This window comes from Mobula hypostoma, chromosome 15 (genome assembly GCF_963921235.1).
Source record: "Mobula hypostoma chromosome 15, sMobHyp1.1, whole genome shotgun sequence".
In the NCBI taxonomy this organism is placed as follows: Eukaryota; Metazoa; Chordata; class Chondrichthyes; order Myliobatiformes; family Myliobatidae; genus Mobula; species Mobula hypostoma.
The window spans coordinates 22317940-22462118 of NC_086111.1; the positions used below are offsets into that span (position 1 = coordinate 22317940).

The window sequence follows — 144179 nt, forward strand, 5'->3', positions numbered from 1 at the left end:
TCATTTGACTGTTGTGTAAATTTTTATGTCTGTTATTTCTCTTCCTCTTTCTGTCCTAATGTCTGTTAATCTAAGTGTTAATCTCTTATCATTATTATTTATTATTTTTTGTATTTGCACAGTTTGCACATCAGTTGTTTGTTCAAAGTTTAAAGTTCATTTTATTATCAAAGTACATGTATGTGACCGTATACAATTCTGAGATTCATTTTCTTGTGGGTATGTTCAACAAAACTATAAAATAGTAACTATCACTGAATCAGGGAAAGATCACCTAATTATGGCATTCAATCAGAGTACAGAGTAGAACAAACTGTGCAAATGCAAAAAATATATATAAATAAATAAACAACAAATATTGAGAAAATAAGTGTCACATGGTGGGGCTTTGGGAGCAAGGGTGGACCCAAATGCAAGACACATCTTGTGAGGTTAATTAAATTTAGTTTATTGTTCGATACCAGGAGAGCAAGGCAGGAGCAGGAGTAGCGACTGGAGAAGGACTCAGGACTACGACTAGGCTGGGACTAAGGGACTGGGCTAGGACTCGGAAATGGATCACAAAACTAGAGGCGACATGAAAAGGCTACGTTATGGACTCCGAGCCAGGGACTGGGCAAGGACCCAGTACCTGGGTCTTGCCTTGGGCTCGGACCCCAGAACCAGGCATGGACATGATATGGGCTAGGGAGGGGAGGAACATGGAAAAACAAAGCCTTTTTTTGAGCCTTGGTCTCGGGAGAGCAGGTACATGGAACCATGGACACATACACAGAACACAGAGTCGGGACCCCTCCTTAGGTACAGGACATAGGGCCGGGACTCACACACAGAACAGAGAGCCAGGACACCTCCTTGGGTACAGGACATAGGGCCAGGACTCATGACCCCCCTCGGGACAACGGCAAGACGGCCTGACTTACCCCACGGAGGCGAGGACAAGACACGACAAGACATGACCCCCCGTGGGGCAACGGCAAGACGGCCTGACTTACCCCATGGAGGCGAGGACAAGACAAGACAAGACAAGACATTACCACCCGCGGGGCAACGGCAAGATAGCCTGACTTACCTCACGGAGGCGAGGACAAGACAAGACCAACACGAAAGAACACCAGACAGTACCTATCTAGCACCGAGGTGCAGGCGAAGGCTGCAGACGAGGGCTGGAGGCAAGAGGGGCAGAGAAGGGATTCAGACAGGGGGGTAGGACAGGAATGACAGACTGCCAGGGCCAGGACTTGGATGCCGCCAGGGCCGGGCCTTGACATGGTACTTGAACGCCACCAGGGCCAGGACTTGACTCGGAACTTGGATGCCACCAGGGCCAGGACTTGACTTGGAGCCTCCGGGTAGTAGCAAGCTCTCGACTCGGCCCGGGAACAGTAGACAGCGGTTCTTGATTCCCTCCGGCAGGTTAACTGACGGACCCACCTCGGTGAAGAAACTTTGCAGGCTCGCTTTGGTGAGGTAACTTGAGGAAAGGCGAATTACCAGCACTCACTTCGGGCGGAGACTAGGCTTGCTCCGGCCAGATGACATTGGCACGCCGTACCTTTGGTGCCTTTGCAAACGCTGTCGCGCCGAATGGCTGAAAGCCGGAGACTATAAACTACCGGTTCAGTTGAGAGTAAATTGTCTCCAATCACCAAAGCCGAGGGACACGGGAAAACAGGGAACCAAAGGGAAACAGGGAGTCAATGGTCTGGATCGTAACATAAACAAAGTACATTTAAAGGGACCCCGATCCGGACCGTGACAATAAGATGAAGAGAGCTTGAAAGTGAGTCCATTGGTTGTGGGAACATTTCAATGATGGGGCAAGTGAAGTTATCCCCTTTTGTTCAGGAGCCTGATGGTTGAGGGGTAGTAATTGTTCCTGAACCTGGTGGTACAGGTCCCGAGGCTCCTGTACCTTCTCCCTGATGGCAGAAGCCAGAAGAGAGCATGACCTGGGTGATGGAGATCCCTGATGCTGGAAGCTGCTTTTCAGTATTTCAAGTAAATGTGTTCACTGGTTGGGAGGGCTTTATCCATGATGGACTGGGCCATATCCACTACTTTTTGTAGGATTTTCTGTTCAGAAGCTTTGGTGTTTCATACCGAGGCTGTGATGCAGCCTGTCAATATACTCTCCACTACATATCTATAGAAATCTGTCAAAGTTTTAGATGTCAAGCTGAATCTCCATAAACTTCTAAGGAAGTAGCGGTGCTGCCATGATTTATTTGTAATTGCACTTATGTTTTGGGTCCAGGACAGGTCTTCAGAAATATTAACGCCAAAGAATTTAAAGTTGCTAACCCTCTCCACCTCTGATCTTCCACTGGCTCATGCACCTCTGGATTCCTTCTCCTGAAGTCTATAATTAGCTCCTTGGTCTTGCTGACATTGAATGAAAGGCTGTTGTTACGACATCACTCAGCCAGATTTTCAATCTCCCTCCTATATGCTGATTCATCACCACTTCTGATTTGACCTACGACAAGTGGTGTCACCGCCAATATGGCATTGGTGCTGTGCTTAGTCACGCAGTCATCAGTGTAAAGCAAGTAGAGCAGTGGGATAAGCACACAGTCTTGAGTTGATGAGGATCGTGGAAGAAATGTTGTTGCCAATCCTAATTGACTGGGATCTACATGTGAGGAAATCCAGAATCCAATTGCACAGAGAAGTATTGAGGCCAAGATTCTGGAGCCTATTTATTAGTTTTAAGGGAGTTTTGTCAATCTCTCTGTGAAGTATGTTTCTTTGTTCTACTGCAAATGTCTCCAAGAAAGTGAACCTCAGGGTAGATTAGGGTTGCCAACTGTCCCGTATTAGCCGGGACATCCTGTATATTGGGCTAAATTGGTTTGTCCCGTATTTCCCCCACTAAGGTACAGTGTTTCTATGAAACCTTTCGTAAGCCGAAATAGCGTAAAGCACAGAAGCAATTACCATTAATTTATATGGGAAAAATTTTTGAGTGTTCCCAGACCCAAAAAATAACCCACCAAATCATACCAAATAGCACATAAAACCTAAAATAACACTAACATATAGTAAAAGCAGGAATGATATGATAAATACACAGCCTATATAAAGTAGAAATAATGTAAGTACAGTGTATCAGAATTGGGAAAACCGATTTGTGGAAAAAATCAGCACGTACACGCATGCGCACACAGGTGCCCGCACAAGGCTTCATGGTCATGGTAGTCTTTCTCGGGGTAAACACAAGTGTCCCGTATTTGACTGCTACTTTTGTCCCTTATTTGGGAGTGAGAAAGTTGGCAACCCTATGGTAGATATATATGGCTCCTTACACAGGGGTGATAATGGGGATAAGCTCCCATTACCTATTAAATGCTCCCATTGACATACAACTCAAATGGCCTCTGACAACCAAGTCCAGCTCCTGGCCATCACATGCGGTTTAGCTACTGAGCCAGACGGAACTGTTCCTACTGACAGGAGATGGTTCCACGGTAGGTTACTGGTTCCTTAACAGCAGTCACTTTGGGCAGGTGGGGCTCATCAGCCATGGTTGGCAGCTTGTCTAGGAGAAGGAAAACTCCGATCTCAAACCTCCACTGCCTTGTGGCTATACCCACTCATGGGGAAGGATTTGGGAGTAAGCCTTGAGGAAAAAAATCTGGAGCTGGAGGCCCTGAGGCAGTCCTATGTTGAGTTCAATGCTGACTGGCAACTCCTGCAATGCTGCTGGTACCAAACTGTATCGGTCTCTGCTGTTCCTCTGGATCAACCAGATTCGGCAAGAGGAGGAGCTTGCTACATGGGCAACAGTTTGCTCTCCATGTAGTACTACCCTGGCCTGCATACCTAGACAGCTAGGACACAACATCCATGTTGACCCTGATCAAGAGACCATATGTACTTTGATAATAAATTTACTTTTAACTTTGAATAGATATGTCTCGAGGAAACGGTCGCCTGGTCAACACTTGTAGAGGAAACATACACATACATACATATATATATATATATATATATATATATACACACACACACATACATATATCTGTGTGCCTAAGACACTTGCAAGGTAACGTATGCTGTGAAATTCATTGTTTTGCGGCAGCAGTTCACTGCAATACATAAAATACTCTATATATTACAATAACAAATAAATATAAAAAAAAACAAATATTGCAAAAACCAAGCAAAATTAGTGATGTAATGTTCATGGGCTCATCGTCCGTCTGAAGGCAGAGGGGAAGAAGTTTTTCCTAAAACTTTGAGTGGGTGTCTTTAGTCTCCTGTACCTCCTTAATGATAAATGCTGTCTTTTTGAGGCATCCCTCCTGAAGCAGAATCAGGTTTATGTTGTGAAATAGACTGTTTTGCAGCAACTGTACAGTCTCTCTGGCTATCCATCCCATAGGATGATGATGGTTCCTTTCAGTCAGTTAGTGGGGTGGTACCCCACTCCTCAGAAAGGAACAGTGTGTGCATGAGTGGATTATAGGGGGTTGCACAGGTCCAGACCCACCCTCTCGACATCCCCTCCCGGATCCAGCGGCATGGTGGGGTCCAAGGCAGCTGGGGGAAGTTCTGTTGCAGTGAATGGCCAGACCAAGCTTCGATGCAAGGGATGCCCTTTCCACGCTTCACGGCACGTGTTTGCTAGATGGCCGTTGTCCCTACGAGAGGGTTCATTCCCCCTTTGATAGGTCTTGTTTTATGTCCTACAGGGTGTCGAGCCACCCTCCTCACCAGGCAAGCCCGGTGGGGGAGCCGGTTTAGTCGCCGACCACCCGACCATGCAACAGGTAGTACTGGGTTACATGATACCAGTAGCACTCAGACCAGTGACCTGACCAGTACAATGCATAAAATGTATTCATGATTTGTTGTCTTGGCCCGAAACGTCGACTGTACCTCTTCCTATAGATGCTGCCTGGCCTGCTGCGTTCACCAGCATTTTTTGTGTGTGTTGCTTGAAATTCCAGCATCTGCAGATTTCCTCGTGTTTTCATGATTTGTTAATGTATTTATAAATGATTGGTTATAAGTGAAAAAGTATATATATATTTTCTGCTGGGTTCTTTTGTTTTGGTTAAATACAGTTCAAACATTAATTATTTTTCTAAACCACATAGCTCAGCCCAGCTCCCAATGTCCCAGGTCAGCAGCTCGGGCGCTCCGATCGCCCAGTCTGGGTCTAACTGAGGATAATGCTGTCACTCCCCTTCCCGCAGCGTCCAGGCAACAGGGAGGAATTTTCAGCCAGTGTTATTATCAAAACAAGGCGCGGGAATGCCCTATAACGGTGCCGGTGGTCGCCCTCGGCTCTGCCTGTGAGGAGTGCCCCGGGGTGGTGGAAGGGCGGGGGTGCAGGGACTCCAGGCAGATTTGACTTGCAGGCTGATATCCCGGGTGCGGCTGGGACTTCGTGGTGGGGGCTGGTTGCGGAGAAGTCCTCGCCACCTTTCCTTACGACCGACCGACCTCCTTTCGCCACACAGGCACGCTTTACTTCCCGTCCATTCGAGCGGCTCGACCAGTCGGTAGCAAGGTTACTGAGAACCATGGCTGAGACGAAACCGAACAGCGCCGAGCAGAAGTTCATAGGTGGTATCACGAAGGAAATCGACCTGGTGAACCGCGATCCCAACCGCATCAACGAGGATGTGGTCAAGGTAGAAACCGCTTCGTCTATTGTCACCTGCGTGTGCTGGGAATTTGTTTCTGGTAATTCCAAACCCGTTGATCCTAAGCTGCTGTCCCATTCATTAACCCGTACCCTTCATTTTGCACTCATTTTAATAATGCTGCACTGTTCAAAACAAACGCGCGCCTTCAAGTTTACTTCAATTTCTAAAGGCTAATTGCACTTCATTATTGACCGTTTCCCCAACTCTTCAGTCATTTTTTTTGGGGAGGGTTAAGTGTTACCGTTTTAAATGCGTTCCTGCCCTAAATATACCGAGCCCCGAGGTGTTGATAACCGCTCTATAATTAACCTGCTGTGCTCTGTTATGAATGTACAGACTCTGGATGGAATTGCACTTACTGTAGTACGGTATGCGATTCGATATTAACCACAGTTGTAAAGTTAAATTTTCATTGATTATCTCACATGTGGTGGCGGCCAGATATCATTTACCGAAAAGAGGGTTACTTTAAAGGGGGGGGGGGCATTGAAACAAAACAAAAGTTCAAAAAAAAGCTTTTATGCAGTAAAATCTTTGACAATCAACAGAGTGTTGTTGATATCCTGGGAAGTATGCATTGCAAGATCCTCCAAATATTCACCCCACAGTAGGTTTTCTGGAGACTGCTGCCCCATCTCCTTATACCTGGACTCTATCTTGTACCTCTCACCCACCCCCAGCTTGTCCAATCCCTTCCTGCCTACATCTGGGATACCTGCTTGCTTTCCACCATGCAATAACTTCCTCATCTTCACCATGGACCGCCAGTCCCTACACACTTCCATCCCCAATATGGAAGGCCTTGGGTCTCTGTAGCTTTCTAGAACATAGATCCAAATAATTCCATAGGGCCGTAACACACAGGAGCAGAAATAGACTACTTGGCCTATTGATTCTGTTTTGCTGTCCCATTGTGGCAGATTACTACCCCCTCAACCCCATTCTCCTTTCTCCCCATGACCTTTGACACCCTTACTAATCAACAGCCTATCAACTTCGGCTTTAAACATACCCAATAACTTGCCCCTGCAGCCGTCTGCAGTAATGAACTCTGCAGATTCACTATCCTCTGGCTAGAGAAATTCTTCCTCGTCTCCTTTCTAAAGAGATGTCCTTCCATCCAGTAACTCTCTCCTCGACTTGAGAAAACTTGTTCTTGCCCTGAGCAATTTCTCTTTTGATTCACCCCACAATCAAGTGTGTAACCATGGGCACAGGCACTGGCTCCAGCTATGTCTGCTCTTTTGTTGGCTAGACGGAGTCGTCCACTTTCCAAACTCACTCTGACACTGCTCCCCAACTCCCTCCCTGCTACGTGCATTTAAAGTGAGAGGAGGAAAGTTTAAAGGAGATGTGCGGGGTAAGTTCTTTTTACACTGAGATTGATGAGTACCCGAAATGTGCTGTCAGGGGCAGTAGTGGAAGCAGTTATGATAATAATGTTTAAGAGGTCTTTAGATAGACACATCAATATGCAGAGAGTGGGGGGATATGGATTATGTACAGGCAGAAGAGATATATTTGATTTAGTAACATGGTTGGTGCAGAAACTGTGGACTAAAGGGACAATTTCCTGTGCTGGACTCTTCTATGTTCTATATGATCTACATTGATGACTGTATTGGTGCTGCCTCCTGCACTTATAAAACTCGTTAATTTCATCAAGTTTGCTATTAACTTCACCATGTCTTTAGTTCAGAAGAAGGGACGAAACCCAAAATGTCAACTGGGAATTTTTTTCTCTGTGGATGCTGCCTAACTCACTAAGTTCGTGCAGCTGCTTAATACTTGTAGTCTGTTTTCTGGCATTGTGGAGGGATGAACATTCTCCAAGACATCATGGACCTCCCTGTCCTTCATGATATCAATCCATGGGATCTTTTACCTGGATGTATAAGACCAGATGCATTTAACATCTCATATAAATAACCACGTTTCTGAGAGAGAATCAGAATCAGGTTTATTATCTGACGGATGTTACGTAATTTGTTGTTTTGCAGCTCTACATAAAATATACTATAAATTATAATAAAAGTAGGTCTTGCAAAAAGAGAGAGTGTTCATGCATTCAGAAATCTGATGGTGGAGGGGAAGAAGCTGTTTCTAAAATGTTGACTATGTGTCTTCAGGCACCTCCTTTCTAATGGTTCTTTGGTAACCTACCAATGAAATCCTAATGAAATGTAGCCACTGGCTTTAGGCAGTCTTCGTAATTATAATAAGAAGTTGAGCCCAGGAAAGATCTTCAGTGATGTTAACGCCAAGGAGCTTGAAACTGCTCACTCTTCCCACTATCGACCCCTCAAAAAGGACTGGTGTGTGTTTCCTCAATTTCTACTTTTTGAAGTCCATAATCAAATGTTTGGTCTTGGTTGAGTGCAAGGTTGTTGTTGTGACACCACTCAACCAGCCAATCTATCTCACTCCTGTACACTCCCCATCACCACCTGCGATTCCACCGACAGTAGTTGTGTCATCGGCAAATCTGTAGATTTATGGAACATTGAAATGCCATCCCATACTCATTGTGTTCAAATCAATAAAGCTGGGTTTGAACCCACGGTCGTCTTTGTCAGAAGTTAGTGAGCAAAGTCACCTTTAATCGTATACGGAGCATAGAGGACAGCACAGGAATGAGCTCTTAAGCCCACAAGGTCTCTGCCAAACTGTGATAGAAACATAGAAACATAGAAACATAGAAACATAGAAAATAGGTGCATGATTAGGCCATTCGGCCCTTCGAGCCTGCACCGCCATTTATTATGATCATGGCTGATCATCCAACTCAGAACCCAGCCTTCCCTCCATACCCCCTGACCCCTGTAGCCACAAGGGCCATATCTAACTTCCTTTTAAACATAGCTAATGAACTGGCCTCAACAGTTTGCTGTGGCAGAGAATTCCACAGATTCACCACTCTCTCTGTGTGAAGAAGTTTTTCCTAACCTCGGTCCTAAAAGGCTTCCCCTCTATCCTCAAACTGTGACCCCTCGTTCTAGACCTCCCCAACATTGGGAACAATCTTCCCGCATCTAGCCTGTCCAATCCCTTTAGGATCTTATACGTTTCAATCAGATCCCCCCTCAATCTTCTAAATTCCAACGAGTACAAGCCCAGTTCATCCAGTCTTTCTTCATATGAAAGACCTGCCATCCCAGGAATCAATCTGGTGAACCTTCTTTGTACTCCCTCTATGGCAAAGATGTCTTTCCTCAGATTAGGGGACCAAAACTGCACACAATACTCCAGGTGTGGTCTCACCAAGGCCTTGTACAACTGCAGTAGTACCTCCCTGCTCCTGTACTCGAATCCTCTCGCTATAAATGCCAGCATACCGTTCGCCTTTTTCACCGCCTGCTGTACCTGCATGCCCACTTTCAATGACTGGTGTATAATGACACCCAGGTCTCGTTGCACCTCCCCTTTTCCTAATCGGCCACCATTCAGATAATAATCTGTTTTCCTATTTTTGCCACCAAAGTGGATAACTTCACATTTATCCACATTAAATTGCATCTGCCATGAGTTTGCCCACTCACCCAACCTATCCAAGTCACCCTGCATCCTCTTAGCATCCTCCTCACTGCTAACACTGCCACCCAGCTTTGTGTCATCCGCAAACTTGGAGATGCTGCATTTAATTCCCTCATCCAAGTCATTAATATATATTGTAAACAACTGGGGTCCCAGCACTGAGCCTTGCTCAGCACCTTTACCAATTTGGTTCACCCAGTCTACATGTAGATTGAAGTCACCCATTATAACTGCTGTTCCTTTATTGCACACATTTCTAATTTCCTGTTTAATACCATCTCCGACCTCACTACTACTGTTAGGTGGCCTGTACACAACTCCCACCAGCGTCTTCTGCCCCTTAGTGTTACGCAGCTCTACCCATATCGATTCCACATCTTCCCGGCTTATGTCCTTCCTTTCTATTGCGTTAATCTCTTTTTTAACCAGCAACGCCACCCCACCTCCCCTTCCTTCGTGTCTATCCCTCCTGAATATTGAATATCCCTGAACATTGAGCTCCCATCCCTGGTCACCCTGGAGCCATGTCTCTGTGATCCCAACTATATCATAATCATTAATAACAATCTGCACTTGATATACGGTCTGTGCAGAGTGTATTGTGTCCAACCCCATAAGAGCAGTACTTAAGCTTTCAAATAGCTCACATAAAGGTAACATCTTGGAGAAGGACGGCCAGGTGTCGCTAATGTCTCAACTTGATTCTCATTCAAAGAATCAAGGAAGAATTGGATGCTGTGGTAGTCTAGTGGTTAGCATGATGCTTTTGCAGCTTGATGTGTTCTGGAGTTCAGAGTTCAGTTTTGGCACTGTCTCTAAGGAGTTTGCGCATTATCACCATGATTGCATGGGTTTCCTCTGGGTGCTCTGGTTTCCTCTCACAGTCAAAGACACACCTTCAGTAGGTTAATTGGTCATTGTAAATTGTCCTGTCATTAGGCAAGTGTTAAATAGGTGGGTTGCTGGGCAGTGAGGCTTATTGGGCTGGAAAGACATGTTCTGCACTGTATCTCTAAATAAATAAATTGGGAAGCACTGAGTGCAATGAAGACTAGCAAGCAGATTGAATAGCTTTATATACAAGGGAAAGCTAAGAGGCTGAATCCTTTGGTCTGCACTGTGTAAGATGGAAGCAAAGTAAATTATCATCAAAATACATAGATGTTACCATATACTACCTTTTCTTGCAGGCACACACAGTAGATACAAAGAATGCAATAGAATTAATGGAAAAACTACACACAAAGACTAACAAACAACCAAAGTGCAAAAGAAGACAAACTATGCAAATACAAAAAAGCAAACAAATAACAATAATTAAATAAATAATATTGAGAACATGAGTTATAGAGTCCTTCAAAGTAAGTCCATAGGTTGAGGAATCAGTTCAGTGTTGAGGTGAGTAAAGCTATCCACACTGGTTCAGGAGCCCAATGATAGTAAGGTAACAACTGTTCCTGAACCTGGCGGCGTGGACCTAAGGCTCCTGTACCTCCTACCAGATGGCAGCAGTGAGAAGAGACCATGGCCTTGATGGTGGGTGCTTTGATGATGGATGCTGCTTTCGTAAGGTAGCGCTCTTTGCAGATGTACTCAATAGTGGGGAGAGTTTTTCCTGTGATAGAATGTGCTGTATCCAATACTTTTTATAGGCTTTTCTGATCGTGGACTTTGGTGTTTCCCCACCAGGCCATGATGCAACCAGTCAGGATACTCTCCACTGTGCATCAAGAGAATATTTGTCAGAGTTTCAGATGACATGATGAATCTGCACAAGCTTCTAAGAAATATAGATGAGTTGTACCTTGTGTTGGCACTCATGTGGATCATTGAGACAGTTGATCCAAGCATGCCATCCAGTGAATAGTTGAGCAAAAGATACAGGTTGTTGCAATGATAAATTGCAGCCTTTCTTACTGGGATAAGCAGAGAAACAAGGTCCAAAGGAAGGATCTCAACATCCAGGGGGTCAACTGCATAAATTGCACCTCAGCAGTTAATGTTTGATCTAAGTATGTCCAGCGGTATTTATTTTTCATAGAGAAAATTAATTTATCTTATCTTTACAATCACATTTGTGTGACTTCCATCTATTTATTACTAAGTATTTTATTTATCTGCTTGTAAACACATAGAGAACCATGCAGTTGTTTTTAAGTTTTTGAGTGGATTGAATAAATCCCTAATTTGTTACATCCTCCGTGGTGGATGGGTTTAACAAGTCACAGATTGGGTTTACCCAATCTTTCTCCTTGTTGCCCACTTAACCTGCTGTTTTCTGTTGGTGGACGAGGGAGTGGGGCTTCCATTATTAGGGTCTCATCTGCATTTTAACTGGCCCCAGCAGATTACAAAGGTGAGCGTAACCAAGGCATGTCATTGAAGTTAACATTCTTCTCAGCTACAACCATACTGCAGAGCAGAGCAAACTTAAAAAGATAAGTGGCTTTCTCCTGCCTTGAGTCTGGAGAAGACCCTCAGCAAGATGGTGGACAGCATGGACCCTGTGGAATAAGGATGAGGAAGGAGCAGCATTGGATTCTCAGAGGCTGGAATCCACATTCCAAGAGAAATCCCATGGGTCTCTTTACTGCGCAGTCACCCCTTGCCTGTCCCACCTTCCCCTTCCCTCACTTCTTCAGCTGACTGAGATTTTTGCAATTCCTTCATTGGTAGATAATGCTTCCTCTCTGCAAGCTTTTCTGTGGACACATCACATTGAAGCAATATAACCTTGTTCTGGTGCTCACATCCTCTTGAAATAAAATCCAAAACACCTTTCATCATTCTAACTACTTGCTGCATCTGCATGGTAACTTTCAGTGATTTGTGTATGGAGACACACAGATCGGTTTTAAGAATGTAGTACAGAACAGGACCAACACTTTTCAATCTATCCGCAATTTAACTGTACTCCACCTTTCTATTTTTTTACTAATTTAAAAGTACTCTACCTTTCATATTTTTCCACATTATCTTCCATTTGCCATGCTCTATGCCCTTTCATGAAAACTGTCTATATCCCTCCAAATAAATTTCTGTTTCTTCTCACAGACCAAATTGGTACCCAGTTTGGACGTCAGAAAACTTGGAGATGCAACACTTGATCCATTCATCAGAACCATTGCTGCAGATAGGGAACAGATGTTTGACCGGTTGTACCTTCCCCACAGCTGCTGGACACTTGCCACCCTCCATCTGTTTTAAATACTCGTCAGGCTGCCGTTGTACAGATGAGGCTTAGAAGTAAAATGCAAATGCCTCAGGTCTCCAACTTGGAACTCTGAGTCCATTTTGTGCTTGGCTGTACCTACCCTCACCTTTCTGCACATACCTTTCAACAACACCCCTCCCCCATACATGCACGCGCACACACACTGACATACACTCTCTCTCTCTCTCTCTCTCTCTCACACACACACACACACACACACACACACACACACACCCGCCGCCCCCCCACCTCCACTCACTCATACCTCCCAACTTTTCCCTGCCTTTGCTGTTCCTGACCCAAGGAACAGAAAAACAAATGCAGCCTTAGCCAGCGGTTATTATTGAAAGCAGATGAGAATGGGATCTAACTTGACTTTGAATTTATGTTAATTATACTATCTGGTGCCTTTACTTCTACAGTTTAGCCTGACAAAACAGGTATGTTGTCGTGAACTAGAGTAAATAGCCTGAAGAGTTATGGATATTGTTTCACTTTGGGTATTGGATGTGTCCTTAGAGGAGCAATTGCTTATTGAATTGCGAGGATGGAGACTGTGATCAATTGTAACATATTCAAAAAGTTGATGCATAAGTAATGTGCTGAGAGCTTTTTGATTCTGTGGTTGTCTGAGAGAGGTATGAGAGCCTGTTTTTTAAAAAAATATCAGGGATAGCTTCATTCTCAGAGCGTGTCGCTGTTGGTGCTATTGTCTGTGAGTGTATACAGCTGAATGTCTTGCAGTGGTGCAGACAGTCGAGCCACTGTTTCACTGTGCCAGAAGATGACCTCGACAGACCTGCAGGTGAAAAGTCACCTCATCTGGAAGGAGTGTGAGGGAGGAGGTGAGTGGGCGGTTGTAGCACTTGTTCTGCTTGTAGGTGATTGCTTGCTTGTGTGTGGTTTCTTGTGGATTGTTTTCAGTTTCTTTGTTTTATGGGTGCCTGCAAGAGATAAATCTCAAGGCTATATACTGCCCATACTTTGATAATACATTTGCACTGTCAACTCAGAACTTTGAGGAGGGATATCAGTTGGGAAGGCTGAGTGGACAAGGGAGTTGGTTGGGGTCATCTACTATATCAATACTCCCGGTGAGATCTCCTTCACAAAGGTGAGACCACATGTAGATTATTGGACCACTTCACCAAGCACCTTCGTTCCATTTGCCACAAAAGGCATGGTTACCAGTGCTCAGCCATTTCTATTTCAATTTCCCATTCCCATTCTGACATGTCAGTCCATGGCCTCCTATACTACCGTGATGAGGCCACACTCAGTTTGAATGAGCAGCACCTCATATTCTGTCTGGTTAGCCTCCAATCTGATGGCATGAACTTCAGTTTCACTAAGTTCTGGTAATTGTGCACCTTCACTCCCTTTTCTCTTTTTCCATTCCCACTTCTGGTTTGCCTCTCACCCCTTTTCTTCTCCTCACTTGTCCATCACCTTCCTTTGGTGCCCCTCCTCCTTCCCGTCTTCCTCGGCCCACTGTCCTCTCCTATTGAATCTCTTCTTCTTCAGCCTTTTGCCTCTTCCACCTAACATCTCCCATCTTCTTCCTTCATACCTCCCACCCACCTTCCTCTACACCTGGTGTCACCTATCACCTATGGACCATAAGATATAGGAGCAGAATTAGGCCATTTGGCCCATTGAGTCTGCTCTGCCATTCAATCATGGCTAATCCTTTTTTCCCTCTCCTCAGCCCCACTCCCCAGCCTTCACCCCATAACCTTTGATGTGTCCAATCAAGAACCAATCAAGCTTTGCCTTAAATACACTCAATGACCTGGCTTCCACAGCTGCCTGTGGTAATAAATTCCACAAATTCACCACCCTCTGGCTAAAGAAACTTCTTCATGACTCAGTTTTAAATGGATACCCTTCTATCCTGAAGGTGTGTCCTCTTGTCCGGGACTCCCTCACCATGAGAACCATCATTTCCACATCCTTTTCACCTGCCAGTATGTACTCCTTCCCCTTCCCCCCCCCCCACCTTCTTATTCTGGCTTCTTCCCCCTCCCTTTCTAGTCCTGGTGAAAGATCTCGGCCCAAAACATTAACTGTTTATTTCCCTCCCTGGATGTTACCTGACTTGATGAGTTCCTCCAGAATTTTGTGTAAATTATCCCTGGGCTGTAGGTGAGTGGGGTGGGGAGTTGATAATGTGAGGAGAATTAAAAGAATGGAATTTTCCGGATTGGTGTAACTGCTGGTTGGTGGTTGGTGGGGCTTTATTGGGCTGAAGGGCTTTTTGCTGTACTGTGTCTCTGTGTGACCTCATGACGAGTCCACTTTGATGGTCAATTATTCGGCCACTTTGGAGAGGGACTGGAGCCCAGCTGCCGCTGCCAGGCTTCCTGCCCTTTCAGTGACCAGTGCTTTTTTATTTCTGAAGACTTTTCGAGAAACAGAACTCAAATCATCACGTGACCACAAGTGCAATGAATTCCTTTGCAGATTTCCTGAGGCACTAGTCCTGATCATGCCCAAGCATTGCATAAAGTCAAGAAGGATTTAAAACAGAAATACACTGAGGCCTGCAGGCTTATTTCACAGGCAATCTCTCAGGTCTTTGGCCCTCAGTGCTAGATTGGAGGTAGGGCGGGGTGGTATTTGCTGAGGCAAATCAATGGCACAGAAGGGGTAGCTGGCAGCTGGTGACACCTGCTCTGACAGAATACCACTCCGATGGAATGTTTCACTCTCACGCTATGCGCTGCCAGCACTGCAGCCGAGAAATGAGGGGACCTACGGTGCCCAGGAGGGCGGGGTTGCCTGACTGGCTGAGCTGTAACTTGACCCTGATAAACTGTCTGTTTCTGGAGCGAAGCCTCAGTGCTTTTGCTGGTGTTTGGGCAGCCTAGCAACAAGCAGCACTCAGAGTAGCTAGCTTTATGCTTACTGTGCAGTGGACCTCACTTTCAATTCAGTGTTTGAAGTCAGTGAAGGGACAGATTTGGAAGTGGAGCCCTGGTATCAACTGCAGGGCTGCCCGTTAATCTTCCCCTCACATGGTTATACGTATCATCTGCCAGAATGTGCCTCACATTTCCCTTTCATCTCTTTATACCTGCCACCTCTCCTCTGCACTCTCAGTCTCAACCTGAGAGGTTTACTATTCCTTTGCCTCCACAGATGGTGTCTGGCCTGCTAGGGTCCTCCAACGGCTTGTTGTTTAAGACCATAATGCCGTAAGGCACAGGAACAGAATTAGGCCATTTGGACCATCGAAGGCTCCACCGTTCTATTATCCCAACCAACATCATTCTCCTGCCTTCTTCCTGTAACCTTTGACACCCTGACTAATCATGAACCTATCAATCTCCGCTTTAAATATACCCAATGACCTGGCCTCCACAGCCACCTGTGGCAATGAATTCCACAGATTCACAACCCTCTGCCTGAAGAAACTCCTCCTCATCTCTGTTCTAAAAGTACGGCCTTGTATTCTGAGGCTGTGCTGTCTCATCCCAAACTTCCCCACTAAAGGAAAAATGCTCTCCACGTCCACTCTATCGAGGCCCTTCAATATACAATAGATTTCAATGAGATCCCCCTTCATTCTTCTAAACTGCAATGAGTACAGGCCCAGAGCCATCAAATGCTCCTCATATATTAACCCTTTCATTCCTGGGATCATTCTCATGAACCTCCTCTGGACCCTCTCCAACACCAGAACATCCTTTCTTAGATAAGGGGCCCAAAACTGCTCACAATGCTCCAAGTGTAGTCTGACCAATGCCTTATAAAGTTTCAGCATCCTTGCTTATATATTCTGGTATATACTTTATATTTTTGCCTCCGATTACAGTGTTTGCAGTCTCTTGTGTTACCACGAGGCTGTTGTTTTATTAACCGATTCACTCGGGTTCTCAGGGCAGAAAATCTGCAGGAATTAATTCCCATCAGAGGGATTTGCAACAGTGAGTGTGACCGCGCTTGTTGCTAAGCATTAGGTGCTCACTTGCACCGCTGTAACAAAGTAATGGGACAGCATGGTAGCATAGAGATTAGTGTCATGCTATTACAACACCAGCAGCCTGGGTTCGGTTCCCACCGCGGTCTGAAGGGACTTTGCACGTTCTCTCTGTAAATGTGTGTGTTTCCTCTGGGTGCTCTGGTTTCCTCCCACATTCCAAAGATGTGGATGAGTTGATTAATTGGTCCCATGGGTTTGACAGGGTGGCACGGGGCCATAGGGCCTGTTACCATGCTGAATCTATAAATAAAAACAAATAAAATCAAATCCAGTGCACATTTATTGACATGGAAGCGAGGAATTCATTCTACCTGGCATTGCTTGTGGGTTGTGGGCTGAGGCTGTGCCCTTGGAGATGAGACTGTCCTACTAACGGAAGATTCTATCGCACTCTTATCGGACCTCCAGTATGATAAGACAGATTCTTGATCTCATGACCTACCTTGTTATGACTTTGCCCTTTACTGTTTACCCGCACTGCACTCTTTTGGTAGCATTTTCTCTTTATTCAGCATTGTAGTTGTTTTACCTTATTCTAGCACAATGCACTGTGTAATGATCTGATCTGCATGAACGCAATGCAAGACAAGCTTTTCACTGTACTGTATCCTGGTACATGTGACAATAATGAACCAACACCAATCCTCTTCACGTCTACTCTAAATATCTGGTGAGATACTTAGTATGCTTATCATTCCCCAGATTGTACTACTCACCTACACACTTAGACAATTTGCAGTGGCCAGTTAACTACAAACCTGCATGGTTTTAGGATGTGGGAGGAAGCCAGAGAAATGTGTAAATCCCCCCAGAAGTTAGGATTTTTCTGCATCCAAAGTTAATTTGTCTAATGTGTGTAGCAATCCAGCCTGAAGCTTTGCGGGTGCAGTTGTCTGATTCCCTCTGCCTCTCTGCCTCTTTCCGCACTGACTACTTCCCTTCGTAGGCCTGACTGAGAAGGGGAAGGGGTAGGGGCTGCTGGAGATAGAAAGAGTTCACAGACATGAGCTGCATATCACCACTCAATCAGGAGTCCAGGATACTGAGCCAACATTGTACCTAATTAGCCAATCCTGTGGTGGGAAAGAATGTCCTTGTATCAAACCTTAGAGGGAGAGAACAAACAATGTCCTTGCACCAGACCTGGAGGGGGAGAACAAAGACCAAGAATGAAACATTGAGACTAGTTTCAGATCCTGTCTGCAAAATGAGATGGTCATAAGGGTCTTAAGTGAAGTGAGCAAGGTTAATGTCAGAATCTAAACCAGTTTATCGGCAGACCAGGCAAGGATTATACCAAGAATCAAAATTATTCATGTCTACATAAGTACAGTGAAATGCATTGTTTGCATTAACAACCCAACATGCCTGAGGGTGTTCTGGGGGGCAGCCTGCAGGTGTCATCACATATTCCAGTACTAACATAGCATAACTAACAATGCTCGGCAGAACAACACAGAACACAACAAGCAACAAAAAAACAAGCTCAGCAAAATAAGCCCCGGTCCTCCCTCACTCCCTCGCAAATACGCACCCATCTAACCCCCCAGGACAGGCTTCTAGCCTCCAGTGGACTTGGGCTTGAACTTGGGCTCAGAGACATGGAGCCTCGACTTCCCCAGCGGACTTGCTGCAGGTTCGCAGACTCACGGCTCTGGCTTACGGGCCTTGACTTGCGATCCTCAGCATCGACCCCAGGACCAACCGATGACTGGACGCTAGGCCTCGAACCAATAGGTTAGGATATTGAAGATAAGATTATTCAGTAATTCCAGAGGGTGATAATGGGGTTAATAGAAAAGCATCTATGGCCTGCTGGAACTACACTGAACGGTCACTTCCTAACAGCAGAGTTCTTCATCAGTCTGTGTGCCAAGGGTTAGGTAGAGAAGGCAGGATAATGAGGCTGAGAGAGATAACAAATCAGCCATAATGGAATAGCTGAGTAGACTCAATGTGGTGAATGGCCCAATTGGGCTCCTATGTCTTATAATTTTCCTTTACCTAATGAAGTCGCCACTAAGCTTAAGTCAAGACAAGTCAAATTTATTGTCATTTAACTATATACATGTATATTATGTATATATCCATATAATGTATATGGAAATGAGACAACATTTCTTCAAACCAGGGTGTAAAGCACGAAACACACACAACACTTGATAACTTATGAAGGTAAGGATAAAATATACAGATGAATCACACATAAGTAACAAACTAAAGTACATTCATTTTAAATAACGGAAGGTACAGACTAGATTAAGCAGTGACACTTTGAATACCATGAGTATGGGAAGCCTAATGGCCTGGGGAAGAAACTGAGAAACTGCTTCTCATCCTGACTGTTCTTGTCTTTATGCATCGTAGTCTCCTGCTTGATGGTAGAAAGTCGAAGAGGATGATGGATGGACGGGTGGAATCCTTAATAATACTGAGGGCCCTGCGTGTGCAGCGCTCCTGTTCGTGGTGTTTTGCTGCTGTAGCCCTTCCACTTCAGAGATGCTCTTCTGCACACCACTGTTGTAATGTGTGGTTGTTTGAGTTACTGTCTCCTTCCTGTCAGCTTGAACCAGTCTGGCCATTCTCATCAACAAGGCATTTTCACCCTCAGAACTGCTGCTTCTTGGATGCTTTTCTTTTATTTTCAGGCCCCTCTTTGTAAACGCTAGAGACTGTCATGCATGAAAATCCCATCAAACCATCTTGTTTGCCACCAACAACCATTCGACAGTCAAAGTCAAACTTCTTGAACATGTCTGCATGCTTTGAGGCAGTGAGTTGTTGCCACGTGGTTGACTGATTAGATATTTGCATTAAAGAGTAGGTGTACCTAATAAAGTGGCCACTGAGAGTATAAGCTCAATATCATCTCACAGATTGAGTTCGTAGACTTGGCCTGGGATAGGCATTTATTTCCTGGACAGAAGTTGTGAGATCAAACTCCACTCCAGGAACTTGATGCTTTAATCTAGGTTAACATTCCCAGTCGGTATTGGTTGAAATCTGTACTGTAGGGTTCCCACTCACTGGATGAGAAGTTAAAGCAAAGTCCTGCCTGTCCTCTCACAGTGGTTCAGGAAGAAAAACAACATCACTTAAATGTGCCTAAATAGTCACTTCCTTGTGATACTTTAAAACTTCCTGTTGTTTTGCCAGTAAGTTGGTCAGCACACAGAAAATAAATAAAGGATGGAACAGCAAATAGACAAATGCAATCGAAGCGGTGTGCATTAGCAAAAGGACAGCAGCCAATTTGCTACCTTTCCAATCATGGGAGAGGCTTGGAGGGTTTATATTCTAATTTGCATCCCATTCTGAGTGAGGAGAAAACAACCCAATCAGTTACTAGATCGACATGCAACTTAATGACAAAATATCCTAATTAATTCAACTACTGAGTAATTAATTTGACCTCATAATTCATATTTACCACCGACATGTAATAGCCCATACATCAGTCTGGAGAAGGCAACAACTTCACCTGTTTATTGTCGGAACTACAGAATCATAAAGCACCACAACACACAAACTGGCCCTTCTGCCTATCTAGTCCATGCCAAACCATTATTCTGCCTACTCCCATCAAACCGCATCCGGACCATATTCCCAGCAAACTGACTGACCCACTTCCACTGGCAGTTTATTCGACACTCACACCACCCCCTGAGTGGAGAAGTTTCCCCACAAGTTCATATTGTTACATGAACCAAGATTCAACAAAAAACTTGACTATTCACACAGATTGAATCATTACGCAGTACATCAAGGTAGAAAAGGTAAAACAATAGCAGAATGCAGAAGAAAGTATAACAGCTATAGAGCTTGTAAACAAGGTGATAAAGATTAATGATTCGCCCTATTTTTCACATTCATATTGAAACATACAGTGAAATGTGTTGTTTGTGTCAACAACCAACAAAGTCCAAGGATATGCTGGGGCAGCCCATAAGCCTCTGGTGTCAACGTAGCACGCCCACAACCCACCAACCTACCAACCTGCACGGCCTCGCAATGTGGGAGGAAACCAGAGCCTCTGGAGGAAAGCCATGCAGCCTTAGGAAGAACATACAGACAGTGGTGGGAATCAAACCCTGATTGCTGGCACTGTCAAGTGTTCCAGCAACCACTAAGCTGCCTGGCAAAGCCATAATGAGATAGATTGCGAGGTCAAGAATCAGCTAACGTCCTGTTTTCGGATTCGAAAAGGTGGGAGTTTGGGATAAAGAGGGGCAAAAGAAATGAGGTATAATGGGTCCATTGCCCCTCTCAAAATGATTCTACACTGAGGGTAGTGTGTGCCTGGAATGAACTGCCAAAGGAAGTAGTCAAGTTGGGCGTAATTGCAACACCTAAGAGGTATTTGGATAGGTTCATGCATGGGAGAGACCTGGGGGGGTTTGTGTTTGAATTTGCATCCCATTCTGAGCGAGGAGAAAACAGCCCAATTAGTTACTAGATATGCATGCAAGTTAATGACAAAATTTCCTGATTAATTTAGCTACTGAGTAATTAATCTGACCTCACAATTCATATTTATCATCTACATATAATAGCCCCTACATCAATGTGGAGAAGGCAGCAAGTTAAGCAATGAGTTGCTGAAGAGCTCAGGTTGAAATGATTGCTGATTCTGCTTGTTACTGATGATCCATCAAACAGGTAACAACTGGCACATTCAATCAACTTTAACATAGCAAAGTGCCCCAGGGTTCTCCACAAGAAGGTCAACAAGCAAAGAGATAGTAGAGGAGGTGACCAAAAAACCCCTCTACTATATTTGGCTATATTAAAGTTGATGCAAAGAAGTAGATTTTAAGAACTGCCAAGGAAAAGGAATGGGTTGAAAAGTTGAAAGAAGAAATCCCACGATGGCAATCCATCACTGATAGAAGAGTGAAATCATTCGGAAGAGCTTAGGTGATTGATGGTCGGGTTGTAAATTGCCAGGATCGGAGAACAACTCAACGCAACCAGTAGAGTAAAAGTCAGGGGTGAGCAAAAGGCTGGAAATCAGAAATACCAAGATCTTGTGTTGTTGCAGAACTGAAGAAGAAGTGAGGGCTGGGGTTGTGGAGGAATTTGAAACAACATGTCAGCGTTTTAGCTGGAATCATATCAGTCGAGCGATTGTGGGGCAGTGAGCGAATCGGATGTGATTCAGAGCATGAACTTGTTTGAAAACTGATTGTAACAAAAAACCTTAAGGTTACATTTGTTATAAATTACAAATACAAGTAACCAATTAATTAATGTCTAGATGTAAGTTCAATAAATTGTCCATTGAGTAGGTCCGGTCTTTTTTAAATCAGGCCATGCAGGAGATTTGCTTCAGTGTTGAAGTGATGCAGAAAACTGAATTTTGTGCTCGAACGTAAAGTTCTGAGTTTAGTATATTTTTCACTATGAAACACCCATATTTAAAGTCTACAATATTCCACAGCAGTGAGGTCAGACATCTTTTTGATGCTTGTACATAATGTGGAAAATAAATCATATAATTGCAGCTAATCTCAAATAAATAAAAGTAGTGCAGTAGATGTAATTTCCTGCCATGTAATGCAATAACATCGCAGAATTCTACCCCCTTTCCATTTCTGCTGCTTTCTCCATTCCTGTGCTCTCTGAAACACATCTGTATATTCAAAATTGGAAGATAATTTGATACCTTCTGTTCACTTTTTCATTTCAAACCAATGAAAGAAAAAATAAACTTGTAATTAAGGACTCAGACATGCCAAGGTACCTTATAGCTAATGGGATATGTATGAGCTTTAGTCAGAATATGTAGGAAATCCAGCAGCCTATGTGTAGGCAGCAAATTCGCACGGACAGCAGTAAATTTTGGCAGTGTTGATTGAGGAATAAATGTTTCTCAAAATCCCAGGAGAACATCTGAGCTCTTTTGCAAATAGTATCAAGTGAAGTATTAATCTGGTTCAGAGAATAGGTTGAGTCTTATTTTAAAGTCTTGACTAAACAGTCAATATCTCTTACAGTACAGCCCACTCTCAGTATAGCATGCGATAATGGGTAGGCTGTCTAGTGGGGTCCAGACTGGAGGTGTTTGTGTGTGCATGTGTAACAATTTCCATTAAGTGGAAAGAATGCTATTCTAAGTCTTTCCCATTCCGATTTGGAGAATACAACCACAACAATTTATTTATGTTTATTTGGATGTTTATTTTGCACATGTGTAAGTTATGTACCATATCGGTTAAATTAAGTTTATGTTAGCATGTTTGTACTCGTCTTGTAATGTACCGTGCTGCTGCTGCAAAGGGCTAATTTTCAAGGCATTAATGCTCTGTGTGTGTGCCTATGACAATAAACTTGAAGTTGGAGTTTGATGGTGTATTGTTCTGGAAGAGACTAACCCAGATAATTAAATCACAGTGACCCCCCCCCCAATCGCCCCTTCCTCTCTCTATTGCCCATTTCCACCTTGATTCATCCCTTAGCTCTGCTGATTGAACACATGATGGACTACTTGTTTAGCCATTCCACACATAAAGCACCATTTGGCTGTATCTGCCAAATCTGCTCAATATTCCTCGGCCACCAGGAATACAAACGTAACTCCCAGCTTGTGCGCTACAAACTTGATTGCCCCCATGCCCAGCTCTGAACACACCTTTACCTACCTTTTTCCCATTGTTACTTGTGCCCTTCCTGAGCCCATCTTATCAGTGATGCAGACCTTCTGCTTCCTTGTTCCTGTTCCCAGTAAACCGACAGCCCAACCCCCCAACCTGTCTCCATCGGGTACTGGGACCTTACCTTCATCGTCACCCTCCTCAAAACAACCACGACCTTCAAACCCCACTGTCTTTGCAACCTATTGCCCCTTCGCCAGCCTCCTCACTTTCCAACATACACCCATCTTTCCTTGCTTGTAAATCTCCATTCATACTGCTGGCCTTTGCATAGAATTGAAATAGCTCTATCCAATCTTGGCAATAATGTAACTTGTGCTCGTGACCTCCCAACTCGTCTTCCAGACCTATTTACAGCTTAGCCTCATACCTAATAGCCACTGAAAGCTGTTTACCTTGCAGAGGGGAATTTATAAGTGTGCTTGATGTTTGGGACGGGTTCCTTTGTGGAGGTAGTGAAGAACCAGAGGATACAGTATAGTGAAATAATTGGGGCAAACTTTTGAGGCAATGAGTGGATAGCTCTAGAATCTACCCTGGCTGGGTTAGTGCAGGAGGTTCAACCTCTGTAAGTACTTGAAAGAAAATCTATTAGCAGGGCTTGGGTGGACGAGGAGGAAGTAGAATTAGCTCTTGCTTAAGCTGGTACAGACTGGATAGGCTAAGTGTTCTCCAGTGTGATACTGTGATTTCTCCAATATTGTTCAGATGGATGGAATTGTTCTTGCCTGGCTTACTCTTCATCATCTCGATAGTTCTCTGCCTGACCTCCTTTTTTTGTGCACTGCTCAGTCTGGTGTCTCCAAAAGATTATCATTTGTAACTGGTAATTCTTATTAACAGCTGGTGTTTGGTATCAGAACATAATCCAAAAACACAGCAGTCATTTCTGCAATTACATTGGCAATCTTCAGTTCTAGGCCACTCTTAGTCCCACCACTGTCTGCAAACTGATTTTTCAGCATTGCATGTGGTGCGAAGAGGAGTAATTAAGAACACTGAAAATACTTGCTTTATTCCCAATGACAATTCTAGTTTTCTAGCCATCCACTTCTCCCTTGCCTCTGTCTGAGAGACTTTACAAACAATCCCACAGTGGGGTCTGAGATGAGTTTTGAATCAATTATCCATGTCAAAGTTAAGTCTTAAACACCAGAGATTCTGCAGATGCTAGAAATCCAAAGTAACACACACAAAGTACTAGAGGTATTCAGAAAGTCAGGCAGCATCTGTAGAGAGAAATAATCATAGAAACATAGAAAACCTATAGCACAATACACGCCCTTCAGCCCACAAATCTGTGCCGAACATGTCCTTACATAATCATAGTCATACTTTATTGAACCTGGGGGAAATTGGTTTTCGTTACAGTTGCACCATAAATAATTAAGTAGTAATAAAACCATAAATAGTTAAATAGTAATATGTAAATTATGCCAGGAAGTAAGTCCAGGACCAGCCTATTGGCTCAGGGTGTCTGATCCTCCAAGGGAGGAGTTGTAAAGTTTGATGGCCACAGGCAGGAATGACTTCCTATGACGCTCTGTGCTGCATCTTGGAGGAATGAGTCTCTGGCTGAATGTACTCCTGTGCCCAACCAGTCCATTATGTAGTGGATGGGAGACATTGTCCAAGATGGCATGCAACTTAGACGGTATCCTCTTTTCAGACACCACCGTGAGAGAGTCCAGTTCCATCCCCACAACATCACTGGCCTTACGAATGAGTTTGTTGATTCTGTTGGTGTCTGCTACCCTCAGCCTGCTGCCCCAGCACACAATAGCAAACATGATCGCACTGGCCACCACAGACTCGTAGAACATCCTCAGCATCGTCCGGCAGATGTTAAAGGACCTCAGTCTCCTCAGGAAATAGAGACGGCTCCGACCCTTCTTGTAGACAGCCTCAGTGTTCTTTGACCGGTCCAGTTTATTGTCAATTCGTATCCCCAGGTATTTGTAATCCTCCAGCATGTCCATACTGACCCCCTGGATGGAAACAGGGGTCACCGGTACCTTAACTCTCCTCAGGTCTACCACCAGCTCCTTAGTCTTTTTCACATTAAGCTGCAGATAATTCTGCTCACACCATGTGACACAGTTTCCTACCGTAGCCCTGTACTCAGCCTCATCTCCCTTGCTGATGCATCCAACTATGGCAGAGTCATCAGAAAACTTCTGAAGATGACAAGACTCTGTGCAGTAGTTGAAGTCCGAGGTGTAAATGGTAAAGAGAAAGGGAGACAAGACATTTCCCTGTGGAGCCCCAGTGCTGCTGATCACTCTGTCGGACACATAGTGTTGCAAGCACACGTACTGTGGTCTGCCAGTCAGGTAATCAAGAATCCATGACACCAGGAAAGCATCCATCTGCATCGCTGTCAGCTTCTCCCCCAGCAGAGCAGGGCGGATGGTGTTGAACGCACTGAAGAAGTCAAAAAACATGACCCTCACAGTGCTTGCTGGCTTGTCCAGGGTGGGCGTAGACACGGTTCAGCAGGTAGACGATGGCATCCTCAACTCCTAGTCGTGGCTGGTAGGCGAACTGGAGGGGATCTAAGTGTGGCCTGACCATAGGCCGGAGCAGCTGCAGAACAAGTCTGTCCAGGGTCTTCATGATGTGGGAGGTCAATGCCACCGGTCTGTAGTCATTGAGGCCGCTGGGGCACGGCGTCTTTGGCACAGGGATGAGGCAGGACGTCTTCCACAGCACAGGAACCCTCCGGAGCCTCAAGCTCAGGTTGAATACGTGGCGAAGTACTCCACATAGCTGAGAGGCACAGGCTTTGAGCACCCTGGTACTGACACCATCCGGTCCTGCAGCCTTGCTTGGGTTGAGACGTTCCAACTGTCTTCTCACCTGTTCAGCTGTGAAGCCCACCGTGGTGGTTTCGTGTGGGGAAGGGGTATAGTCATGAGAGCAGGGTGGGTTACTGTGAGGAGGGGTAGGAGGGGAGAGTGGAATATGTGTTGGTTGGGGGCCGACAACAGATGGCTCATGTTGGGGATGGGCAGGGGTCACAATGTCAAATCTGTTAAAGAACAGGTTAAGTTCGTTGGCCCTGTCCACAGTGCCTTCAGCTCCTCTGTTGCTAGTTTGCCAGAACCCAGTGATGGTCCTCATCCCACTCCAGACCTCTCTCATGTTGTTCTGCTGGAGTTTCCACTCAAGCTTCCTCCTGTATCTGTCTTTAGCCTCCCTGATCCTGGCTTTCAGGTCCCTCTGTATTGCCCTCTGCTCCTCCCTATTTCCATCTCTAAACATCCTCTTTTTAGCGTTCAGGATGTCCTTAATGTCCTTTGTCACCCATGGCTTGTTATTTGAATAACAAAGGACAGTTCTTGCCAGAACATTGCAGTCCACACAGAAGTTGATGTAATCAGTGATGCACTCTGTGAGCCCATCAATATCCTCTCCATGTGGCTCACAGAGTGCCTGCCAGTCTGTCACCTCAAAACAACCCTGGAGCACCTCATAAGCCTCCTCCGACCATTTCCTCACTGTCCTCGAGGTTGCAGGTTTACTCTTCACCAGAGGCACGTAGCAGGGTTTTAGATGCACCAGGTTGTGATCTGACCTTCCCGATGGGGGGAGGGGAGAGAAGCTGTATGCATCCTTAACGTTAGCGTACATCAAATCCAGAGTCCTCTCCCCTCTGGTTGTACAGCTCACATACTACGTGAAGTTGGGCAGTGTTCTAGCCATGGTAACATGGTTGAAGTCACCCGAGATGGTAATGAGGGCACTCGGGTGCTGGGTTTCTAATCTGGCTATGACAGTGTAGATGATGTTACACGCCGACATCGGGTTGGCAGAGGGAGGGATGTACACAACAACCACAATTGCATGCGAGGTTTCCCTTGGCAAATAATATGGCCGGAGTCCAACAGCAAAAAGTTCAATATCCGGGCTACAAACACGTCCCTTGATCGTAATATGCCCAGGATTGCACCATCTGTTGTTTACCAGAACCACAGGCCCCCCTCCTTTACACTTACCGCTCTCCGTGCAATTCCGGTCAGCTCGAATGGTCTGGAAGCCCTGTATGGAAACGCTTTGATTGGGTATGTCCTCGTGCAGCCACGTCTCAGTAAAACACATAACACTGCTCTCCCAAAATGTTCTCTGACTCCTGACAAGCGCCGTCAATTCATCCATTTTATTACCCAGCGATCTCACATTTCCCATGATGAGAGAGGGGCGACACGGCTTATAACTTCTCTTCTCCATAAGCCTCTGTTGTCTCGACCCGGTCCTCTTCCCTCGCCTTTTTGATCCCCCCCCCCCTGCATCCTCTGTGTGTTTTCCTCCAGGTTTCAGCAGGGGTGTCCACCGCTCTGCTCGCTAAACCGGCGGGCATGAGCGCAATCAACTGACCCCTGGAATAAACAATGTGACCATACTGCTACCCCGCTGATGAGACGTGTCCGAATGTAACTATTTCCAGCGCTAAAAACCCAAATAAAACTCTCTCCACCAGCATGTTAGAGAGGGTGCAGCTTCAACGTGTTACCGTATAAAAAAATACAACAAATAACCTAAGTTAAAAAAGTTTAAAAAGTAAGAAATGGAGCAACTGTAACAGGCTGCATGCACGATCGGCGCATGCGCATAAAATTACCTTAGAAATTACCTAGGGTTACCCATAGCCCCCTATTTTTCTGAGCTCCATGTACCTGTCCAGGAGTCTCTTAAAAGACCCTATCGTATCCACCTCCACCACTGTCGCGGCAGCCCATTCCACACACTCACCACTCCCTGTGTAAAAAAACTTACCCCTGACATTTCCTCTGTACCTACTTTCAAGCACCTTAAAACTGTGCCCTCTCGTGCTAGCCATTTCAGCCCTGGGAAAAAGTCTTTGGCTATCCACACGATCAATGCCTCTTATCATCTTATACACCTCTATCAGGTCACCTCTCATGCTTCGTCACTCCAAGGAAAAAGGGCTGGGAATAAACGGGACCTTTTCAGAATGGCAGGCGGTGACTAGTGGGGTACCGCAAGGCTCAGTGCTGGGACCCCAGTTGTTTACAATATATATTAATGACTTGGATGAGGGAATTAAATGCAGCATCTCCAAGTTTGCGGATGACACAAAGCTGGGTGGCAGTGTTAGCAGTGAGGAGGATGCTAAGAGGATGCAGGGTGACTTGGATAGGTTGGGTGAGTGGGCAAACTCATGGCAGATGCAATTTAATGTGGATAAATGTGAAGTTATCCACTTTGGTGGCAAAAATAGGAAAACAGATTATTATCTGAATGGTGGCCGATTAGGAAAAGGGGAGGTGCAACGAGACCTGGGTGTCATTATACACCAGTCATTGAAAGTGGGCATGCAGGTACAGCAGGCGGTGAAAAAGGCGAATGGTATGCTGGCATTTATAGCGAGAGGATTCGAGTACAGGAGCAGGGAGGTACTACTGCAGTTGTACAAGGCCTTGGTGAGACCACACCTGGAGTATTGTGTGCAGTTTTGGTCCCCTAATCTGAGGAAAGACATCTTTGCCATAGAGGGAGTACAAAGAAGGTTCACCAGATTGATTCCTGGGATGGCAGGTCTTTCATATGAAGAAAGACTGGATGAACTGGGCTTGTACTCGTTGGAATTTAGAAGATTGAGGGGGGATCTGATTGAAACGTATAAGATCCTAAAGGGATTGGACAGGCTAGATGCGGGAAGATTGTTCCCGATGTTGGGGAGGTCTAGAACGAGGGGTCACAGTTTGAGGATAGAGGGGAAGCCTTTTAGGACCGAGGTTAGGAAAAACTTCTTCACACAGAGAGTGGTGAATCTGTGGAATTCTCTGCCACAGCAAACTGTTGAGGCCAGTTCATTAGCTATGTTTAAAAGGAAGTTAGATATGGCCCTTGTGGCTACAGGGGTCAGGGGGTATGGAGGGAAGGCTGGGTTCTGAGTTGGATGATCAGCCATGATCATAATAAATGGCGGTGCAGGCTCGAAGGGCCGAAGGGCCTACTCCTGCACCTATTTTCTATGTTTCTATGTTTCTATTCTCATAAGATATGCTCCCCAATCTAGGCAACACTTGGTAAATCTCCTCTGCACCCTTTCTATAGTTTCCATATCCTTCCTGTAGTGAGGTGACCAGAACTGAGCACAGTACTCCAAGTGGGGTCTGACCAGGGTCCTATATAGCTGCAACATTACCTCTTGGCTCCTAAACTCAATCCCATGATTGATGCATCATATGCTTTCTTAACTACAGAGTCCACCTGCGCAGCAGCTTTGAGTGTCTTATGGACTCAGACCCCAAGATTCCTCTGATCCTCCACACTGCTAAGAGTCTTACCATTAATGCTATATTCTGCCATCATATTTGCCCTACCAAAATGAACCACCTCACACTTATCCGAGTTGAACTCCATCTGCCACTTCTCAGCCCAGTTTGCATCCTAACAATGTCCTGCTGTAACCTCTGACAGCCCTCCACACTATCCACAACACCTCCAACCTTTGTGTCATCTGCAGATTTACTGACCCATCCTTCCACTTCCTCATCCAGATCATTTATAAAAATCACAAAGAGTAGGGGTCCCAGAACAGATCCCTGAGGCACACCACTGGTCACTGACCTCCATGCAGAATATGACGCATCTACAACCACTCTTTGCCTTCTGTGAGCAAGCCAGTTCTGGATCCACAAAGCAATGTCCCCGTGGATCTCATGCCTCCTTACTTTCTCAATAAGCCTTGGATGGGGTACCTTGTCAAATGCCTTGCTGAAATCCATATACACTACATCTACTGCTCAACCTTCATCAATGTGTTTAATCACATTCTCAAAAATTCATTCAGGCTCGTAAGGCACAACCTGCCTTTCACAAAGCCATGCTGACTATTCCTAATCATATTATGCCTCTCCAAATGTTCATAAATCTTGCCTCTCTGGATCTTCTCCATCAACTTACCAACTACTGAAGTAAGATTCACTGCTCTATAATTTACTGGGCTATCTCTAATCCCTTTTTTGAATAATGGAATAACACCCGCAACTCTCCAATCCTCTGGAACATCTCCCGTCCCCATTGATGATGCAAAGATCATCGCCAGTGGCTCAGCAATCTCCTCCCTCACCTCTCTCAGTAGCCTGGGGTACGTCTCGTCTGGTGCCAGTGACTTACCCAACTTGATGCTTTCCAAAAGCTCCAGCACATCCTCTTTCTAAATACCTACATGCTGAAGCTTTTCAGTCCACTGTAAGTCATCCCTACAATCGCCAAGATCCTCTGCCATAATGAATACTGAAGCAAAGCACTCTTTAAGTACCTCTGCTATCTCCTCCGGTTCCATACACACTTTTCCACTGTCACATTTGATTGGTCCTATTCTCTCACATCTTATCCTCTTGTTCTTCACATAGTTGTAGAATGCCTTGGGTTTTCCTTAATCCCGTCCGCCAAGGCCTTCTGATGGCCCCTTCTGGCTCTCCTAATTTCTTTCTTAAGCTCCTTCCTGCTAGCCTTATAATCTTCTAGATCTCTATCATTACCTTGTTTTTTGAACCTTTCGTAAGCTCTTCTTCTTGACTAGATTTACAACAGCCTTTGTACACCATGGTTCCTGTACCTTACCATCCTTTCCGTTTCATTAGAACGTACCTATGCAGAACTCCATGCAAATATCCCCGGAACATTTCCACATTTCTTTCGTACATTTCCCTGAGAACATCTGTTCCCAATTTATGCTTCCAAGTTCTTGCCTGATAGCCTCATATTTCCCCTTACTCCATTTAAACGCTTTCCTAACTTGTCTGTTCCTATCCCTCTCCAATGCTATGGTAAAGGAGATAGAATTTTGATCCCTATCTCCAAAATGCTCTCCCACTGAGAGATCTGATACCTGACCAGGTTCATTTCCCAATACTGTACCAGATCAAGTACAGCCTCTCCTCTTGCAGGGTCATCTACATATTGTGTCAAGAAACCTTCTTGAACACACCTAACAAACTCCACACCATCTAAACCCCTTGCTCTAGGGACATGCCAATCGATATTTGAGAAATTAAAATCTCCCACCACAACAACCCTATTATTACACCTTTCCAGAATCTGTCTCCCTGTCTGCTCCTAGACGTCCTTTTTACTATTGAGTGGTCTACAAAAAACACCCAGTAGAGTTATTGACCCCTTTCTGCTCCTAACTTCCACAGAGGCTCCGTAGACAATCCCGCCATGACTTCCTCCTTTTCTGCTGCCGTGACACTATCTCTGATCAACAGTGCCACACCCCCAACTCTTTTGCCTCCCTCCCCGTCCTTTCTGAAACATCTAAAGCCTGGCATTCGAAGTAACCATTCCTGCCCGTGAGCTATCCGAGTCTCTGTAATGGCCACAACATCATAGCTCCAAGTACTAATCCATGCTCTAAGCTCATCTTCTTTGTTCATAATACTTCTTGCATTAAAATTGACACATCTCAAACCATTGGTCTAAGCACGTCCCTTCTCTATCACCTGCCTATCCTCCCTCTCACACTATCTCCAAGCTTTCTCTGTTTGTGAACCAACTGCCTCTTCCTCCGTCTGTTCAGTTTGGTTCCCACCCCCCCAGCAATTCTAGTTTAAACTCTCCCCAATAGCCTTAGCAAACTTCCCTGCCAAGATATTGGTCCCTTGGGATACAAGTGCAACCTGTCCTTTTTGTACAGGTCACTCCTGCCCCAAAAGAATTCCCAATGATCCAGAAATCTGAATCCCTGCCCCGGCTCCAATCCCTCACTCTATTCCTATACTCACTGTCACGTGGCACAGGCAGCAAACCCGAGATTACTGCCTTTGTGGTCCTGCTTCTCAACATCTTTCCTAATTCCCTGTTGTCTGCTTTCAGGATCTCCTTCTTTTCCCTGCCTATGTCATTTGTATCAATATGTACCATGACCTCTGGCTGTTCTCCTTCCCACTTCAGGATATCGTGGACGCAATCAGAAACATCCTGGAACCTGACACCTGGGAGGCAAACTACCATATGTGCTTCTTTCCTGCATCTGCAGAATCGCCTGTCTGACCCCCTAACTATAGAGTCCCCTATAACTGCTGCCAGCCTCTTCCTTTCCCTACCCTTCTGAGCCACAGGGCCAGACTCTCTAGCCTCCGACTCCTGTCCTTCCCTCTCCTGACTGTTACCCACTTGTCTGTCTCCCCAGGCCCCTGTGTAGCTCCTCTCTATCACATCCTCACTCTCCCTGACCAGACGAAGGTCACCGAGCTGCATCTCTAGTTCCCTAACAGGGTCCCTACGGAGCTGCAGCTCGACACACCTAGTGCAGATATGGCCATCCAGGAGGCTGGGAATCTCCAGGACCTCCCACATTTGACACCAAGCCCAGAGCACCGGCCTCACACACATTCTTCCTGTCCCTATTCTACACAGGTAACCTACCTCGCTTCGACCTGTTATCGCCAAAGCCCCGTTGAGCCAAAGCTTTGTCTCCCTCTACTCCCTCTACTCCCTCTACTCCGTCGTCCGCTCCTCTGACGCCTGCTCTATAAGGTGTCTCTTTTTAAACTCTTCTCGCTGTTCTCACTGGCTGATGTCCACACACTTGCGCAGTTGTGCCCCGATCAAACCGCTGAAGAAATAACTGTCTCCCTTTAAACTCTTCTCATTTTTAAACTCTTCTCGCTGTTCTCACTGGATGACGTCCACGCACTTGCGCAGTCGTGCCCTGATCAAACCGCTGAAGAAATAACCAGTCCATCGGTCAATGTTTTGGGTTGAGATCCTTTATCAGGGCCTTGGCCTGATACATGGGCTGTTTATTCCTCTCCATAGATGTTGTCTGACCTGTTCCTCCAGCATTTTGTATGTATTACTCAAGGTTGGATCTGGCTCATCTGCGCTCATTCCACCTCATCTGCACCCAGCCTCAGCTTGTCTGCCACTGAAACTCTACCACACAATTCTTACTCTAGACTTGACTATTCCAATGTCACCATCCTCCATTATGTTTGTTAGACTCAATGCCCTTGCCTAACTGGCACCACACCTTTCACTTAACACTCAGTACTTGCTGCATTGGCTCCTTGTTTATAACCATATAACCATATAACAATTACAGCATGGAAACAGACCATCTCGGCCCTTCTGGTCCGTGCTGAACCCTTACTCTCACCTAGTCCCACCGACCTGTACTCAGCCCATAACCCTCCATTCCTTTCCCGTCCATATATCTATCCAATTTAACTTTAAATGACAACATCGAACCTGCCTCAACCACTTCTGCTGGAAGCTCGTTCCACACAGCTACCACTCTCTGAGTAAACAAGTTCCCCCTCATGTTACCCTTAAACTTTTGCCCTTTAACTCTCAACTCATGTCCTCTTGTTTGAATCTCCCCCACTCTCAATGGAAAAAGCCTATCCATGTCAACTCTATCTATCCCCCCATAATTTTAAATACCTCTATCAAGTCCCCCCTCAGCCTTCTACGCTCCAAAGAATAAAGACCCAACTTGCTCAACCTTTCTCTGTAACTTAGGAGATGAAACCCAGGTAACATTCTAGTAAATCTTCTCTGTACTCTTTCAATTTTGTTGACATCTTTCCTATAATTCAGTGACCAGAACTGTGCACAATACTCCAAGTTTGGCCTTACCAATGCCTTGTACAATTTCAACATTACATCCCAACTCCTATACTCTGATTTATAAAGGTCAGCATACCAAAAGCTTTCTTCACCACCCTATCCACATGAGATTCCACCTTCAGGGAACTATGCTCCATTATTCCTAGATCCCTCTGTTCTACTGCATTCTTCAATGCCCTACCATTTACCATGTATGTCCTATTTTGATTAGTCCTACCAAAATGTAGCACCTCACATTTATCAGCATTAAACTCCATCTGCCACCTTTCAGCCCACTCTTCTAACTGGCTTAAGAGTAGGCTGAAAGGTTTAGTAACACCTTAGTTTAAAAATTCTCATCCTTGTTTCAAATCTATCCAGTGCCTCAGTCCTCTATCTGTCATCTCCAGCCCTTCAGCCTCCAAGTTGTCTGCACTCCTCCAGTTCTGGCCTCTTGGTCACCCTTGGATTTTGGTGCATGCTTTCTATTCATAGCCATCACATAAGCAACATTGAAAATGGTTCAATGAGGCAGCTTGTTGAGTAACGCACATCAAATACTGGAGGAATTCGGCATCCATGGAAAGGAACAAAGAGTCAATATTTCGGACTTATATCCTTCATTAGGACCGGAAGAGGGAAGAAGCTAGAATAAGAAGGTGGGAGGAGGGGAAGGAGTACAAACTGGAAGGTGGTAGGTGACACCAGGTGAGGGGGCAGGTAGGTGGATGGGAGAGGGGGGGATGAGCTGAGAAGCTGGGAGGTGATAGATGGGAAAGGTAAAGGGCCGAGGACAAAGGAATCTGATAGGAGTGGAGAGTGGATCGTGGGAGAAAGGGAAGGAGGGTGGGTGCCTGAAGAAGGTGATAGGCAAGTGAGGAGATAAGAAAGGCTAAGAAGGGAGTCAGATTGAAGATTGGTAAAAGAGAGATGGGGGAGGGGGAGAAATTACTGGAAGTTGGAGAAATTGGTATTCGTGCCGTCAGTTTGGAGGCTATCCAAACCGAGTATGAGGTGTTGCTCCTCTAACCTGCGAGTGGCCTCATCATGGCAGCTGAGAAAGCCATGGACCAACAACTCAGAATGGGGATTGGAATTACATTGGTTGGCCACCAGGAAACCCTGCTTGTTGCAGATGGTGCTCATTGGATTTTGCTGTGATAAAGGCGCTATGTAAATGCAGGTTAGACTTGTCAGTTTGAGGCCCACCTGGATACCTTAGGAATCCGAATTCTGTTTCAAAAATATCAAGAAATAACCAATTAGTTTGAGTATGAGTGACCACAGGAAAAATAAGTTGGCAGCATCTGTTTAGTCTGCCCTATATGCGACTCCAGCCCTTTATCACCATGGTTCACTGGCAGTTACCTTCTGCACAGGTCCAACATTTCACTCAATTTCAGAGATCTTACTGTCAACATTTCCGTATACAGTTAAACTCCAATAATTCTGCACCTTCAGGACTTTGTAGGGTAGGACAAACAGATTTTCTGGACTATTGTATGTCACTCCGAGGACAAATTTGTCCCCACAGTGGTACAGTAAAACTGGTTAGGAGGGAGAGGGAAATACAAAAACATTCTTAACCCTGGATCACAATCCAAATGAATGGGTGAACCAGATTTGTCCAACAATTGGATACTAGATTATTGGAGTTTTACTATACACCTTTGTCGTGGGACTGAATAGGAATAAGTCTTTAAACTTCCTAAGCACCCTGGTAGTTACCACAGTGAGCTCTCACACTTAGAAACTGGGGTTGAATCTGACTAGACTGATGATCAGGGTTGAATCAACTTGTACAATTTCACAGTTCAATGCTACCGTTAGTCAAAATTATAGTTACACAATGTAATTTAATTGACCTGCTAATCAGATTATGAATGAGACTGGTATGGTACATTTATGCTGCAATGTATATCAAAGTGCTCTCAATATTTTGGGAACTTCCAATTCTCCCCAATTCGGAAATTTGATATTGGCACCACAGTTTCATTTTAAACAAAAGCAAGATAATGTATTTTCTGTGATTAGCAGTCTAGAAATGTTGTGTGGTCCAGCAGTTTAGGATTGTGTGAACAGGTAGAGACCAATACATTATTTAATTAGATCATTCATCTGTTTTATTTCCTTAATCCTCTAGTTAAAGATTGATCAACCTTGTCTCCAAGCGGTTCCCAATACCTACAACTTCTGAGAGAGAGGGAATTGTAGTCTCTTCACCCCCTGTTAAATCTTTCCCAATTTCACTCTTTAATGACTTTTAAGTTCATTACTATGATACAGACCCCTCAACCCGAGAAAACTATTTTTCTGTATGCACACACCACACACTCAAAATAAGAGCTCAGCTATTTAGGGGGAGAGGTGAGAAGATAGTCACTCACCCTGAGGCTGGTGAATCTTTCTAATTCACCACTCAATTGAGTCATTGAGCATATTCTAGGATGAGTTTGGTAGATCTTTAGATATTAGGAAAATGAAGATTAGTGCAGGTAAGTGACACTGTTGATGATCAGCTATGATCATATGGAGTGATAGAACAGAACAAGGGGCCGAGTGGCCTGTTCCTGCTTAGTTTTCTTATGTAATTATTAGACTCTTACTTTTTTTTGTGTGTGCCATACTCTGCCAGAGCCTCGACGACCACTTTTTTTTTTCAAGTGGTTTCTTGGAGGAAAGATTCTGTGAGTGGTCTCCCACGTCCTTCTCACAGCGCAGTTTTTTTTTATGAGGCCGAGTTGCGAGCTTGACACTCAACCTGGCACTGATGGAAAGCGTGCCTGGGAGCAGCCCGACTGGATTTAAACTCGGGAATCTTCGCTCCGGAGCCCAGCGCTGATGTCACTGCTCCACCAGCCGTGTAGATACAGACTCTTACCAGGTCCTAAATCTTTCCCCATCCCCACTTGATGGAGAAAGATGTAGGACCTGGTATTCTCCAGTATTCCACTCCGAAAAATGAGTTCCCCAAAATAAAGTCTGATAGCTTAACTTTCACCAAACATCATGGAAATGCTTTCAAAACCAACCCAATTCTGTGTGTTCTCTTCATAAGCTTGTGGACTGAAGCAGGGTGAAAGAAGGCTCTGTGTTTGACAGGTATGGAGGTTTGAAGTATGATTTTGGTTCTTTCCCACAGGTGGACTTTGAAGATGTGATCGCAGAGCCCGAGGGGACATATAGCTTGGACAGTGTGTGGAAAACCAGCAGCACAGTCTTCACTGTGTCCAAGTACTGGTGCTACCGGATAATCTCTGCTATGTTTGGAGTTCCCCTGTCACTGATCTGGGGTTTCTACTTTGCCTGCCTCTCCTTCTGCCACATCTGGGCCATTGTGCCTTGCATCAAGAGCTACCTGATCGAGACCCAATGCATCAACAGGGTCTTCTCCCTGTGCATTCACACCTTCTGTGACCCCTTCTATGAAGCCCTGGGGAAAGTATTCAGCAACATCCATGTCAATTTACACAAGGAAATTTAGTTTCTCCTTATGGTTCCAATCAACAAATGTGGCCTGTCTGCTAAATTGCTAGATTTTATTCAGAACTTTTGCAAATATAATTGTACTTCGACTGTTGATATGGTTGCAACTTGATCTCACCAATGTTTTCCACTTTTGATCATTGAGTAGTTCAAAAAATCTCTGAAATTGAATTGACAAAGAGTTGTCTGAGTCATTTTTCATGCATGTCTACTTACAATTAAGAACTTCACTGTATCGATACCCTAAGCTAATTTCTAATGCTTCCCAACAGTACTTCCATCCTCTCTCAAGCTTACTGTTTTGGGTCTAATCAGAGTACTCAAAGTCTGGACATCCTATCTAATCCAGGGGTGAACTCACGACATGACCTCTGCTTCACACTGACACTATACATAGGTCTGTAGTGTTGTCAGTATCCTCCCCTGCCCATTTGCTCCTGAAACCCTCCTGCATGTACCTACCACCTCTGGAATCAGTTATTTCAGCCTCTCCCTACATCAGACTCTGGTTCACATGCTCTGTTCATGCTATTTTCGTCCTAACAATCATTTTTAGATTGGGAGGCTGTAATCATTGGGGTGTTACAGGCATTCATACTGGAGCTCCAGCTCTTCACAATCTATTCGATGAAAGTGATCAGGATATCAAGTGTAATATATCTAAATGTTATTGCTGATGCTAAGCTGAGTGGTAGAGTGGGCCGTGAGGAGGATGCTAGTAGGCATCTGTGGAAATAGTAAACACAAGTGATTCTGCAGATGATGGAAATTCAGAGCAACATGCACAAAATGCTGGAGGAACTCAACAGGTTAGGCAGCAGCTATGGAGACGAATAGACCGTCGCTGTTTCAGGCCGCTACTCTGCAACAGGTCCTGATGAGGGGCCTTGGCCTGAATCATTGACTGTTTATGCCTCTCATAGATGCTGCCTGACCTACTGAGTTCCTCCAACAATCTGAGTGCTTTGATCAAGGGAAACAGACAAGCTACGTTACTTGGCAAGGACATAGCAGATCTCACATACCCCCGGCTCCCAGGACACTGCCTGCATCCTCCTCCTTTTCCTGCTGCTCAGACACACGATGTATCCACCATCTCAACCTCTTTACGCTACAGAATGTGCATCATCTTCCTGTTCCCTGTCCTATTCCTCAATGCTGCTTACATCCTCTGTCAGTCATCCTCTGCTTCCTTGCACACTGTATGCACCCTTTAATTCCAACTGCTGGGACCGGCATCTTTCTTCTCTCTTCATCCTGCAGTTCCTTAGAACATTGGCTGCACCCTCTAACATTTCTAGCTTACTCAACCTTGCCTCCAGCCCCTTCCACCTCTTCCTGAGCCTCTAAAGCTGCTCCTTCTCCAGCTCATCTGACGTCGTCTGCACCAGTGTACTCCTGCTCCTGCTCCTTCCACTCTCTCCATCCTGATGCCTGGAATCTCCCTCAAAATTCAAATTCATTATCAAGATATATCATATACCACCTTGAAATTCATCCTCTTGCAGATGAAAATAAAGAAATACAACAGAATCTACGAAAAACTCAACATAACAAAGACTGACATGATAGCCAATGTGCAATCCATCTTCAAGGATATAACATGTATTCTCCTTCCCCTCTTCCTACCCATGTGGTCAAATACTACACTTACTTACCTATACCACCGATATTTAGACCATAAGACAAAGGAGCAGAAGTAGGCCATTCGGCCCATCGAGTCTGCTCCGCCATTTTATCATGAGCTGATCCATTTTCTCCTATTTAGTCCCACTCCCCTGCCTTCTCACCATAACCTTTGATGCCCTGGCTACTCAGATACCTATCAATCTCTGCCTTAAATACACCCAATGACTTGGCCTCCACTGCTGCCCGTGGCAACAAATTCCATAGATTCACCACCCTCTGACTAAAAAAATTTCTTCGCATTTCTGTTCTGAAAGGGCGCCCTTCAATCCTTAAGTCATGCCCTCTCGTACTAGACTCCCCCATCATGGGAAACAACTTTGCCGCATCCACTCTGTCCATGCCTTTTAACATTCGAAATGTTTCTATAAGGTCTCCCCTCATTCTTCTAAACTGCAAGGAATACAGTCCAAGAGCGGACAAACGTTCCTCTTATGTTAACCCTCTCATTCCCGGAATCATTCTAGTGAATCTTCTCTGTACCCTGTATTTAGGGCAGCAATGAAGGTCATCCATCTCTGGCAGTGTTCAGGGCTTTATTCATTTGTGTCAGTAGCTTCTTCTTGGTTTTCACTACTGTCAGCCATGCAAGTCCCGGGTGGAGACTCAGGAATACCGTCGCATTCAGATGTAGGAGGATTCTTCATTGTTGTTTCTGTAACAATTTTGTTTTACCAGTCAGGTTGTCGGCCCTGAGCTAAACCCCCGAACTTGGAAGACCAGTGGACCACTCTTGGTCTGGCCTCTACCCTTTGACCTGTTTGGCATGGATGACCCTACCAGGAGTCAAAGCATAAAGCTCTGACTCCAGCCAGCATCACTCTCCGGGTCACTGAGGCACGCCAGCCTCCAAACCACGACAAGCTTGAGGTCTTCTTGGAGGATGTGTTCCGCACTAATCCCCACCTCACCATCAAACCCGCTGACAAAGGTGGTGCCGTAGTAGTCTAGCAGACGGACCTCTACCCCACTGAGGACAAATGGCAGCTCTCTGATACCACCTCTTACTTACCCCTGGAACAGGACCCCACCAAAAAACATCAAACCATTGTTTCCCGTACCATCACCGCCCATATCAATTTCAGAGACCTTCCATCCTCAGCCGCTAAACTCATTTTTCCCACACCCCATACCGCTCGGTTTTACCTCCTCCCCAAGATACACAAGCCTGACTGTCCCGGTAGACCCATTGTTCCTGCCTGCTCCTGCCCCACTGAACTTGTATCTGCCTACCTGGACTCCATTTTGTCACCCATAGTTCAGTCCCTCCCCACCTACATCCGGGATACATCCCATGCCCTCCACCTCTTCCATAACTTCCAGTTCCCCAGTCCCAACCGCTTCATTTTCACCATGGATGTCCAATCCCTATACACCTCCATTCCCTATCAAGAAGGCCTCAAAGCCCTCCACTACTTTCTGGATAATAGACCTCACCAGTTCCCCACCACCACTACCCTCCTCCAGTTGGCGGAACTGGTTCTCACACTCAATAACTTCTCTTTTGGCTCTTCCCACTTTCTTCAGACTAAGGGTGTAGCTATGGGAACTTGCATGGGCCCTAGCTATGCCTGCCTCTTCGTTGGTTATGTGGAACAGTCTGTGCTCCAAACCTATTCTGGTACTGCTCCCCAACTTTTCCTTCGGTACATTGACGACTACATTGGTGCTGCTTCCTGCACCCATTCTGAGTTGGTCAATTTCATCGACTTTACTTCTAACTTCCACCCAGCCCTCAAATTCACTTGGTCTATCTCGGACACTTTTCTCCCCTTTCTCGATCTCTCGGTCTCCATCTCTGGAGAGAGACTGTCCACTGACATCTTCTACAAGCCCACTGACTCTCATAATTACCTCAACTATACCTCTTCCCACCACATGCAAAAATGCCATTCCCTATTCCCAGTTCCTCTGTCTCCACCGCATCTGCTCCAAGGATGAGGTTTTCCGTTCCAGGACATCTCAAATGCCCTCTTTCTTTAAGGATCGTGGTTTCCCTTCTGGTGTCATCAATGATGCCCTCACCCACATCTCCCCCATTTCCCGCACTTCAGCTGTCACCCCATCCTCCCGCCACCACAACAGGGACAGAGTTCCCCTTGTCCTCACCTACCACCCCACCAGCCTCCAGATCCAGCACATTATCCTTTGCAACTTCCGCCACCTTCAACAGGACCCCACCACTAAGCACATCTTTCCCTCTCCACCCCTCTCCGCCTTCCGCAGGGATCGGTCCCTCCGCGACTCCCTGGTCCACACGTCCCTCCCCACAGATCTCCCACCTGGCACTTATCCCTGTAAGCGCAAGTGCTACACCTGTCCCTACACCTCCTCTCTTGCCACCATTCAGGGCCCCAAACAGTCCTTCCAGGTGAGGCAACACTTCACTTGTGAGTCTGTTGGGGTCATCTATTGCATCCGGTGCTCCCGGTGCGTCCTCCTCTACGTCGGTGAAACCCGACACAGATTGGGGGACGGCTTTGTCGAGCACCTCCACTCCGTCCGCCACAACAGACAGGATCTCCCGGTAGCCACCCACTTCAACTCTGCTTCCCATTCCCATTTGGATATGTCCATACATGGCCTCCTCTACTGCCATGATGAGGCTAAACTCAGGTTGGAGGAGCAACACCTCATATACCGTCTGGGTAGTCTCCAGCCCCTTGGTATGAACATAGAATTCTCCAACTTCCAGTAATTCCCTCCCCCTCCCTTCCCCTATCCCTATTTCACTCTGCCTCCTCCCCCAGCTGCCTATCACCTCCCTCATGGTTCCACCTCCTTCTACTACCCATTGTGTTTTCCCCTATTCCTTCATCACCTTTCCTGCCTATCACCTCCCTGCTTCCCCTCCCCCACCCCTTTATCTTTCCCCTTACTGGTTTTTCACCTGGAACCTACCAGCCTTCTCCTTCCCACCCTCCCCCCACCTTCTTTATAGGGCCTCTGCCCCTTCCCCCTACAGTCCTGACGAAGGGTTCCAGCCCGAAACATCGACTGATCGTTTCCACGGATGCTGCCAGACCTGCTGAGTTCCTCCAGCGTGTTGTGGATGTGTTCAGATGTTGTTACATTATTCTCCTCTTCCCGCCCATCTCCTCCAGTTCACTGGGCACTGCCTCCTATTCCCCCAAATGCTTGGAAATTTGCAGGAACTAAATGCCTCCCACCACCCTCACTCCTCATGCAGCAAAGGACTCCACTCACCTGTACCACAGGCATAAAGAGCGAGGGAGAGGATCACGGACAGCTTTGGCACGAGCAGGAGTAGGAGGAGTGGCGTAGTGACTAAGTCATTGACTTAGTGAGTGGGCGAGTCCGTTCAGTGTTTCCGCCTCTGTTGGCTCCACCCAGAGCCTGATTGTTGTGGATAGGAGTTTGGCGGGGGGGAGGGGTAAATTCCAAATTGGAAGGTGTGAGGGTAGAACTGGGGAGAGAAAGCACGTGGAAATGCTCTGCTCTCACCCTGCCGAAGATGACCACCAGCTCTGCAACAGCTGATGATTCCAGCCCACTGGTCTCCCAGACACTAATTTGTATGCAATTGTGCCCACAGATGCTGCAAATATTATTTCTCCATTTTCCCTGTGGACACTTCCTTTATCATTGTCCTCCTGCCTCTAAACTTAATCTTCCTCCTTCAGTCCCTCAAACTTCATCCTCCACCTCATCCAGACCCTCGAACTTACTCCTCCTCTAAAACCTCTAAACTTCTTGCTCCTGCTCTTCCTCCAGACCCTCAAATACTCTCCTCCTCCAAACCCTCAAACTTCATCCTCCTCCACCTCCAGATCTTCAAACATCCTCCTCCTACTCCACCAGACTCTCAAACTTCACCCTCATTCTCCAGAACCTCAAACTTCACCCTCCTTCTCCAGAACCTCAAACTTCCTCCTCCTCCTCATTTTCCAGACCTTAAAACTTCATCCTTCTCCTCCAGACCCTCAAATGTCATCCTCTTGCTCCTCCAGACTGTCAAACTTCATCCTCCACTCCTCCTCCACACTCTCAAAACATCCTCCTCCTCCTCAGATCCTCAAATTTCATCCTCCACATACTTCCCCAGTCCCTCAAACTTAATGCTCCTCCTCTGCCAGACCCTCAAACATCCTCCTCCTCCTCCAGACCTTCAAACTTCACCCTCATCCTGCAGTAGACCACTAAACCACACTTCTCCTCTTCCTGACCCTCGAACTATTCTCCTCCTCTTCCTCCTCCAGCCCTCCAAACCATCCTCCTCTGCCAGACCCTCAAACTTCATCCTCTTCCTTCAGATCCTCGAATTTCATCCTCCTCCTCCTTCTCTTCAAGACCCTCAAACCTTCCTCCTCATTTTCCTCCTCCAGACCCTCAAATTTCCTCCTCCTCCTCCTCCTCCTCCAGACCCTCAAACTTCATCCTCCCCCTACTTCAAACTCTCAAACCTCCTCCTCCTCCTCCTGGATCTCAATCAGTCCTCTGTCCTCCATTCTCCTGGTGCTCTGACCCATTGGATGTAGGTCCCTCCTGATTCCTTGCACTTAACCAGGTAAACCGTGTTTGGGAGCCCAGTGTCCTGGAATTGTCAGCTTTTGCAGGTCCCCAGCTATCTTCTGCAGGGTAGGAACAGGATTTTTCCATGTTCCTGTTATTCTACACTCACACCTTCCGGTTAAACAATTTACTCTCACCTCCCACCGTCAGTGGAGCTGAGCAGAGGTGGGATCGCTGAGTAGGTTCATTTGTTTGTTCGCTCACTGAGTCACTGACGCTGACTGGCTCTTCCTACTGACTCTCCCTCCAAAGCTGTCCCTGTAATCCTCTCCCTTGCCCTTAGAATATAAAACGGGACCACAGCATGGGAACAGGCCCTTCAGTCTACAAGGTTGTGCTGATCCAGTTAAATCCTAACTAATCACCTCTGCCAACACAACGCCCGTATCCTTCCGTTTTCCTCACTTTCATTTGCCTATCTGAAAGTCTGTAATGTATCTGCCTCGACCACCACTCCAGGCAGTGCTGTGTATTTCTGTGTATTTAAAAAAAAATTGCCCCTCATATCTCCTTTGAAATTACCCCTCTCACCGTAAGTAACTTCTTGTTCATTTCTGACTCATGACCAGTTCAAATTTCAAGCGGTTCTCAAGAATGGAACGCTGTAGTAACCTGGGGACTTCCTGTATTCCCTTCACCCTGCTCTTCGTTGGAGAGGCTGCACCCTCACTCCTCCTACTCTTGCTTCCAGGGCGATGCCCCCATTCCTCCTTATTCCTACTCCCAGTGGACAATGCCGCATGCTCTTTATCTTGCTCCATGTTAGAGACCATAAGGCCATAAGATGTAGGAGCAGAATTAGGCCATTTGGCCCATCAAGTCTGCTCTGCCATGCCATCATGGCCGATTTGTTATCCCTCTCAAACCCATTCTGCTGCTTTCTCCCCATAGCCTCCGACACCCTTACTAATCAAGACCCTATTGACCACTCACCCAGTTACTTGGCCTACACATTGGCATCTGTGGCAATGAATTCCACAGATATCACACTCTCTAGTTAAAGAAAGTCCTCCTCCTCTCTGTTCTAAAGGTACATCTTTGTATTCTAAGGCTGTGCCCTTTGGTTCTAGTCTCCCCCACTATTGGAAACATCTTCACGTTCACTCCGTCTGGGCCTTTCAATATTCGGTGGGTGTCAATGAGATACCCCCTCAATCTTCTAAACTAGTGCGTACAGGCCCAGAGCCATCAAATACTCCTCATATTGTTAACCATTTCATTCCCAGAATCATTCTTCTGAACCTTGTCTGGTCCCTATCCAATGCCAGCACATCCTTCTTTAGTTAATGGGTCCAAATATGCTCACATTACTCCAAGTGCAGTCTGATCGATGCCTTATAAAGCCACAGCATTACATCCTTGCTTTTATATTCTAGTCCTCTTGAAATGAATACTGACGTTGCATTTTCTTTCCTTACCACCGACTCAATCTGTAAGAAAACCTTTAGGGAATCCAGCAAAAGGACTCTCAAGTCTCTTTGTATCCCTGATTTCTGAATTTGCTTCCCATTTAGAAATTCCCATTTTATTCCTTCCAACAAAGTGCATGACCATACACTTCCCTGTAGTTCAAAGAGACTGCAGCAGTTGAGCTTCTGTTACGCTCAGCACCAAGCAGCAGACAGGACTATTCCCATCCCTGGCTCTTGCTTCATGCCACGACTCTCCACATCCAGCCCGGTTTTATGCTGAGTTTTCGGTTACAATGAAAACCAGTATGGGTCATGTTAAATACACCAACATCTGCCGGTCGTTCTCGTCATATGCAATTGTATATGTAATACGCCTCCTCCAAGATGTTTTCCCCCCAAATGAAGCCAGGCTCTGGAGGGTGAGAGGATTTTGTCAGGTTTTAAATCCACCAAGTTGATTTTTCAGATTTAAATCCCCTAATTGGTGCAGTATAAAAGCAGGAATAAAGCACTTCCAGCATCTAATGAATGAGAGAATGACTCATTTGTGCTGGATCTTTAATAGCCCATCAATGCTTTAAAGGCTTTGGCACTTGAAGTTGCAAACACCATGACCTTTAGCTCCTTTCCCTAAAGAACTAATACATTGTTAAAAGAAAAACATAGCTTAAGTAAGGAAAGCATTGATTTCAATGTCATTGTGATCACCTTCAATAGAAGGCCCTCAATGATGCTAATCTGATACCATCTTGTTTCAATCAGTGAACAATTCTAAAAAGAGAATAGAAATTAACTTCAACATTTCTACCAGTAGTTAAACACTTTCTGTCAATAGATTAAATGGGTTTGATGGTTTGGGGTCCACAATGAACTCAAATCTACATGGAGTTTGGAGGTTTTGGGATTTTCTTGAATTTACAACAGGATGGAAATTAGCAAGGTCTCCAAATGGCACCACCAGAATACACAATTCTTGATGATTTAACAATCAAACTGTATAGATCTATGACAAAGAAATTCTGTAGGTGATGGAAATCCAGAGCAACAGACTAAAAATAATAGAGGAACTCAGCAGGTCAGGTGAATATACAGTCAACATTTCTGGTCGAGACCCTTCAGCAGGACTGGAGAGGAAGAGGAAAGAAGTCAGAATAAGAAGGTTGGGGCAGGGCCAGGAGTACAAGCTGGCAGGTGATAGGTGAAACTGGATGAAGGGGAAGGTGATTGGATGGGGGACGGGGGAACTGAGTGAGAAGCTGGAAGGTGATAGGTTGAGATGGTAAAGAGCTGAATTCTGGCATCTTCCCCATTCCTTTACAGTCCTGATGAAGGGTCTCGGCCCGAAACATTGACTGGCCCTCTCCATAGATGCTGCCTGACCTGCTGAGTTCCTGTAGCAGTTTGTGTGTTGTATAGAGGTATCATTATCATTATCATTATGGTGCAGCTTTTTTACCAATTATTTATTTCTAGAGTCATTTGCATTATCATTATAAACAATCAATCAGGCTCTGTTAAAAAAAATGGAAATCAAATCCTTAGAAAGAGGTGACTTGAATTAGAAGATGTATAATCCTTTGTGAGTAGAGTTAAGAAACTGCAAGGGTAAAAAGACCTTGATAGGGATTATATTCAGACCTCTGAACAGTATCCGGGATGTGGGACTGAAATTAAAATGGGAGCTAGAAAAGACATGTTAAAAGGTTAATGTTACGATATTCATGGGAGAATTTCAATATGCAGGGTGGTTTGGGAAAATCAAGTTGGTGCTGGGTTCCAAGAGAGGGAATTTGTAGAGTGCTTAAGAGACTGGTTTTTGGAGCAATACTAGATTGGGTGTTGTGTAATGAACCAAATTTGATTAGGGAGCTTAATTTAGGATGCAGTAATCATAGTATGATGGAATTCACCCTGCAGTTTGAGAGGGAGAAGATAAAGTCAGATATATCAGTATTACAATGAAGTGAAGGGAATTACAGAGTCATGAGAGAGGAACTGGCCAAAGTTGTTTGGAAGACGGCACAGCAGCATTGATTGGAGCTTCTGGGAGCAATTCTGAAAGTTCAGGAAAAATTCATCCCAAAGATGAAGACGTATTCTAAAGGCAGGATGGCACAATTGTGGCTGACGAGTCAAAGACAGCAAAAGAGAGGGCATATAATATAGGAAAAAATAGTAGTAAGTTAGAGGATTGGGAGCTTTTAAGGACCAACAGATGGCACCTAAAAAGCCATAAGGAGCGAAAGGATGAAACATGAAGGTAAACTTGAAGGTATTACAGGACAGATACTAGCATGGATCAAAAATTGGCTGACTAGCAGGAGGAAAATAGTGAAATAAAGGGGGCCTTTTCTGGCGCCCTGCCAGTGACTAGTGGTATTCTGTAGGGGTCCATGTGGGGACTGCTTTTATCATGCTATATGTCAATGATTTGGATGACAGATTTGATGGCTTTTTGGCCAAGTTCGCACACAATATGAAGATAGGTGGAGGGGCAGTTAGTGTTGAGGAAGCAGGGAGTCTGCAGAAGGACTTACACAGATTGGGAGAATGGGCAAAGAACTGGCAGATGGAATAGTGTTTGGAAGTGTATGGTCATGCACTTCGGTAGAAGGAATAAAGGAATAGAATGTTTTCTAAATGGGGAGGAAGTTCAAAAATCAGATGTGCAAAGTGACCTGGGAGTTCTTATGCAAGATTCCCTAAAGGTTAACTTGCAGCTTGAGTCGGTGGTAAGGAAAGCAAATGCAATTTTAGGATTCATTTCAAGAGGACTAGCATATAAAGCAAGGATATCATGCTGAGGCTTTATAAAGGCATTGGTTAGACCACATGGAGTATTGTGAGCAGTTTTGGGCCCCTTATCTAAGAAAAGATGTGCTGACGTTGGAGAAGGTTTGGAGAAGCTTTACATGAATGATCCTAGGAATGAAAGGGTTAACATATGAGGAATATTTAGTGGCTCTGGGGCTGTTCTTGCTGAAATTTAGAATAATGGGTTGGTGGGGGGAGGTTCTCATCAAAACCTATCGAATATTGAAAAGCCTATACAGAGTGGAGAGGATGTTTCCTATTGTTGGTGAGTCCAAGACTAGAGGGCACAGCCTCAGAATAGATGAATGTCCATTTAGAACAGAGATGAAGAGGAATATATTTAGCCAGAGAGTGGTGAATTTGTGGATTTTGTTTTGTCACAGATGGCTGTCGAGGCCAAGTCATTGAGTATATTTAAATTAGAGGTTTATAGGTTCCTGATTAGTCAGGGTGTCAAAGGTTACGGGAAGAAGACAGGAGAATGGGATTGAGAGGGATAATAAATCAACCATGATTGAATGGTAGAGCAGATCTGATGGGCTGAGTGGCCTAATTCTGCTCCTAGTATCCAACCATTTGAAAACCTTGATGGTCTTGGATCTGGCTCACTCATTAATGTGGAACTTGAGCAGGGGTCCTGAGTGCAAGTGAGGTGTGTCACTGGAGCAAGGTTGCCAGATATGGGAGAAGTGTGGGGTCGGGGTAGGGGCTGGGGTCAGTAATGTGGTTGGGTTTTCCAGGAGTGTTTGAATATTTCCTGGTCCCTTTAATTGCACTGGGTTCACTGGAAAATTTATTATAATATTGTCTAACCTGTAAAAGAGAATGAAATGAAAACATATTTAGGTATCAGTAGGAGTAGAATCCAATAGTCTGGGAAACCTGCTGTTGTAGTACTACCAAAATCCCAGAGGTGCCAGCTTAATCATTGTGTCAATTCAGACCAAGGGTGGATAAGTTTTTGGACATGTAGGTTAGGAAGATAGTGCTGGAAAATTGCATGAAGGCAGAAAACTAGCTGTGATCTTGCTGAATGGCAGAGTGGACTTGAAGAGCCATTTGGTTGACTCCTCCTCTTATTAATCTTGTTCTTGTATTTTATATTTATCCAAGCAATTAGCTAGCAGAAACACAATGTGATATATTGACTCCTTTACTGACAGAAACGTCAATGCTCATTGGGCATACTCAATGGAAAGCATGCATTTTGAAAATATTTGGTGTATTTGGGACCAGATGATCGCATCTTTTTGATGAGGCTCAGAGCCAGAATATTGGAATAAAGATGGATTTCATAAATAAAGAGGTAGCTTACACACCACTTTAAAGAACTCTACACTGGAGATGATAGGAATGATTTTATAGTGTGAAATTATTTTCTATAGCGTGGGCTTGGCTGCAATTGCATTAATTAATTGGAAAGTAAAGTTATGATGAGCCATATGGACTTCTTTCCATCACTAGGATCCAGTCAATAATGTGGTAATCCACTGGGCATAGTGCTTGTGTTATCAAGCAGTGCTGATGCATTATGAGATGAGTGAATTTATGACTCATTTAACTCACACAAAAATGAGTCAGAGCTACTGTCTTGTCAGCTCACATCCACATACAGACACCAATAGGTTTAGAGTCTCTGGATAGTGCAATTGCAAAGGGGGAGCATTCCTTTCTCATCAGATGGAAAACACCAGATACTTTAAAACTTGTCCACTGCCCACTTTACAAAGTAACCAAGCCCTTGAACTTCAATAAGAAGATCTGCAGATGCTAGAAATCCAAGCAACACACACAAAATGCTAGAGAAACTCAGCAGGCCAGGCAACATCCATGGGACAAGAGTAAACTGTCAACATTTCTGGCCAAAGCCCTTCATTGGGATCTTTGTGGTGAACTTTGTTGTTTCGTGACAGCAACACAGGTAAAGCACTGGCACAGTAAAGCGATTGCACTATCCACTATGTTTCCATGGCACTGTGTGCAATGGAACCGGCTGAGTTAAAAACCTTCTGCAGCCTCTTTCGATCCTGCACATTGAATCCTCCTGATGGTGACGCAGCCAGTCAGAATGCTCTCATCAGTATACGGGTATCTGCAGAATTTGCTAGAGTCTTTAGCTGTATACCAAATCTCCTGAGTTTCAGCAATACATCCAGTAAGTTGCACTAGAATTTTGTCTTAACTCAATTGCAATCATTTGTTGGAGTTATTGGTTTCAGATGGGTATAATGTGATTGGGTGTTTGGGGGCCAGTAAATGCATCCTTTAAATAGAAGTGCAGGTGGCTTGCCCAGTGCAAGTAATTCATTCATGGGTAGGAGGCTAGGCAGAGAGTCTCACAAGTATTCGATGAGGTGTTGTCAGATAAAAAGCAGGGACTGACAGAGTGGTAGAAGAGCCTGGCATTCTAACGATTCATCAGTGTCAGGTCTCCTGGACTGAGAGAGAGGTGGGGCCAACTGCTGGACTTTGATGAGTGGAAACGTGTGTCATGCCCAGGGAGGTGATGCTGGCATTGCATGTTGCCCCTGACCCCAGATGGCAAAGCGGTACCAGATGAAGATCAATGGCCTGGCCAGGGAAGATCAGGTAACAGAAGTGTTTTGAGACAGGACACTGCAAATGCTGGAACCTGGAGCAACAATCAAGATGCTGGAGGATAGGCACATGAGATTCTGCAGATGCTGGAAGTCTTGAGCAACACACACAAAATGCGGGTGGAACTCAGCAGGTCAGGCAGCATCTATGGAGGGGAACATGTTTTGGGTTGAGAACCTTCATCAGGACTGGCGAGGAAAGGGGAAGGACCCAGAATAAGAAGGTGGGGGGAGGGGAAGGATTACAAGCTGGCAGGTGAGAGGTGAAACCAGATGAGGAGGAAGGAAGGATGATGTGAGAAGCTGGGAGATGATAGTTGGAAAAGATTAAGGGCTGAAGAGAAAATCTCAGCTTAAGGGCTCTCCTAATAGGGGAGGACAGTGAACCTTGGAATAAAGGAAAGGAGGAAGGGACCAGAGGGAGGTGGGGGACAGGTGAGGAGAAGAGAATGTAACCAGAATGAGGAATGAAAAAAATGGGGTGTGGTTATGGTGGAGTGAGTACTGAGGGGGAAGATGCTGAAGGAAGGCAGCAGCTGTGAAGGGGAATAGAGAGTTAATATTTCAGGTCGAGACCCTTCGTCCAAACGGAATTGTTTCTTTTTCCTGACTTGGGCATCCTATACAGTCTTTGCCTTCTTAAATTAAAAACTTCATAACAGGAACAAGTGATTGTACAATATCTGCTGCCACTATTAACCAAAAGTACAGTACGTTCATGCAGATCACTAAAGTCCCCTTCTCTATACCATCACTTCTCTGATTTCAGCTGTGTGCATCCAAACAGCACTCGAGCCACAATTGGTAACCTTCACCCAATCAGGACAAAGTGACACACAGTATCTGTGCCAGGCTCTACCTAGATGGGACAAAACCATCTTGGAATCATTCCAAGCCTTTGCACAAGCCACAGAGGTGAATATGAGCCATTCTACTCTCGAGTGCAAGGTAGGGTCAATATATTCTTGGTGCCAAGGAACAGAGTAGCTGCACAGCTATGGTCTCCCTTTAAAGCAGCATAAATCACCAGCAATTATCAGATTGATATTCATGTGTCAGAGACAGGGAATAATTCATATGTGCTTCACATTTACCCTCCTTTTCTTCCAGATCCTATGACAAGCCATTTAGGAAATTTTATGAAAAAGGATAAGTACCATGCTTTTTGCCATCTTTGTGTCATACACCCACCTGAACCATAATGAAATTCTATTGAACAAGTTGTGGAGCATGGGCATGACATTTGTAATGTGAAGCCCCAAGTACAGTACTGGATATAAATTTGAGGAGAGAATGTAGAACATGGAACATTTCAGCACAGACCAGGCCCTCTGGCCCGAGATGCTGTGCTGATGTTTTAATCTAACCCTTCCCTCCTATGTAAGCCTCCATTTCTCAATCATCCATGAGATATCTAAGAGTTTCTTAAGTGCCCTTAATATATCTGCCTCTACCACCGTTTCTTTCACCCACGTAGGGCGTTTCATTCACCCACCACTCTCTGTTTAAAAAAATTCTACCTTTGACACCCCCCACAGTACTTTCCTCCAATCATCTTAAAATTATGCCCCCTTGGTATTAGCCATTTCCGCCCTGGGTAAGAGTCTGTGGTTATCCATTCAATTCATGCCTCTTATCATTTTATACACTTCTATCAAGTCACCTCTCACCCTTCTTTGCTCGAGAGAGAAAAGCCCTAGCCCACTCAACCTATCCTCATAAGATATGTCTTCTAATCCAGGCAGCATCTTGGTCAGTCTCCTCTGCACCCTCTCTAAAGCTTCCACATCCTTCCTTATAATGAGATGCTAATGAGTGTGTTCTAATGTTGTGATGAGTGCTTTCAATTCCTAAAGAAACTCCAGTCAGATCTATTTGTCAAGCAAGGTTTGTTTAATCATGAACAGGGTCTGTGGTACAAATCAAAATACAAAGGCACCTCACATTTTCCTTTTTAGTTCACTGCTCTCTCCCTGCACTAAAATTTACATCTGGCTTTAGCCACTTTATTTCTCCTTTTTCCAAATACTTTCTCATAACTGAGGTTCTCATGATTGGTCCAGCCCACTGCAAGATCACTCCAGGAAATTCCTCAGAATGTTCACCACATTCGGACCCTAGTTTTAGCATACGGCAGAAGCTCGGCTGTGCATCAGTCTGGTGTTTCGATTGACCCTATCTTATTGTAGCTGAACGCTTCTGGAAATTACATACCATGGGATAGGCATTTGCTGCCATATTTCAGGTTCATACTTAGCTTGTTCTGATAGTAAGGTTTTGTACCCACTTTTCACCTGTAGATTTGCCCAAAAGAGCTTTTCCTAACAGTCTGGAGATCGAATTATCATTATGTGGTTTTTTCACTCACAACCCTCTTCAGAATGGCGGCACAGCAGTGGAAACTGCGAGCAATTTCAATCTCGTGGGAGTGCACACCTCGGACAACTTCTCACGGTCTCAGAAAAGCTTACCAAAGCCTCTGTTTGCTGGGGAGGCCGTAGCGAGCCAGTCTATGCACACCAATACTCATGACCTTCTACAGGTGTGCTGTAGAGAGCATCCTAACATGCTGCATCACTGTGTGGAAAGGAAACTTGCACCGTGGCAGACAGAAAGGTCCTACAACGGGGAGCCAAAACTGCCTAATGCATCATTGGCACCAGCTTACGTGCCATCAAAAGGTGCTGGAAAAAGACCAGCAATGTCATGCAGGATTCCACCCACCCTGCTCATGGACTCTTTGTCCCGCTCCTACCAATGAAGAGGTTATGCAGCATTCAATCAGGACCACAAGACTCAAGAACGGTTATTTCCCTCAAGCCATCAGGTTGATCAACACCTCAACCCATTAACCCATCCCACCACTACTACATACACATCACCCAGCAACACTTTATATACATAAAATCAGTCTATGTATATAACAGTTATTTACACATTGTGTTTTATAGAGTGGCTTTTATACTTATATTTATTGTGTTTTTAAAATTCTGTTCTTTATTCATCTTTTAATGCTTATTGTGTTTTTAAGCTGCATCAGATCTGGGGTGACAATCATTTCGTTCTCCTTTATACTTGCGTACCAAAGAATGATAATAAACAATCTTGAATCTTCAGCTCCTCCTGGTTCTGGATGGGAAGTGATGACTCTGGACTTGGATGAATCATTTCCAATGTCGATCTCCCCATCAGATGGTTGCCCATTCCTTACCTGTGCGAGTAAATGGTGATCAATCTCTAACTCCAGGTGGCTAGTTGGGGGAGGTGAGCACGAGCCTACAAGGAGTTTCTAGGATCTGTTACAACTTGAAACAAAATTCCTGCACGATCCCTGTCAAAACTTTCAGTCCTTTTCCAATCCAGGAGTGGCATTGTAATTTGTGAGGAATTCCCATCCTGCGAGCCGCTAGAAGTAATGTGGACTCAGAAAGTGCTTAACTTCTGGTCACGACAACACCAAATTGATGAATGCACTCGAAATAAATACAGAGAAATCTGCGTAACAAATATGACAAAGAAACTTCCTAGTAAAAGTTAAGAGTCATAGCATATTTTTATCAGCTAATTTCTTGTTTCATGCCGCTGACTAGAAGACAACCAGAAGGTGGCAAGGTGTAGACAGTGATGGACATCAATGATATCTAGAGCTTTGGTCATGTCTGTGTCAGCCTGTCTATATGACGCTGGCATTTCAGCTGGTTACAAAATTTCCTCCATCCAACAAATGGCAACTAATTACGAGGACCACTTCTTTCCATGTTGGCCTCCTGAAGTGGACTTTGACCTCCCTACAGTGAGACTTATGACAAGAATACACATAGATAAGATGTTAGCTGTCCTGTGTGATCAGCAGTTGGTCTGCCACCTGTCTTCAAGAGAGAGATAAGGAAGACAATGGAGCAGCATTTGGGAGATGTGTAATGAAGGGACGGGAGAGAGAGCTGTCTAGAGTGGCTCCCTCTTTGAACCCTGAACTGTTTGAAGTGATGGACAGGCGATACCCCAGCAGGGGGATAAAAAGGGACAGGTTCGCTAAGGCAGGACACACACGACACCACGAGGTAACGAGACCCTGGAAGCGGTGCCCCCCCCCCCCAAGTTGGCGGGAGTCGTTTTGGAAGGCTGGTTGCGGAACCAAGCCATAGACGCACAGGGTGAAAAGGTACGATCAGCGGGAACCCGGTGTGTGTCCACCCTTGCTTGGGTGCCAGGTTCACTGCGGAGGATCGACCGCATCTGGAGGAGGGGTCACAGTCGGTGACCTCAGGTGACATCACAAAGGACTCGCCCGAAAGCTGCTTGTGAGCAATATCGCAGGTCTGTGTGTGGAAGCCGTTTTGAATGAACATTCGTTCTCGTTCTCTCTCTCCTTCCCCCCACATTGTCCATCGCCATGGCAACGATTACTGCGAACTGAACTAAATTGAACTGGACTTTGTGTCAGTTTGAAATTGGTCATTTACACCTAGACAACGATAGAGCTTGATTGATCCTGTTATCTTAATTCTGTGCACATGTGTGTTTATCATTGCTGAACTGTTGCATTTATTATCCTTTCGATTACTGTGTTGCTTGTTTCTTTAATAAAACTTTCTTAGATCTAGTAATCCAGACTCCAACTGAGTGATCCATTTCTGCTGGTTTGGCAACCCAGTTACGGGGTACGTAACAGACTGTAACATTGCCTCCACGCTCAGTAGCTATTTAGTTCGAGCTCATTGGAGGAGAAATAATGGTCCTGTGTTCTGTCTCTCCTCAGAGAACTGCTGGCTGTAATAATGGCACACCAAATGAAACTGATGGTTATAAGGGTCAGTTCTATCCGTGCATTAAAGGGAATTTGAGAGGAATTAGTACTTATCACTGGCACGGCATCTTGCGAAATGGGTCAGGAAATAAGCGACAAGGGGAAAGTTCCAGGGGTCTTCACGTCGCCCGGCCAGGAGCTCCTCGACCTATTGCTCCCCCTGCTGCAGCTGGAGAGAGCCGCTCCTCTGACTGCTCGAGCTCTTGAAACTGACGGCGAAGGTGGAGGAATTACTCTTCTTGCTGCAGGTCAGCTCCCCGCTGGGCTGCTCAACGCTGTGCGGCCGCCTGGGACAGCAGAGGAAGTGCTGGACCAGGTGGTGGAAGAGCCGCCCGGTGAAGAACATGTAGATCCAGGGGTTGCAGCAGCTGTTGAGGCTGGCCAGCAGCATCGTGATGACAAAGGCCATGTCTAGGGGAAGATCAAAGCAAACAACTGGATGACTCCTTCAACCAAACAATCATCTATTCATCAGTCACAATACTGAGTACAGGATTTGGGACATCTTGTTACAAGACATTGGGCGATATTACACTTGGAGCATTATTTGCATTTCTGGTTGCTTTGCTGTAGGAAGGATGTCATGAAACTGGGGAGGGTGCAGAGGAGATTTACAAAGATGTTATTGGGACTGGAGGGCCTGGGTTCCAAGAAGAGACTTGTTACACTGAGGCTTTTTTACCCCTCAAGTGTAGGAGGCTGAGCTTATAGAAGTTTATAAATTCATGAGGAGCATAGATAAGGTTAATAGCCACAGTCTTTTCCCCAGGGTAGGGAAGTCCAAAACTGGAGGGCATTGATTTTAAAGTGAGCGGAGAACTAATTAAAAGGGACTTTGGAGGCAACTTTTTCACACAAGAGTATGTTAAAGAATGAGACCATAAGACCATAAAACATAGGAGCAGAATCAGGCCATTTGGCCCATCGGGTTTGCTCCACCATTCCATCATTTATTTTCCCGCTCAAACCCATTCTTCTGCCCTCTCCTGGTAACATCTGATACCCTGACTAATCAAGAACCTATCAACCTCTGCTTTAAATATACCCAATGACTTGGCCTCCACAGCCATCTACAGCAATAAATCCCATAGATTCACCACACTCTGGCTAAAGAAATTCTCCCTCATCTCTGTTCTAAAGGAATATTCTTCTATTCTGAGGCTGTGCCCTCTGGTCCTAGACTCTCCAACTACAGGTTACATCCTCTCCACATCCCCTCTATCTAGACCTTTCAATATTCGATGGGTTTCAATGAGATCCCCCTCATTCTTCTAAACTCCAGAGAGTACGGGTTTAGAGCTATCAAATGCTTCTCATTTCATTCCTGGGATCATTCTCGTGTACCTTCTCTGGACCTTTTCCAATGCCAGCAAATTCTTCCTTAGATAAGGGGCCCAAAACTGCTCACAATATTCCAAGTGTGGACTGACCAAAGCCTTATAAAGCCTCAGCATAACGTGCTTGCTTTTATATTCCAGTCTTCACAAAATGAATGCTAACATTAATTATTTGCTGCTCTACCTGCTGGAGGGAGAGGTAGAAGCGAGTACAATTATGACATTTAAAGAGCATTTGGACAGGCACATAGGTAGGAAGACTTAGAGTGTTCTGGGCCAAACACAGGCAAGTGGGATTAACTCATGAGCCAACTTGGTCAGCATGGAGAGTTGGGCCCAATGCCCTGTTGCCATGGTGCATAACTTTATGGCTCTATTCATGCTCATAATATCCCACTTTGGTGTGTTCTAGTCTGAAAATCACCTCATTCAAATTATGTTTTGTTTAAAAATCATTCCACAACCTTGTTCCCAAGAATAATTTCATTTAATATTCACTGGACCAACATTGGTTGCTCTTGCATTGAGTGGCTTTCTAGGAAACTTCAGAGGTATTTAAGAATACAACTATTCTCAGAATTCTGAACTCCCAAGACCTTGAAACTCTCCAAAATTCTGGCCTTTCACACAGTGTAGGTTCCCGTTGTATAAGCTGAAGAGGGAGGACTGCATTGTTAGAGGTCTGATCAAGCATCCAACTGAGGCCTCACCTGACTCCTGCCTGAACATTATAGATCCCGTGGGAATATTAGAGGCTGATTGTATTGTTGCCCCACTGGCTAAACAAAACAACAAGAGATTCTGCAGATGCTGGAAATCCAGAGTAACACACATAAAATGCTGGAGGAACATAGCTAGTTAGGCAGCATCTATGGAAAAGAATAAAGATCTGATGTTTCAGGCCAAGGATTTTATCAGTTCTAAAGAGGGGTCTTGGCCTGAAATATTGGCTATTTTTCCTTTCCATAGATGCCGCCTGGCCAAAATTCAATTCAATTCATCTGCTCATTACACTTCTTGTTGTTTATGGGACCCAATGTAATGAAAAATGATTTAAAATTTTGTAATGTATTCTTTCCGATAACAGCTCAAGCTATTTGCATACACATCAGCCAACAAAGGAGACACTTCACACATACTCAATCATGATAAAAGACTATTAGAACAAGCACAGATGCAAAACAGAAGTCTACAGTAGTAGCAGCACAGGAATCAAAATAATACTTATCATCGACGAAGCAAGCTGATTTCTGCAATACTGGAGGGAGTCACAGATCTGACAAATCTACTTGGAGCCTGTTTTTTCTCTCTCTCTCTCTCCCTCTCTAACTTGACTCTCTCAGCATACTATTCCCTCTCTCAGCACCAGCCATGATCTAGCCCAAGATAAAACTCTCTTTAAACCACCCCCCACCCCGCACAAAATGTTTTATATCCTTAAAAGCCCCTTGCACCAGTACTTTTCCCACTTGGTGATACCAGCTGTCAGCCCAGACCAACATGTCTTTCACTATCTTCCACCATTATGGCTGCATTCTTATACTGCCCTGACTCTCCCAGAATGTTGCTGTGGACTGGTTCTCTTTTACTTTCTCAGAACAATCCCACTCCAAGCTAGCACCATTTTGTCTTGCAGACTTCCATTTTAGCATATACCAAGAAGGAAGCTCATTTAACTCTTCCCTTACACCCAAAACACCAATTGATTCTGACGTTACAGCATTCCAAATGGACAACATTAATCCATAAGGATGTGAATTAAACTCTCAGCTGTGTTTAGGAGGCCCAATCCATTCATTGTGCAATCAATCGGCCGCATGGGCACTCACCATATTCTCGCAATCGATCCGAAACGGTTCAGTAGTGATTTGTAAAAGGATTGGGTGAGATGGGAAGAGAGTTGGTAAGAACGGGATTTGTTTTCAACTCATAAACAAAGGACTTCCATTTTAATATCAGCCACCTTGTGCCTCCATAGCACCCCTCCCCTCTGAATTCTCCCTGGTCCAGTAGCTGGATAGCAAAGAGTGACTCCTGAATAGACACTCGTCCAGTGGAAAGTAATATAGGCCATCGCCTGGGGCAGCCTTGAAGTGTGGTCAGCAAGGGCAGTCTCATGGTTTCCTGAGCAATAGATATTTGCCTGGGAGTTAGGTTGATTATAGGGTGGGTAGTTCCTTCAGGAAATACTCTATAATCAACAGCGGTCAACGGCGAAGTTCTGGTGTTACTTGGAGGGAAGCCAGTGTTGATTTAAGTAGAGATGTTAGTATTTGAGGGGTCTGATGTTTGTTGGTTTGTGGGAGCGGGAGATGTTCCACACCTATCAAAAGAGTAACTCTGGTGATCAAGGGATCCCATGGTGGTCAGACTGATGGTGGCTGGTCCTTTGGTGGTCAGTCTGATGGTGGCTGGTCCGTGGTGTTCCATTTGATGGTGGCTGGTCCATGGTGTTCAGTCTGATGGTGGCTGGTCCATGGTGGTCAGTCTGATGGTGGCTGGTCCTTTGGTGTTCAGTCTGATGGTGGCTGGTCCATGGTGGTCAGTCTGATGGTGGCTGGTCCGTGGTGGTCAGTCTGATGGTGGCTGGTCCGTGGTGGTCAGACTGATGGTGGCTGGTCCATGGTGGTCAGTCTGATGGTGGCTGGTCCATGGTGGTCAGACTGATGGTGGCTGGTCCGTGGTGGTCAGACTGATGGTGGCTGGTCCATGGTGGTCAGTCTGATGGTGGCTGGTCCATGGTGGTCAGACTGATGGTGGCTGGTCCATGGTGGGCAGTCTGATGGTGGCTGGTCCTTTGGTGTTCCGTTTGATGGTGGCTGGTCCATGGTGTTCAGTCTGATGGTGGCTGGTCCATGGTGGTCAGACTGATGGTGGCTGGTCCATGGTGGGCAGTCTGATGGTGGCTGGTCCTTTGGTGTTCAGTCTGATGGTGGCTGGTCCATGGTGGTCAGACTGATGGTGGCTGGTCCATGGTGGGCAGTCTGATGGTGGCTGGTCCTTTGGTGTTCAGACTGACGGTGGCTGGTCCATGGTGGGCAGTCTGATGGTGGCTGGTCCATGGTGTTCAGTCTGATGGTGGCTGGTCCTTTGATGGTCAGTCCGATGGTGGCTGGTCCTTTGGTGGTCAGTCTGATGGTGGCTGGTCCTTTGGTGGTCAGTCTGATGGTGGCTGGTCCTTTGGTGGTCAGTCTGATGGTGGCTGGTCCTTTGGTGTTCCGTTTGATGGTGGCTGGTCCATGGTGTTCAGTCTGATGGTGGCTGGTCCTTTGGTGGTCAGTCTGATGGTGGCTGGTCCTTTGGTGTTCCGTTTGATGGTGGCTGGTCCATGGTGTTCAGTTTGATTGTGGCTGGTCCATGGTGGTCAGACTGATGGTGGCTGGTCCATGGTGGTCAGTCTGATGGTGGCTGGTCCATGGTGGTCAGACTGATGGTGGCTGGTCCTTTGGTGGTCAGTCTGATGGTGGCTGGTCCATGGTGGTCAGTCTGATGGTGGCTGGTACATGGTGTTCCGTTTGATGGTGGCTGGTCCATGGTGTTCAGTCTGATGGTGGCTGGTCCATGGTGGTCAGACTGATGGTGGCTGGTCCATGGTGGGCAGTCCGATGGTGGCTGGTCCTTTGGTGTTCAGTCTGATGGTGGCTGGTCCGTGGTGGTCAGACTGATGGTGGCTGGTCCATGGTGGTCAGACTGATGGTGGCTGGTCCGTGGTGGCAGTCTGATGGTGGCTGGTCCTTTGGTGTTCAGACTGACGGTGGCTGGTCCATGGTGTTCAGTCTGATGGTGGCTGGTCCATGGTGGTCAGTCTGATGGTGGCTGGTCCTTTGGTGGTCAGTCTGATGGTGGCTGGTCCTTTGATGGTCAGTCCGATGGTGGCTGGTCCATGGTGTTCAGTCTGATGGTGGCTGGTCCTTTGGTGGTCAGTCTGATGGTGGCTGGTCCTTTGGTGTTCCGTTTGATGGTGGCTGGTCCATGGTGTTCAGTCTGATGGTGGCTGGTCCATGGTGGTCAGATTGATGGTGGCTGGTCCATGGTGGTCAGTCTGATGGTGGCTGGTCCATGGTGGGCAGTCCGATGGTGGCTGGTCCTTTGGTGTTCAGTCTGATGGTGGCTGGTCCGTGGTGGTCAGACTGATGGTGGCTGGTCCATGGTGGTCAGACTGATGGTGGCTGGTCCATGGTGGGCAGTCTGATGGTGGCTGGTCCTTTGGTGTTCAGACTGACGGTGGCTGGTCCATGGTGTTCAGTCTGATGGTGGCTGGTCCATGGTGGTCAGTCTGATGGTGGCTGGTCCTTTGGTGGTCAGTCTGATGGTGGCTGGTCCTTTGATGGTCAGTCCGATGGTGGCTGGTCCATGGTGTTCAGTCTGATGGTGGCTGGTCCTTTGGTGGTCAGTCTGATGGTGGCTGGTCCTTTGGTGTTCCGTTTGATGGTGGCTGGTCCATGGTGTTCAGTCTGATGGTGGCTGGTCCATGGTGGTCAGATTGATGGTGGCTGGTCCATGGTGGTCAGTCTGATGGTGGCTGGTCCATGGTGGGCAGTCCGATGGTGGCTGGTCCTTTGGTGTTCAGTCTGATGGTGGCTGGTCCGTGGTGGTCAGACTGATGGTGGCTGGTCCATGGTGGTCAGACTGATGGTGGCTGGTCCATGGTGGGCAGTCTGATGGTGGCTGGTCCTTTGGTGTTCAGTCTGATGGTGGCTGGTCCGTGGTGGTCAGACTGATGGTGGCTGGTCCATGGTGGTCAGACTGATGGTGGCTGGTCCATGGTGGGCAGTCTGATGGTGGCTGGTCCTTTGGTGTTCAGACTGACGGTGGCTGGTCCATGGTGTTCAGTCTGATGGTGGCTGGTCCATGGTGGTCAGTCTGATGGTGGCTGGTCCTTTGGTGGTCAGTCTGATGGTGGCTGGTCCTTTGATGGTCAGTCCGATGGTGGCTGGTCCATGGTGTTCAGTCTGATGGTGGCTGGTCCTTTGGTGGTCAGTCTGATGGTGGCTGGTCCATGGTGTTCAGTCTGATGGTGGCTGGTCCATGGTGTTCAGTCTGATGGTGGCTGGTCCATGGTGGTCAGACTGATGGTGGCTGGTCCATGGTTGGCAGTCCGATGGTGGCTGGTCCTTTGGTGGTCAGTCTGATGGTGGCTGGTCCATGGTGGGCAGTCTGATGGTGGCTGGTCCTTTGGTGTTCAGTCTGATGGTGGCTGGTCTTTTGGTGGTCAGACTGATGGTGGCTGGTCCATGGTGTTCAGTTTGATTGTGGCTGGTCCATGGTGGTCAGACTGATGGTGGCTGGTCCATGGTGGTCAGTCTGATGGTGGCTGGTCCATGGTGGTCAGACTGATGGTGGCTGGTCCATGGTGGTCAGACTGATGGTGGCTGGTCCTTTGGTGGTCAGTCTGATGGTGGCTGGTCCATGGTGGTCAGTCTGATGGTGGCTGGTACATGGTGTTCAGTCTGATGGTGGCTGGTCCTTTGGTGGTCAGTCTGATGGTGGCTGGTCCTTTGGTGTTCCGTTTGATGGTGGCTGGTCCATGGTGTTCAGTCTGATGGTGGCTGGTCCATGGTGGTCAGACTGATGGTGGCTGGTCCATGGTGGGCAGTCCGATGGTGGCTGGTCCTTTGGTGTTCAGTCTGATGGTGGCTGGTCCGTGGTGGTCAGACTGATGGTGGCTGGTCCATGGTGGTCAGACTGATGGTGGCTGGTCCGTGGTGGCAGTCTGATGGTGGCTGGTCCTTTGGTGTTCAGACTGACGGTGGCTGGTCCATGGTGTTCAGTCTGATGGTGGCCGGTCCATGGTGGTCAGTCTGATGGTGGCTGGTCCTTTGGTGGTCAGTCTGATGGTGGCTGGTCCTTTGATGGTCAGTCCGATGGTGGCTGGTCCATGGTGTTCAGTCTGATGGTGGCTGGTCCTTTGGTGGTCAGTCTGATGGTGGCTGGTCCTTTGGTGTTCCGTTTGATGGTGGCTGGTCCATGGTGTTCAGTCTGATGGTGGCTGGTCCACGGTGGTCAGACTGATGGTGGCTGGTCCATGGTGGTCAGTCTGATGGTGGCTGGTCCATGGTGGGCAGTCCGATGATGGCTGGTCCTTTGGTGTTCAGTCTGATGGTGGCTGGTCCGTGGTGGTCAGACTGATGGTGGCTGGTCCATGGTGGTCAGACTGAAGGTGGCTGGTCCATGGTGGGCAGTCTGATGGTGGCTGGTCCTTTGGTGTTCAGACTGACGGTGGCTGGTCCATGGTGTTCAGTCTGATGGTGGCTGGTCCATGGTGGTCAGTCTGATGGTGGCTGGTCCTTTGGTGGTCAGTCTGATGGTGGCTGGTCCTTTGATGGTCAGTCTGATGGTGGCTGGTCCATGGTGTTCAGTCTGATGGTGGCTGGTCCTTTGGTGGTCAGTCTGATGGTGGCTGGTCCATGGTGTTCAGTCTGATGGTGGCTGGTCCATGGTGTTCAGTCTGATGGTGGCTGGTCCATGGTGGTCAGACTGATGGTGGCTGGTCCATGGTTGGCAGTCCGATGGTGGCTGGTCCTTTGGTGGTCAGTCTGATGGTGGCTGGTCCATGGTGGGCAGTCTGATGGTGGCTGGTCCTTTGGTGTTCAGTCTGATGGTGGCTGGTCTTTTGGTGGTCAGACTGATGGTGGCTGGTCCATGGTGGGCAGTCTGATGGTGGCTGGTCCTTTGGTGGTCAGGCTGCTCATTAAGTGGTCAGGATTAGTTATGGAAGTGGCCAGAATGGTGGCTGGTGAAGACATCAAAAGGTGGTCAGCACTATCAGTTTGAGAATATCTGATAATGGTTGGTTGGAGAGGCCCGATGATGGATGTGTTGAGCGGTGGATGAGTGGAGATCTAACATTAGCCTTGGGGACGGGGTTTGGTAGGAGATGGGGTCTGATAGCATTTATTGGTTAGTCTAATGGTGGGAATCAGGATAACCTAATGAGGAACAATGGTTGGAGTGTCATCTCATGAGGTGACAGTGAATGGCGGGGTATGGGGAAGGAAGTTATTTAATGGTTAATTATTGTCACATAGAACATGGAACATAGAACACTGGAGCACAGTACAGGTCCTTTGGCCCATGATGTGCCAACCTTTCAACTTACTCTAAGATTAATTTAACCCTTCTCTCCTATAAAGCCCTCCATTTTTCTCTCATCCATATGCCTACCTATGAGTTTCTTTAATGCCCCTAATGTACCAGCACCTCTGGCAGTGTGTTCTGTGCACTCACCGTAAAAAACGTACCTCTGACATCTCCCCTATACTTTCCTCTAATCACTTTAAACTTATCAAGTTAAAAGTTTAATTGTCATTCAACCATAAATGAATACCCATAAATACCTACAAATGAAATAACATTACTCCAGGGCCAAGGTGCAAAACACAGTACCACCAGTGATACACAGCACAAGGCACATATAGCACATATAAGACAGCAGAAAAATACAGTCACACAAAAATTATATAGTCCAAGTTCCCAAGTCCGTGAATGTTGCAGCAGTCTGCAGTCGAACACAATATATCTTGTCTTCTGCCAAGCGAACACTGGAGAGCAGCAGCACCAACTCCAGCATGTACGTCGTGCCACACTGCCTCCTGCACTCCGGTCTCTGGTGGGTGCACCAACTCTGATACCTCTCTGCTGGGAGACTACAAATAGGTGATAACGTGGCTTGAGGTCTCGTCCTCGCTACGACTGAGGCCACGTAGCTCCCCCTCCATCTACCCCCACCGTATGCCAATAAACCAGTGAATTGGACTTGCAGCATCCCACATTAACAATGTCCAATGGGGTCCTGCAGTCACAAGAAAAGCAACTAGGACAATCACTTGCTCTTAGGCCGCACAGTTCCTTCATGCATACACCCCGACGCCTCTCTGACACAGGTGGCAGCACGATCTGCACCAGTTCCTTCAGTTTCTCTGCCAATGAGCAACTTGCTGATGGGGTATATCTGCAGTCCTTTAAGTTCTTAATGTCCAGCAGGGTCTTGCGATCATAAAAATACGTTTAAAAAGAACAATTACGCCTTAGGTTAGCTCACTGCTATCTTAACAGAAGTCATTTTTGCTCTGAGAAAAGTCTCCAGCTATCCACTTGATCTATGCATCTTATCATCTTGTACTCCTCTATCAAGTCGCCTCACATAAACTGATTAGAAAGGCTGTCTCTGTTATAGGAGTCAAACCGGACACACTGGAGGCTATTGTAGAACAAAGAAGCCTGCAGAAAATCCCGGCAATTCTGGACAATGTTTCTCACTCTCTGATTGCCACCTTGGCTGAACAGAGAAGCACTTTTAGCAATAGACTAAGACAACTGCACTGCCCCAAAGCGCACCGTATGAGATCATTCTTACCCTCAGGCATTAAGCTCCATAATGTCAACCCATAGTTGGCGAAGTGATGGCCTCCTCCTGTTAGACTGTTTGAGGTAACTTATTTTAACATTCTTTCTTACTTCTCTTCTAATATTTGTATATCTATGCACTGTAATTTCCTTTGGGATCAATAAAGTATCTATCTATCTATTTTCCTTCGCTTCAAAGAGAAAAGTCCAAGCTCACTCAACCTAACCTCTTAAGACAAATAGCATCCTAATAACTCTCCTCTGCACCCTCTCTAAGGCTTCCACATCTTTCCTGTAATGAGGCAACCTGAACTGAGCACAATATTCCAAGTGCGGTCATGTATCTGGATAACAGTGAAAAGCTTCTGTCTGTCTGCATACCTGCCGGGGAGACCCTTCCAAATATAAATACACTAAGAGAGAGCAAAGGGAAAACAAAAACAGAATGCATGGCACAACGTGCCAGTTACAGCCAAAGTACAGTGAAGATAGACAATAAGGAGCAAGGCCACGCCGAGGCAGACTGACAGATCATGAGTTCACCTATATTGTACAACAGACGTTAAAGTCCCTCCCACCTGCTGCAGTTTAAGACAGATTCAGCCCTACTGTTGTCTAAAGGGACCTACTCTCTCTCTGGTTACACTTTTACTCTTAATAGACCTATAGAATCTCTGAAGATTTTCCTTAACTCTGTCTGTCAGATCCATCTCACGCCCTCTCTTTGCCCTCCTGCTCTCACTCTTGAGTATTGTTAATACTTTATAATCATCATGAGATTAAATCATCCCCAATCTCCTAAACCTGATGCATGCTCCCTTCTTTTTCTTCACCATTGTCTCAATGCCTTTCATCAGAAAGGTTCCCTGAACGTGCCACATTTACCCTTTATCCAGACAGGAATCTGCTACTCTTGAACACTTTGACATCGCACGCTTACTTCTGATAAAATGGCAGCACACTCGTGCACAGTTGCTTCTGAGCGTCCAACTAGAGGTGTTATTATCTTTTGTAAAACCGATTCTTACTATCGCAAGACCCTGCAGGACATTGAGAACTTGGAGTGCTGCGTGTCTATCTCATCAGTGGGTTGCTCGTTGGTGGAGTAGCTGGGTTTGCGGTGGGCATCAGAAAGACATGGAAAGAGTCGGTGAGCAAAGGAGGTGTGTACTCTAACAGCAGATGATTGTCTTAATCACTTTTCTTCTGATCGCATTGTTGTTGTGGAATGCTGCAAGTCCAATTCATTGATTTATTGGTGGACCAAGGGGGGAGCTGTGTGGCTTCAGTCTTGGCAGGGACTAAATCTGGGGCCGCAGTGCCCAAACTGGAGTCGTTGCTGCCCCACCATTGTCTGCTTGGCAGAAGACAAGTCATATTGAGTTCGACTGCAGACTGCTGCAGCATTGATGGACTCAGGGTCTTGGACTAAATATTTTTTGTGTGACTATATTTTACTGAAGTGTGTGGCATGTGGCCAACTGGTTAAGGTGTTGACTAGCGATCTGAAGGTCATAAGTTCGAGCCCCAGCCAAGGCAGCATGTTGTGTCCTTTGAGCAAGGCACTTAACCACACACTGTTCCAGTCCACCCAGCTGAAAATGGGTACTGGCAAAATGATGGGGGTTGACCTCGCGATAGACTGGGGGGGGGGGGGGAAGTCTGGTGCTCTCAGTCGCTTCATGCCACAGAATCCAGCATAAGCGCTGGCCTGGCCTGACGAGCCTATAAGTCTCGGGACGGACTTTAACTTTAACATATTTTACTGACATGTGCTTATATGTACCTTGTGCTGTGTGTGACTGTCGGTACTGTGTTTTGCACCGTGGCGCTGAGTAATGCTGTTTTGTTTGGCTGTTTTCATGGGGACTCACGTATGGTTGAATGACAATGAAACTGTAATTGGATTGAGTTGAATTGAAAGCCTCACACTTGCCATTCATTCCTTTGTCCTCAAACAGACTCACCCAATAGACCTTTGTCAGATCCTGCTTAGTTCCCCAAAAATTAGTGGAGGCGTTTTAGAATATTAAAGGGTTTTGTATGGCAGGGAAATGAAAATATTTATTTAGGTGCAAAAGTCCAGAACAATGAGCCTGAACTAAAGCTTGGTGATTAAATGTTGAGCACACAAGGACTTTTCAACAAAAAAGTAGTGAAGATTTGAAAATCTCTTCCCAAAAAGCTACTGAGTCTTATTATTAATTGAAAACTTCAAAAATCAGTCTGGCAGACTTTTAGAGACAGGGATATATTAGCCAATTGAAGTCAGGCATGTCTTGACTTGCGGAACATTGCACGAGGATGAACTAAATACCATTGTTCCTATGCTCTATCTCATTCAAAAAACTGAGAGGAATTTGCCTTCCCTGCTATATAACAGTCACATGAGACTGTTTCTCACCAGTGGCAGTCACCTCTCTCCAATCACCTAATTGAGAGCAGGTTTGACAAAGTGCATACTCAGAGGCTCAGGGTAGTGTCTAGGATGAGAGCACAATGTCTCGTGATGAGATGGTCAGCCAATTAGGACTGAGGTGATCTTACTCAGAGAGTAGCAAGTCATTGGAATTCCTTGTACAGATGGGTGGAGATGTTTGCTCCCTGACTGTATTCTGGCCTGTGTTTTATAGACTTTGGGCTGTATAGTTTTATCTGGATCTTCTTGTCTGATGAAATGGCTTCAGTGAACCATGTGGTCGACTCCAACTTTTATGTCCCATGTTCTAAGGTGCAGACCTGAATGAAGCCTCACTCTTCATTCCTCCTTGCAGCCTTCCAGACAACCTCAAATCCCTGCAATTTGACTTCTAACACAACAGGTCTGCGGTGGACACCATCTCCCTGGCCCCATGTTCATCTCTGAAGCACCTGGACAGCAAAGATACCTATGTCAGACTAATGTTTATGGACCTCAACTCACCTTCAATTCCTTAATTCTAAACAAACTCATCACCGACTCTGGACTATGAGAGTCGACACCCCCCCTCTGCAACTGGAGCCTTGACTTACTGCCCGGCAGACCGCAATCAGTAAGGATAGGCAGCCACAACTCCGCCATGTGGATTCAAAACACAAGGTTGCATCCTCAGCTCCCTGTACACTCACGTGACTATTTGGCCAGATGCTGCTCTAACCCCATCTACAAGTTTATGGATGATACCAATGCGATGGGCTGCATCTCAAATGATGTTGAGTTGGAGTACAGGAGGGAGATAGAGCTTAGCATCCCGCTGTCATGGCAACAGTCTCTCCCTCAGTGTCAGCTGGTCATTAATTTCAGGAAGGGAAGCAAGGCACATGGTCCTGTCTACATCAGCGCTGAGGTTGAGAAGGATGAGTGCTTCAAAGTCCTAATGGAGAACATCACCAGTAGCCTGATCTGATTCACCCTCATAGACACCATAGACATCATGGCCAATAAAGCTCACCAGCTCCTCTACTTCCTCAGTAGAAGAAATTTGGCATGCCCCTGTGTCTCTGTGGACTTGAGAGTCCTCATGCAGAATTGTTAACTTGCAGGTTGAGGTGGTGGCAAGAAAGGGAAATGACATCAGAATTCATTTTGAGAGAAGTCGAATACAAAAGTAAGGATTTAATGCTGAGGCTTTTTAAGGCATCGATCAGACCACACTTACCATATAATAAGCAGTTTTGGCCTCTTATCTAAGAAATTATCTAAAAAAGCATTGGAGAGGGTTCAGAGGAGAATTATCCTGGGAATGAAAGTGTTAACATATGAGTAGCGTTTGATGACTCTGGGCCTGAACTCACTCGAGTTTAAAGGAATGAGAGGAATCTCATTGAAATCTATCAAATATTGAAAGGCCTAGATAGAGTGGATGTAGAGGGGATGTTTCCCACACTGGGGGTAGACTGCACCAGAGGACACAACCTCAGAATAGAAGGCTGTCCCTTTAGAACAGAGATTAGGAGGAATTTCTTTAGCCAGAAGGTGGTAGATCTGTGGAATTTGTTGCCACAGACAGCTACGGAGCTATGTCATTGGGTACATTTAAAGCAGAAGTTGATGGGTTCTTGATAAGTAAGAATCTCAAAGGTTACAGGGGAAAAAACAAGAGCAGGATAATAAATCAGATAAGATGAAATGGTGAAGCTTTCTCAATGTGCTGAATGGCCTAATTCTGCTCCTATGTTTTATGATCTTAACAATTTTTATTAATGCACCTTTTGAAAGCATCCTATGGGGATATATAAGGCTTGGTATGACAACTACTCTGTTTACTGTTTCAGTAAAACAGCCAGCATAATCAAAAACCCTAACCATCCCAGACGTTCTCCCTTCTCCCCTCTTCCATTGTATAGAAGTCTAAAAGCTTATACCACCAGGCTCAAGGATTGCTTCTACCCCTGTTATAAGACTATTAAATAGTCTCCTAGTATGATAATTTGGACTCTTGACCTCATAATCTACATCATTATGATCTTGAACTTCATTGTTTACCCACACTGCAATTTCTCTGTACCTTTTACTCTTTATTCTGCATGATTATTGTTTTACCTTGTTCTGCCTCAGTGCACTGTGTAATGATCTGCTCTGTATGAACAAGCTTTTCACTGTATCACAGAACATTTGACAATAATAAACTAATCCTAATTCATTTTCCAATTCCAATTCCATGGACGCACACGTAGACACTAAAGCAAGTGTCTCCCTGCCATCCTTCCGGACTTGACGTGCCAGCTGTTAGGAAGCAACCCAGTCCTCTGGTGTTTGTCCGCAGCAGAAAGATCACTGATGGGGTGATGCTATGGACACATCACTGTCAATCTCACTTCCTCCAGTCTTTGATCTCTGACAACACGTTAACGGATGGGGACAGACAACGTCGAGTTGACTCTTAATTGAAGTCTACAAACTAATTAAAAACCTGATAGTGTTGGACAATAACTCATTATTTTCCACTGATAAAAGAAAACAACGTTTTAGTTTTAACTTGATCTCTGGGGACTAAAGCTAGAAGCTCTTCTCAGACTAAGGTCAGGTGGAGGGAAATCCGGAACTCGCCACCTCTGGTGTTTGCTGGATTACAGCAGTTTTCCACATCAAATTGATAATCTTTTGTTGGCTATGACTATCTCGTAACAAGAGAGGGAGCAGCCTGATGGGTCTGTCATCCACATCTGCCATCATTTAGTGGGATCCAGCACTGATTTGATCCACTCCTGGAGCTCCCACTCACCATCTGTTTTATATTAAACTTCTGAACTTGGTTAGCAACTAAATTCCTGGATAGTTCGTCTAGTAACAAAACTACTACACCATTAACTTGATCGATGATTTTCCTCCTTGCTCCTTTACCCAGCAGTAATTTGTTCCAGTTCAGTTGAAAGATCATTGGCTCGTGACGTTAGCTTTGTTTCATTCCCACGAGAGTATCACCACTTTTTTTCTAACCTTATTTTCCAATTTCCAGTATCCATAATATTTTGCTTTCGATGTTAATATGATACACACGAGGGAATTGTTCTTTTGCACAATACTTCTGATGACCTATACCACATGAAATGCAACTTGACATCACACCAGAGACTGAAACTTCCTGACTAAGTTGGAACAGGCACTGACACACGAATCAGGTTGGAACACAATCACTTAATTCAAAGCAGGGCAGATACGCTGATTGTACTTTACAGGACTGCCGGCAGAGGGCAGCAAAGCACACGTGTAATGCACTTCAGCTCCGACTTGCATTGATATCAGTGGGCAGCACTCAATCAGAAAGTTTCTGAGTTCAGGGTACAGGACTGAAGAAGAAGGAATTCAATAGGAATCCATGGGAGAAAGTGAAAGGGGCGGGAAATACCAAAAGGAGGTGATGGGCGGGTGAGGGGAAGGGGTAAGAGGAAGGCCAGAATGGGGAATCGAAAAATAGGGAAAGGGAAGGGGGGAGAAATGACTAGAAGTTAGAGAAGTTGATGTGATGCCTTCAGGTTACGGGATACCCGAACATAATATGAGGTGTTGGACCTCTAACCTGAGAGTAGTCTCATCGTGTCAGTGGAAAGTCATTAGAAGCATATTGTTTGAAATTGCAAGCTGCAAGTATTGGAATTTTTACTGGTTTATTATCTTGTCATGTACCGAAACAGTGAACAGTTTTATTCTGAGTACCATCCAGACAGATCATATGCACGTTGAGGTAGTAATTAGAGAAATGGAACGCAAATTAAAGGGTTACAGTCTCAGGGGAAGTGCAGTGCAGCTGGACAGGTATGATGCCACAGTCACAGTGAAGTAGATTGGGTGATCAACAAGTTCCTATTTTAGCAAATGAGAGGTCTGTTCGATAGCCTGATAGCAGCCGGATAAAAGCTGTCCTTCACTCTGGTGGTGCATGGTCTCCAGGTTTTGTATCTTGCTGGTGGTGGTTGAGGTGTCCGTTTTGAGCTGCTTTGGAGTGGGAGCTTTGTTACAGAGACTGGGGAAGGAGGGCAGGATTTTGTCTCTGAATGTGACACAGTGGTACAGACCGCAGACTGCTTCCTCAGAACTCTAGGGAACTATATCCCACCGTTATCAGACTCTTGAACAGATTTCTTGTGTGACAAAATGGACCACTGGCCCCAGAGTCTATTTTGTTACGTTCGTGCACTTGATTGTTTACCTGCACTGCACTTGTTTGGCAACCTTGTGATTGATCTGTGTGAAAAGTATGAAAGACAAGCTTTTCACTGTATCTTAAACCATAAGGCACAGGAGCAGAATTAGTCCACTTGGCTTATCAAGTCTGCTCCACTATTCAATCATGGCTGATCCTTTCTTCCCCTCCTCAGCCCCACTTCCCAGCCTTCTCCCTGTAGCCACTGATAGAAAAATAGAGGGTTATGTTCTCGGGAAATTCTGGGCAGTTTCTAGAGTAGGTTACATGGTCGGCACAACATTGTGGGACGAAGGGCCTGTAATGTGCTATAAATTTCTATGTTCTATGTTTATGTTCTATGATGCTGTGTCCAATCAAGAACCTATCAAACTCTACCTTAAATACACTCAATGACCTGGCTCAAGACAAACCCAACAGGGAAAAAGGCCCTTCAGCCCATCGAGTCTGTGCTGGTCATCAAACATCCATTTACAAACATACATTAATTCCTGTTTGTTTATTCTCTCCAAATTCCCATCAACTTCCCCCAGATTCTACCACTCACCTACACACTAGAGCCAATTTACTTTGAACAATTAACCTACCAGCTCTCACGTTTTGGAGTGTGTGTGTGTGTGTATAGGGGTGTGATCAGAACACGTGGAGGAAACCCATGTTATCACAGACAGAATGTACAAAAGCAACACAGAGAGGACCCAAGGTCGGGACTGAGCCTCTGAGGCACTGGCTCCATCTAGATTCTTTTTTTACAAGGTTTATGAGCGTACCAGAGGATGAGATCAGAGAAAATGCTTCAAATGGAGAGCTGAAATGGTGATGGAGGTGAGAGAAAAGGCCTCTGTCTAGGCTGGAGATTACTGCGATTCTATTGCTTGGGAACAGATAATCTGTATTTCCTTATAACACAGCCTGTTCAGTCTATACTGGTTTATAGAGTGACACCACATCCCCTCAAATTTTACCTGTAATTTATTCCCCTCCAGTGTGTACAGTTTGACACCTATAACAGAGCCAGCCTTTCTAACCAGTTTATGGAGCCTGTTGGCATCACCCGTGTTGATGCCATTGCCCCAGCACACCACCGCATAGAAGATTGTACTTCTGTTCTTACCCACAGACTTGTCAGTGAATTATTTGAGAAACTTTATTCCTTGGTGGATGTCAGTGACCTGAACGGGTACGAGTGAATTTAAAACAACACAATCTAAGAAATGGAATGAAGGGACAAGGTCTGCTCGGGATTTTCCCAAAAGAAATAGGAAACTAACAAAAATACCTTTAAAATGTTACTAAAATGAAATCAAAAACCGGATACAAAAAATAAGTCAAATCAATCATCTGGACCTTAGTAGATTTTATCACTATATTTTCACTTAAATTTTCCAGCAAGTTAAATTTAACTTACCTCAGTGGAATTTAAAGCTGTTGCCAAGTATCAGACCAAGACAGAACAAATATTGTATGATTTTGGTGTATCTGAACTACACATAAACCCTTTCTCTTTCGTTCTTCTTTCTTGCTTCCCCATCCCTCCACATTCCCTCTCCTTTTCTAAATTTTCCACTCCACACCACCCCCCCACCTCCCTTGTCTTTCTTCTCCCCCTCCTTTCATTATCACTTCCTCTCTCTCTCTATGTCCTAATGTTTGCCAGGCCAACATACTCTGGAATTGCTTTAGGTCTTTTATTGTGTATCCGGTGTTCTTTTTTTGGGGGGGAGGGGGGAGGTACTGAATTAACTGGGTGTAAATGTTTCTCAGTACCTTCATAACAACTCTTTACCATTGTATAGCCTAAGCAATGACAACTGGTGTGAGCAGCAGCCTTTAACGCAGGGATTCCAAATCTGGAGTCCAAGGATCCCTCAATTAATGGTTGGGGTCCATGGCATAAAAAAAGGTTGGGAACCCCTACTTTAAAGAGTGACTGACACACAATTACATTTTACAATACCTCTTGTTAAGCTGCAGGACAAATACAAGAATGGGGGGGTCTCATTGAAACCTTTTGAATATTGAAAGGCCTAGGTAGAGTGAACGTGATGTTTCCTATAGTGGGGGAGTCTAGGTCCAGAGGGCACACCCTCAGAATAGAAAGACGTCCCTTTAGAACAGAGATGAGGAGGAATTTCTTTAGCTAGAGGGTGGTGAATCTGTGGAATTCATTGCCATAGATGGTTGTGGAGGCCAAGTCATTGGGTATATTTAAAGTGAAGGTTGACAGGTTCTTCATTGGTAAGAGTGTCAAAGGTTACGGGAAGAAGGCAGGAGAATGGAGTTGAGAGGGATAATAAATCAGCCGTGATGGAATGGTGGAGTAGACCTGATGGGATGAATGGCCTAATTCTGCTCCTATGTCTTATGGTATTAAAATTCAAACCCCTTAATCAAAGCTGGTTTGGTTTGTGAAGACTGCAACATATTATCTACATAACCTTACATGCAGTATGTTTTCTTCCAACTACCAATATGGACTAAGATCTAAAATCTTGTGAGAGTCCATTAAATTGCAGGAATCTTTGGGACTTTGCTAAGTAAGTAACCTCAAGATTTGGGGGAGTAGGTTTAGGATGGAGATGAGGAGGAACTGTTTTTCCCAGAGAGTGGTGAATCTGTGGAATTCCTTGCCCAATGAAGCAGTGTAGGCTACCTCAGTAAATATATTTAAAACAAGGTTGGATAGATTTTTGCATCTAGGGGAATTAAGGGTTATAGAGAAAAGGCAGGTGGGTTGAGATGAGTCTATGGCCAGATCAGCCATGATCTTATTGAATGGCCTACTCCTGTCTCTATTTCTTATATTCTTAAATGAAAATATAAAAAAAGAACTGCAGATGCTGGAAATCTGAAAACAAAATAAAATATGCTGGAAACATGTGGCAATCAACAGCACATGTGAAAGGAAAGTGAGTTAACATCCTCCTTTTCCACACTAGTCCAATTTATAGACCAACTGCCCATAAATGGGATGGATATCGATAAGTACAATGGTCAGAATGGACTGATGGGCTGAAGGGCCTCTTTCTGTATTCAAAGTTCAAAGTAAAATTATTATTCAAGTATGTATATGTCACCATATACTACCTTGAGATTCATTTTATTGTAGGCATTTGCTGGAAAATAAAGCATCCAATAGAATTTATGAAAAACTCCAAGTAACAAAGACTATCAACCAATGTGCAAAAGGAGTCAAATCATGGAAATACAAAAAAAATAATGCATTGCAGAGAACTTGAAAGTGACTGTGTAAGGTTGTGGAATCAGCTCAGCATTGCAGTGAGTGAAGTTATTCACTCTGGTTTAGGAGCCTGATGGTTGAAGGGTAACAGCTGATCCTGAACCTAAGGCTTCTCTACCTCCATCCCGATGGTAGTAATGAGAGAAGAGCATGGCTGGGATGGGGAGGACGGTGTCCTTGATGATAGATGCTGCTTACTTTTGGCAGCGCTCTTTGTAAATATGCTCAATAATGGGGAGGTCTTTGCCTGTGACGGACTGGGTGGTGTCCACTGCTTTCAGTAGACTTTTCCATTCCTTGGTATTGATGTTTCCATACTGCGCCATGATACAAACAGTCAGGATACTCTCCACTGTACACCTATAGAAGTCTGTCAAAGTTTAAGATGACGTGCCTAATCTATGCAAACTTCTAGGAAAGTAGAGCCGCTGTGTGCCTTTGTGACGGCACCTCCATGCTGCTTCCAGGACAAGATCCTCTGAAATGATCAAACTGAGGAAACTAAAGTTGTTGACTCTCTCCACCTCTGATTCCCTGATCAGGACTGGCTCATGTACTTTCAGTTTCCTCCTCCTGAGGTGATCCTCTGACTCTATGAATGATGTTGTTCACTTGCACATCAAGTTTTATGATATCTATAAACTTGAAAATACGTCATTTTGTCCCCTCAGTCAAGTTGCAAATGTAGATTGTAACAGGCTGCAACCCAAGTATTGATCACTACATACTACAACCGACCTACCCTGGGATAGGTGTTAATATTGGTATTAGTTTTTATTGTCACATGTACCGAGATATGCTGAAAAACTTTTGTCTGCATGCCCTCCAGATAGACCATTCCATGTGTAGATTAATTAAAGTACAAGAACAAAAACAAAATGCAGAATATAGAGGTACCATTCCAGGAAAAGAGCAGTGCAGCTAGATGCTTAAAGTGCACGGAGCACGAGAAGGTAGGTTGGGAGATGAAGAGTTCTTTTTTTTAATATAGGGGAGGCCTATTCAAGTGTCTGGTAGTAGCAGGATGGAAGATGTCCTTGAATCTTGTGGCAATGTTCTCATCTCTTTGTATCATCTGTCTACAGGGTGTGAGGGTCCTTGATTATGTTGTTTGCTTTCCTGAGATAGCAGGAAGTGTAGATAGAGTCACAGGTGAGAAGGCTGGTTTTCGTCTTAGAATGGGTTGTGCTCACAACGCTCTGCAGTTTCTCTCAGCCTTGGGAAAAGCTGTTGGGATACCGAGCTGTGATGCAATCAGATAGGGTGCTTTCTGTAGCGCGTCTGTAAAACTTGGTGAGGGTCATCTGGGATAGGTCGAATTTCCCTAGCCTTCCAAGGAAGGAAAAGCGCAGGTGTGCTTTGATGGCCCTCGAGTTCATGTGGGTTCATAAATATAGGAAAATGCTCATTAACTAATTTCATGCAAAAGTGAGATCTGCAGATTTCTGGATATTGGAGGAGTTGAGGAATTCGGGGATAAGGCAGGAAAGTGATGCTGAGCTATAATATCAGCCATGATCATTTTGAACAGTGGGGTGGTCTCAGGAGGGAAAATTGTCTACAGCTGATCCCGTTCCTTATCTCTTCCAACACACACTCAATTGCCACTTTATTAGGTACACCTGTACACCTACTCATTAATGCAAATATCCAATCATGAGGCAGCAATTCTATTCACTCCAGGTATTCACTAAATATTTCCCATGTCATGTTGTAGCTCCTCAGTCATCCAAAATATGAATCCTGAGAGGGTTCTGCCACTCTTCTTATGCTCCATTTACACTTGGGCTCCCACATGTGCTTAGGATGATATCCACCATTTGACTTGGCAAACTTTAGTGACATTCACTTCTATGGGTTGAGCTAATTTGCAAGTGCATGCCTCAAATTTTCTGAAGTACACTCAGTGGCCACTTTCATAGTTACACCTGCACAGCGGCTCGTTGACGCAAAAATCTCACCAGCCTCTCACGTGGGTGGCAGCAACTCAATGTATAAAAGCATGCAGACATGGTCAAGAAGTTCAGTTGTTGTTCAGACCAAACATCAGAATGGGGGAGAAATGTGATCTATGTGACTTTGGTGGTGGAATGATTGTTGGTGCCAGACGGGGCGGTTTGAGTATCTCAGAAACTGCTGATCTCCTGGGATTTTCACACACAGCACACTAGACTTTACAGAGAATCGAAAAACAAAAGAAGTCCAATGAATGGAAATTCTGTGGCTGAAAACGCCTTGTTAATGAGAAAGGTCAGAGGAGAATGGCCAGACTGGAAGGCGACAGTAACTCAAGTAACCACACGTTACGACAGTGATGTGCAGGAAGAGCATCCCTAAATGCACAACACGTCGAAGCTTGAAATGGAGGGCTATAGAGGCAGGAGATCGCAAAGATACAGTATACTGAGTGACCACCTTATTATTTAATATAGGGGCAGGAGATTGCAAAGATACAGTATACTGAGTGACCACCTTATTATTTAATATAGGGGCAGGAGATTGCAAAGATACAGTATACTGAGTGACCACCTTATTATTTAATATAGGGGCAGGAGATTGCGAAGACACAGTATACTGAGTGACTACCTTATTATTTAATATAGGGGCAGGAGATCGCGAAGATACAGTATACTGAGTGACCACCTTATTATTTAATATAGTGGCAGGAGATCGCGAAGATACAGTATACTGAGTGACCACCTTATTATTTAATATAGTGGCAGGAGATCGCGAAGATACAGTATACTGAGTGACCACCTTATTATTTAATATAGCGGCCACTGAGTGTATATTACAGATTATTCTAGCTTTCCCGAAAGAAAAACACACTATCAGTGGTTAAACACTTCCAGAACTACTAGGAAGCAGCCAAATAAATACTGAAATGAATATATTATTTTAATATGATTGATGGTGGCATGGCTGCATTCTGGCTAGTTTAATGCTTTAAAGCACCGGTGATCAGGGTTCAAATACCCCCACTGTCTGTAAAGAGTTGTACTTTCTCCCTGTGACTGCGTCGGTTTCCTTTGGGTGCTCTGGATCCCTCCCACAATCCAAGGATTTTTGGGTTAGGCTTAGACGTACGGGCTATGTTGGCAACAGAAGCGTGGCGTTACTTGCGGGCTGCCGCCAGCATATTCATGACGCAAACGATGCATTTCACTGTACATGTGACAAATAAAGCTAATCTCGTGGTTGGAAAAATCATAGCTGTGACTATGTAAGCAGCTGATGCAAAGGTCTCTGAGTAATAATCCACCTGTTTAGCAAGGGGACAGCTGGAAATCCAGCCGCAGGATGTTCTGTGGGCTTTGATTTGTAATTTATAGTGTAGCCAGGCTTTGCTTAAAGGTGTCATCCGACCAAGACGTCCACTTGTTTGACCTCTCCTTCAGCTCAAAGAATATGCGCCCATTAAGTTTCTGGATAACTGCTTTACGACAGAATCTGGCTATCGACTGGAGCGCACAACTAATAGAGGATTACTTTCACTAATGAGATTTAAGGATTGGGAACAAAAGGAGGAAAGACTGAAAAAACATGGGTGAGTTAGAAGAAATAAATTCATTGCCCATTCAAGTACAGCAAGTGAAATTCAGAGGGGAAAAATGTTCAAATAGAAAGAGAGAGAGAGAAAAACAAAAGGCGCTACATTCCCATGTTACCAAAAGGTTATATTCCCATAAAACCAAGCATGTTGCTAATTCTGTAACTAAAACGTGCCAAAAAAATGACAAATTTGATGTTTGTTTCACATTCTGTTTCTATTTAATTTTTTTATGAGTCTGTTGTGATGCAGGAAACATGGCAGCTAATTTGTATATAGTGAGGAGCTGCAGACAGTAATAGCCCTATCATCTGCTAAGATGCAATATATAGGTTGAATGGCCAAGGTAGATCGGGGCACTGAGGTAACATTCAACTCTCACTCAATCTGTCATGGTCTCTGCGCCATCACAGATCACTGATCCCCACCAGAAACACCAATGCCCAGTGTAACACCCTGGTTCATATTTTTTTTTACTGTTGTGCTGTTCTGTATTTGATTTTTGTGCTGTTCTCTGCAAGCTGCTTGTTTGGGTTACTGTTGAAGATAAGAGATAGGAGAATGGTATGCCATCCAATTCAGGTGGCCGGATTAAGGGGAGGTTTCTCTGGTGACGGACACAAAGGTTGGGCTCGGGGCTTTTGTTAAGGGAAGGAAGAGAGAAGATGCCGGAGAGAAGAAGTTGTAGGATTTGACCTGGAGCGGGGCTGTGATTTGACGAAGCCTGGGGTGAGATCAAAGGAGAATTGGTGATGGGGAAACAGAGCTCCAACTTGTGCACATTAGACTGTATCATTAAAATGGGCCCTTTTCTTTGCTCTTTCTTACTAACCCTTGAGTCCAATTAAGAGTTATAAAGCTAAATCTTTTAATTGTATGCAATGTACTGTCTGTTATTTCCTGGCACTTATTTGTAACAGGGTAACATCGTGCACCGTCCACACAAACAGGGGGTTTTGTGATGGGCTTGCACCTCAAACTCACATGCTTGGCGGGGCCGGAGATTATCTTCCCTAGATTTATGCAGCCGATGGAACCAGAGTGTTTCACCAGGAATGGAAACGTCTACAGAAAGTGGTGGATACAGCCCTCCCCACCACTGAGACTGAGCTCACTCATAAGGAACATCCATCAACAAGGAGCCCCACCACCCAGGCCATGCTCTCTTCTCACTACTACCATTGGGCAGGTAGAGTTATTACTCTACAATCCTCAGGCTCCTGAACCAGTGTGGATAACTTCATTCACCACAACTCTGAACTGATTCTGCAGTCTACAGACTCACTTTCAAGGACTCTACAACTCCTGTTCTCCGTATGATGTATGATTTTTTATTGTACAATTTGTCTCCTTTTGCACATTATTTATTTGTCAATCTGTTTATGTATAGTGTTTCATAAACTGGATTAGATTTATTTATTTCCTTATAAATGCCTGCAGACAAATGAATCTCAAGGTAGCGAACTCAAAATGCTGGAGGATCTCAGCAGGTCAGGCAGCATCTATACTGAGGAAAAAAGAATCAATGTTTCGCACTGAGACACCCCTCAGGACCTCAAGGTAATATATGGTGACAGACTGTAAATAAATTTACATTGGCTTTGACCTTGACAGCTCGTTTCTCTGTCCCTACTCTGCAACTTAAAACTTTCTAACTTTACTGAGTTCTGCTGAAAAATCAACCACAGATGCTGCCTGTCCTGCTGAGTATTTTCAGCATTCCCTCTTTGTATAGCAGAGATGTTATTAAAATGCCTTGGGCAGGGTCTTGGCTCGTGGAAACATTTGCATTTCCAATGGTGCAGCAACCCTTCAGCTCATCAATGGGTGCGACAGCCTAGATTCCACATTCACATGGTTAGCCGAAAATGGAAGCATTGTCGCAAAGTGTGAGTGTTACTAACCAGGCATGGCTAGCACCTCAGGAACAAGGGATGTAAAAAGGTTGTGAATTGAACTAATGGAGATCTTGTAAGAATGGAGAAAAAGAAGAATTGTGCAATATTGGCTTTTATTTTAAATCCCTGGTTATAACATGTTCAGCTTTAGTTAAGGCAGCTCTAAAGGGACATGATACATATGAAATGATGCTCAGCAAACTTTAATATTTGAGTTTGGGACCAACAGTCTGATTGGTATGCATCAGACTTGTTCCTAAATTTTGACACCCATCCATCAAAGTCCCAATTGGTGCCGTGTGTGTGTACACAAATTAGATGTTTTTCTAGTGCCTTGAGTAGCTTGCTGTAACTAGTCCCAGTTCCAGAAGCATACAGGAAGGCAGGGATCACTGCTGCCCAGTAGACCATGAGTTCTTAGTATGGTTTGAGGCCTTGATCTTCAAACATTCTTTTCCCCAGTGTGTTGGTTCATTTAATTTACAGAATTTTAGAAGAGATAGATGGAAGCAGGGCCTTTGAACCCTGGAGTCAACACTGGCTACTCAACACCCATCAACACTATTACTAATCCTACACTAATTGCATTTTATTTTCCTCACACTTCCATTATCTGCCTCCAGATTCTACCCACTCAACTACATATTATTGGCAACTCACAGCAGCCAATTAACTTATCAATCCACATATTTTTGGATACAGGTGGAAGCTGGGTTACTCAGTGGGATTCAGGAGTTTGCACTATTTTCATAAGCAGGTAAGTCTATTTGATATCAGTGTTTCACTGTCTCTTAGTTTTCCCCTGATAAATTATGGTGGAATGTAAATATTACTCTTGGCAACTTTGTAAAAAATGATAGATGTTTATGGATAATCACAAAGCAGTAATTCCACTACTGAAACAGGTAATGTCATAACCACTCAGTCACGGCTGGAACAGTAATAATTACTTTCAGGAGCCTTGAAACAAGCAGGTGCTTGTAAAAGCTTCATATCTGTTATTTTTGAAACATCTAAAGAGACTCATAGGATTAGTTTAATTTCTATTTCCACTTTTTCAAATTTTAATAAATATCATGGTAAAATTCACAGACACTTATGGTGAATGGTTAGTGAGTGGAATAATCCCACCTCAGGTATTTCTTTGCATTTGGTGTTATAACCATCAAGCCCCATCTACACTGATCTCATTCTCTCGCTCATGTTCCAGGAGACATAGAATAAATGGGAGGCCCTCTGAGGGCTACTGGTGAAATACCACTACTCTGATCATTTGGTGGGCATCTTGGTCAGCATGGACAAGTTGGGCTGACAGTCCTATACTCCTCTCTGTCTCAATGGCTCTTTGATAAGTAATAATCCTCCCCCCCCCACTCCTCAAATACACTAGGGGAAATTTATAGTAGACAATTAACCTTCCAAACATAATATCTTTAGCAAATGGAAGGAAACCTAAACACAGTCATGGCAGAACATGCAAATGCCACAAAGAGAGCACCAGAGGTCTTTGGATCTATGAGGTCGCAGGTCTATGTGCGACACACCCTGACATGTAAAGTTTGTGAGCTTATGAGTGCTTAGGCCATGTAATATATGGAAATAGTCAGTATCTATAATGAGAAATGAATTTATAACTGTTCAATATTAACATATATACAGATATATACACATATATGGAAATTAATTTATAACTGCTGAATATTACAAATGGTTAACACATGATAACTAAGAGTCAGTAAGCGTTGTAAACTGTCAATTTTTAATATATAAAGGCAGAGTTTATGCTGGCTTGCATTATTACATGTATTAACAATACAAATTTGATCATATTGTCTTAACTTGTAAAAACAAGTGGGAAAGTTTAAACATTAGTTACGTCAAGTAAAAATTCAATTTTGTGAAAAGGCTGGTTGATAAAGTAATCTTAGTCAAATTTGATCCTAGCCCCCACACACTTACAAAATAAACCATAACACAAATCGGAGCAGTGAGAGTGAAGAGGTCCATCAATATTGTACATTTGAGAAAGCTCTACAAATAAGTATATCTATTCTGCTTTTTGTTCATAAGCACCAGGAGGATCTTTAAAAAAGTTACTAAGGAATTGACAGAATGCACGAAAGAAACAAGTAGAGACTTATATTAGGACATCTCTTGGTGAAGGATCATACAAGCATTATGAAGGTACTCAAATTTTGTGATAAACCCTTATTGATTGTATAACTCTGTCTTCACTAGCTTACCACTAACAAGTGCATGAAGGAATAGTTCTTAATTCAGAAAATATGTACTAAGTAGTTAATTCCTTCTAGGGGAAATTGATTTCCCCTAGTGTCCATTATTAAGGACGTCCAGCACCCAGGGCATGCCTTTTTCTCACTGTTACCATCAGGTAGGAGGTACAGAAGCCTGAAGGCACACACTCAGTGATTCAGGAACAGCCATCCAATTCCTAAATGGGCATTGAAGCTTTGGACACTATCTCACTTTTTAAAAAAATATACAGTATTTCTGTTTTTGCATGTTTTTAATCTATTCAATATAATAATTGATTTACTTATTTATTATTATATTTTATTTATTATTATTTTTCTTTCTGCTACATTATGTAATGCATTGAACTGCAGCTGCTAAGCTAACAAATTCCACGCCACATGTCGGTGATAATAAACCTGATTCTGATTCTCATACAACCCTTACAAAGTGCTGGAGTAACTCAGCAGGTCTGGTAGCAATGATGGAAAGGAATAAATAGTTGACATTTTGGGCCAAGACCCTTCATCAATACTCTTCATTGGCTCTGCATTTCTAGCATCTGCAGAATCTCCTGCGTTCATGAAATTGACTGTACTGGTCTATAAACGATTTGCATTTATGGAACATTCTTTCAGCAGTATAAACAAGACAATTTCAAGAATGAATTGTGCCAAATTTCTTGATTAAATTCCACACCAACTAATTAGTATACAATTTAATCAAGAAACAACCAGTAAGCAATTAGTCTACATTTACTGAGCACTTATGCTGCTGTATGCACATCAATCAATATGTAATGATAATTCATCATTAAACAACTGGCCAGTAAACTATATAGTGTATAATGAATTGGTGTACGTTTTAACTAGAAGTAAATAATGTGAGAATATGTAATCAGCTAGTTTCCTTACCTGTTAGAAATATCAGGTGTGCAGTATATTATTATGTCATATTGAGAAATTTTCAACTAATATAATTTTGGCGCTATAATTAATATAAATTTCGTCGCACCCCAGTGTATTGAATATAATGTAATCTAACTCTGACATGCATTTCGAATAAAATATCCAATAATGTTGAATAGAGTAGGACATCTGGACTAATGTAATAAACAGAATAGCCAATATACAACTGTCAGAGTTATTCATATAAGACTATAATATAGCCGTGAATGAGAGTAATATGGAATTGTCCATAATCACTGTAAATGTTAAACTTAGCTATAATGAACAGAACTGTTAGTATAACTATCGTGAGGCTCTTTTTAACTAATACGACTGTCAGTGTATATAATAAGAAAATGATTTATGACTAGGCAATACACAATAACTTAGCATTTAATGCAATAGTCGGGTCGGTTCGCCGAAGAGGCAAGACGTACGACTCGGCTATTTCCCTGCCCTGTTCTCTTTTAACTCCTTTCGCCCTTTCGCCACTGTGCAGGAGTGTCTAGGTGTACGGGAGCGGGAACGGCTCTGCTCGCAATGATCTCGACTTCCACTGGGATGAACTTACTTTCGTGAGGCGCCTTCTGATCCCACGCGTTCCACATCTGCACAATGAAGAACGGAGTCCAGCACACGATGTAAGCCAAGACGATGACAAAAGTCATTTTGACGGTCCTGATCTTGGCGCGGGAGATGATTTTCACGCTGCTGACCCGGGACATCACCCCACCTCTCGAAACTTCGGTCTCCTTGCGGGTCTTGAGTTTAACGTTCTGCCAGATTTTGAAACTGATCAACGAGTAGCAAATGATGAGTAGGATGACCGGGATGATATAGACAGAGAGGGTGATCCAGGTGATGTACGCCTTGGCTCCCCACGGCTGCACAAAGACACCCCAGCAGTCGTAAACCCCGGGGCCCATCCTCCTGAGGGAGAAGATGAAGACTTGGGGCAGGCTGAAGAGAAGGCTGATGGCCCAGGAGAGGATGACAAAGACTCGATTGGAGTTCTGATGCAGGGATTTCAAGGGTTGGCAGATGGTCATACAGCGGTCAATGGACATGACGATCAGGAGGTAGGTAGAGGCAAACATTCCCACTACCTGTAAGTACTTCACCGCCCTGCAGAGGAAATCGGGCGCGTAGAACCTGAAGGTGATGTCCCAGATGAGTTGAGGGAGCACCTGGAAAATGGCTACCACCAGGTCGGCGATGCTCAGGTGCTTGACGAAGAAGTAGATCCTGGAGGGCTTGTGGCGGCTGGAGTAGATGGCTAACAGGACTCCGATGTTGCCGCTCAGGGCGAGGATCAGGATAATGGCGAGCACGGCCACCTCGATATGTGCCACCACCTCGTCCCTCACGACGATCCCAGCCGAGCCGTTGCAAGTCACAGTGGCGTTGTTGCTCGGCACTGCCGCCCAGCCGCTGGACGTGAGGTTCCACGCTCCTGCATCGAGCTGCTGGCAGGACGCGGCCATCCCCCCTCTCACCTCCAGGACCACCTAAACATCTACTTCTTCTTTCTCCGGCCCGCTCTTGATTCGCTCGGATTGACCGAACGGGTTGCGAATTCCGTGGTAACTTTCTTCTGCCTCAGTCTCGCGTCCCGGGACAGCCGCGGTCCAAGCCTCCGGATTCCGTTCAGTTCCCTGTCAGTTTCAACCAACGCACGTCCAGGGAGACTGGAAAACAAAGCACGCCGTTCAAGTCCCCAGTTCAAAACACTGCAGATGCTTGAATATGGAACAACAAACAAATTATTGGAAGAACTCAACGGACCAGCCAGGATCTGAGAAAAGTTCACGGTCAGTGAACTTTTGATAACCAAATGAAGGACCTCAACCGAAAACATTTTCCCTCCACAGATACTGTCAGACCCACCGAGTTCCTCCAGCAGTTTGCGGTTTTTTAAAAAAAATAATTTTTAGTTTTACAGCCAGCAACAAAATGAGATCCGCTCCATCCCTCCTTTATGAGCACGAACTCATTAGTCCTGTAAGTTAACATTTGGTTCTCCCCTTCACCGTTTTTCCAGCAACGAAACTATGATGTTTTACTGAAAATAGACCCCAGAAATTAGGCTCCCACCCTTCATTACCAAACCGTGTTTAGCGCATTTTCCTTCTTCTTAACCCCGAGCCGTTCGAATAATTTAGAACTTGATCACGATTCACACGGTTTTAAGGATCGAGCAACGCCGATCTGGATAGAAAAGTCACGATGCAATCGAAAACCTTGCAACAATTATTAACCTTGCGCCGCATCTTGCAAATAAACGAAACTGGGCGCAGTTTAAGACCTACCTATTTGTAGCGACTGGGGACGGGAAAGGACGGGGTGGGTCTTGAACCCGAGTCCTTAGCCCCAGTGAACCGAGAGCCGCTGATGTATATGGAGTATCAGACCAAAGACCGCTAACATCTTCACACCGAGAATATCTGACGCTTTTCGTTGATGGGGGGGTGGGGTTACTCTTGGTTAGTAAACTGGAACAAAATGAAAAGCTTGGAGAGACTGAGTTGTTGAGCTTCCAGCTCCTAAATATATAGCAGCTTTGGGCGATGAATGGGGAGGAGATACGTACGACGGTCCTCCGACAGGGGGCGCCAGCGACACGGCAAAGTCAGCCCGCAACACCCGGACCTCAGTTCACCCGGGGAAAGAAACGGGGCAAGGGAAGGGGGGACGGAGAGAGGGGCAGCGGCGGTGAAAATCACTCCGGAGACAATAGGGAGGAAGTAGGAAGAGGGGATGCACCAGGAGGAGGTGAGCTACGGCTATAAGAAGGAGAGAAAGGGCGAGGCGACGGAGAAGAAGTGATTGAAGGAATGGAGAGAAATAAGCGAGAGGAGGAGGGGCCAGACAGAAATGAGGACTCAAGATGGCTGATGTGGACTCGATGGACAGAAGGGCTGTTTCTGTGCTGTATATATAGAAAATAGGAAAAGGCCCTTTGGGCCGTCATCCCGTGCCTAACACAACGCCAAATTAAACTATACCCTTCTGCCTGTATAAGATCCGTATCCCTTCACACATTAAATATTCCTGTCTACCTAAAAGCTTGGTGAAAACCACTACTATATCTGCTTCAAACGTGGCTGCTGCTCCCAGGCACCTGCCAATCTCTGTGTAAAAAATGACTCCCCCCACACATCTTTGTTAAACTTCCCTCCCCCCACCTCAATGATATGCTCTCAGTACAGTATTTGACATTTTTGCCATGGGAAAAATATTCAGACTGTTTACTCTATGTATGCCTCTCTTATTATAAATCTATCACATTTCCTCTTTTTTTTCCCAGCTGCACAGACCAACCACTCTGAGTAGGAGACTTTTATATGGCCTGAAAACTGTGCAGCACTTTAAATGTTCTTGTTTGTTGTTATGTGTCATAAGGCAGGTGTTGAAGGCAGACTCAAATGCAAGACACAGGCACTGAAGTACTGGGAACTGGACTGGACTCGAATTAGGGACGGGACAGGACAGGACACAGACTAGGAGCTGGGACAGGAACACAGACTTGGGCTGGGAAAGCGGGACCAGGACAAGGAACTGGGAACTAGGAGCCTGGGTTTGGACTCCGAGCCAGAGACTGGACAAGAACCCAGAACCTGGGTCTTGACTCAGGCTCAGACCCCGGAAATAGGCGAGGACATAACATGGCTACAGGACTGGATATGCCTTGGGTACTTTAAGGCTCGGCTACAGGACTAGACGAGGCACTCCTGGGCAGGGTGAGGCACTCCTTCTTGGGGTGCAGGGCGGGGACCTTTTCTAGGATGCAGGGCCAGGCTCCTTCCTTGGATGCCGGGCCAGGATGCTTACTAGGATGCGGGGCCGGGATGACTGCTGAGGTAAACTGCCGAGGAAACTGTCAGGGGTTCAGATGGAGAGGGAAAGGGAAAGGGAACAGACCAGCCTCAGGGTAACGGTAAAGACAGCCCGACTTACCCAACGGAGGCGAGGACAGGAAGGGACAGATCCAACTGCAGGGTAACAGCAAGGACAGCCCGACTTACCCCACAGAGGCAGGGACAGGAAGGGAGCTCAATCCAGGGTGGCTCCGAGTCTCAGGGCAGCCAGCAACCTTAGCTGGCTACGGAAACAGCCGAATCCATATCTAGCTCAGAGTGGCAGATGGCCACTCAGCTGGCCCCAAAAATGGCCGAATCCATACCATGATGACTGCTCCGACTAGAGACAACAAGGCTCCATGAAGCAGTGGTCCTCCAATCAGGCCTAGAGATCACAAATGGCTGCTTTAACCTTCCACCAGCAGGTTGTTCCAAGGGGATACTGGCGAGACAAACCAGCAACCACACTTGATCCCAGGGCCACTTATATTCCCAGCCCCAAGATGAGCATCAGGTGCCTATGATTAAGCCCAACAGAAACAAGGAACAGCCGGAAGACCCGGAGTCTGGAGACCATGGACCGGACCATGAACCGGAATGCAAACTTCATGGACTGGACCATGACAGTTATGTGCATGTTATGAATATTTAGAATGACAATTGAAAAATCACATACCTTTGATCTGTTAAACGAAGGGTACAATAAAATAAGGAACATCAAAGGAAATCTTTCAAGTTTTGCAAACTGTTACACTTAGATGGCATCAGCATACAGCAGGCCGGCAGTTTATTAACAAATAGTTACTGACTTCCATTCTGTGTTTATTGTTACAATTTGTAACAGTGTTATAGCTTGAAACACTGACCAATATAACTATGTCGAAGCTCTCAAATGTTTTGAAGTAAAGGTTCTGGTACATTTATAAAGTTTATGGATCATATTCATAAACATATAATTAATTACAGAGTGTTTCACAATTAACATGGTATATTCACATAATTTCAAAATTATATTAACATGTAAAAGAAAGTTCCAGCTGCGTGGCAACAAAAGCTATGTGCACAGGAGCATTTCAGTTACTGCATGGCCATGCACCCACACAGCTTAGAGGAAACAGTCCTCATTGAGGGTTTGATAGTGGAAAAGGTGAGACGCTTCAGGTTCCTGGGTGTCAGCATCTTAGAGGTTCTATCCTGAGCCTAGGATGACAATCATGAAGCAGCTCTACTTCATTAGCAGTTTGAGGAGATTTGCTATGTCACCAAAAACTCTTGCAGATTTCTAAAGATGTGTAGCGGAGGGCATTCAGACTGGTTTCATCACCACTTGGTATGGAGGCTGCAGTGAGCTGGGTCAGGCGGGGCTGCAGAGCGTCGTAGTTTCAGCATCCTCCCCATCATCAAGGACATCCTCAAGAGGCATTACCTCAAGAAGGCAGCATCTGTGACTATAAACCCTCACCACCCAGGGCATGCCCTCTTCTTGTGACTACCATCAGCGAGGAGGTACAGCAGCCTGTAGACACACACTCAAAGTTTTAGGAATGGTGTCATCTTCTCTACCACCAGATTTACGAATGGTCCATAAACATATGCACACTACCTCATCATTCCTGATTTGCATCATTTATTTATTTTTTAACTTATAGTCAGTTTATGTCTCGCACTGCACTGCTGTCACAAAACAACAAATTTCACACTATGTCAGCAACTAAGGACCTGAATCTGATTCCGATTCTGACTTTGCTGTCTCCCCTCAGCCTCCGGCACTTCAGAGAACACAAGCACGTAGGAGGGCCCAGCCTCTTACCCTCGCCCTGCCAGTTTCTATCATCGCAAATTATCCATACCGGCCTCAGAGAGCCAAGAGGAGGGAGAGTGACAGGATAAAGGGAGCAGACAGGAGAGAGATGGATAGGAGTGTGAAACAGGGATGAGGGGTCATCAGAGAGACAGGAGAAAGGCCAGGCACAGGAAGAGGAGAGGGAGGCCACAGAAGTGACAGAGGCAAATGTGGGAGGAAAGGCACATTCCCCATTTTGATATTTGCTCTCTTCTGCCCATCTCCACCCTCTGGTGTCCTTCCCCCTTACCTTTCTTCCATGGTCCACTGTCCTCTGTTTCTTTAGTCTTTCTTCTTTAGTCCTTTACTTCTTCCACCTATCACCTCCCAGCTTTTTACTTCATTCCCCCTTTCCCCACCCACACACCTTCCCCCTCACCTGAGACCTGTAGCCATCTCAGAAAGTAGTGGTTTTAGAATAGAAGAATGTGGATGAAAGGGTAGTGAGAAAAAGCTGCTGGTATCATCCTCTGTGTTAGGAGGGAGCGCATTCCTCTTGTTTTTGATAATCGTTTCCAATACAGTTTTCTGCCTCCTTTTCCCAAATCATCAATCCATGGGAATGCAAGTATTCCTCATTCTATGGGGACGTTCTAAAGATAAAAATAAAGATTAGCTTCACTTGTCACATGTACATTGAAACATGAAGTGAAATTAATTGTATAGCATCAAATCAAATCAGCGAGGATTGAGCTGGGCAGCCTGGAAGAGTGGCTAAGCTTCTGTCACCAACATAGTATGCCCACAGATCACTGACCCTAACCCGTATGAGTTTGAAATGTGGGAGGAGACCAGATCACTTGGAGGAAACCCACACAATCACAGGGAGAACGCACAAACTCCTTGCAGGCGGCGATGGAAGTCTACTTCCATCTACTTCCATCGCCGCCTGCAAGGAGTTTGTGCGTTCTCCCTGTGAGTGTATGGGTTTCCTCCGAGTGATCTGGTCTCCTCCCACATTTCAAACTCGTACCGGTTAGGGTCAGTGAACTATAACGTGTTGCACCTACCGTGCCACCTGGTTTGCAATTAGATTGTGCGAGCCTGAGCATTTGTGCATTTCATGGGTGTCCCCTGTACCTTTGGCAAGTCTGCTTCCAGCCTCCATCATCGGGATCCCCTGGCAACACCTCTCAACCTCCCTCTCTTCATTTAAGATTCTCCTTTTCATCAACCGCCTTCTCTAAGTCAATCCTGATTCCACTTGACAATTGTTGCTGTGAGGCTCTGCTACGGTAATAATGTGTTATATAAATGCTAGTTGTGGTTGCTGTTGTTATCATTCACCATACAGTTAAGTATAGACAAGGCACAGTGAGCCAATCGGCCTGCAAACCGAGCAGATTTGAACAGCCATTGGACAAAACATGAGCAAATAAAAACGGCAGAGGCTGTACGCTGACATCACTGAGAAAATGTGGAAGTTGCCATTCATGATTTTAAGAAATCCCAGAGCATCTCACAGTCGATTAAGTGCTCTTCAAATCTAGTTACTGCGGTGATGAAAGGGGATATGACAACACATACTGAAATATACTCCGCATGCTTGTTTTAAATCTCAAGGGTTCACAAGGCAGCTGGGGAACTTAAACATTGAAAATTAAATAAATCTGGAAATATATGATTGTACATGCTTTGGATTGTTGTAACCGAGGCCTCTGAGGAACAGTCCCTGACTGGTTTGGCTTGCATGTAACTTCATTCCAAATCAATGTGTTGACTGTGCCTTCTGAAATTCTCAATTAACCCTTTAGTTTCCAACTGCTGCAGAAAAAAAGTATAACCAGACACACTCTGAGGCACCAGGCATGTTAAATGAATGTTTTGCACAGTGGCCCCCTCAGAGTCCTTAGTAATGGCTGGGGAGAGCGGCTCCACAGACTAGCCAAGCCTAGTCACAGCCCAGAACCACACAGAGTGCAATGAGCATGTACAGTAGGTCCCAAAGACAAATTATAGAACAGGCGGCATAGTGGTGATCAGTAAGCATGAATTGGCCTTGGGGGTCCTCATCATTAACATGGGAGTCAGTGACTGAACAAGGAAAGGTGCAACTTACCAACTTCTCTCCCTCTCTATTGGCTGACAAATCAATGGTGCAACACTGCAAGAAGCACTGATGATGGTAAGAGCTGAGAATATATTTTAGATCATAGGACATAGGAGCACAAATATGCTATTTGGCCCATCGAGTCTTCTCCACCATTTGATCATGGCTGATCCATTTCCCTCTCAATCTCATTCTCCTTCTTTCTCCCCATTACCTTTCATGCCCTGACTTATCAAGAATCTATCAACATCTGCCTTAAATACACTCAAAGACCTGGCCTTCTTAGCCGCCTGTGGGAATGAATTCCACAGATTCACTACCCTCCTCATCTCCATTCTAAATGGACGTCCCTCTATTCTGAGGTTGTGCACTCTGGTCCTAGATTCCCCCACTCCAGGAAACATTCTCTCCACATCCACTCTATCTAGGCCTTTCTACATTTGATAGGTTTCAATGAGATCCTCCAACTTTCTTCAAAATTCCACCAAGTATTGCCCGGAACCATCAAATGCTCTTCATATTTTGTTTTTCATTCTTGGAATCATTGTTGTGAGCCTCCTTTGAACATTCTCCTATGTCAGCACATCCTTTCTTAGATAAGGGGTCCAAAACTGCTCACGATACTCCAAATGGGGCTTCAACAGTGTCTTATAAAGCCTCATCATTACTTCCTTGTTTTAATATTCTAGTCCTCTTGAAATGAATGCTAACATTGCATTTGTCTTCCTCACCACAGGCTCAACCTCCAAGTTAACCTTCAGGAATTTCTGCATGAGGACTCCCAAGCCCCCTTTCACCTTGAATTCTTGAATTTTCCCCCCAGTTTTTGTTCCTTCTACTCAAGTGTATGCCCATTCACTTCCCAACACTACATTCCATCTGCCACTTCTTTGTCCATTCTCCTATCTGTTTAAATCCTTCTGCAGCCTCCCAACTTCCTTAACACTATCTGTCCCTCTATCTATCTTTGTATCATCTGTAAACCTGGGACACAAAGCCATCAATTCCATTATCCAAATCATTGACCGTCAATATAAAAAGAAGTGGTCCCAACACTGAATCCTGCGGAACATCACTAGTCATTAGCAGCTAATCAAAAAGGCTTTCTTTATTCCTACTCTTTGCCCCCTGCCTATCAGCCAGTCCTCTATCCATGCTAGTATCTTTCCTGTGTTACCATGGGTACTTGTTAAGCGGCCTCATGTGGGCACTTTGTCAAAAGCCTTGTGAAAATCCAAGTACACAACATCCACCCACTGATTCTGCTTGTAATTTCCTCAAAGATCTCCAGCAGATTTGTCAGGATTCTAGGAAAATCATTAGTAATTCCATCACAATCTCTTCAGCTACCTCTTTGGAACCTGAGGGTGTAGTTCATTTGTCCAGGTGACTTATCTATCTTCAGACCTTTCATCTTCCCAAGCACCTTCTCCCCAGTAGTAGCCACAGAACTTACTTCTGCCCCCTATTATTCTCAAGCTTCCATCCTACTGCTAGTGTCTTCCACAGTGAAGACTGGTGCAAAATATTTTTTCAGTTCATTTGCCATTTCCTTGTTGCCCCATTACTACCTCTCCAGCATCATTTTCCAGTAGTTTGATATCTACTCTTGCCTCTCTTTTACTCTTCACATAACTGAAAAAAAAATTGGTATCCTTTTGGTTATTATTGGCTAGCTTACCTTCATATGTCATATATCCCCTCCTCTTGGCTTTTTAGTTTCCAACCCTCTAACTTCCCAATAATTTTTGCTCTATTGTGTGACCTCTCTTTTGCTTTTATGTTGGCTTTAACTTCCCTTGTCAGACACAGTTATGTCATCGTGCCTTTAGAATACTTCTATTTTGGGATCTATCCTGCATTATTCAAATTATTCTCAGAAACTTTAGCCATTACTGTTCCTGCTAGTGGCCCCTTCTAATCTACTTTGGTCAGTTCTCCTCTCACGCTTCTGTAGTTCCACTGTAATAATGATACATTTGGCTTTAGTTTCTCCCCCTCAAATTTTACGGTTAATTCTATCATATTACTAGACAACGGGGTGACCCGTTGGGGCACCCTTTGAGAGAAGGGTAGTGCAGTCTGATGTGACCAGAATGAACATTAAATTTTCCTGAATGCTATTGGTATCACTTTGCTTTGGAAACTGAAGTAGAAAACCTCAGTTTATTAAAAAAGAATGACGCGTAGCAAAGCAAATATAGCTCCTCCTCATTTAATGAAGGACACTTTTGATGGCATCATTTCTGGTTTATCTGCCACCCTCGTGCCTCTCGTTGTCATTCTGGAGATGTGCAGTCCTTTCATCCCCCATCTCTTCATCTCTTCTGCTGTTTGTTGTTTGTCTCTGATCCTGGAGATGTGCATGCCTCTCCTCCTGTGTCTCTTCTTCTCTCATCATTTTTTGTCCTGACTCTTTGATCCTGTAGTCGTGCGGCCCTGGCCTCATCTGATTCTTGTTCTCTCCCTCTCCTTGCCACTCTCCGATGACGTTTGGTATCATCTCTTGACCATAACGTCCCCCTTCCCTTTCCACGTGGCATAATTAGGCTGACTTTTTTTTGCCCTAATGCTGGATAGAAGATACGAAGCAGTAACACCAAAGGATGCTGATTATTCTTGATGATGTAGTTGGTGCTCTCCTAAATGGACGTGATATAGTCACCGCTGTCCTTTGACTGCAGCAAAGGGTTTTATGCGTGTCTCGAAGTCCGTCATTACAATAAGATTTAATTATCTCTTATTGATGGGTGGCAGTTAGACCTGTCCCAATCCTGCACATGCTGATGGTGATTAGCAGAATGTGACCGCTGGAAATAGAGCTGCCCTGCCCTTTTGCTCTGGTAGGTGTCGCTGTTGAGGCTGGCCATGCACATGCGTCGGGCTGACGCGTCCCGATTTCCATGATGGCCGATCGGGTCTCGGGTGAAAGCCAGTCTGTTGATTTTTGGTGAATGAGCAATTTTATACGAATATATAACCCTGAACTTTGCCTGCATTCTGTATGTTAGCACATTTTAATTCGATTTAGCCAAAAAAGTGCCTCTGTAGTGCACCATTTATGCTAATTGGAGGTCACAAACAGACAGACAGATAGAGCATGAAAGTTTTAGTAGTATGTAGATGACCACTGCCTTCTAAGGGTTCCTTTACCTTAAGCTCCCTAATCAAATCCAATACATTGCACAATATCCAATCCAGAACAGCCAATCCCCTAGTAGACTCACCCACAAGCTGCTCAAAAAAGCCATCTCATAGGCATTCAACAAATTCTTTCTTTTGGGGTCCAAAATCTGCACCAGCTTGATTTTCCCAATCTATCTGCAATCCCCCATGACTGTCGTAACATTGCCCTTTTGATATGCATTTTCTATCTCCCATTGTAATTTGTAGCCCACATCCTGGCTACTGTTTGGAGGCCTGTGTATAACACCCACCAGGGTCTTTTTACCTTGCAGTTCATACAATGATTCCACATCTTCCAATACTATGTTACCTCTCTCTAAGGTTTTGATTTCATTTTTTTTTTACCAACAGAGCTACGTCAACCTCTCTGCCTACCTGCCTGTGCTTCTGATACAATCTGTATCCCAGCTATAATCTCCTTTCAGCCACAACTCATTGATGCCTACAATGTCATACCTGCCAATCTTTAATGGTGCTACAAGTTCATCTACCTTATTCCATATACTGCATGCATTCAAATAAAACACCTTCAGTCCTGTATTTGTCACTCTTTTGATTTTGTCCCCCTGCTATATTGCAATTCATCTCACTATCTGCAATTTTGCCCGATCATCTGCCTGTCCTTTCTGACTGCCTCTGCTTGTATTCCAACTGCCCCATCCTCAGTCCTATTACGCAGTTTCCCATCCCCCAGCCAAATTAGTTTAAACCCCCTCCAACAGCTCTAGCAAACCTGCGTGCAAGGATATTGGTCCCACTAGGATTCAGGTGTAACCTATACCTTTTGTGCAGCTCATACCTTCCCCAGAAGAGATCCCAATGATCCAGAAATCTGAAGCCCTGCCCCCTGTATCAGTTCCTCAGCCATGAATTCATCTGCCAAATTACCCTGTTCTTACCCTCACTGGCACGTGGCACAGGCAGCAATCCAGAAATTTCCTCTGGGTGCTCCGGTTTCCTCCCACAGTCTAAACACATACTGGTTGGTAGGTTAATTGTTCATTGTAAATTGCCCTGTAATTAGACTTAGGGTTAAGTAGGTAGGTTGCTGGGCAGTGTGGTTTGTTGGGCTGGAAAGGCCTGTTCAGGGCTGTATCTCTAAATTTAAAAAACGAACAATAAAACTGAGGAAGGGCAAGAATAAAGCACTTTAACTGCCAAGTGGATAATCTCTCTCAGTGTTATCTGATATTTATGAATACCATCCCATTACCTTAGTCCAGCTATCTGATCATTTGAGGAGCAACGCGCAAATTGCTGGAGGAACTCAGCAGGTGAGGCAGCATCTATAGGGGGGAATAAACAGCCACCATTTTGGGCTGAGACCCTTCATGAGGACTGGAAAGGAAGGGAGAAGAAGCCAGGATAAGAAGGTGGGGGTGGGGCGGAGGGGAAGGGAGCACAAGCTGGCAAGTGATAGATGAAGCCAGGTGAGGGGGTAAGTGGGTGAGTGGGGAGGAGAATGAAGTGAGAAGCCGGAAGGTGATAGTTAGAAAAAGTAAAAGGCTGAAGAAGAAGGAATATGATAGGAGAGGAGAGTGTACCACGGGAGAAAGAGAAGGCAAAGGATTGCCACAGGGTAGTGATGGGCAGGTGAGAGAAGAGAAGGGAAGAAGATCCAGACTGGGGAATGGAAAAAGAGAGAAGGGAGAAGGGGGGAGAAGTTACTGGTAGTTAGAGAAATCGGTGTTCATGCTGCCAGGTTGGAAGCTACCCAGAATGAATATAACATCTTGTGTTTATGGTCTAACCATCTCCGTTGAGTGATCACAAGAACTGACCTTTACAGCCAACTGCTGTAGAGAATCTCAAAGGTATGCTGTCTTCCAGGTGAAGAACTTCCCCTCATCTCAGTTCTAATCGTCAAATCCTTTGTTCTGAAGCTGTACCCCGAGCGAGACTGCCCAGACAGGATATACATCCTCCCTGCAACCAGCCTGCTTAAGCTCTCCTATTATTCTTCTAAATCCTAGAAGACAGGATCCCAATCTACTTAATCTCTTTTTATATATTAAAACCTCTATCCCCCAAATCAATCTAATGATTCTTCACTGCACTTTGTTTGACAAATACATTCTTTTTTAGGTAGTGGAGACTATTATTTTATTTTTATTTCGATATACAGCACAGAACCACCCAATTACACTCATGACTGACTTACCTACTAACCCGTACACGTTTGGAATGTGGGAGGAAACTGGAACACCCGGAGGAAAACAGTATGGTCAGGGGAGAACAAATAAACTCCTCACAGGTTGGCACTGTAATCACGTTACACTATCCACTACCCTACCATGGACAACTGTAAATTTTGTAAATTTGTGTTGCAGAACACTACAATCCAGGTGCAGTGTCACCAAGGGCTTACCCAATCACAGTAAGATTTCCTTCTTTCTACATTTATATCTCATAATATAAAGATTGACATACTAATTCCCCCTTTTGAATTGCTTAGTGCACTGTATATTGAGCCTCAGTAATTCGTGAATAAGCATATAGTATGTCCCTTTGAACATCAACACTATCCAGTCTCTCACCATTTACTTGTAATGCCCTGGTTAAGATTTCTACTGGTACACTGTGAGGTATTTTATTTTAGCAGTGTTCTGCAAAAGCACTGTGTCCTGCTAGTAAGAGTGTTTTGGCTTCAGCTAAAGGTAAGGGCATATTGTCCAACTTAGGAACATTGTGTCAGCCATTTGGGGTTGTCTTAGTATGTGTTGTAACTTTCTACCCAGTGGGATGCAAGGGAAGATTCCAGAGATCTGTGCGGGTTCAGATTTCTGAAGGACAGTAGTCTAGTTTGGGGTCTTTCAGTGGGAGCAGAGGAGTGGGACACAAGGGAAGATGCTGCTGGATGCCGTTTGAAGGAGAGACCGCGTTGTAAGAAGTGCTTTATGCAGACAAATGGCTCCAAGGAGGAAGTGCCAATACTCCTGAGCTAGCCAATTCGTTCGAGATGGTCTTCGAGGGAAGTTCAAACGTGGCTGTTGTCTTTCATGCAGAATGTAGGTTTAATGTTTGAGTAAAGCAATACACCTGACTACCCCGGAAATGAGCTCCGCTGTTTATGTGCACATTGGACTGGATTAACTGTAATGCGCACTTCTATCTTTTTCGGTAACTGTTCAGTAAAGTGGAAACTTGGTAAATATACTTCCTATGTAATTTTATACCGGTGTACGATCTGTCATTTCCTGGTGAACAATAACTATGTATGGGGCAGTATTTACAAAGCGTTTGCTACAATCAATGTTCCTCAATTGGAACATCCTAACCTTCCTGATTGGTGGAACCCAGAATCATTCCGATCCTAGACATACATTGTTTATGAAAGGTGACCTTCTCACCACTGGGTCATGGGGCTGTTAACGGAGATAGCTAATAAGCCAAATTTGTATACGAGCCCAGTGAGAGGGTTGCATACTAAATGCTTTGCTTTTCTGTTATGTGTATGTAAATGGATGATCTCACGATTTTGCATGTTATATTCTAACCTGCCCGGTTCTTGCCCAGCCTTCTCCATATTCATAATCCTGACCAGTTCAGTATTTTCAGCAAATAAGGAAATATAACAGTTCCACAGCTAAATCATCACTTCAGGTTGCGTCTAGGCAGGACCCAAGCACCAATTCCTGTGGTGACTCATGTGTCAGAGACTCCCTACATGAGAACATCCAAATGTTTCCCAATCTTTGCTTTTCATCCAATAAACAAAAACCTTACACCATTTTAAAAGTTTCTTCCTCAAGGGAGTTAATCTGATCAACCTTTAGTTAGCAACCCCATCCCTCTCTATCTAGTATCTGCACTGTACACACTTTAAACCACTTTTTATAATGTTGCTTACATTGTAAATACATGGTGGTATTTCTGTATCTTATGTTACGTACCCCATAACTGGGTTGCCAAACCAGCAGAAATGGATCACTCAGTTGGAGTCTGGATTACTGGAACTAAGAAAGTTTTATTAAAGAAATAAACAATACAGTACTATATACAGTACAATAGTAAGGATATAAATGCAACAGGTTAGCAATGAATAAACACACATGTACACAGAACTAGGATAATAGGATCAATCAAGCTCTATCGCAGTTTAGGGGTAAAATGATCAATCACAAGTGGCAGAGTTCAGTTTAGTTCAGTTCGCAGCAATCGTTGTTGTGCCAATGGGGAGAGAGAGAGCGAATGCTGATATTCAAATCGGATTCAACAGACCTTTGATATTTCTCGCAGTTAGCTTTCGGGTGAGCCCTTTGTAATGTCTTCTGAGGTCACCAACTGTGACCCCTCCATTTCAGATACGATCGTTCCTCTGCGGTGAACCCAGCACCCAGGCAAGGGTGGACACACACCAGGTTCCCGCCGATCGTGCCTTTCCACCTTGTGTGTCTATGGCTGGTCCCACGACCACTCTTCCAAAAACTCCCACCGACTTGTGGGGGCACACCGCTTCCAGGGTCTCGTCACCTCGTGGTGTCGTGTGTGGTGTCTGTTGCCTTAGCGAACCTGTCCCTTTTTATCCCCCTGCTGGGGTATCGCCAGTCCATCACACTTCAAACAGTTCAGGGTTCTAAGGAGCCGGTCTTGACAATACTCAGACCGGTGTCTCCTTCCATTAATCTCTCTCGTCTCCTCATTAACATTTCCAAATGCTGCTCCATTGTCTTACTTATCTCTCTCTCCTGAAGACAGGTGGCAGATCAACTGATGATCCCACTTGTGATAGCACAGGACAGTTAACATCTTAGTCTATGTGTACATTTGTAACCCTCTTTCGTCACACTATGTACATTTTATTCCGTATGCATAATTTGGCCTCTGTTTATTTATATATAATTCTTTATTCCTGTAATTGTTCAGTGTTGTTTATTTTTGTTGTGTGCCATACCAACACACCATGGCAACTTACTAATACGTGTATGAGGGGTGATTGGTAAGTTTGTGGCCTAAGGTAGAAGGAAATGAGTTATTAACTTCAAACTTCCTGCATTATCACTTAAAGAGTTGAACTGCATGTGCATGTATTGAGAGCATCTTGGACCTCCAGGTGGTCCACAGCAGGGGTGATTGATAAGTTCATGGCCTAAGGTAGAAGGAGTTGAGTTATACAGCTCTTGTTACATGCACGTGTAGTTCAACTCTTTGAGTGATAATGCAGAAAGTTTGAAGTTAATAACTCATCTCCTTCTACCTTAAGCCACAAACTTATCAATCACCACTGCTGTGGACCACTTCTGGAGGTCCAAGACGCCGATTTCTACAAAGAAGGGATCCGTATGCTCCACAACCGCTGGACTAAGTGTGTAAATGTAGGAAAAATAAATGTGCTAGGTTTTCTAAAATTGACTTCTTCCACCTTAGGCCACAAACTTATCATCACCCCTTGTAAATGTATCTGATGAATAAAGTTAATCCTTGAAGCCATGTCAGTACATCGTCCGCAGTTCTACATCATCTGCTGCTGCTGACCAGTCTTCAATGTAGGGTCCTTATCAAAGGCCTTCCACAAGTAATGCTTTCCCCTTATCTATTCTACAAACAGATTCTCATAGTCCCCCAGCTGATTAGTCAAACACAATTTTCTTTTTGGATATCCAGGTTAACTTATCTCAATCCTGTTAGGATATTCTTTAGAGAGGCTTCAGCTATTGGTCCACCACCATTGCTATTGGTCCACCACCTCCTTTTTTTTCTCTTCCTCTTTTCTTAAATAGTAGAGTTAAATTTGCTACCTTCTGCTTCATAGAAGCAATGCCAAAACCTATGGCAAGGTGGATTAGTGTTCTGGTAAGTCTACTGCATAAAAAGAAGGACATAGGACATAGAACATAGGATTATTGAATTTTTTGAAGAGGTTACTAGGAAAACTGATGAGGGTAAAGTGGTGGATGTTGTCTATATGGACTTCAGTAAGGCCTTTGACAAGGTTCCACACAGAAGGCTAGTTAGGAAGGTTCAATCGTTAGGTACTAATATTGAAGTAGTAAAAATGGATTCAGCAGTGGCTGGATGGGAGATGCCAGAGAGTAGTGGTGGATAACTGTTTGTCAGGTTGGAGGCTGGTGTCCAGTGGTGTGCCTCAGGGATCTGTACTGGGTCCAATGTTGTTTGTCATATATATTAATGATCTGGATGATGGGGTGGTAAATTGGATTAGTAAGAATGCAGATGACACTAAGATAGGTGGTGTTGTGGATAATGAAGTAGGTTTTCAAAGCTTGCAGAGAGATTTGGGCCAGTTAGAAGAGTAGGCTGAAAGATGGCAGATGGAGTTTAATGCCGCTAAGAGTGAGATGCTACATTTTGATAGGACTAATCAAAATAGGACATACATGGTAAATGGTAGGACATTGAGGAATGCAGTAGAACAGAGTGATCTAGGAATAATGGTGCATAGTTCCCTGAAAGTGGAATCTCATGTGGATAGGGTGGTGAAGAAAGCTTTTGGTATGCTGTCCTTTATAAATCAGAGCATTGAGTATAGGAGTTGGGATGTCATGTTAAAATTGTACAAGGCATTGGTGAGGCCAAATTTGGAGTATTGTGTACAGTTCTGGTCACCGAATTATAGGAAAGATGTCAACAAAATAGAGAGAGTACAGAGGAGATTTACTAAAATGTTACCTGGGTTTCAGCACCTAAGTTACAGAGAAAGGTTGAACAAGTTAGGTCTTTATTCTTTGGAATGTAGAAGGTTGAGGGGGGACTTCATAGAGGTATTTAAATAATGAAGGGGATAAATAGAGTTGACGTGGATAGACTTGTTCCATTGAGAGTAGGGGAGATTCAAACAAGAAGACATGAGTTGAGAGTTAAGGGGCAAAAGTTTAGAGGTAACACGAGGGGGAATTTCTTTACTCAGAGAGTGGTAGCTGTGTGGAATGAGCTTCTAGTAGAAGTGGTAGAAGCAGGTTCGATTTTGTCATTTAAAAAAAAATTGGATAGGTATATGGACAGGAAAGGAATGGAGGGTTATGGGCTGAGTGCAGGTAGATGGGACTAGGTGAGACTAAGCGTTCAGTACGGACTAGAAGGGCCGAGATGGCCTGTTTCCGTGCTGTAATTGTTGTATGTTATATGTTATTTGTTATATGGAGAAGTACAGCACAGGAACAGGCCTTTCATCCTGCAATGTTTACACCAAAAACAATGCCAAGTTAAATAAAATCACCTCTGCCTGTGTATGATGCATATCCTTCCATTGTTTGCATATTCATATATCGATCTAAAAGCCTCTTAAATGCCACTATCATAAAAACTTCTACCTAACAGCATGTCCCATGTACCTACAACTTTCTGTGCGAAAAATCTTGCCCTACACATTTCTGTTAAACTTTCCCCTTCTCACCATAAATGCATGTTCATTGGTTATTTGACATTTCTGCCCTGGAGAAAAGATTCTGATCATCCACTCTACTTAAGCCTCGTAATTTTATAAATTTCTATCAGATATCGCCTGTAACCACCGAGGCTCCCATAGAAATCAACCAAAGTTTGTCCAACCTCTCCTCATAGATCACAGATAGGATTAACTTGGTTGGTGACCTCCATTCATTCAGAAGGATCTGCCCACTTATTTGAAGGTGGCTGTCCTCTGGCACATTGTCATTACCAGAGTCGTCAATCTTCAAGAGTAATTATGGTAACCAAAAGGCACTGCAGCACCAGTGCAAACTATACATTTATATATCACTTCCATCAGAATGATGTATCATCAAGGGATTTATAGAATCAGACAACATTGTGCATATGAAGGTAGCAATGATGAGACACTGTGATGCTTTCCATGCAGCAGACAAAACTACTAACAACTCTACTAAATATGCCTTATTGGGACTACGATTACTGCAATCTGCAGTCTGCAATTTCCCAGTGGGAAGTGTGATTTGAACCATCTGTACAACCTGGTGTCTTTGGGGTATCCCGAAATATTTGGTGAACCGGACTCATGAGAATGCAGGTACGGCTGCGGTGGCCATTGCTGGAGTGCCCTTGGGTCCAACGGAATCCTCGGGCTGGAATGAAGCAGTGGAGCCTGGGCTCAAGAGTGGATAATGAACTGATGTTAGGTCAGTTTAAGCAGTAAACCAGATTAAAAACATTAAGGTTAGCTCTGGATTCCTGTCCACAGATATTGCCTTACCTGAAGAGCATTTTCCACTTTTATTACAGATTTCCATCATCTATAATTTTTTTTTAACTTTCTGACCAGTGAAATGGATTAACAGTGATCCTGTTTTGCACTGTAGTTCGTAGATGGTGGTGGGTGGATGGGGTTTGAAAGAAGACAAAGAAAATTGGCTCCTTGAATCATGAGCTGTCAGTATGAATTTCTGATCTGTAGGGTCATTGCCCATTGGAATATATTCTGCACAATAGTGCAAAGCTGATAAACAAATCTTCCTCTTTTCCAGTTGGCATAACTCTGTAAACTCAATGGGCAATTACTGATCACAAGAAAGCAATTAGATCATTTAAGGATCAACTTAAGGAAGAAATAGCAAAACATTTAGAAAGGAATGGTTCCATTAGACAGATGCAGCATGGATTCAGAAAGGGCAGGTCCTGTTTGACAAACTTACTGGAGTTCTTTGAGGACATAGTGAGTTCTGTGGATAGAGGGGAACAGGTGGATGTCGTATACTTGGATTTCCAGAAGGTGTTCTATAAGGTGCCGCACAAGAGACTTATAAATAAGATACAGATGCATGGAGTTGGAGGAAGTGTATTGGCATGGATAGTGGTTTGGTTAACCAATAGAAGGCAGAGAGTTGGTATAAATGGGTGTTTCTCCGGTTGGCAGTCAGTGGTGAGTGGGGTGTCGCAGGGGTCGGTGCTGGGCCCACAGCTGTCTTACCAGTTACATTGATGATTTGGAAGAGGGACTGAGTGTAGTGTAGCAAAATTTGCTGATGACACTAAACTGAGTGGAAAAGCAAATTGTACAGAGGATGTGGAGAGTCTGCAGAGGGATATAGATAGGTTAAGTGAGTGCGCCAAGGTCTGGCAGATGGAATACAACATTGGTAAATGCAAGATCATCCACTTTGGAAGGAATAATAGAAGAACAGATTGTTATTTAAATGGTGAAAGATTGCAGCATGCTGTTGTGCAGAGGGACTTGGGAGTGCGTGTTCATGAATCGCAAAAAGTTGGCTTGCAGGTACAACAGGTTATTAAGAAAGCAAATGGAATGTTGGCCTTCATTGCTAGAGGGATTGAATTCAAGAGCAGGGAGGTCATGCTGAACTATACAGGGCACTGGTGAGGCCGCACCTGGAGTACTGCGTGCAGTTCTGGTCTCCATACTTGAGGAAGGATATACTAGCTTTGGAGGCAGTGAAGAGGAGGATCACCAGGTTGATACCAGGGATGAAGGGGTTAACCTATGAGGAGAGATTGAGTTGCCTGGGACTATACTCTCTGGAATTCAGAAGAATGAGAGGGCATCTTATAGAAACATACAACATTTTTAAAGGGATAGATAAGATAGAAGTAGGAAAGTTGTTTCTATTGGTAGGTGAGATGAGAATTGGGGGACATTGCCTCAAGATTCAGGGGAGAAGATTTAGGATGGAGATGAGGAGAAACTGTTTTTCCCAGAGAGTGGTGAATCTGTGGAATTCTCTGCCCAACGAAGCAGTTGAGGCTCCTTCACTAAATATATTTAAGATACAGTTAGATAGATTTTTACATAGTAGGGGAATTAAGGGTTATGGGGAAAAGGCAGGTAGATGGAGCTGAGTTTATGGACAGATCAGCCATGATCTTTTTGAATGGTGGGGTAGTCTCGATGGGCTGGATGGCCTACTCCTGCTCCTATTTCTTATGTTTAACTGTATTCACCATATACACTTACATGGAAGTAGGAATTTGTTGCGATGTATTGGGCAGGGTGCAACATACAATAAGAAAAAATATTCAACAATTATATAGAATAAGGAATCACATATAAAAACTTACATATTAAAAAACTAACAATGTTAGAGGTTAAAGGATGTATATGGAATAAAATGTGCATAAATAAATAAATACCAGTGTAAGGGGTTTCTTCTTTTATGTTACTGCGTATGTTAATTGTGAGGGACCCGGGTAACGGGAATGCAGAACCAGCAGAGATGGAAAACACTTTGGAGTCCAGTATTGCTAAAACTAATAATATTTATTAATAACTACACAATACAGTAATATAAATGTAGATAAATCAAACAGGTTAGCAATGATTATATATGTAAGTAAGTATATCAGTAAGTGTGGAAATACATGTGAAAACCAAGCTTCTTCAAGTCTAGAGGTAAAAAGATACCGTCTTATTATGATGAGTAAAGTTCAGTTCAGTTCAGTTCAGTTCAGTTCAGTTCAGTTCGTGGTATTGATTTGAGTAGTGATGGAGAGAGAGAGAGAGGGAGAGATTTGAGTCTTCAGGTGAGCTGACGCCGTCGATCTTCTCGTTGTCCTTCGAAATCCTTTAAAATCACCTACTGTGACTTTAACAAAGGGACCGGTTTTCTGTGGTGGAGCTATCACCCAGGAGAGGGTGGACACATGGACAACTCCCCACCAGTCAACCCCTTTCCTTTTCACTGCAAGAACGACTGATCAATCCACCTGATTGATCCTCCAAAAACCCACTTTTCCTGCGGGCACAACAAAGCTCATTCAGTGTCCAAAAACATATGCCTGAGGTCTATCATCTGACCTCCTATTTTATCTTCCCATGCTCAGCACCAACTGACACTCAAATAACTCCTCCTTCCTTTGTCTGTGTAAGAAATGTACAAGAAGGCAAATGTCCTTGGGAAGTATCAACAACCTGCCGAAAATCATAACATCGAGTGTCTATCAAATAACACTGCCTTCGGTCACCATAGCAACTTCCGATCTGCTCGGTGCCATCTCTCTCTCCAACTCAGCAGAAATCCAAAAGTTAGCCAGTTCTTAAAGTGCCTTAAAGTGACAGTCCAACAATTAGTCTTCATCTCTCACTCTCTCTCTCTTCAAAATAAGATATTGATGTTAAACAACTCCCTCTCTCTCTTTTTAAAAGCACAGTTAATAGGGGTAAATGAGCACAGTTCATGGGGTAATTCAGGATCCCATCACATAATTAAAATGGCTTCTTTGTTGTGTTAAATGCTGAGAAAGTTATCTAGCTAGCAGTTTGCTTGGGTTATATCATTGATAATAGAGCGAATGAACCAATGGGTGTCCATGTTATTCTTTCTTGTGGTGATATGCTGTCTCATATGGCTGGGAAACGGGGGTTTTGGCGGGGAGTTGGAGGAGAGACCGGGAGGACGACGGATGTGCTGGGAGTGCTCTGCTCGATCACTTTGGGTGGTCCCGAGCTGCGAGTCGAGGGGGTCAAAGTGGATCGCAGGGGGAAGAAAGACAGTCCCGAGCTCCAACTGTGGGCACGAAGAAATTGAACTTTGATAAGTCTGTGCCTTTTTCATTCCCTTTTATATTGTACCTCTAGTAATCTCATAGTCCTAGTAAGATTTATAAAGTGTAATTGGTAAAATGTACATTGTGTGCTGGCTGATGATTGATGTTTGAAGCTGGATCCAGTGGCAGTTGTACAGCAGCTGACGTAACTGGGAGACCAGGTGGACGGCGGACAGGGTTTCTCTAAGATAAATACGAGCCACTATAGCTGAGCGTTACATTTGTGGGGGCAGACGTCCGGGTTTGGATTTTCGGTAAAGCTGTATAAATCGCCACGTTAAGTAGTGTGGAGGTGGATTGAGATAAGATTGTAAGCAGGTGTGAGTTAGAGGACGTACCGGTGAAGCATGCGTGCGTGTTAAGTGTGGTGGATTTCCACACTTCCGGAGATGTACTAGTGCGGGGGTTGAGTTTGATCAAAGGTATAGGGCAAGTAGAACTGGTAGCTAGAAGATGCAGTAAAGAAGTGGAATTTAGCTGGGTGTTGGCTCGTATGAGTGCTGACATCATGACGTTGGAACTGCCAGTGACGGTTGGTGTCCAGGGGGAGGGGGCGGCCGTGGGGCCTCCACACCCTCCCGGAGGAAGAAAGTGAGGAGACACCGGAGGAGGAGCTAGATGAGACCCCAGGGAAGGTGCCAGTAGCCAGTTTTGGATGGTCAGAGTGGGAAGGTTTGGCCAGGCCCCGTCCCCCAGCTAGAGGTGAGACCTCCGAGTTAGCACCCGCCATTACCTCCCTGGTGAGAAGGGCCGAGGGTCCCCACCCGAAGCTGAGAATTTTCTCAGGAGTCACGCCTACCCTGGAAGGGGAGGATGACTGTGAGATATGGATTGAGAATACGTCCCAGTTGTTAGAGGCGTGGCCAGGTTCGGATGAGGAAAAGAGATAGCAATTAGTGGAGAGTTTGAGGGGAGGGGCAGCCAGTGTCATCTGGGAGCTGAAAGCTGAACAGCCCTCGGCTTCCCTGGAGGGTGCGTTTGGAATGTCAGTAGATCCCTGGGAGCTTTTAGTGGAGTTTCACCACATGGGGCAGGGTAGAGGGGAAAAGCTCTCAGAATACATTTTTCGGCTGGAGAGAATGCTTACTGGGTTGTGACACCAAGGGGTAGTGAAGGTGGATGAAGTGGTGAGGTTGAGGATGAGTCAGATATTTAGTGGTTCCCTGGAGGAGGACAAGGTGGATTGGAGTCTCTGACAGTCCTATAAAAGGAGCTCCCCTCCATCATTCGGGCAGCTGATTAGAGAAATGCAGGAGGAGAAGAGCACGTTGGGCCGGAAAAGGGGCTCGGGCCACCGGGGTCGGTCCTCAGCGGTTCAGGAGGTGGTGGCTGGGTTGAGAACTGAGAAACCCAAGAGGTCCCGGGGGGTAGGGACACCCCACTTGAGGGGATGGACAGGGAGAGTACCCCCTTCGGGGGACGGCCAGCACCGTGGGCTGGGAGTGTCGGAAGCCCCTGAGACGTTGATGTTGGTTTGTCCGGACCCGGTGGAAACAGGTGGTGCTGCCCTTCTGGTGGGGACTAACTCCCCTCTTGTGTGACGGCTCCTGGGAGTCTGTAAGGAGAAGGCGGGGGAGAACTTTCTGGAGACCCTCTCAGTACACCCAATGTTTCGAGCGGTGTTCGAAGAAGTGAGTGACCCCCAGGGGCTGGATCCTGAGTTCAAATGAGGGAGGATGTTGAGGAGCAGCCTGAGGTACAGCCGGCATTGGGGGAAGAGAGGGTGGAGCCAGAACCCGAGACAGAGGGCTCACAGGTGCCGAGGGATCCCAGTGAGGGTCCGACAGGCAGGCCCGGGGTGTCACCTGTGGTGTCTGAGCCGGAAGAGTCAGCAGAGGAAGTACAGAGGTCTCAGAGAAGTAGGCACCCCCCGGAGAGGTTGACCTATACAGCGTCGGGAGAACCGGGTGTGATCTCTACAGCCCTGGGAAGTTATGTCACTGCTCTCTGCACCTGGGTTGGGTTTTGTGTTTTGCAAGGAGCAATGGTGAACTCTGTTAATGTCACGAGGGCATGACTTCTATTTGATGGGGGGAGAGTGTAAGGGATTTCTTCTTTTATGTTACTGCGTATGTTAGTGAAAATGGCTTCTTTGTTGTGTTAAATGCTGAGAAAGTTATCTAGCTGGCCGTTTGCTTGGGTTATATTATTGATAATAGAGCGAATGAACCAATGTGTGTCCATGTTATTCTTTCTTGTGGTGATAGGCTGTCTCATATGGCTGGGAAACGGGGGTTTTGGTGGGGAGTTGGAGGAGAGACCGGGAGGACAACGGACATGCTGGGAGTGCTCTGCTCGATCACTTTGGGTGTTCCCGAGCTGCGAGTCGAAGGGGTCAGAGTGGATCGCAGGAGGAAGAAAGGAGGTCCTGAGCTCCATCTGTGTGCAGGAAGAAATTGAACTTTGATAAGTGTGTGCCTTTTTCATTCCCTTTTGTGTTGTACATCTAGTAATCTCATAGTCCTAGTAAGATTTATAAAGTGTAATTTGTAAAACGTACATTGAGTGCTGGCTGATGATTGATGTTTGAAGCTGGATCAGGTGGCACTGCACAGCAACTGACGTAACCAGGAGACAAGGCTGGGTGGCGGACGGGGTTTCCCCTAGATAAATACGAACCAATATAGCTGAGCGTTACACCAGCATGTATTTACAAAGTTTAAAGTAAATTTATTATCAAAGAACGTATGTGTCACCATATATAACCTTGAGGTTTATCTTCTTGCGGGCATACTCAAAAAATCTATAATAGAACGAATGAAAGAATCAGTGTTAACAGCATTATGAAAAGTGGTTTTAAATGTCTACAGTGCAGCACAGTTATGGGGCTAATAATTAGGGTGGGGTTGGATGTGGGCTAATTAGAATGATTGATCAGATTAACTGCTCTGGGGGAAAATCTTTTAAGATGATATTTGTTTTATTGTCCCATAGAAGGAAGCTTTTGGAAAATGCAGTTTGTAGGGTGGCCAGGGTCCACAATGATTTTTTGCTGCCTGATCCTTGTCCCGGATGATTACAAGTCCTGCCGAGATGGTAGACTGATAGACTTTCTTGCTGATGTCCATCAGCCTTATTGGTAAGGAAAACTTGCCATAAAACTCATAAGTGGCCATTTTCCTAGCGCTACGTGTAAAAAAGTCAAAAAACTCTGAATATTCATCTGTGAAAAGATATGTTTGTGTGTTGTTTAACTGATTCTGTGAGAGGGAAATGTGTTTCCTTAAATTGGTCTACCCTGCTGCAAAGGCAAAGTAGCTGATGCAGGTTGTCATACTGGTTGACTGGTCAGTAAATCTGCCCCACCTGCATCCGCCCAGCTTCTCTTACCAATCCAAACCATTCTTTTGGGGATGATTTTGCTCTGGAAGAAACTCATAAGGAATGGATTGGACAAAGAGTGAAGCTTTCCCTTTGTCCCTGTAAGGAAAGAGTTAAAATTGATACCTCCTTATGTGCTAACATATGTTACACCAAATGGAAAACAAAAGACAGTTAGTCTGGGATGCGCGAATGCTTTGAGAAAGTACAGGGGCTCCCTTCGGCTTTGTAGTGTTCAGTTCATTAAGTGTATTATTTTGAGTATAATTTTGTTTCTTTTTCTATTTCATTATGTTTTCTTCCTTCTTTTTGTATTTCATTTTTAAAATAATTGTAATAAAGTAATTTTTGCAACTTTTAACATGGGTAGATTGCCTCCTTTGTGGAGACCGATTGCTGCTGAATCAAAAAAGAACAAGGAACAGACTTTAAAATATTTTCATTTTAAGTTGCAGCATGTTAACTGCCGATAAAACTTCCTTTACATTAACCTGTCAAAGATTCCAGGCTAAAGCAGCTTAGCCATCAACTTCTTCAATGCAAAAGGTAGAGGGGCAGGTAGGCTCTTCAGAATAGATGTGGAATAACAGTTCAAGGACCTCGTTTGCTGAACTTTGAAAGTGGGCTCTCACATTGTTAGCTTTGGTCATTGGTAATTTTTCATATCCAATGAAAGATGGCGCCAGTGAACAATGCGACCAACAGCAGCGTTCTTCAGACAGTCACAGAACTACTTCTTTTACTTCTCCTTTCAAATGTGGTTCGGTTACTAAGCTACCTGCGATTGGAAAATGTGATTTACTGTTTGATCGTGTGATTTCGGGCTGATTGAGTGATCTGGCGCTTTGCTGTCTCTGAGAGTTCGATGAGGTTTCAAGCAGAGTGTGCAGCTTGGAGTCCAAGAAACCTGCAGACGATTCATCCACCTGAGCTCTGGTCTTTGCATCTACCTTTACAAGCAGCTTTTGGTCTCCAACTTGAAGTTCATGCAACAACCTGAATGCACTCAGGGTAGATTCTGGTTCTTTATACTTACCATATAACCATTACAGCACAGAAACAGGCCATCTCGGCCCTTCTAGTCCATGCCGAGCTCTTACTCTCACCTAGTCTCACCGACCTGCACTCAGCTCATAACCCTCGATTCCTTTCCTGTCCATATAGCTGTCCAATTTAAATAACATCAAACCTGTCTCAACCACTTCTGCTGGAAGCTAGTTCCACACAGCTACCACTCTCTGAGTAAAGAAGTTCCCCCCTCATGTTACCCCCTAAACTTTTGCCCTCTAACTCACAACTCATGTCCTCTTGTTTGAATCTCCCCTACTCTCATGTTGCAAGTAACTGCCTGATTAACGTATCAGAAGCTTTCTCAGATATGCTGCAACCAAAAACTGTAGTAGTTTTTGTCACTTTTCTGATCCCTTTGAGCAGCATGGTCCTTATTTTGTCCAATATGCTTTCCAACCAGAGGTACAGAGGTTGGCACCAGCATCTGCTTGTCCTCTGTTGGGCAACGGCTCACAGTGTATAGCATAGGGACAGTTGTGGCATCATCCAGTACCTTTCCTAATTCACTCGCAGTTGGCTTCATTGCAGGAATGTGGCATGCAAATTATGGATGGATCTCCAATCACTTTGTAGTTGTGTCAGCCAATCACATCCTCGCAATGCTGGTCCTCCTGTTTTTATCACATACAAGCTCAATGTGGCTTGTTGGTTGTTCCATTTCATTGTAAAGGATGTCATTCCCATCAGAATTATCTTTTCTCCAGTATAAGTTAGTAGTTGGGTATCTGCAGCCGTCCGTTTAGTATCTTTGAAACGCCTTTCAAACTTAATTTTTGGAATGACTGAAATAGTTGAATCAGTGTCCAATTCCATTTGAATTAATTTACTATTCACTTCCGGCAGAAGCCATATTGTTTGTTTATTGCTAATTTTCAAACTGTAAATCTCGAGGCTACACAGTCCCGTGTCACTCTCATCATTGTCAGTTTTTCATCAACAGCATACAGATAAGTGCTCTTTTTTAAACTGCAACTTGACTTCTTATCTTTTTCTCTTTCCCGACGAGACCATTTATTTTTGTCTTCCCGACATGCTCCTTGTTCATAGAAACATAGAAACATAGAAAATAGGTGCAGGAGTAGGCCATTCGGCCCTTCGAGCCTGCACCGCCATTTATTATAATCATGGCTGATCATCCAACTCAGAACCCTGCCCCAGCCTTCCCTCCATACCCCCGACCCCTGTAGCCACAAGGGCCATATCTAACTCCCTCTTAAATATAACCAATGAACTGGCCTCAACTGTTTCCTGTGGCAGAGAATTCCACAGATTCACCAATCTCTGTGTGAAGAAGTTTTTCCTAATCTCGGTCCTAAAAGGCTTCCCCTCTATCCTCAAACTGTGGCCCCTCGTTCTGGACTTCCCCAACATCGGGAACAATCTTCCTGCATCTAGCCTGTCCAATCCCTTTAGGATTTTATATGTTTCAATCAGATCCCCCCTCAATCTTCTAAATTCCAATGAGTACAAGCCCAGTTCATCCAGTCTTTCTTCATATGAAAGTCCTACCATCCCAGGAATCAATCTGGTGAACCTTCTTTGTACTCCCTTTATGGCAAGGATGTCTTTCCTCAGATTAGGGGACCAAAACTGCACACAATACTCCAGGTGTGGTCTCACCAAGGCCTTGTACAACTGCAGTAGTACCTCCCTGCTCCTGTACTCGAATCCTCTCGCTATAAATGCCAGCATACCATTCGCCTTTTTCACCGCCTGCTGTACCTGCATGCCCACTTTCAATGACTGGTGTATAATGACACCCAGGTCTCGTTGCACCTCCCCTTTTCCTAATCGGCCACCATTCAGATAATAATCTGTTTTCCTATTTTTGCCACCAAAGTGGATAACTTCACATTTGTCCACATTAAATTGCATCTGCCATGAGTTTGCCCACTCACCCAACCTATCCAAGTCACCCTGCATCCTCTTAGCATCCTCCTCACTGCTAACACTGCCACCCAGCTTCGTGTCATCCGCAAACTTGGAGATGCTGCATTTAATTCCCTCATCCAAGTCATTAATATATATTGTAAACAACTGGGGTCCCAGCACTGAGCCTTGCGGTACCCCACTAGTCACCGCCTGCCATTCTGAAAAGGTCCCGCTTATTCCCACTCTTTGCTTCCTGTCTGCTAACCAATTCTCCACCCACACCAATACCTTACCCCCAATACCGTGTGCTTTAAGTTTGCACACTAATCTCCTGTGTGGGACCTTGTCAAAAGCCTTTTGAAAATCCAAATATACCACATCCACTGGTTCTCCCCTATCCACTCTACTAGTTACATCCTCAAAAAATTCTATGAGATTCGTCAGACATGATTTTCCTTTCACAAATCCATGCTGACTTTGTCCGATCATTTCTCCGCTTTCCAAATGTGCTGTTATCACATCCTTGATAACTGACTCCAGCAGTTTCCCCACCACCGACGTTAGGCTAACCGGTCTATAATTCCCCGGTTTCTCTCTCCCTCCTTTTTTAAAAAGTGGGGTTACATTAGCCACCCTCTAATCCTCAGGAACTAGTCCAGAATCTAACGAGTTTTGAAAAATTATCACTAATGCATCCACTATTTCTTGGGCTACTTCCTTAAGCACTCTAGGATGCAGACCATCTGGCCCTGGGGATTTATCTGCCTTCAATCCCTTCAATTTACCAAACACCACTTCCCTACTAACATGTATTTCGCTCAGTTCCTCCATCTCACTGGACCCTCTGTCCCCTACTATTTCTGGAAGATTATTTATGTCCTCCTTAGTGAAGACAGAATCAAAGTAATTATTCAATTGGTCTGCCATGTCCTTGCTCCCCATAATCAATTCACCTGTTTCTGTCTGCAGGGGACCTACATTTGTCTTTACCAGTCTTTTCCTTTTTACATATCTATAAAAGCTTTTACAGTCCGTTTTTATGTTCCCTGCCAGTTTTCTCTCATAATCTTTTTTCCCCTTCCTAATTAAGCCCTTTGTCCTCCTCTGCTGAACTCTGAATTTCTCCCAGTCCTCAGGTGAGCCACTTTCTCTGGCTAATTTGTATGCTTCTTCTTTGGAATTGATACTATCCCTAATTTCTCTTGTCAGCCACGGGTGCACTACCTTCCTTGATTTATTCTTTTGCCAAACTGGGATGAACAATTGTAGTTCATCCATGCAACCTTTAAATGCTTGCCATTGCATATCCACCGTCAATCCTTCAAGTGTCATTTGCCAGTCTATCTTAGCTAATTCACGTCTCATACCTTCAAAGTTACCCCTCTTTAAGTTCAGAACCTTTGTTTCTGAATTAACTATGTCACTCTCCATCTTAATGAAGAATTCCACCATATTATGGTCACTCTTACCCAAGGGGCCTCTCACGACAAGATCACTAACTAACCCTTCCTCATTGCTCAAAACCCAGTCCAGAATAGCCTGCTCTCTAGCTGGTTCCTCGACATGTTGGTTCAAAAAACCATCCCGCATACATTCCAAGAAATCCTCTTCCTCAGCACCTTTACCAATTTGGTTCACCCAATCTACATGTAGATTGAAGTCACCCATTATAACTGCTGTTCCTTTATTGCACACACTTCTAATTTCCTGTTTAATACCATTAACTGTTTAATATCATGTACTACTTTTTCGCATTTTCTGCGAGTCTCGCCTTTAAATCTGCATTTGTTTGGTGAATATGAGCCCCTGCCACAGTGGTAACACAATTTGTTCAGGTTTCTGTTTGGACATTGTAATTTTGTTCACAGTCACTTTCATTCCTGACTGCAACTCAATTGCGTCTCTGCTGTTTCTATTGAAGAAATGTTTGTTTGATGATGAAATTCAATAAAAAATACATAACAAAAAAAAGAAACAGCAATTTTCAGTGCTCTTTTACAAGTAAACTGTGCTTCAGTTAGGAGCCAGTTTTGAATGCTTTCTTTTAGGATTCCACAAACCATCTCTCAGTGCGTCATTAAACCCATTAACAAACTGACAATGCTCAGATAATCTCTTCAATTCATCCATGTATGCTGGAAAAGACTCCCCTTCTTTTTCATTTCGCTTGAAATGTGCCTGCATTACTTTTACAATAGCAGCAAAGCTCTTCTATGCTGGTTCGGTTGGAGCAGTCAAACTTTGAAGCAAACTGTGGTGCCTTTAAACCGAATGCACTTAGCAAAATTGCCACTCATTTCTCATTGAGTATTTCATTTGCTTCAAAATACAGTTCCAGTAGTTCAGTATATATGAGGCAATTACTCATTGTGTATTCAAACCTGTCAATCTTTCGGATGTAGCCAGCCATTTCTGATTTTATTTAGTGGTTATTATCATCTGGTACTCCCTCGTGAAATCTTCCATTTATAGTCTTTTAAAAAAAAACTTGATCGTGTCTTCTCTTCTGAAGACTGACTGTCCATGTGCTGGGCTGTTCCCTTTAAATTTGACCACCCCTCACAAATTGCTTTTAGTTCAAATGTCTCCACAAGACACAGGAGCAGAATTAGGCCATTCAGCCCATCGAGCCTGCTCCGCCATTTCATCATGGCTGATCCCAGATCCCACTCAACCCAATACACCTGCCTTCTCGCCATATCCTTTGGTGCCCTGACCGATCAGGAACGATCAACTTCTGCCTTAAATATAGCCATAGACTCCACCGCAGTCTATGGCAGAGCATTCCACAGATTCACCACTCTCTGGCTAAAAAAATTCCTCCTTACCTCTGTTTTAAAAGGTTGACCCTCAATTTTGAGGCTGTGCCCTCTAGTTTTGGATAGCCCCACCACAGGAAACATCCTCTCCACATCCACCCTTTCAACATTCAGTAGTTTTCAATGAGAACACCGCACATTCTTCTAAATTCCTGTGAGTATAGGCCCAAAGCTGCTAAACACTCCTCATATGTTAACCCCTTCATTCCTAGAATCATCCTCGTGAACCTACTCTGGATTCTCTCTAATGACAACACATCCTTTCTGAGATATGAGGCCCAAAACTATTGACAATACTCCAAGTGCTGCCTGAGTAGTGTCTTAGAAAGGCTCAGCATTATCTCCTTGCTTTTATATTCTTGAAATAAATGCCAACATTACATTTGCCTTCTTTACCACAGACTCAACCTGTAAATTAACCTTCTGGGAGTCTTGCATGAGGACACCCAAGTCCCTCTGCACCTCTGATGTTTGAAACTTCTCCCCATTTAGATAATAGTCTGCACCATTGTTCCTTTTATGAAAATGCATTATCATATATTTCCCAACACTGCATTCCATCTGCCACATTTTTGACCATTCTTCCAATATGAAGTCCTGCTGCAATTGCATTGCTTCCTCAGCACTACCTACCCCTCCACCTATCTTCATATCATCCACAAACTTTGTCACAAAGCCATCAATTCCATTATCCAAATCATTGACAATGTGAAAAGTCGTGGTCTCAATACTGTTACGTACACGCCACGGTTTAAATGAACCAGCAGCAATAGGACACACCTGGAGTCTGGTTCTGAAGTTAAAAACCACTATTTATTAGTAACTACTTAATATAGTAACTTAAACCAGGTAAATCCAAAGTTATCAGTGTTTTATATATATATATGTGTGTGTGTGTGTGTGTGTGTGTATGTAAATATAATTCCCAAACTCATTCAAGCTCAAGTGGCAAGATTTAAAGTTTTACGATGGTAATGTAAGGAAGTTCAGTTCAATGCACGGAGTTGGTGGGGGAGAGAGGGATGTTTGTAAGCTGAGGTGAAATCCACAATAGGAGAAGAACGAATAAACAGGTGCCATTGGTCATCCGTCATCGGAATCCAAATCCACTCTCGAGTTAGCCAAACGTAGCTTATCACATAGGGGACCACCTTCGAGGGAAAACTACCACCCAGGCAAGGGTAGACACACCTTCTACACACCATGATAGCCGCTGATCGATCCTCAACCCACCCTTGCGGGCACTCGAAAGTTCCACCCAGTGACTCTTCTGTCACTGGTTTCCATGCATTGACCGGCCGCCTTAACTGGTGTTCCACTCTGTGTCCGCAAGAGTCGTCTCACCTTGCTTAAATAAACACGCTGCGAACGAACTGTCCATCACATAACTCCACCTCTCTCTCACCATGGCAACCCAGAAGCAGGCAGCAGTACTGTAGTCAGTTTCTCCCTCTCTCTTCCTTTTAAAGGCACAGTCCATGTCCGTCACAATACTGACACGAGGAACACCACTAGTCACCGGTAGCAACCAGAAAATGCACCCTTTACTCCCAGTCACTGGCTTCTGCCCGTCAGTCATTCCTCTATCCATACATTTTCCCTGTAATGCCATTGGATTTTATCTTGTTAAGCAGCCTCATTAATGGCACCTTATCAAATGCCCCTGAAGGTCCAAGTAAATGACATGCACTGCCTCTCCTTTGTCCACCATGCTTGTTACGTCCTCAAAGAACTCTAACAGATTTGTCACGCAAGATTTCCCTTTACAGAAACCATGCTGACTTTGACTTATTTTATCATTAGTCTCCAAGTACTCCGAAACCTCATCCTTAATAATAGACTCTTCGCTGCACTTCAATGGGTCATTAGCTGTGTCAGGTTCACTTTAAAAATACCTCGTAGCCAATGCTATGTTTGGTAACTCCAAAACATTAATCAATGTGGCGGGAAGAGAAGATGGCGGTGCGACGCAGCGCGAGCAGCTCTCCAGTGAAATTATGTCGTATTTGTAAGTAAGATGCCATGCACAATTCTGATTTGATGGAGACAGACGTGAGGAGCACAGAGAAACACATGGAGAAATTTCTGAAATGCCCGGTTCACTGCCGCTGCTACTGTGCGATTGAGAATCTCCGGAGGGAAGGCCCCTAAATCCCCGGCTTTGCCTGCTGCTGGTGACCGAGGCTGGGGTCGAAGCGTTCGGCAGAGATGGTGCTCGGTACTCGGTGTTGGAGGGCTGATCGGAGCTCGAAGTTTTCAAGAGACTCAGAGTCGGGCTGTGGTCGGGCATGGCAGGGAGAGTTTTCTTCCTTCTCCCGTCTGCGTGAGATGTGGGACTTTCGAGAGACTTTGAACTTTTTTACTGTGCCCATGGACTGTTCTTCATGAAGTTATAGTATTGTTGCACTGTTGTAACTATATGTTATAATTATGTGTTTTTTGTTAGTTTTTCAGTCTTGGTCTGCCCTGTGTTTCTGTGATATCACACCGGGGGAATATTGTATCATTTCTTAATGCATGCATTACTAAATGACAATAAAAGAGGTCTGCGTGTCCTCATAATCTAATCTAATCTAATTTAATGTTTTGAACTTCCAAAACATAACACTGTGGTTTGATGTTTTATATTCTGTGTTTTCGTTCGTTTTTGCTATTTGTGTGATTTGTTCTTTTTATTTGCATGTTGAGTGTTTGATGGTTTATTTTGATGGGTTGCATAACGCTTCTTTGTTTTGTGGGGAGACGAGTATCAGGGTTGTATACTGCATACATACTTTGATAATAAATATACTTCTAATCTTTGAATATTTGTTCATCCTTTCTGTTGTTCCTTTTTGTGCATTGGGCGGCATTTTTTTTGCCGTTTCCTTAGCATCTGTTGTTTTTTTATGAGGCTAAATTGCTAGCTTGATGCCCAGAGGGCTGCTGGCTGGAAGAATCGGACAGGGCACCTTGAGGGCAGGCAGCAACGAACTTGTGTACATCTGTGATCATGATAGTCCACCAGACCTGACACCGGAGAAAATCCAGGCTCTGTTGTGAGCCTGAAAGGCTGGAGGGGGTGAGGAATGGACCCACTGGAGAGCCTCAGAGCGCATGGCTGCTGGCCCATACGTGCAGTTATCAGGTGTGGCGGCTGGAGCAGGTTCATGCTGTCAGGCCTGGTGGAGCTGGTTCTCACGGTCCCAGGTGATCGAGGAATGTATCTGAGAAAATGGGACAATGGGCACAGGGTCGATCTCTGTTTCCGCCAGGTGGAACAGTTGTACCAGGGTGTCCACCTTAGTGTCCTTAGAACTGGGTTGGTAGGAGATGGAGAAGTTGAATTGCTTTAAGAAGATGTGGTTCAGTTGGCGGTCTATTGTATGGATATGAGGTTCTGGAAGGGCTCACTGTTTCCCAGCAGCCAATGTCTCCATTCTTCCAAGGCCCACTTGAGGGGAGTAGCCCTCTCTCCCACTCCATAACGGTACTGCGCTTTGTTGAACTTGTGCGAGAAGAAGACACATGCGTGTGTCTTCCCATCCGGTCCTCGCTTGGTGAGTGTGGCCCCAGCACCCATATCAGATGCATCCACCTCTACCACAAAAGGTTTGGTTGGTGGAGAATGGGTGCGGTGGTGAAGAGTCTCCTGAGCTCCTCGAAAGTATGGTACACAGCAGCAGACCAGGTTATTCATGAGGGAGGTGAGAGGAGTGGTGATTTGGCTGTAGTTTCTGATGAAACAGCAGTAGAAGTTGGAGAAGCCCTGAAAGCTCTGTAGCAGTCTGAGGGAACTGGGTCGGGGCCATTCAATGATGGCGCGCACTTTCTTTGGGTCCAGGTTATGCTTTGGATTGCAAAGACGTAACCCAGGGAGGAAGTGACTAGAGTCTGGAACTGACATTTCTCTAACTTGCAGTAAAGTTGGTTTTCAATGAGACAGTGAGGGACTGAATAGACGTGACAGCTGTGGTTCTGGGGATCCTTGGAGAAGCCGAGGATGTCATTGAGGTAGCTGAACATATACCTATGTACCATATCTCCGAGGACCTTGTTAATGAAGGCTTGGAAAACAGCTAGACTGTTGGAATATCTAAAAGGCATCACCAAGTATTTGCAATGGGCAGTGGACGTTCTGAGCACCATCCTCTGCCCATCCCTCTGGCGGGTACGGATCAGGTTGGATATGCTACTTAGATCCAGTTTGGTGAAGATCTGAGCCCTGCAGATTAATATGCTATCATTGAGAGACAACAGTAATTCTTCATGATAGTTTTGTTGAGTCCACATAGTTGATGCAGATTCAGTGGCCCCCATCTTGCAATTTGATAAAGGGGAATCCTGAACTGGATGGGAACTGGGATGGTGGAACGAAGCAGTGCTATAGGTGATGGAGTCACTCATGGCTTGTGTCTCAGGAGGAGAGAGGGAGAACAGACGATCATGGGGAGGAGTGGTGCTCAGGAGGAGGTCGATCACGCAGTTGTGTTGTCTGTGAGGCTGGCTTTTCTTTTACTGAAGGAGATGTCTATGTTGTGATATTCCCATGGGAGTTCGGTGAGGTCGGGAGTTTCCTCCTCCTTCATGGATTTACGGGGTGAAGTTAACTGAGGCTGCGGGCAAGTGGTCTAGCTGGAGCCTCCCTTCTCAGCAGGATCCGGGTGACCAAGCGAAGTGGGGGTCATGAGTCGAGAGGTAGGGACAACCCAAGATGAGAGAAGTGTTGGGTGAGTCAATCAGGAGGAATTGTATGGACTTGTGGTGTTCTCCAATGCTCATTGGATGAGGCTGTGTGCATACTCTGACCATCCCAGACACAAGGGGCATCCACCAATGGCCTTGACACAGAAGGGGTGAAAGATAGGCTCAGTAGGGAGCCCAAGCTACACACAGAATCCAGTCCAGAAAGTTGCCTCCTGTGCGTGTAGAGCTGTCAGGGAGGAGTACAGAAAGAGTTAGTCGGGCTATGGTGCTGGAACAAGAGGCTGGGGAAAGCTTTCGAGGAAGAAGGTCCCTCATCTACCTGGTGGTGCTGTTTTCCCAGAAACAGTGAGCATTTGACTTGTGGCTGGTCAGCTGCTCCACAGTGAAAGCACAAGTTGTTCTTCACCAATGCTCTTGCTTTTGGAGGGTTGGGGTTGAAGTTAAGGGAGCTTTCCATAACTATGGATTATGGACGTGTCCTCCAGCCTGAAATAGTTTAGGGAATTGAACTGGGGTTCTGGCTGATGGTCTGGAGGGTCGTTCCATAAGATTCCTGTCAATTTGGAGGGCTTGTCAGTTAACGGCGGCCCAGGTCAGAGCTCACCCAGTCAAGAGAGACATGACGAGGGCAACCTTGACTCGGTCCATAGAATATGACCAGAGTTGGCTGGAGCTCAAAGTGTAAGGCGCACAAGGATAGGAAGCTGAGGTATCGCATTGAGAATCCATCAAAGTGTTCAGGCACTGGAATCTGGGGCTCAAGAGGGATGAAAGTGACCGTCGCAGGTTGCCGTATCGAGACAGGAAGTTGGAAGAGAGTGGCAAGCAGATGGTCAGTGGTTTCCTGCTGCTTCTAGATTGTTTGCTCATGTCAAAGGATAACTTTCTTTAGCAAACATACTCTACTGGGTCAACCGAGTATTCGCTCATCCTGTCAGGAACTGTAGTGGAGGCTTGACCTTCAAACACAGAGCAGCAGAGACAATTTAGCGGTGAAGGTTAGCTTTTATAATCCACTGGAAAATATCAAGCCACAAGGGGCCATGAAGCAAGAGAGAACGGATACTTAACTCACAGTTAACAAAGTAACTGAAGGCTAGGAGCAACCGCTTAAGGTTGGCTTGTCTGATTAGTGAAGAACGGCTATAGATGACAGTTGGGTTTAAATAGGCTGCAGGATGAGCTAGAAATGAGTGGCAAATGATTCCTGTTAGTTGGGTAGAGACTGGGAGGTGTTTGCCTATGCAGTCTGGATATTCCCCTGATGAGGACTGGTGTGTGTTTCCTTGATTTCCCCTTTGTGAAGTCCGCATTCAGTTCTTTTGTCTTACTGATGTTGAGTGCAACGTTATTGTTGTGACACTATTCAACCAGCAGATCTATTTCACTCTTGTACGCCTCCTCGTCATCATCTTAAACTCTGCTAACAATAACCTATCAATTCCTATGGTTATCTTCCCACTTTGTCTCTTGTAAAAATGCTATTTCCTTTACTCAGGTCCTTCAGCTCTGTTGCATCTGTGCCCAGGATGTAGCTTTCCTTTCCAGGACAACAGAGATGACCTCCTTCTTCAAAGAATGAGATTTCCTCTCCTCCACCAATGATGCTGCCCTCACCTACTTCTCCTCCATTTCCCAAACGTATGCACTCACTTCATCTTCCCGTCTCTGAAACAGTAATAGAATTTGTCTGGTCCTGACCTTCCACCCCATGAGCACGTGCATCTAACACATCATCCTCTGCAACTTCCGTTATCTCCAAAGGGATCTTGTAACTTTTTGCAAATAAAACAGCATGAGGCATTTTATGTTTAAGAAAAAAATTGTGACAACTCAGTTTATTGAATTCAAAAAAACTGAACACAAAGTGCAGTAAAAGTACTTCATGTAATTACATTATCACATCAGACCCACCTCGTAAAGTGAACCCCAACTCAATATTGCTGGTTGTGAATTCTGTACGTTTCTACCAATTACATTACTCAACACAGGCTCCCCACAGAATTCAGTAAAACTGGCGTTGTAAGTCTATCAGGAGCTCAGACAAGTGGCCCAGTTCAGGTCCTATGTTCCATTAGTGGAGGAACAGCAGGTGTCTCTGGCTCATCCAGAGGTGTGCTGACATGCTCATGGTCATGTTGTGACAACAGGGGCAAGGTAGCAGAATCCTCCAAAACTTGGTGGGCCGGCTTAAGGTGATCTGCTAAAACATTCAGGTTTACCCTCTTATCTATGATAGAGGTCTTTTCACTCCTTCCAAAATGTGGAATGGGTCATGGTAAGGGGGCTAAGGGGACGTTAGTGTGCATCATAGCAGACGAAAATGAATGAGGCAGAACGTAGGTCAACAGGAACCCAAGAGTTCTGTATGCCTTGATGGGAGGTAGGAATAGATGCAAAGGAATTTAATTTACTGAGGAGAGTGGAATACTGTTGAGAGGCCATCCAAGTGGCTGTGGTGTCAGGAATAAAATCACCTGGCACTCATAACACCCGCCAGTTACCAATTCAGATGAGGACGAATGCAGGTCCTCTTTTGGAGCTATTTAGAGACAAGCAGAACTTACAGGAGATGATCATCCCAGCAGTTATCCGTCAGAGAAACTCTCAGAGCAGCCTTTAAAGAGTGGTGAAACGACCTGCATTGGCCATTGGACTGCGGGTGATACGTCGTGGTGTGATGTAGCCTAATGCCAAGGTCCTGGGCATTGCAACCCACAGTTCTGATAAGAATTGGGGACTGTGGTCAGAGGAACTATCAGGTGGGGTGTCAGACTGAGCAACCCAGGTGCTGAGCCACCTCTTGGCTGATATTGATGCTAGAGAGATTACCTCTGACCACCTGGTGGTATGGTCCAACATGGTAAGGAGGTGCATGAAAGTGCAGAAGTGGGGGCAAGAGGACCAACAAGGTCCACGTTGATATGGTCAAACCATCACTCAGGGACCTCGAAAGGTGTCAATAGTGTCTGAATGTGACAGCTAATTTTTGCCCGCTGGCATACCACACGGACTGCAGTACAATCACACATCTCCTTTCTAAGGCCGTGCCACGCAAACCTTAGTGTCACAAGTTTCTGTGAGGTCTTCCGGCCCAGATGCGAGAGGCCATGTATGAAGTTAAAAACCGTCCGCCTCCAGCTTGCGGGCACTATGGGGCGAGGGCGACAGTTGAGACATCACACAAGAGAGAAACCCCAGCTTCCCCAAACTGACTGTCAGCCAACCTCAGGCCCATGACTGCTACTTGGTAAGCCTGGACCTCTGGGTCTGCAACTTGATTGGATGCCATGCCAGCATACTCAACCCCTATGTGTATGGTCTCAATGGCTGGCCGCGAGAGGCAATCAGCCACGGCATTATTTTTCCCTTGGTATGTTGTATGTCAGTTGTGAACACTGATATGTAGGTCAGGTGGCATTGCTGCCTTGCAGACCAAGATTCTGATATTTTAGCCATCTCGTGCATGAGGGGGTTTGTGGTCAGTAAACACTATGAAATGGCAACCCTCTAGAAGAAAATAAAAATGGCAGACAGACAGATAAAGACCGAGAAGCTCATGGTCAAATGTGCTGTACTTCCTTTTGGGGGGACGAAGCTGTCGACTGAAGAAGGTGGGCAGCCGCCACATGCCCCTGACCAACTGTTCGTGCACAGCACCCACAGCATAGTCTGAACCGTCTGCAGTAATGACTATGTGTCTGTTAGGGAGTGAGTGTGCCATTAGAAAGAGCTCGCTTAAGCCTGATTTATACTTCTGCGTTAACTCGACGTGGTAACCGACGCGAGCGACTTACGCGCATTGTGAGCATTTATTCTTGCAGGTGGGTGTGTCTGCATCACTCTGCAATTCGTGCACGTCACGCATGTGCACACACCTGCCCGGGCGAGGCTTTATGGTCATGGTAGTCTTTCTCGGGGTAAACAAGAAGCGAGCGTCTTTTTTCGTAAAAGCGAAATGTGTCCTCCATAATTTCGGAGGTCTGTAAAGCTTTATGGAAAGCATTGCAGCCAGAGTTCCTTCCCTGCCCTTCAGTCGCCCAGTGGGAAGCTATTGCAGCCTAGGCTGAAATGCGATGCTACCAAGCGGACCAATCACTGCTGTTGCGTTCTGCATTGCCGCGATGTGTGGTTACATTTTGGGAGAGGCGTGCTTCAGGCTCTGGCGTAGGAATCTGCATCAGCTCTGCGTAGGGTTTGCGGCAACACAGTACTTACGGCGTCACGTTGATGCAGAAGTATACATCAGGCTTTAATATCATCAAATGCCCTGTTCACGTCCGCTGACCAGTCAAGCACTTGATTAGGGGCATTGCCTTTAAGCGCACTAAACAGAGGGAAAATAAGTTCAGCAGCTCATGGAATGAAACAGTGATAGAAATTTACTATACCTAAAGACTCCTGTAGTTTTTTCATAGTGTGGAGTGGTGGGAAATCCATAATAGCAGCTACTTTTGATGGGAGGGGTTTCACACTTCCTGCAGAGATGCGATGGCTGAGAAAGTCAATGGTTGACAAAACAAGCTTGCATTTAGCAGGGTTAATAATCAACCCTTGTGAGCTTAAGCACTTGAAAAGTGTGCGGAGATGAGATATGCACTTGAATTTGGATGCGCTGGCGACAAGTATGTCATACTGGTAAACAAAAAGAAAATCTGCGTCTTTTAAGACAGAGTCCATCGGCTGTCGGAAAGTCTGTGCTGCACTTCTCAGCCCAAACGACATGCGTAGAATCTCAAAGAGGCAAAACAGGGTTATCACAGCCATTTTGGGAATGATCTCTGAACATACAGGCACCTGATAGTAGCCTCTAACTAGACTGACTTTGGAAAAAATTAACTTTCCAGCTCAACATGCTGGAAAGTCTTGAATACAAAAATACTCTGCAGATGCTGGGGTCAAAGCAACACTCACAACACACTGGAGGAACTCAGCAGGTCGGGCAGCATCCGTGGAAACGATCAGTCAACATTTCGGGCTGGAACCCTTCATCAGGACTGTAGAGGGAAGGGGCAGAGGCTTCATAAAGAAGGTGGGGAGAGGGTGGGAAGGAGAAGGCTTGTAGGTTTCAGGTGAAAAACTTGACTGTGTTTTACTACCCATTGTGTTTTCCCCTGTTCCTTCTTCACCTTTCCTGCCTATCCCCTCCCTCCTTCCCCTCCCCCACCCCTTTATCTTTCCCCTTACTGGTTTTTCACCTGGAACCTACCAGCCTTCTCCTTCCCACCCTCCCCCCCCCATCTTCTTTATAGGGTCTCTGCCCCTTCCCTCTTCAGTCCTGATGAAGAGTTCCGACCCGTAACGTTGACTGATCATTTCCACAGATGCTGCCCGACCTGCTGAGTTCCTCCAGCGTGTTGTGAGTGTTGGAAAGTCTTGAATGTGTGGGACTGGGCGACAATTGGGGTGGTGACCTTGGTAAGGAATCAGAAATCTCCACAGGGGCAGCAACCACCATCAGACTTAGGGGCCATATAAAGGGGCGAATCCCAGGGGCTATTTGATCAGCATACATTGTCATGCCTTTCCATGTTGGCAAACTCAGCCTTCACGGTTGCCAGCTTTTCAAGGTCCAGTCTACGTGCGTGGGCATGGACTGGTGGGCCAGTTGTAGAGATCTGGTGCTCAACCCCATGTTTTGTGACTGTAGTGGAGAGTGTGGGCTTGGTGAGGTTTGAGAATTTTCTCAGCAGTTGAGTAAACTCACATACGGTGGTGCTTGACAGAGTTGTTGTTGGGAACTTGCTGGCCGACCAGGGAAAGGACCTAAAGTCCTTGACATCCGCAAGCTGGCTGCTCTTAAGATTGTCTAATAGTCCTTGGGCACACAGGAAACCTGCACCGAGTGGAGGTCTAGCTACTTTAGCCAGGATGAAGTCCCATGTATAATGACATCCAGTGAAGCAGAGTGTCATCAGTCTGGATATTGCTGCCGTTGGCAGCCCCCAGCGAGATTTCTTTGTTCATTGCCTTCTCATCAATAGGCGATGCTGACTACATACTCACCTGAGCACCCATGTCACACAGGAAGCGTTGCTCTGAAAGGGTGTCCGGAATGAACAGTAGACATCCCTGGCAGCTAGTACTCACAGTGTTCACAATCCTCTGATGTCCCAATGTGTTGGCAATATCAGAGCTGCAAGGCAGTTGGCATTTCCTAGCGTTCATACCAGAGCAAGCATTGCAAAAACATAGGCCTGGCTTCATCTCTCTTACAGCTGTGGGCAGCCTTATGTCGGGGGCCTTGCTGATCGGGCATATTGAGGCAGGAAAAAGAGGAGGAGTAATGCACCGCTGCCTAGCTGAGTGTAGACTATCAGCTTTTAGCAAGCTCCCTATAGCCCTTCACGAGTGCATTAGCGAAGGCTATGTGAACTTCATTTCATTTTCATTTTTAAAATCTTTTATTAATTATTATTAAAGATCAACAAGCATACATTAAGGTAATCAAGTCAATATGTCAATATGTACAATGAAGAAGTAGATTAACAAATAACTGATTAATAAAGCCAAACAATATATCAATAATAAGAAGAAAAAATAAAGTGTTAAGAATATTTTTTGAAAGAAAAAAAGAACCCCTACTAACTAAGAGGAAAAAACCCCTACTAACTAAAATAAAAGAAAAAAAACCTATTGGGAGCACAACCGCGGAGCTATACGTCATACAAGCTTCCTTTAAAAAAAACATCAATCCGCCAACTCAAATCCATTTAAACAAAAATCAGAAGGAAACCATATTAATTAAATCAAATCAGATGACAGTAGCAGGCAAATGAACCCCAACTTTTCTCAAAATCAAATCGAGAATCAAAAGTTCAACTTCTGATTTTCTCCAAACTAAGACATAGCATCACCTGAGACAACCATTGTATCAAAGCATCTTTCCATTTCAACAAAATTGCCTTTCTGGCCAATAATGTAATGAATGCAATTACATGTTGGTCTGATAGAGAAATACCATGAATATATTGAGGGATTATACCAAATAAAACTGTCAATTTATTAGGTTGTAAATTAATTTTTGAAACTTTGGAAATTGTAGAGAAAATACATTTCCAAAAATGTTTCAATACAGAACACAACCAAAACATATGTGTCAACATAGCTGTCTCAGTTTTACATCTATCACACTGACTATCAACATTAGGAAATATTTTAGACAGTCTCTCCTTTGTCAAATAGTAATGATGTACAATTTTAAATTGAATTAAACAGTGACTGGCACAGATCGAAGAAGGGCTAACCAACTTCAAAATCTGCAACCAATCCTCTGTTATCAAGGTGATGTTAAGCGCTCTCTCCCTATCTTGCTTAAACTTAATTGAAGGGTAATTGTGCTGTTGTAACAATAAATTATAAATTTTCCCAATAAAACCTTTTACTAAAGGGTTCATTTTTAAAATAATATCTAACAGATCAGATTCGAAGAAGGAGTCTGAGAGTCTGAGTGGGAGTGCCGAGAAAGACATTTTTGAAATTTTCGTTATTTTTTTTCTCCAACGGCTTTCTGAGAGGCGGGACTGCGCAGGCGTGTGACGTCGGGCAGTGCAGCGCGGCAGATTTAAAAGGAACAAAGCCTCATTGAGCGGGCAGCGTAGTTTGCGGGCGGCGGAGTGAGCCGGGAGCAGAGTGAAGGCTTAAGGGCTTCGGCTCACCGGGCTTAGGCGGAAGCGGGCGAGGCGAGGAAGGTTTGACATTCATTTTCTGTTGCTATTTGAGGAGAGGGGCATTATGACTGTGAGGGCAGTTTGCTGTTCTCGGTGTCGGATGTGGGAGGCCCTGGAGTCTCCAAGCCTCCCGGACGTCTACATCTGCGCCAAGTGCATCGAGATGCAGCTTCTAAGGGACCGCGTTACGGAACTGGAGCTGCAGCTCGATGACCTTCGTCTGGTCAGGGAGAGTGAGGAGGTGATAGAGAAGAGTGGAAGGCAGGTGGTCACGCTGGGGCCACGGGAGGCAGACAAGTGGGTCACGGTTAGGAGGGGGAAGGGGAAAAGTCAGGTGATGGGGAGTACCCCGGTGGCTGTGCCCCTTAACAACAGGTACTCCTGTTTGAGTACTGTTGGGGGGGACAGCTTACCCGGGGGAAGCGACAGTGGCCGTGCCTCCGGCAGAGTCTGGCCCTGTAGCTCAGAAGGGTAGGCCAAGGAAGAGGAGGGCAGTTGTGATAGGGGACTCGATAGTAAGGGGGTCAGATAGGCGATTCTGTGGACGCAGTCCAGAGACCCGGATGGTAGTTTGCCTCCCTGGTGCCAGGGTCCGGGATATTTCTGATCGCGTCCAAGATATCCTGAAGTGGGAGGGTGAGGAGCCAGAGGTCGTGGTACATATAGGTACCAATGACATAGGTAGGAAAAGGGATGAGGTCCTGAAAGGAGAATATAGGGAGCTAGGAAGGGAGTTGAGAAAAAGGACCGCAAAGGTAGTAATCTCGGGATTACTGCCTGTGCCACGCGACAGTGAGAGTAGGAATGCGATGAGGTGGAGGATAAATGCGTGGCTGAGGGATTGGAGCAGGGGGCAGGGATTCAAGTTTTTGGATCATTGGGACCTCTTTTGGCACAGGCATGACCTGTACAAAAAGGACGGGTTACACTTGAATCCTAGGGGGACCAATATCCTGGCAGGGAGATTAGCGGGGGCTACTGAGGTGACTTTAAACTAGAATGGTTGGGGGGTGGGAATCAAATTAAAGAGGCTAGGCGTGAGGAGGTTAGTTCACAACAGAGGGATGGGAACCAGTGCAGAGAGACAGAGGGGTGTAAAGTGAGGGTAGAAGCAAAAAGTACAAAGGAGAAAAGTAAAAGTGGCAGGCCGACAAATCCAGGGCAAGCATTAAAAAGGGCCACTTTTCAACATAATTGTATAAGGGCTAAAAGAGTTGTAAAAGAGCGCCTGAAGGCTTTATGTGTCAATGCAAGGAGCATTCGTAATAAGGTGGATGAATTGAAAGTGCAGATTGTTATTAATGATTATGATATAGTTGGGATCACAGAGACATGGCTCCAGGGTGACCAGGGATGGGAGCTCAACGTTCAGGGATATTCAATATTCAGGAGGGATAGACATGAAGGAAGGGGAGGTGGGGTGGCGTTGCTGGTTAAAGATGAGATTAACGCAATAGAAAGGAAGGACATAAGCCGGGAAGATGTGGAATCGATATGGGTAGAGCTGCGTAACACTAAGGGGCAGAAGACGCTGGTGGGAGTTGTGTACAGGCCACCTAACAGTAGTAATGAGGTCGGAGATGGTATTAAACAGGAAATTAGAAATGTGTGCAATGAAGGAACAGCAGTTATAATGGGTGACTTCAATCTACATGTAGACTGGGTGAACCAAGTTGGTAAAGGTGCTGAGGAAGAGGATTTCTTGGAATGTATGCGGGATGGTTTTTTGAACCAACATGTCGAGGAACCAGCTAGAGAGCAGGCTATTCTGGACTGGGTTTTGAGCAATGAGGAAGGGTTAATTAGCGATCTTGTCGTGAGAGGCCCCTTGGGTAAGAGTGACCATAATATGGTGGAATTCTTCATTAATATGGAGAGTGACATAGTTAATTCAGAAACAAAGGTTCTGAACTTAAAGAGGGGTAACTTTGAAGGTATGAGACGTGAATTAGCTAAGATAGACTGGCAAATGACACTTAAAGGATTGACGGTGGATATGCAATGGCAAGCATTTAAAGGTTGCATGGATGAACTACAACAATTGTTCATCCCAGTTTGGCAAAAGAATAAATCAAGGAAGGTAGTGCACCCGTGGCTGACAAGAGAAATTAGGGATAGTATCAATTCCAAAGAAGTAGCATACAAATTAGCCAGAGAAAGTGACTCACCTGAGGATTGGGAGAAATTCAGAGTTCAGCAGAGGAGGACAAAGGGCTTAATTAGGAAGGGGAAAAAAGATTATGAGAGAAAACTGGCGGGGAACATAAAAACGGACTGTAAAAGCTTTTATAGATATGTAAAAAGGAAAAGACTGGTAAAGACAAATGTAGGTCCCCTGCAGACAGAAACAGGTGAATTGATTATGGGGAGCAAGGACATGGCAGACCAATTGAATAATTACTTTGGTTCTGTCTTCACTAAGGAGGACATAAATAATCTTCCAGAAATAGTAAGGGACAGAGGGTCCAGTGAGATGGAGGAACTGAGTGAAATACATGTTAGTAGGGAAGTGGTATTAGGTAAATTGAAGGGATTGAAGGCAGATAAATCCCCAGGGCCAGATGGTCTGCATCCTAGAGTGCTTAAGGAAGTAGCCCAAGAAATAGTGGATGCATTAGTGATAATTTTTCAAAACTCGTTAGATTCTGGACTAGTTCCTGAGGATTGGAGGGTGGCTAATGTAACCCCACTTTTTAAAAAAGGAGGGAGAGAGAAACCGGGGAATTATGGACCGGTTAGCTTAATGTCGGTGGTGGGGAAACTGCTGGAGTCAGTTATCAAGGATGTGATAACAGCACATTTGGAAAGCGGTGAAATGACCGGACAAAGTCAGCATGGATTTGTGAAAGGAAAATCATGTCTGACGAATCTCATAGAATTTTTTGAGGATGTAACTAGTAGAGTGGATAGGGGAGAACCAGTGGATGTGGTATATTTGGATTTTCAAAAGGCTTTTGACAAGGTCCCACACAGGAGATTAGTGTGGAAACTTAAAGCACACGGTATTGGGGGTAAGGTATTGGTGTGGGTGGAGAATTGGTTAGCAGACAGGAAGCAAAAAGTGGGAATAAACGGGACCTTTTCAGAATGGCAGGCGGTGACTAGTGGGGTACCGCAAGGCTCAGTGCTGGGACCCCAGTTGTTTACAATATATATTAATGACTTGGATGAGGGAATTAAATGCAGCATCTCCAAGTTTGCGGATGACACGAAGCTGGGTGGCAGTGTTAGCAGTGAGGAGGATGCTAAGAGGATGCAGGGTGACTTGGATAGGTTGGGTGAGTGGGCAAACTCATGGCAGATGCAATTTAATGTGGATAAATGTGAAGTTATCCACTTTGGTGGCAAAAATAGGAAAACAGATTATTATCTGAATGGTGGCCGATTAGGAAAAGGGGAGGTGCAACGAGACCTGGGTGTCATTATACACCAGTCATTGAAAGTGGGCATGCAGGTACAGCAGGCGGTGAAAAAGGCGAATGGTATGCTGGCATTTATAGCGAGAGGATTTGAATACAGGAGCAGGGAGGTACTACTGCAGTTGTACAAGGCCTTGGTGAGACCACACCGGGAGTATTGTGTGCAGTTTTGGTCCCCTAATCTGAGGAAAGACATCTTTGCCATGGAGGGAGTGCAAAGAAGGTTCACCAGATTGATTCCTGGGATGGCAGAACTTTCATATGAAGAAAGATTGGATGAACTGGGCTTGTACTCATTGGAATTTAGAAGATTGAGGGGGGATCTGATTGACACGTATAAGATCCTAAAGGGATTGGACAGGCTAGATGCAGGAAGATTGTTCCCGATGTTGGGGAAGTCCAGAACGAGGGGTCACAGTTTGAGGATAGAGGGGAAGCCTTTTAGGACCGAGATTAGGAAAAACTTCTTCACACAGAGAGTGGTGAATCTGTGGAATTCTCTGCCACAGGAAACTGTTGAGGCCAGTTCATTGGCTATGTTTAAGAGGGAGTTAGATATGGCCCTTGTGGCTACAGGGGTCAGGGGGTATGGAGGGAAGGCTGGGGCGGGGTTCTGAGTTGGATGATCAGCCATGATCATAATAAATGGCGGTGCAGGCTCGAAGGGCAGAATGGCCTACTCCTGCACCTATTTTCTATGTTTCTATGTTTAATCCTGTATATATGGAAAATTACTTAAATATTCTTGTAAGAAGTGTCTGACCTGAAGATATTGCAGGAAATGCGAATACGAGAGAGAGTATTTAGTTACTAATTTCTCAAAAGACATCAATCGGCCATCTTGGAACAGATCCATGAAGGAATAAACTCTTTTATTCCTCCAAAGAAGAAAGGTAGGATCACTTAATGAAGGTTTAAATAAATGATTTTGATAAATTAAATGAAAAAGTTTAAATTTTTTGAGATTAAAAAAATTACGAAACTGTAACTAAATTCGTAATGACTGCTTAATCACAGGATATAAATTTAAATTAGCAGTTTTGGCCAGTTGTACAGGTAGAGGAGCTCCCAATAATGAGGTTAAGTGAAACTGTTTCACAGCTTTCAATTCCAAATCAGCCCAAGGTGGTCATTCATTTTTATCAGTCCAATATAACCAAAAACGCATATAACGTATATTAACAGCCCAATAATACATTCTTAAATTAGGCAGAGCAAGACCTCCATCCTTTTTTAATTTTTGTAAATGATATTTACCAATTCTTGGTCTTTTATTATTCCAAACAAAAGATTAAATAATAGAGTCAACCTGATCAAAAAACTTCTTAGTTAAAAAAATTGGGATATATTGAAATACATATAAAAATTTTGGTAAAATCATCATTTTAACTGCATGAATTCAGCCAGCTAACGAAAGTATAAGTGGGTTCCATCTACAAAATAATTGCTTCATAAAATCCACTAAAGGAACCAAATTAGCCTTATGATTTTATGATTTTTAGCAATAATAATACATAAATATTTAAAAGAGTCCGTAACTCTAAAAGGAGTGTCACCATATATAGAAGCAGAATCATTTAGAGGAAATAATTCAATTTTATAAAGGTTTAGTTTATATCCCATAAACTTTCCAAATTCGTTTAATAATTTCAATAAACTAGGAATGGATTATTCAGGATTCGAAACATAAACTAAGAGATCATCACCATAAAGGGAGATCTTATGAATAGTCCCATTTATGAAAATTCCATGGATATCTTTAGTTTCACGAAGTGCAGTAGCCAAAGGTTCCAGCACCAAAATAAATAACAAGGGACTTAATGGACATCCTTGTCTCATACCCCGCGAAAGCCAATAAAAAGGAGATCTGCAATTATTGGTAATAACAGTAGCAATAGGGCTTTTGTATATCATTCTGATCCACTTATTAAAATTAATACTAAAGCCGAATTTCTCTAAAACATTAAATAAGTATTTCCATCAACTCTGTCAAATGCCTTTTCAGCATCGAGAGAGACAACACATTGGCGAGTCTTAGAAAAGGATGAATACATAATATTTAAAAGTCTCCAAACATTAGAGAAGGAATAACAGCCCTTTACAAAACTTGTTTGGTCCTGAGAGATAATTTTAGCCAAAATATTCTCCAGCCGATTAGCCATTATTTTTGAAAGAATTTTAGCATCCACATTTAATAATGAAATAGGTCTATATGAAGTACAGTCAGTAGGGTCTTTATTTTTCTTAAGAATTAAAGAAATATAAGCTTCATAAAATGTGCGAGGTAACTCTCCTATCAAAAAAGAATCTTTAAGCACTTCCAACATATAAGGAGAAAGCGATTTTTCAAATTTTTTATAATATCCTACAGAATAACCATCCAGTCCAGGAGCTTTACCAGATTGCATTGAAAAAATATCTTTCTGAATTTTGTTTTCAGTAGTAGGAGCATCAAGAGTTTGTTGATCTTCAACAGAAATTCGAGGAAAATCAATCTTTTGTAAAAAGGCATTCATTTTAGAAGAATCAACTGGAAACCGAGATTTATAAAGTTCAATGTAAAAGTCTTGAAAAATTTTATTAGTGTCTTCATACTTACATGCTAAACTACCGTCTCCCTTATGAATTTTTAAAATTTGTCTTTTGGCTCTAGCTGCTTTTAATTGAGATGCTAATAACTTATTATTTTTATCTCCAAACACATAAAATTGACTTTTCAATTTAAGCAAATTTCTTTCAATAGGATAAGTTAATAATAAATTATATTGTGATTGGAGTTCAACCTTTTGTTTGAATAAATCAGTGTTAGGAGAGATTGCATCAATATTATCCAAGTCTTTAATTTGTTTTGAAATCTTATCTAATTCTGTTTTCATCTATTTCCTACGCTTAGCTAAATAGGAGATTATCTGACTGCGCAAATATGATTTAAATGTATCCCATATAATCAATATCAACACATCTCCCGTATTATTAAAAAGAAAAAAATCTTTTATCTGAGTCTCAATAAATTTGACAAAGTCCGAACTTTGTAATAAATTTTCTGGAAAACGTCATAACGACATCATTCAATTCAAAAGCTAAGCTTAAAGGCACATGATCTGAGAAAACGATACCATCATATCTACATTTCTGGACTTTGGACAGAAATCAGAGATCAGCTGTAAAATAATTGATTCCCGAATATTTTTTGTGAACACATGAAAAAAAAAGAATAATCTCTATCATTAGGATGTAAATGTCTCCAAACGTCAACCAGGTCATAATCAATTAAAAAAGAGTTAATAAGTGATGCAGAAGACTTGGAAACCACTGATTGGTTGAACTATTGTCAATCAAAGGTTTTAAACAACAGTTGAAATCACCACCCATTAACAACATATATTTATTTAAATCCGGCAATAAAGCAAATACATTTTTTAGAAAAGGATGGATCATCTACATTAGGTCCATATAGATTAACCAGGACAATTTTTCTATTACAAATTGTTCCTTTAACAATTAAAATCTACCATTAATATCTGACACAATGTCTTCTTGGATAAATAAAATATTAGATTTAATAAAAATAGATATTCCCTTTGTTTTATTTTGACAAGTAACGTGAAATTGAAGGCCCTTCCACATTTAACAAGTCTGGAAATAAAACAAGGATGCTGATTTTCCCAGGAGACAAAACATGTGGTCCATTATTTCTGAAGGCTTAGCATTGCTGAGGCCGGGTAAGAAGAGCAACTGTTTGGCACACTCAGACTCCGTTTGTCCAAGTGTCTGTAAAAAGCGAGTTTTCAGTGATTGGTATTTATCCTGTTCAGGCAGGTGTTCTAGTAGACTCACCACTCTCACAGCCATGGACTTTCTGAGTGATGCTACCACATAGTTGAATTTGATGTGGTCTAGAGTGACTTTTCGCAGCTCGAATTGGAGCTCGGCTTGTAGATACCATGCTTTGCTCCCAAAACTCTGGCAGTTTCACCAACATATTCAGTAACTCTGGAATTGTCCTAGAGCATCGGGGTCACCTATATAGGATTTTCACAAATAAATAGTCATAGTCATAATCATAGTCATACTTTATTGATCCTGAGGGAAACTGGTTTTCATTACAGTTGCACCATAAATAATTAAATAGTAATAAAACCATAAATAATTAAATAGTAATATGTAAATTATGCCAGGAAATAAGTCCAGGACCAGCCTATTGGCTCAGGGTGTCTGACCCTCCAAGGGAGGAGTTGTAAAGTTTGATGGACACAGACAGGAATGACTTCCTATGACGCTCTGTGCTGCATCTTGATGGAATGAGTCTCTGGCTGAATGTACTCCTGTGCCCAACCAGTACATTATGTAGTGGATGGGAGAGATTGTCCAAGATGGCATGCAACTTGAACAGCATCCTCTTTTCAGACACCACTGTGAGAGAGTCCAGTTCCATCCCCACAACATCACTGGCCTTACGAATGAGTTTGTTGATTCTGTTGGTGTCTGCTACCCTCAGCCTGCTGCCCCAGCACACAACAGCAAACATGATAGCACTGGCCACCACAGACTCGTAGAACATCCTCAGCATCGTCCGACAGATGTTGAAGGACCTCAGTCTCCTCGGGAAATAGAGACGGCTCTGACCCTTCTTGTAGACAGCCTCAGTGTTCTTTGACCAGTCCAGTTTATTGTCAATTTGTATCCCCAGGTATTTGTAATCCTCCAGCATGTCCACACTGACCCCCTGGATGTAAACAGGGGTCGCCGGTACCTTAGCTCTCCTCAGGTCTACCACCAGCTCTTTAGCCTTTTTCACATTAAGCTGCAGATAATTCTGCTCACACCATGTGACAAAGTTTCCTACCGTAGCCCTGTGCTCAGCCTGATCTCCCTTGCTGATGCATCCAACTATGGGCAGAGTCATCAGAAAACTTCTGAAGATGACAAGACTCTGTGCAGTAGTTCAAGTCCGAGGTGTAAATGGTGAAGAGAAAGGGAGACAAGATAGTCCCCTGTGGAGCCCCAGTGCTGCTGATCACTCTGTCGGACACACAGTGTTGCAAGCACACGTACTGTGGTCTGCCAGTCAGGTAATCAAGAATCCATGATACCAGGGAAGCATCCACCTGCATCGCTGTCAGCTTCTCCCCCAGCGGAGCAGGGCGGATGGTGTTGAACGCACTGGAGAAGTCAAAAAACATGACCCTCACAGTGCTCGCTGGCTTGTCCAGGTGGGCGTAGACACGGTTCAGCAGGTAGACGATGGCATCCTTAACTCCTAATCGGGGCTGGTAGGCAAACTGGAGGGGATCTAAGTGTGGCCTGACCATAGGCCGGAGCAGCTCCAGAACAAGTCTGTCCGGGGTCTTCATGATGTGGGAGGTCAAGCCACCGATCTCTAATCATTGAGGCCGCTGGGGCGCGGCGTCTTCGGCACAGGGACGAGGCAGGACGTCTTCCACAGTACAGGAACCCTCCGGAGCCTCAGGCTCATGTTGAATACATGGCGAAGTACTCCACATAGCTGAGGGGCACAGGCTTTGAGCACCCTGGTACTGACACCATCCTGGCCTGCAGCCTTGCTTGGGTTGAGACGTTTCAGCTGTCTTTTCACCTGTTCAGCTGTGAAGCCCACCGTGGTGGTTTCGTGTGGGGAAGGGGTATAGTCATGAGAGCAGGGTGGGTGACTGTGAGGAGGGGTAGGAGGGGAGAGTGGAATATGTGTTGGTTGGGGTCTGACAACAGATGGCTCATGTGGGGGATGGGCAGGGGTCACAATGTCAAATCTGTTAAAGAACAGGTTAAGTTCGTTGTCCCTGTCCACACTGCCTTCAGCTCCTCTGTTGCTAGTTTGCCAAAACCCAGTGATGGTCCTCATCCCATCAAATAAAACAGCATGAGGCATGTTATTATTGAGAGAAAACCATGACAACTCACTTATTGAACTCCAAAAAACAACACAATGTGTGATAAAAGTATATTCTGTAATTATATAATCACATCAGACCTGCCTCTTAAAGTGAACCCTAACTCAATGTTGGGGGATGTGTTTTGTTTGTTTGTGTACCAATTAAATTAACCTACAATCCTATTCCCCAGCCCCCACCCCCCCATCTCCATTCTCAGCAGGGATCGCTCCCTCTGTGATTGCCCTGTCCATTCATCCCTCTCCACTAATCTCCCTCCTGGCAAGCAGCCAAAGTGCTACGCCTGCCCGTTCATTTTCTCCCTCATTCCGGGCCCCAAACTGCATTTCCAGTTGAGGCAACACCTCACCCGTGGATCTCCTGTGGTTATCGATCGTGTCCGGTGCTCCTAATGCAGCCTCCTCCACTTTGGTGAGACTCATTGTAAATTAGAGGCCAACTTCGTCGAGCACCTCCGCTCGATCTGACGAAAGTGGAATGTCTCAGTGGCCAAACATTTTAGTTATGATTCCCACACCCACTCCAACATGGCAGTCTATGGCCTCCTCTTCTGCCAAGATAAGGTTACCCTCAGGGTGGAGGAGCAATACTTTATATTCTGTTTGGGTAGCCTCCAACCTGATGGCATGAATATCAGTTTCTCTTTCCAGTAAAAAGTGTTTACATCCCCCTCCCCACTTCTTTTATTCTCCACTCTGGCCTTTCACCTCTTCTCACCTGCCCATCACCTTCCTTGGGTCCCCTCCTCCTCCCTTTCTCCAATGGTCCACTCTCCTTTCCTTTCAGATTCCTTCCCCTCCAGCCCTTTATCTTTGCTACCTACCTGGCTTCACCTATCACCTTCTAGATATTGTCCTTTCCTTCCCTGCACCTTTTTATTCCGGCATCTTCCCCCTTCCTTTCCAGTGCTGAAGAAGGCTTTCAGCCTGAAATATCAACTGTTTATTTATTTCCATAGATACTGGCTGGCCAGCTGAGTTCCTCCAGCATTTTGGATGTGTTGTTTTAGATTTTCAGCATCTTCAGAATTTCCCATGTTTATGATCTGCCAACAATAGTTGGGTCATCAGCAAATTTATAGATAGCATTTGAGCTGTGCTCAGCAACACTGTCATTGGTGCAGAGTGAGTGGGAGCAGTGGACTAAGCTTGCATCCTGGAGATGTGCCATTTGCCTGACATCCAACAAGCCATTGGATCAAGAGATGGAGTATTGATAGATTTGCAATAAAGGATCATGTTTGATAGCAAGGGGTGTGCGGTTCTGGTGATCTGAAGTCCTTGGTTTCCCTGAATCAAATTGGATGACGACAAAGTTGACTAATGCTGGTGGTCTTAGAAGCAAGTAATGTTAATCACCTATTTAACTAATGCAGCTGACTATGCTGTAGATGCTTCAAGCTTTTCTTTTATATTAATTTGCTACCAGTAATTTTGTTTATTTGGGGGAGTAGTAAGAATAATATTCAATAGTCCAGAAAATCTGTTATTACAGCACCACCAAAATCTTGAATGTTCCACATTCATCCAGTCCAACAACAGAATATCCCAGCCCATCACAGGCAACTTCATTAACTTCTTTCTTTTATTTATTTGCAAATCTGTCTTCTTTTGCACATTGGCTGTCTGTCAGCCTTTGTGGTTTTTTATTGATTCTATTGTAGGCACGTAGTATAAGAAATAAGGTGGATGATCTTGTTGCAGTATTGCAGATTGGCAGAAATGATGTTGTGGCCATCACTGAATCGTGGCTGAAAGATGGCTGTAGTTGGGAGCTGAATGTCCAAGGTTACACGTTATATTGGAGGGATAGAAAAGTAGGCAGAGGAGGTGGTGTGGCTCTGCTGGTAAAGAATGGCATCAAATCAGTAGAAAGATGTGACATAGGATCGGAAGATGTTGAATTCTTGTGCGTTGAGTTAAGAAACTGCGGGGGTAAAAGGACATTGATGGCAGTTATATACAGGCCTTCCAACAGTGGCTGGGAGGAGGACCACAGGTTACAACAGGAAATAAAAAAGGTGAGTCAAAAAGGCAATGTTATGGGAGTCATGAGAGATTTTAACATGCAAGTTGATTGGGAAAATCAGGTTGGTAATGGATCTCAAAAGAGTAAGTTTGTTGAATGCCAAAGAGGTAGTTTTTTAGACCAGTGTGTCATTGAGTCTACTAGGGGATCAACTATACTGGATTGGGTGTTATGTAATGAACCAATGGCAATTAGAGAGCTTAAGGTAAAAGAACCCTTTGGAACCAGTGATCACAATATGATTGAGTTCAACTTGAAATTTGATAGGGAGAAGGTAAATTCTGATGTAGCAATATTTCAGTGGAACATAGAAAACAGCACAGTACAGGCCCTTCGGCCCACAATGTTGTGTCGACCCTCAAACCCTGCCTCCCATATAAGCCCCCACCTTAAATTCCTCCATATACCTGTCTAGTAGTCTCTTAAACTTCACTAGTGTATCTGCCTCCACCGCTGACTCAGGCAGTGCATTCCACGCACCAACCACTCTCTGAGTAAAAAATCTTCCTCTAATATCCCCCTTGAACTTCCCACCCCTTACCTTAAAGCCATGTGCTCTTGTATTGAGCAGTGGTGCCCTGGGGAAGAGGCGCTGGCTATCCACTCTATCTATTCCTCTTATTATCTTGTACACCTCTATCATGTCTCCTCTCATCCTCCTCTCCAAAGAGTAAAGCCCTAGCTCCCTTAATCTCTGATCATAATACATACTTTCTAAACCAGGCAGCATCCTGGTAAATCTCCTCTGTACCCTTTCTAATGCTTCCACATCCTTCCTATAGTGAGGTGACCAGAACTGGACACAGTACTCCAATTGTGGCCTAACCAGAGTTTTATAGAGCTGCATCATTATATCGCGACTCTTAAACTCTATCCCTCGACTTATGAAAGCTAACACCCCATAAGCTTTCTTAACTACCCTATCCACCTGTGAGGCAACTTTCAGGGATCTGTGGACATGTACCCCGAGATTCCTCTGCTCCTCCACACTACCAAGTATCCTGTGTGACGAGAATACACATAAAATTAAGATGTTTGCTGGCCTGGGTTAGCATCAGTGACATCAGCAAGTGGTCTGCCACCTGCCCTCAGGGGAAGGAGAGATAAGGAACAATGGAGCAGCGTCTGGAGATGTGTAATGAAGGGACGGGGGAGAGAGAGCTGTCTGGAGCGGCTCCCCCCTTTGAACCTTGAACTGTTTGAAGTGATGGACAGGCGATGCCCCAGCAGGGGGATAAAAAGGGACCAGTTCGCTAAGGCGGGACACACACGCCACCCGAGGTAACGAGACCCTGGAAGCGGTGGGCCTCTCACGAGTGGGTGAGAAGTACCAGACAATGACCAGGGTGGAAAGGTACGATCAGCGGGAACCCGGTGTGTGTCCGCCCTTGCCTGGGTGCCGGGTTCACTGCAGAGGATCGACCGCATCTGGAGAGGGGTCACAGTCGGTGACCTCAGGTGACATCACCAAGGACCCGCCCAAAAGCTGCTTGTGAGCCATCTCGCCGGTCTGTGAGTGAAGCTGTGCTGAATGATGAGTTGTTCCTGTTCCATCTCTCTCTCTTCCCCCACGTTGTCCATCTCCATGGCAACGATTACTGCGAACTGAACTACTAAACTGGACTGAACTTTGAGTCACTTTGAAATTTGGTCATTTACCTCTAGACAACGATAGAGCTTGATTGATGCTGTTATCTTAATTCTGTGCACGTGTGTGGTTATCATTGCTGAACTGTTGCATTTATTATCCTTTTGATTACTGTGTTGCTTGTTTCTTTAATAAAACTTTCTTAGTTCTAGTACTCCAGACTCCAACTGAGTGATCCATTTCTGCTGGTTTGGCAACCCAGTTACGGGGTACGTAACACCTGCCATTTACTTTGTACTCTGCCTTGGAGTTTGTCCTTCCAAAGTGTACCACCTCACACTTCTCTGGGTTGAACTCCATCTGCCACTTCTCAGCCCACTCCTGCATCCTATCAATGTCTCTTTGCGATCTTTGGAGTAAGGAGAAATTACAGTGGTATGAGAGAGGAGCTGGCCAAAGTAAATTGGAAGGAGCTGCTGGCAGGGATGTCAGCAGAGAAGCAATAGCATGCATTTCTGGGAAAAATGAGGAAGGTGCAGAACATGTGTATTCCAAAAAATGAAGAAATTCTGAAATGGGGAAATAGTACAACCATGGCTGACAAAGGAAGTCAAAGCCATTGTAAAAGCAAAAGAAAGAGCATACAACAATGCAAAAATTAGTGGGAAGATAGAGGGTTGGGAAGTTTTTTAAAACCTACAGAGAGCAACTAAAAAAATCATTAGAAGGGAAAAGATAAAATATGAAAGCAAGCTAGCAAACAATATCAAAGTGGATAATAAAAACTTTTTCAAGTATGTTAAAAATAAAAGAGAAATGAGAGTGAATATAAGACCGCTAGAAAATGAGGCAGGAGAAATAATAACTGGGGACAAGAAAGTGGCTGATGAACTAAATGAGTATTTTGCATCAGTCTTCACTGTGGAAGACACTAGCAGTATGCCTGATGTTGTAGTGTGTGAAAGAAGAGAGGTGGGTACAGTTATTATTACTAGAGGGAAGGTGCTCAGAAAGACCCGAAGGTACATAAATAACCTGGACCAGATGAACTGCATCCTAGGGTTCTGAAAGAGGTAGCGGTAGAGATTGTGGTGGCGTTAGAAATGATCTTTCAGAAATCATTGGACTCTGGCATGGTGCCAGAGAACTGGAAAGTTGCAAATGTCACTCCACTCTTTAAGAAAGGAGAAAGACAGCAGAAAGGAAATTATAGACCAGTTCACCTGACCTCAGTGGTTGGGAAGATGTTAGAGTCAATTGTTAAGGATGAGGTGATAGAACACTTGGTGACACAGAACAAAATAGTATAAAGTCAGCATGGTTTCCTTCAGGGAAAATCCTGCCTGACGAGCCTGTTGGAATTCTTTGAGGAGATTACAAGTAGGATAGATAAAGGGGATGTAGTGGATGTTGTATATTTGAATTTTCAGAAGGCCTTTGACAAGATGCCACACATGAGGCTGCTTACCAGGTTAAGAGCCCATGGTATTACAGGAAAGTTACTAACATGGTTAGAGCATTGGCTGATTGGTAGGAGGCAGTGAGTGGGAATAAAAGGATCCTTTTCTGGTTGGTTGCCAGTGACTAGTGGTGTTCTGCAGGGGATGATGTTGGGACCACTTCTTTTTATGCTGTATATAAATGATTTAGATGATGGAATAGATGGTTTTGTTGCCAAGTTTGCAAATGATACAAAAATTGGTGGAGGGGCAGGTAGTGTTGAGGAAACAGGTGGGATGCAGAAGGTCTTAAACAGATTAGGAGAATGGGCAAGAAAATGGCAAATAAAATACAATGTTGGAAAATGCATGGTCATGCACTTTGGTAGTAGAAATAAATGTGTGGACTATTTTCTAAATGGGGAGAAAATCCAGGAATCAGAGATGCAGGGGGACTTGGGAGTTCTTGTGCAGAACACCCTGAAGGTTAACTGACAGATTGAGTCAGTGGTGAGGAAGGCAAATGCCATGTTAGCATTCATTTCAGGATGTCTAGAATACAGAAGCAGGGATGTGATGCTGAGGCTTTGTAAGGCACTGGTGAGGCCTCACCTTGAGTATTGTGAACAGCTTTGGTCTCCTCATCTTAAAAAGGATGTGCCAGCATTGGATAGGGTCCAGAGGAGGTTCACAAGGATATTTCCAAGAATGAAAGTGTTATCATACAAGAAACGTTTGATGGCTCTGAGTCTGTCTGTCTAGGTACCATATCCGATGCGGACGTTGGTGACCATGGTTCTCCATATAGATCTATCCCTTGTTCTTTGGATGACTTCTATTTCCTCGATGTGTATCCACCTGGCTAGGTTTCTGATGTACATAAGCTGAGATCTTCCTATAGGTTTGCTCCCCTCGATCTTTCCAGAGAGTATGAGCTTTTCTAGTTCATCTTTCTGCATGATGTGTCCTAGGAATCTGAGTTGTCTTTCCCTTATTGTTGGTATGAGTGATCTAACTGCTTGGGCTCTTCTGAGAACTCCTTCATTTGATGTGTGTGTGGTCCATGATATTTTTAACATTCCCCTGTAGAACCATAATTCATCTGCTTCTAGTCTCTTTTCCATTGCTGGGGAAATGGTCCAGCATTCACTTCCATAAGTCAGGATAGAATAAATGTAGCACTGCTGTATTCTGTTTTTAGTGTACATGCTCATCTTTCTGTCTGTTAATATGGTCTTCATTTTTTGGAAAGCTTCTTTCACCATTGCTATTCTGTATTTGATATCTGTGTCGCACCTGCCATCACTTGTTATTAGGCTGCCAAAATATCTGAATTTGTTGACTTGTTTGATGTTTGTATTTCCAATCTTGATCACACATTGTGGGATGTTTATCTTTCTGGAGATGACCATGCTTTCTGTCTTCCTGGTGTTGATTGAGAGGCCTCTACGATTACTTTCTGCTGCCATTATAGTGAGTAGTTCTTGAAGTTTTGTTTCTGAGTCAGCTAATAGTACGATGTTATTAGCATATCTGATGTTATTTATATTATGGCTTCCAATTGTGAATCCTTTGATATCTTTGATACTTCTCAAGATATTTTCACTATACAGGTTGAATAAGTCTGGTGAAAAGACACGACCTTGCCTGATTCCTCTCATGATATTCACATACTCACTCACTTCTCCTTCTATTCTGATGGATGCTGTCTGGTCCCAGTAAAGGTTTCTTAAGAAATGTATATCTTTTCCATCTATGTCAAGATCTTGAAGCATTTCCAGAAGATCTTGCTGTCTGACAGCATCAAAAGCTTTTGTATAGTCGATGAAACATAGGTAGATGTCTTTTTGTACCTGGATGGCTCGATTACAGATAATCCGTAGCATGAAAATTGCATTTCTGGTTCCAGTGTTTTCCACAAAGCCGCATTGTTCTTTACTGATTTCTGGTTTTATACAATGTCTTGCTCTCATCATGATTACTCTGAGAATAATTTTTGCCACGTGGCTCATCAGGCTTATTGTACGATGTAACTCACATTCTGTTGCTCCCTCTTTCTTTGGAAGTGTGATGAACACTGATTTACTTAAATCATCAGGTATCTCCCCATGATCGTAGATTTCATTTGCTATTTCTATTATTTTCTCTATTCTAAGGCCAGTATCATTTCAGCAGCGATGTTGTCTGGACCAGTTGCTCTGTAATGTTTTGTTTTATTTACGGCTGCTCGAATTTCTGATTTTAGAATGCTAGGTCCTTCAAGATTCTTCTTTATGTTCAGTTTTTCTCTTTTGGTCTTCAAAAAGTTCTTTTATATATTCTGTCCATCTGTTTAGAGTTTCCTCTTTGCTCATAATTAAGCTGCCGTCTTTTGCCTTGATGCATCCACTTGCTGAGCAAGATAATTTCCCTGTTAGTTCTTTAATCTTACTGTGCATCAACTTTGTTCCAGGGTTATGGGTTTGTAGCATTTCTATCTCTGAGCATTTCTCATTTAGCAATCTGTCTTTAGCTTCTCTGCATTTTCTTTTTATTGTCCTATCAAGTTGTTTGTAATCTTCGCCGTCTCTTGGTTTGATGTTCTGTTTTTGTTGCATCAGTCGTATTATATCTTCAGTTATCCATTTCTTCTTACTTTTCCATTCTTTTTGTGGGATGGTTTCTTTTGCAGCTTCAACCATGGATTCCTTCAGTATGTCCCAGGAAAATTTGTCTCCTTCATCCTGCAGCAGTTGAAAATGGTTTTTCACATTGATTGTGTATTCTGTTTTCAGATGAGGGTTGTTTTGTAGTTGTTAATA

At 44.6% G+C, this 144179-nt stretch overlaps 2 protein-coding genes across 2 annotated transcripts; one reads left to right on the plus strand and one right to left on the minus strand.

Annotated features, from left to right (window-relative positions):
- Positions 1 to 5210: 5210 nt before the first annotated feature.
- Positions 5211 to 37298, plus strand: cav3 (caveolin 3). Its single transcript, XM_063068381.1, has 2 exons — positions 5211 to 5645; positions 36776 to 37298. The coding sequence occupies exons 1-2, from the start codon at positions 5535 to 5537 to the stop codon at positions 37115 to 37117; spliced, it is 453 nt and encodes a 150-aa protein (XP_062924451.1). The 5' UTR covers positions 5211 to 5534; the 3' UTR covers positions 37118 to 37298.
- Positions 37299 to 54877: 17579 nt separating this feature from the next.
- oxtra (oxytocin receptor a) lies at positions 54878 to 85596 on the minus strand. Its single transcript, XM_063068382.1, has 3 exons — positions 85473 to 85596; positions 83735 to 84851; positions 54878 to 55379 (listed from the first exon to the last, which is right to left on the minus strand). The coding sequence occupies exons 2-3, from the start codon at positions 84645 to 84647 to the stop codon at positions 55117 to 55119; spliced, it is 1176 nt and encodes a 391-aa protein (XP_062924452.1). The 5' UTR covers positions 84648 to 84851; positions 85473 to 85596; the 3' UTR covers positions 54878 to 55116.
- Between the last annotated feature and the right edge of the window lie 58583 nt (positions 85597 to 144179).

What these genes read in the sequence shown, in the direction of transcription:
- oxtra (XM_063068382.1), bottom strand. Translation starts at nt 84,647, where the DNA reads ATGGCCGCGTCCTGCCAGCAGCTCGATGCAGGAGCGTGGAACCTCACG. An exon ending in TCAGAAGGCGCCTCACGAAA is followed by an intron (nt 55,380 to 83,734) that starts GTAAGTTCATCC and finishes ATCTTCCCCTAG; the next exon opens with ACATGGCCTTTGTCATCACG.
- cav3 (XM_063068381.1), top strand. Translation starts at nt 5,535, where the DNA reads ATGGCTGAGACGAAACCGAACAGCGCCGAGCAGAAGTTCATAGGTGGT. An exon ending in TCAACGAGGATGTGGTCAAG is followed by an intron (nt 5,646 to 36,775) that starts GTAGAAACCGCT and finishes TCTTTCCCACAG; the next exon opens with GTGGACTTTGAAGATGTGAT.